Here is a 144,179-nt window from a genome sequence, read left to right as displayed (position 1 = left end):
CACATAATGATCATCAATATTTCCATGTATTGTATACACATAATTACTATTACACTTGCATGTGACATCCATGAAGGGATATGCAAACATGATTTTTTTTTCATTATCAATACAACTACACCAATGTACTCATGTACAAATACATGGACATTATCATCAATATAACTAAACCAATTTGCTCATGGACATTGTATATCATCATAACAATGTTAGATCAATTCAAATCCATATAAAAATACAACATCCCACTTCATCTGCATCAGACATCCTCATGTCCTATGAGAAAAGCTTACGTATAGCAATGCCTACATATAAATGAAGCCCAAAATAAGTAACCTTTTTATGCGGAATGAATGTGCTACAAGAAACAAATTATAACACTTAATACAAATTAGTTTGGAAAATTATAAATAGATCATTTGAAACATTTTTAAGATGCACAAAATTGTATAATTACGAAACTTACCAGTTTCTATGCAAAGTATACAAGCATAACTTTGAAGAACGACACATGTTGATTAAAGCCTTTCTCACTGCATTTCTCTGCATGGTTGAAGACGATGGTAGATATGGTCATTTCTAAATAGCAATACATTCACTTGACTTAATGTTTATGCACAAAATTTTATCTCATTAATGCACAAAGGAATATGTACCATCACCAAGAGAGGGTCTTGTCAATGGCGAATGATCTAGCATGAACCTGTATTTTTAAGAATTGTTAGTCTGCACATAAAATGCATGGATGAACATAAAGGCTCCATGATAATCACTTCAACTGAAATGCATGATAATAAATGAAAAGTTTGGATTATATACCACAAAAATATGTCCCTTCGAATTATATCAACAGAACCCACTATGTTGACGCAAAAAACATAATGTGATACTATTGTATATCATCAAAAAAGACCTGCATGAGCATAAAGGTTTTATGATAATTATATCATCAAAAATTGTCAAATAGTGTTCTCTAATAACAAAAATTGTAAAGCTCATCAAATGCATGATAATAAGTCATGTTGCAAAAATATGTCCCTTCTGATTATATTGAGTGTACCCACTATGTGCATGCAAAAACCGTGTCGCCAAAAAAAAACATTCATCAATAGACCTGCATTTTCAACACATCCTTAATATACACGTAACAAACTTGATCATTAAGGTTTAATGATCATTGTTTGAAATGAAATGCATGATAAAAAAAATAAGGCACCATTAAAGACCTACTACTCAAGTGTGCCTGAAGGGTCATCTCTTTGCTTAAGAGTATCCAGTATTGCTTCATGATTAGTAGTAGTCACTGTCCATAGCTCTTTGGTCTTCAGTTTTGCTTGATGCTTCAACAACTTCACATTTGTAGCTATAATAAGGTGTGAATACATTATAATGGTTTTGTGTCTCACTTAGTCTTCAAATGCAAGTATGCCATTCTTTCTAATCATGTATGTTTGCAACCAAGTTCCCACAACAACAACTGAACCTGTAGGATATGTGAACCCGTCATCATCTATCACTGGTTGTGTTAGCTTTTGTTTTCCCTGTACAAATCATACCAACAAATATTCTGATCTCTCTTCATTCCCTTGCGGTGCGACAACAGCAAAAACATGTCCTAGTTGTACAAGATCTGATATACGATCATACTCAAGTGAAATTTCCATGTCATCATTTGACAAGGATATTGTTTGAGATAAAGGAGTTAGATAGTGGGAAACCCATGTATCAACCCACTCACTTGACTCGCACTGATCCCAATCACACCGAACACAACTCTGACAAAAACAAGCCAACACTCATGTCCAAATGGTCCATGTACTTGCATCTAAGCTGAGAAATGAATGCATCTTTGAAGAATCTTTAATTGTTTGACAATCCAATCTATCTCCCACTGTTCCCTCCTCAACCAACCAAAAGAATCTGCTCATTGCTGAATCGAGAGTACCTCCATGCGACAATGTTGAACTACACCAATCAATAATAGAACATGCATCAGATAAATTTGCACCTGAAATCCTCAATTTCTCCTTAACTAGAGCTCTCTTCAAACATGCACCTGCTTCATCATGCTCTCCCTTACCATGCCCTGCCTCACAAAAACATCAAATATGAGGTATACACATCTCTACATGCATTCTACTCAACCAATAAAACATACGAGCATTCTTGAATTGACCCGTATAGTTATCTGACCATATTATATGTCGGTCAATTGCAATATCTTTCTCATGCAAGAACTCAAAAAAATTCTCAAAAGAATGTTGCACATACTCGAAGGATTGTGATCTATCATCACTCATATAAAAATGATACTCCTTGATTATCTTCCTGTCCTCTTTTGTACTATCAGGAGCATGTCTATATGTAATGTGAACAAAAATAGCAATCTGGACTGAATTGTAGTACTGAGACTGTACCTCATTATGTGGTTGAAATGTATAGTTCTCTGCAAAATCAACCACCGATACAATAGTGCCAATCGGGAAAGAGTTCTTACATATCCTGAACTGTTGATCCAACCACTGAGACCTATGGGTGTGCCTTGCATACTTGTAGAAAATATTTTCCTTAAAATCCAAAATAAAATTAGCAATACTCACTTCTCTTGAGACTAATTCGCAACTAGAACCTTCACCTCCACTCTTCAAAGTATATTTCACTATCTCGTATCTTTTTTTCTCAACATAATTCTTTCCAAACTTGTGCTCGCTGCCCTCATGAAAACTTGAAACAAACTTTGACAACCCACCACATTCTGAGCACTTCTCATTCAAACAATCATTTCTATAGAAATAGCAGCCATCATCTCTAGGGCATAAAAATAGATCTTGCAAGTCTCTTGATGATCTCAGAAATAGCATTGCACCACACTCGTGCAACAACTCATTAGTATGCATCGTAGAACGAATATGACATAAAAGTTCATGGTACATTGAAAACTCCACATGGTACTTGCAACAACAAGATTTCAAATCTTAAGAGGAACACAATAAAATGGTTTCAAAAATTCAAAGGCCCTTTGTCATATTTGCAAAGTTGGATGTAATTCACAAAAAAAATTGTACAACATTGTTAAGCTTGGTTCCAAGAAATGTTTGGGATGCGGTGAGTGGTCTCGGTTGCCAATTCTTAATTTCAAAACATCCTTTACATTGGGTGACACTCTAGAATTAGAGTGCCAAAATCATTGAATCTCCTCCTTCATGTTGTCATTCAACTTTCTATCAACACGTGGAAGCCTCCCACCAAATGCCTATGTATCTTGTTGAAGTGGGTCATCAAGTCTTTGTCTTCATGCAAGTGCTCTATCCAAAGTTTTATGGTTTATGTTAAAATCAACACAAGTTTGTCTCATTTGATGAGCCTTTCTCAATTGATGGCTTACTAAGGAGGTTCAAATCACTCTTCGAGCGGCTCTCTTATCTCTTTCTTTGGTATTCTTTCCAGTAGAATTGAGAGCATCAAATAGATTTTTTGCAATAATAGAATTTCTCTCCATCTTCTTGTTCATATGAATCTTCAATTTGTTTAGCAATGGTCTCATCTTTATCATCTTTAGCAATTGAACAAAGAGTTGGCATTGCTCGATCAATGTCTTATTGCTAAAATTTTGGTTGAAAAGTTGTGTAGCCCACAACCGAATGGTTCTTGTTGACCTCTTGCCTTCAAGATCCGCAAGAATGTTCTCATTGATTTCAAATAACCATTTTGGGGTTCTTGAAGGTCTTGGATTTGGAATTTGTCTTTCATCCATGAGAGGGTCTTCATTTCTAAAGTAATTAGGTGTTACATATGGTTCACTTGGTTGAGCAATTCCACCTTTAATGTTAAATTTTTCCACATTTTCACCTCCTATGTCAAAATTTTCCACATGTTGAGCATTTTCATTATCACTTTCAACATATTCAAAATTTTCAATATTTTCACTTTCAAAATCTACATTTTCATTTTCAATAACTTGTGGATCTTTTTCAAACTCAATTTCCTCTTCACTTGAAGTAACATGAGCAATATTTAACATACCTTGTCTTCTCCTCCTATGTCATTCTCTATCTCTTTCTCTATACACTTCAATTTGGTCATTTGAAAGTTTTCTTTTGCATTTAGACTTCCGACAACTACTACTCCCCGTTTCCCTCCACACATATGCTCCTACGTGATTGACAATGTAAGTTTTCACTTTAAGAATCTCCCAAAAGCACAAACTTGTCTCTACCTATCTAAAAACCTGTGATCCTTGACAAAAAATAAAATATGTAGACTGTGGGTTGTTGGAATCCACAAAATGGCCCACAAGGCTTTTTTTTCCTTTTTTTTGTACAAAAATCAGATATCCGATTTTAATGTATAAATTTGTGGTCCCCAAAAATTTTCCTATTGCCACCTTTTATTTACTAAACTGCCACATTAATGGCGATGGTAGAAATCTGATATCGGATTTTATTAGTCATATTTTAGAGAGAGAGAGAGAGAGAGAGATTAGGGGAGAGGGAGAGAGAGAGAGAGGGGGGGGAGAGAGGGGAGAGGGTCATATTGGGTCACTTTGGGTCATATTGTTTCCTAAGGGGTCGTAAGATAGAATATGACCCAAAGAGACCCAATATGGTGTCATTAGGGGTTATATGGTGTCCCAAGACACCATATGACCCCTATGGACACCATATGACCCCTAACGACACCATAGGACCCCCTAAGACACCACATCATGTTGTTAGGGGTCATATGGTGTCCTAAGGGGTCATATGGTGTCCCATGAACCCTTATGACCTCTTAGGACACCATATGACCCCTAATGACACTATATTGGGTTGCTTTGGGTCATATTGTGTCCTAAGGGGTCATATTGTGTCCTACAACCCCTTAGGACACCATATGATCCCTAACGACATGATTTGGTGTCTTAAGGGGTCCTATGGTGTCGTTAGGGGTCATATGGTGTCCATAGGGGTCATATGGTGTCTTGGGACACCATATGACCCCTAATGACACCATATTGGGTCACTTTGGGTCATATGGTATCATTAGGGGTCATATGGTGTCCTAAGAGGTCATAAGGGTTCATGGGACACCATATGACCCCTAATGACACAATTTGGTGTCTTAAGGGGTCCTATGGTGTCCATAGGGGTCATATGGTGTCTTGGGACACCATACGACCCGTTATGACACCATATTGGGTCGCTTTGGGTCATATTATGTCCTAAGGGATCATATTGTGTCCTACGACCCCTTAGGACACCATATGACCCCTTACAACACCATATGACCCCTATGGACACCATAGGACACCTTACCCCTTATGACACCATACGAACCCTTACGACACCATGTCCTATGGTGTCCATAGGGGTCATATGGTGTCCTACGACCCCTTAGGACACCATATGACCCCTTAAGATACCATATTTGGTCGTTATGGGTCATATTGTGTCCTAGTGGGTCATATTATGTCATATAACCCCTTTAAGACATCATATGACCCCTTAGGACACCATATGACCCCTAATGACACCATATTGGGTCGCTTTGGGTCGTATGGTGTCTTACGGCCCCTTAGGACAACATATGACCCATAACAACACAATTTGGTGTCTTAAGGGGTCATATGGTGTCCTAGGACACCATATGATGCCTATGGACACCATATGACCCCTAATGACACTATATGGTGTCATAAGGGGTCATATGTTGTCCTTAGGGGTCATATGGTGTCCCATGAACCCTTATGACCTCTTATTATGCCATACGACCCGTTATGACACCACATTGGGTCGCTTTGGGTCCTATGGTGTCTTAATCTCTCTCTCTCCCCCTCTCCCCTAATCTCTCTCTCTCCCCCCAATCTCTCTCTCCCTCTCCTCTCTCTCTCCCCTAATCTCTCTCTATCCCCCTCCCCTAATCCCTCCATCTATCTCTCTCTCTCCCTTCCCCCTCCCCATCTCTCTCTCTCTCTCTCTCTCTCTCTCTCTCTCTCTCTCTCTCTCTCTCTCTCTCTCTCTCTCTCTCTCTCTCTCTCTCTCTCTCTCTCTCTCTCTCTCCCTTCCCTCCCCTCCCTCCCTCTCTCTCCATCTCTCTCTCTCCCTTCCCCCTACCCATCTATCCCTTCCCCCTCCCCATCTCTCTCTCTCCCGTAAGCTCTCTCTATCCCTCCCCCCTCCCTCTCTCTCTCTCTCCCTTCCCTCCACTCCCTCCCTCTCTCTCTATCTCTCTCTCTCCCTTCCCCCTACCCATCTATCCCTTCCCCCTCCCCATCTCTCTCTCTCCGCTAAGCTCTCTCTATCCCTCCCCCCTCCCTTCCTCTCTCTCCCTCTCCCCCCATTCCCCCCTCTCCCTCTACCTCTCCCTAATATCATATACTAATTTATTTATAAATTAATATATTAATAAACATTAGATTAATTATGGGAAAATCTAGTTAGAGAATTTACTGATTAAAATCGGATATCCGATTTTTGTAGTCAAATTTTCAAATTTCAAATTTCAGCTCGGGAATGCTTTGGTATTTGGCTTGGAAGTGACAAGCCTAGAAAGTCAACTGAAAAAACGTGTTTTTCAGTATTCCTTGATTTTCCAAACTTTACACTAGTGGCTGACGACTTTTTTTGTAGCCAAAATTGATAAAATGAAAAGGGTTTTTTAAGGACATTCCCAGCTTTCCAACAATATAAGGCTTGTCTTATTTTGACTTTAATAAATAATTATTATTTATTTTCAAATTGAATTCTGACAATAGTCCTGATTGATATATTGATTGAAAAACACTCATAACTTTCAAACGGTACAACATTTTTTGAATCCGAAACATGCATCACATCCTATGCTTCGTCTACTATAGGGAAAAAAAAAAATTTAAAATTCATAAGGTTTTGACCAAGTTAAGGTGGTCAAACATAGGATTTTCTGAATTTCTGAAAAGTTGTAGTAAAAAATTCATAAATAATTATTTACTTTATAAAAAATTTTAAAAAAATGTGTGTCACATCTGGACATGAGTCTAATACTTATATTATAAATATTATAAAAAAAAATTATGATTTGATTGTGATTAGGGTGGTCAGACATACGTCTACTTGTTTTTTTCCTGAAATGTTAGTTCCACTGCATTGAAATTTGAAATTTTCATCAAATAGGATTTTTTTTTCCAAAAAACAACTAGTAGCTTAGAAACTACATTCAATTTTATATATATTCTCTTCCTACATATTTTAAAAATAATGTTCACAACTTATTCAATTTTTCATGTCAAGTTGCATAACTCTGATTTTCTGAAATTTCATTGCCACTTAAGGGCATGTTTTGGCACACCATGATCCTGCACATACCCTAAGATTAGTTATATTATATAACACATTTGAAAAGTTAACATAAAAATGAACTATAATTGAGCTATTCTTGTTTACCTCATCTCCACATTTTCTCTTCGGCTTTGGAGGAATCTTGATGTATGTCTTTAGTAGAGGAGGTATGTTTTCAATATTTTCATACACAACCTACATATGTTCACAAACATGACATTGGTACAAGTTCACATATAATTGTCACTGATAATAACGAATTATATCTACTAAACACAAAATAAAATAAACATGTGTACCTGAGGCATCTCTTCTTCCTCTTCTTCTGTACATATACAGAAAATTTCATTGCCACTTAAGGGCTTGCTTTGGCACACCATGATCTTGCACATACCCTAAGATTAGTTATATTATATAACACATTCGAAAAGTTAACATAAAAATGAATTTTAATTGAACTATTCTTGTTTACCTCATCTCCACATTTTCTCTTCGGCTTTGGAGGAATCTTGATGTATGTCTTCAGTAGAGGAGGTATGTTTTCAATATTTTCATACACAACCTACATATGTTCACAAACATGACATTGATACAAGTTCGCATATAATTGTCACTGATAATAATGAATTATATCTACTAAACACAAAATAAAATAAACAAATGTACCTGAGGCATCTCTTCTTCCTCTTCTTCTTCATCTTCAGGTATAGTGGGTGTAGTCAACAAGGATGTGAAGCCAAGAATTTTCTGTACATATACACAAGTATGTGAAACTATCAATCTATGTCTAGACGTGTATAATTATTATAAGTTATTTAAACTACTCATTCAATCATATTTGCATTCAATTACCTTTCCCTTGTCTCCAGGTGCACTACCAGATCCCGAATTGCACAGCCCCGCACTCGTGCTACTTGTGCACTACTAGAGTAAAATAAGATATACATGCAAGCTACTACATAATCTAATTAATACCAATATAAATGATGAGCATGTATGTACAATAAAATACAAATGACTAGGTGCAATAATATATGTACCGTAAAGCTATCAAGGCCAAATGAAATGGCCATCAAGGTGCCCTCCTGGATCTATGTCAACTCCTCCTCCATCATCAACTATTAAATAGACCATGTAAATAAAAAGTTAGTACTTAATATTATCTTAATTATAACTATTGATTTAAAATATAGAATGAACTGTGAAGATACAAATCTTACCACTACATCATCAATGTATGATGAAGATACCTCCTCGCCTCTAGCATGTGAGGACTCTCCAGGGTATCCTCTAGTCCCTATCATAACATCTAGTGCATCGTGCATCTTATGCACCTCATAATCTGTAGTGTGCGCAAGAGGATCAACAGGTTGTCCAACTGGACCCAAGCATAGGTTCCCACACATGACACAACTATGGGGCACACAAATGTGCAGAGCTGAGGAAGACAGGCCAGCGCCATTGGATGCACCGCTACCATCAAAAGAAGGTTGGGCTACTACCCCAGCCTGAGAAACCAAAAGGCTACTCAAAGACTGAATAGTTGATATGGTCCATGACGCCACCTCATAGATGATATATGGATGCTACACTGGAGGTGGGGGATCAACAGGAGGAGGGGGGACATATGGGCCCTAGACTACTCTGACTATCCCAGGTCTATTTCAATGCATACCTAAACCCACACCCTCGAAAGGTTGGGTGTCAAAGTAGTTCACATGTTTTCCTAAAATAAGCTCAGCATACAATTTTTGATGAAGTAGAAGGGGACATCAAGATTGTTGTTGGGTGGTTTATCAAAAACCATCCACCAATGATCCCAAAAAAAATTCACACTATCATCATTTGTGCACCATTTAATAGAAAGTTTTTTTGGGGGGGGTCTACGGGTTGACCAGTGCGGGGATTCACAAACAATGCGGTGATAGTGGCTTTGGATATCTTGAGATCCTTGATCTCCTTATAGGACAAGCCATCTGCATATTGTTCGCTTATAGAATCTCACCACAAAAGAGCGACATTGTACTCCTTAGTGATAGTTTCTATACTCTTTATGATGGACATGAGGGGATCAAACATTGGGTTCAAGTGAGGGATCCTACAATAGACATCTGCAATCCCCCTCAATTAGTTCAAATTTTATGCAATTAAATCTTGAATTGAGGGGGGTTTGGTTGTTGTGGTTGTGGTTGATCAATGTTTTCACTGTTATCCCCCTTTTTTAACCTAATTGAATGTAAACAATTATATTTAGTTAACAAATTTGAACAATGTTGTATTTGATTTTAAAAAACCTATTTTTCATGAAAAAAAAGATATTTTGAATGAAAAAACAAATAAACATTAAAAAATATACAAAAATTTGAATGAAAATGATGAAAAACAATTAAAATCCTACCTTGTATTGGATTTTTTTGCAAATTTGGGTCACAAAATCGAATATCAAGTCCAACTGAATATCAGATTTGCTAGTATTCGTGTGGCTCGTGGGTAAAAAATAGCCCATGGGTTGTCACGGTCCTCTTTTATTGTCTCAAAGATATCAGATATCCGATAAAATCTTGATTTTTATAGTTAATGTAATATAATATTATATATATTATATAATACATATTATATAATATATAATTTATTTTTTAATTTAAAATTACCTATAAAAATCGGATATCCGATTTTCCTAGGTGTTTACCATGCCAAGGTGTACTGACACCTAAGCCAAGCAAAGAGTCAACATGGATTTTCGCATTTTTAGGCGAGTGGAAAAGGCTATTTTTTTCACATCGCCACGTTTTGGCCCCCCATGATCCTGCACTAATCCACTTGTTAAACCAACATCTTTATAGAAAACACATTCACATCCCAAGCAAAGAGAATTATGAGTATATCACAGATGGATGTATCATGTGTTATAAAATATAAGAATAGATTGAATATGGAATATATGCATCTAAATGAGATGCATCTAAATGAGATGTGGAGAAAGACTCCTAAAGAGTTATGTAATGATAAAATATCCTAGAGTTTAATGAATGAGTTAAAAGAGGTAAATTGCTACTTATATCCAAATGTTAATCAAAGTATTTGAAGATAAAATCCCAAAACCCTTATGGAAGAAGGTAATCAACACATAAATAGTTTACACTCCATTTCTAATCAAATTATAAGAAAAATTTATAAATTAAGTAAAACCCTAAAAAGTATCCATAAATACATAAGATAGAAAAAGACATACAAACCTTGCATGGAAAGATATAGCAATAGAGTAGTGAATAGGAATAAAACTCTATTTAAATGAATAATAAATTAAAATTATATTAAATCTAAAATATCCTAAAATAAATGAAAATGTGGCCCTAAGGTCAAACCCTATGTGGTTTAAGAATTGTTAAGTTCACCAAAAAGGTAAAGGAAAGATACCTTTTCCTAAACTTATCTAGGCTAATTAAATGAAATGCATCCAAGTCAGAACAAATCAAAAAATATTAATTAATATAATAATTAGTTGGGAATTGATAACTAATCAACTACTGTCAATTTAGAAAATTAAATGTAAAGAGGTCTTTGATAGTTAGCTTTATGACCAATTTGGATGAATAAATAAAGTGTTGTGTTGGAATCTTCTTATCTAGAGACTTGAGAAGAATATTCCTTATTTGAACCTCACATTGAAATCCCTATAGTCTTTAATATATTTGAATTTCAAATCCATAGCTCTAAATCTTGTCCGTGGGTTTGGATTTATTTTCCAATCCATGGTTTTGATATAGGAAATCACACACTTTTTCTTCTTGATTCACCAAATGCTTAGTTATAACTATTGAAAGGATGGATTATATTCAAAAATAACTTGAGGGTATTTTTGGATCGTAAATGTGATGTTATCCTAGGTAAATTACATTGATTAGACCAATTTTTTATTCATTAAATAAGTGAAGGAATCACTCTTCACTAATGTATTAGTTCTAGAATGATGGTGCAAATTTAGGTACTTATTAATGATTCCAATTAAAATATTTTTAGAATATGATTCTCCTATTTAATGTGTAGGATTTTAAATGATTGATCAATAATGCTTGATGATAAATGAATGTATGTTGAGTGTCTTTATACACCACTAAATGTGATTAAATAATACATAATATGTGCCAAGTCAATTCACATCAAGAAAGAAATGGATGGAAGTTGGCAAATTTTCAATTTAATTTTCTTACATTCTCCTTGGTCAACCCATTTATTAGAGTAACTTATATTTAAATACAAAGAAGACAACACTTTTTAATCATACAATTGGGTTATAATGATGATGTAGATTTAGATTCATTATAGATCTAAAAATTGAAGTATGCCTAGAATGATTCTCCTTTTTAATTTACAAGACTTTAAATTATTGATTGATAATTCTAATGAATGTACATTTTCAAATACCTTTCATAAAATTAAATCATGCAAAATGTATGTCAATTTGACTCGTATCAAGCAAGAAATGAGTAGAGTTGAAAAATTGAATTCAAAAGTTGGAAGTTGAAGGGTTGCTTCTGCACAATGCTAGATTGATCTCACACCACATGATTGATGCAAGATAGTGAAAAGCTAATTTTGATATGAGAAATGAATGTCTTGAGCATGGGGACTAGTTATAAGCATAATAAGTAGCTAAATTAGAAAAATGTGTATGAAAATAGATAAGACAAAGCCAAATGTATGAAAGTAGATATAAAACAAACATTGATAATAATCATTCTTTAGTGAATGTTGACAAGGTGGTGTAATTTTTTCTATGTTGGGTTTGTGGCCCTTCTCTTTTGTATCTCTTTCTTTGATTGAATAAATTTTTACCCTTCTTTTAATTTAAAAAAATAAACTCAACTCGACACAAGATTACATTTTTACCCCTTGTAATTTAAAGAAATGAACTCAACTTGACACAAAATTACATATTCATTTATAAATAATCATATTCAATCATTGTTTTAAATAAAACACATAATTAAATAAAATTTAATATGGGGTACACATTTTACCATAATTATTTATTTTCCTTGTTCTACACCTCAACAATTGTCACATTTGTGGGTTTGGCCATCGAGGTTATCTCCATGGCGGGCAGCTCTAAGTAGACTCCTCGATGTTTCTTGGAAGTAACGGAACATCGGGCTTTGAGAATTTTCTATGTTCAAGCTCTATATAGATGGATTAGAAAGACTCGTCTACATACTCTATAACGCTGCTGGTTCAGAAGAAAACCCATCGAGAAATTCTTCAACATGGAAGAAGAATTAAAGGTTTTAGGAGCATGGGCAAGTCCTTATTCTGTCAGAGTACAAATAGCACTAGATCTCAAGGGCATCAATTATACCCTTTATGAGCAAGATCTGATCAACAAAAGCCAACTGCTCCTGCAATCTAATCCAGTTCACAAGAAGATTCCAGCGCTTATTCACAATGGAAAAGCAATCTCTGAGTCTCTCATAATCCTCCAATACATAGACGAGACATGGCCTGCTGTTCCCCTCCTGCCCAAACACCCATATGAACGAGCCGTTGCTCTCTTTTGGGCTGCATTCACTGATGATAAGGTGGGTGTGCTTAAAATTTTCATTTTGTCTTCTCTCCTCACATTAGATGATTTTTAAGCTCATTTAGGTTAAATTGGTCCCATGCATTTCAAAGGGTTAAACTTAGACCTGTGATTGCTAATGAATGGGTTTTGAGTGCAGTTTTCTCTTAGTTTTAGAGATATATGTAGAACACAAGGGGAGAAGCAGGAGAAGTGCATAAAAGAGACAGTAGCAAACATGTTGGTTTTGGAAGAAGCTCTGAAGGGGAGGCCATTCTTTGGAGGGGAATCAGTTGGGTATGTTGATATTGTGTTGGGCTGCCGAGCTGTTTGGATTCAAGTTTGTGAAGAGATTGGTGGTGTAAAACTGATAGATCCTCACAACACTCCTTTCCTCTATGCTTGGGTTCAACGCTTCCGCAATCTTGATTGTGTTAAGAAATGGCTGCCGGATTTTGATAAACTTCTTTCCTACGCATACATGGTTCGCAATTATTTTCTTCAACAATAGGCGAACTGATAAAGTTTCTTCATCCAAACAGGCAGTCAAAGAGAAAACAGTACAATTTGTCTGTGTCAGGAGGTGATCATTGTCAAAATTGTTGCATTGATTAGCATTCACGTTCTATTTAAATAAACAAAGACCTGGTTTTTCTATTCGGGTGTCAAAAGCTTATTGGTCTAAGTATGTTTCTCAAAGGAAAAAACTTCGGAATTTTCGTGCCATTCATTTTTTAATGAGCAAAGCTGATAATGATTGTATATTAAATATAAATATCACAGTTGCAGCCAGCAAAGTTCAAATAAGAGAACATATACTAAAGACGTAATGGGAAAGGACTCCATTTTTAAATCATAATAGGATGTCATCTTTTTGTCTTCTCTGATGAATAATTGTTGGCTTGACTGAGCTTGCCTTCATTTCAGAGAGATGAATTAGAGGGCAGTCCCACAAGTGATGGTGATGCCCTATGGTTATAAGCCTGTAGATGTGATTTTCTACTTATTGCGTTCTTCCCTAGAGAGTGGTACCCTGCACAAGAATGCATAAATTTGCTGTTAGAAAAAGGATGTTCTTTCAATGGGCAAAGTCCCAGCTGACAACAAGAGTATTAAACATTGGAATACACCATTCTTTATATTTGTGAGATAATTAATTGTCTAACAAAGAAAGACATCACATTATCATCATTGTGAAGCTCTAACATAGCAATTTTCTAGTGAAGGTTAGAACCAAAGATGGTAGAAAGGTCTTTCTGAATGGAGATAAAGCAATGTGCTTAACACATGTTCTTGTTTGTACCAATATGGGTATAAGATGGACTGCAGTTGGAGGAAATAAAGTTTATTACAAACTAGTAGTTGGTGTTATGATGTGCTTTGAGTGAGTGGGGTTCTAGGGGAGGATAGTAGTTAGGTGTTTAGTCATGAAAATCCGAATTCGATGCACGAATAAATTATGGATAGTAGTTAGGGTTTTAAGTATTGTTATTTAGGAAACAAAAACTATTGAATCATTTTTTTTAAGTTATGTCTTTGATATATGTTCTTTATAGGATAAATTTATATCACAAATTTAAACAATTAGAAAAAAATTATTATTTCATTCTTGATGATGGATCATGGAGTGTAATTTGAAATGTTGACGGAGAAAAGGTATACACGGTCAAATCCAAAAATACTCAAGATAATAATATAAACCATATAAATTTCATTTCTTTAATTATTCCCTTTATAGGAGGGAATTATATCACAAATCCAAATAGCTAGTGGTAAAAAATTACTTCATCGTGATGATGGATCATAGAGTGTGTCAAATATTGATGGAGAAAAATATAGTCAAATCCAAGAATTCTCAAGCAAATAATATGGATTGTTAAAATTTCATGTCTTTAATTGTTGCCCTTCATGGAAGCGGATTATGTCACAAGTCCAAATAACAAGAAAAATCTTATCTTGATGATGGGTCATGGATTGTGATCTAAAATGTTGATAGAGAAAAATGTATACACAATCAAATCTTGAAATACTCAAGCTAATAGTATAGATTGTGATAATCTCATGTCCTATATGAGCTATTAAGAATTTTTATAGGATTCTATTTGAAAAAAGAGCACTCACTCTTACCTTTAACAATCAAATTTAAATAAGTCCTTTGAAAATAAGAGTTCCTACATAGCCCTTTTGTAAAACTCTCATGTGCATATATGGTAGAATTCTTCTCTAATACACTACCATATAGATTAGAATAATTCTATAGGAGCACTATTAAGTTACGAGCTTCTCTCTTTAGTCATCATAGAAGATATTTATCAAAATCTTCAACAATGAGAAAGTGGTTAGATGGTTGGATCAAGTGAACTACGATAAAGTGAATATGAATCACTCCATGAAGAGGGTTAAAGATCCCCAAGGATATTTGGTAGAGTAACCAAGAGTTGAATTCTTATTGAGAGTCTTTCCAAGATTATCTAGTTTTAATTGAACTATAATGTTCTAGCATATTTAAAACATCAAGAGGGACCCAATTAGTAGCCGGTAGGCTAGAGCACATCCTTTTCCAAAGGAGAATATTGTCTTTGGGATCACTTGGGGTGTTCATAAATGAAGGAAAACCTAAAGGAATACCATTAATGATATATTATTCCACAAAAAACTATGTAAGAATATTTTCCATGTTAAATGATGAATTTAGACTGAATGAAATGATCTTCTTTCCAAACTGAGTCCTAGACACACTCAAGTCTAGCATTGCTAAGTTTAATTTCCTAGAGGAAAAGAAAATCACGGGTATAGGTGCAATGGTTCTCTTCACATTAAAATTGTAATAGAGGATAGACATACCACTAAGGTCCCAAGAAAAAGAAAATCACTAAGACTATGGTATGATGATATTGTTGAATACAAGGTAAATATATATGGTAGCACTATTAAAACCAATGGTTCTTTGAATCTTATAAAAACATGTGGTAAACCACATCATATTAATGAAACAATAGAGAGGGAAAAACATATATGCAAACTATACGAAAACTAATGTGTAAATACAATTTTGAGCATTAAAAAAAAAGCTACTATATCATCAACCTATTCTACACAAAATAAATGCAACTCTCAAATCAACCTTAAGGAGATAGTTGAATTCTCAGTATGATGTTCTCACATACTAACTCCTTGATTAGAATGTCTTTTATATCCATTATATAAGCGAAACTAGTACTCTATAATAATGCATTCATACTAGAATAATGATGCAATTTTTTAGGTTCCTTTTAGTGCTTCAAATTGAAATATTTCTAGAATGATTCTCCTCTTTAATGAGTGGGATTTAATTTAATTATTAATCATTAGTTCTTAATGATAAATTAATATCGAGTCTTTAAAAACCACTACATATCACTACATAATGTGTGTCATTTCAACTCACATCAATAAAGAAATAGCCAAAAGATTTAGCAATTAGCAATTCTCTTTGGTCAACCTTCTTATTACATAAACTTGTATGGTCATTAAAATGAGAGAAGATAACACTCTTAAGTCATGCAATTGTACTATAATGATGAGGTAGATTTAAGTTTCGTTTAACTCCAAATTTAAAGATACCTAGAATGATTCTTTTTTATTTATAAGATTTTAACTAATTGATTGATAATTCTTCATGATAAATGAAAGCAAATATTTAAATACCACTACATAGTACTAAATCATGCAAAATGGGTGCCAAGTGAACTCATAACAAGAAAGAAATTAATAGGAGTTGGTAAAAACTATTAAAATTTTAGAATTCTAGACTTAATTTTTTGTAGTGTGAAATTGATTTCACACCACATGATTGATTTAAAATAGTGAAAAAATAATTTTCATGTAGCGAATGAATGTCTTAAGCATGGAGATAATAATGTAAGCATAATAAGTAATTAAAATATAAAAATATGAATTAAAATAAATAAGATATTGTCAAATGTAAAACAAACAATAATGATAATCATAAAAATAAATTCAACTTCACACAAAATTACATCGGTTATCGTTATAAAATTGTATTAAATTAAACCCTACTCGAAGAAGGGTACCATCAGCCATTATAGCTAACTTGGTGAACCCTAAACTCCTAAATGGTATGTCAAGTTTTCAAAAAAAAAAATTGTTGTCTTTGTATGTGACTTAAGTGCTTCTAGCTATTGTTTTGGCTTCTAAGTAGTTACAATGAACACTATGAGATTTGACTAACTTTTTTCCCAACTACTCGATATATCAATGAGCCACTATTGACCTACTAAATAATTTTCAGTAAGTTTTAATTAAAAAAATCCAGTAAATGAATAAATGGACCCTTCCCTTTTACCTTACTAATACGCATATTCTTTGTTCTACTTGTTCTAATTCTAACCATGAACAATTGTAACTTGTGAAGGGAATATTCTTTAGGGTTAGTGTTGACCATAAGTTTATCTCTACCATGGGCGGTTCAAACTAGAATTTTCAACTATTGTTGGAGGTAACCGAACATAGAGCATCGAGAACTTTCTAAGTTCATCTCTTGTGTGTTTATATGTGGAGAATCCAAAGGCGGAAGTCATCGACTTTAAAGGGAGGGGTCGTCAAGATATTTCATAAGGCTACTGGTCCAGAGAAAACCCAACCAGGGATTCTCCAACATGGAAGAAGAAGTAAAGGTTTTGGGATTGTGGGCAAGTCCATTTTCTGTCAGAGTACAAATAGCACTCGATCTCAAGGGCATCAATCATACCCTTTATGAGGAAGATTTGATCAACAAAAGCCAACTACTCTTGCAATCTAATCCAGTTCACAAGAAGATTCCAGTGCTTATTCATAATGGAAAAGCAATCTCTGAGTCCCTCATAATCCTTCAATACATAGACGAGACATGGCCTGTTGTTCCCCTCCTACCCAAACACCCATATGAACGAGTCGTTGCTCTCTTTTGGGCTGCATTCATTGATGATAAGGTGGGTGTGCTTAAAATTTTCTTTTTGGCTTCTCTACTCACATTAGATGATTTTTAAGCTCATTTAGGTTAAATTGGTCCCATGCATTTCAAAGGGTTTCTACTATTTACCTTGTTTAAATGATAATTGCTATGGAAATTAGACCTGTGATTGCTAATGAATGGGTTTTGAGTGCAGTTTTATCTTAGTTTTAGAGATATATATAGAACACAAGGGGAGAAGCAGGAGAAGAGCATAAAAGAGATATACTCACATTAGATGATTTTTAAGCTCATTTAGTTCAGATTGGTCCCATGCATTTCAAAGGTTGTCCATGTCTACTTTGCTTAGATAAATATTTTTATCAAAATTTAGACCTGTGATTGCTAATGAATGGGTTTTTAAGTGCAGTTTTCTCCTAATCTTAGAGATATACACAGAACACAAGGGGAGAAGCAGGAGAAGAGCATAAAAGAGACAATGGCAAACATGTTAGTTTTGGAAGAAGCTCTAAAGGAGAGGCCATTCTTTGGAGGGGAATCAGTTGGGTATGTTGATATTGTGTTGGGCTGCCTAGCTATTTGGATTCAAGTTTGTGAAGAAATTGGAGGAGTAAAATTGATAGATCCTCACAGCACTCCTTTCCTCCATGTTTGGTTTGAGCGCTTCCGCAATCTTAATTGTGTTAAGAAATGGCTGCCGGATTTTGATAAACTTCTTTCCTACGGATACATGTTCCGCAATTATTTTCTTCAACAGGCGAACTGATAAACTTTCTTTAATCCAAAGAGGCAATCAAAGAGAAAATAATGCAATGGGTATGTGTCAGTGGTTGATCATTGTTGGTAATCGTGGCATTTATTAGCATTCCCGTTTCATTTAAATAAACAAAGACCATTTCTTTTTTATGTGGATGTTACTATAAATTATAATATCAAAAGCGTATGGTTTGACTATGTTGCTCAAGAAGAAAAAAGAATCTATAAACTTTCGTGCCTTCCTTATCTAATTGAGCAAAGCTGATAATGATTGTATATTAAATATAAATATCACAGTTGCAGCCAGCAAAGTTCAAATAAGAAAACATATACTAAAGACACAATAGCAAAGAACTTCACCATATTTAAATCATGATAGGATGTCATGTTTTGTCTTCTCTCATGAACAATTGCGGATGTATTGGAGGCTGACTTGACTGAGCTTGTCTTCATTTCAGAGAGATGAATTAGAGGGTGGTCCCACCAAGTCATGGTGATATGCTTGTTGATATGATTTTCTACCCTACACAAGATTGGATAGATTTGCAATTAGAAAAGGAATATTCCTGCAAAGGGGCAAAGTCCCAGCAGAGAACAGAATAATTAAATTTTGAAATACACCATTCTTTCTATTTGTGAGATAATTAATTGTGTAACAAAGAAAGAAATCACATTATCATCAATATCAAGCTCTAACACAGCAATTTTCAAATAAAGAATAGAACCAAAGATGGTAGGAAGGTCTTTGTGAATGGAGATCCAACTAATGTTCTTAACACATGTTCTTGTTTTCACTAGTATGTGCTATTGGTTTTACTAGCATGAGTATATTAATGGATTGGACAAAGTTTATTAGTTTTTATTGGGAATTGTAGTGGAGGCTTTTCAGATTAACTAGTGATTAGATTGGCTTTCAACATCCAATCCCAATTCACTTCTATTTCAATATTTCTTCCTTGTTTTATATGTGCGTATGTTAAAACTACATATTTTTTACCTCAAATATTGACCTAAATTTTTTTTGTGCCTAGTGATTGAGGTTGTTGGGCAACTTGTAGAGGTGTTCTCAATTCTCAATACAAGAGAATGCACAACTTCAAAGGAGGTAAAACACAACTTCAAAGAAGATTGCAAAAACAAATGATTTCTTAGGCTACAAGTCACATTTGAAAGTTAGGGTTAAATTTGGCTTTGCATTTTGCTTTGAGGTGGAAGATCATTGGAGAGCCTAGGGCATAGGGTGGAGTGACAATCATAGTTAAAAATGCAAACAACTTTTTAAAATGTTACCCAAACCTTTGGATTTTGTGAGAAACTCTTGGACTTTCCCTCAGATCGTAGAGGTTGCGAGCCGTGACATTTGCTATATTTTTATTATTATTATTATTATTATTATTATTATTATTATTATTATTATTATTATTATTATTATTATTATTATTATTATTATTATTTCAAGTTTGGCATATTCTACTTATCACTCCTCGAATCAGAATACCCTCCCATTCTCTATTTCATACACCACACACAACATCCTCATCTATTTCTTTTATATATGTGCAACCTATCTTTTTCAAGCTACCCTCCTTTGTTTTCAATGCAACCCTCTTTCCCTTTCTTTTTCTTTTTCAAAATTGCAAAAATGATAGCCTTCTTGCTTAGATATTTGGGTTTTTATAGATGCATACCAGCCACTCCTCTAAAACCAATGAAGAAATTTGACTCAAACAGAGCTCCCCAAGCTTTCATTCTAGTTGAATGGACTACCAATAGAAACCTAGTCAGGTTTTGATGACCCAAAGGGCCTACAATGGCAAATGATATATTTTAATCTAGCTTTGGCCTTCTCCAAAACCATCCCATGGGTTTTGATTGTGATAGTGCTCATGTTTTCAATCCTATAGGGACTCCACTTTTTTTTAATGGTGTCCTTTATTTTGTTACTAATACAAAGACATAGATCCTCAATACTTGAATGAACCTAGAGATGTAGAGACCTTGTTTAGAGATGATGGTGACATTTTATACATGATTATAGGTTATGATGTGAATCAAGACCAATGGAGATTTTCTATTTTCATTCTTGCCTCAGTTGGCTTTCCATATTGCCTCACTCAATGGGAGGGAAATATATTAGTTAGGGCATCTAATCCCACCCATGAGGAAAAACTATTTGTATTGGCAACAGGCTCCACCTAGGAAACACAATCAGAGAATTAGATACTTCTTGCATTATGGTTATGGGCATTTTGTGTTCTGGATATTGGATGTGGAACTTAAGATGTGGATTCAAGAATGGGAATTACATTTATCATGAGCTTCACAATTTATGGAAGGTATATCCAAGTAGTGGTGTAGTATGCTTTACATGTGGTTACAATTCTATTATAGTTTACCATATGAAGAAAAAAAAAATTGGTCCACTCATTGACTAGATAATCCTTTGGCTTCACGACAACGAAAAGAAATGTAATGTGTATCTTTTGAACCTACCTTTTTGTCATTTTGAAACCCTTCTATGAAAGTGGCACTTGGATTACATTTTTTTTGTCCAGTTCAACATCAAACATAATGTATAGTGTGCACATTATAATAATATCAAATATTGCTCAAAAAATCATTTATATGAGTGTTGATGTGTCACTACCTTACATACCTCATATAATAAAAACTACCAATCTTTACTTTCTTATTGGAATTTAATTTTTTTTTTTTAATTATCTCTTTTTGTCCATTTCAGCATGAGACATAATGTGCAATGTGCACATTTTAAATAATATCAACAATTTCTCCATCAGCCATTTATGTGAGTACTGATGTGGCATTACATTACCTGCCTTGTATGACATACTCTACCAATCTATGTTTTTTTATTGATATTTATATTTTTCATTATTAAAAAATAGTTTTTTATTTTATATCATTTAATTTTATGATTCATTTATAAGCATCAGTATGCAAAGATGATTGTAGCATCTTAAATTATCACCAAGCTAATTTACACCTCATGTCTATGCCCCTACTTTATCATGTCTCCTCCTCATCTCTTATCCAAGTCCATTTTGTGCTTATTCTCCGATTCAAATGCCATGTACACCAACTAATTGATTTCATGGAGGGGTACCCTTCTCCTTGGGGCTTAATGATGGTCCCTTACTGAGAAGGACTAGGGCTCTATCACCCTTGTCCTTGGACCAAAGAGCCCTCACCTTGGTCCCTCTTAGTTGGGCCCTATTTTGAATAAGGCAAGGGTTGCATCTCTCCAACAATAATTCAACTTTGTGGCTCTGCATGATTGTTGGAGGTTAGCCTAATCAGTCATTGACCTAGATACCCCTATATAAAGACATTTGTTCAACCTAATTTCATATCTCCATCCATTCTATCAACAAGCAATCAAGCATCCTTGCATCCATGAAACATTAGAAAGTATTTTCAGAGATTTTCAAGGCTGTATATTCTTCATTCAACCATTCTAAAGAAAAATTACATCATTCATATGCAAGCATGTGTGTGCGATTAGGATTTTGTCATGTTCATGCCATTACATACAATTGATATATATGTGATTACATTCAAGAAGCAAAGTATTATCATCAACAATTACATATCTGAGGTATCTCTTTCCATTATGTATTTTAGTATTTGCATTTATTCATTCAAGGTTAATTCCTAAACCGAGGTTGGACTTAGACAACCCCTATTTCCAACCATTTTCCCTTCTCTACTATATGCAGGAACAAGTATGGAGCTGTAATTTTTCAGGATCAACATTATTCATAGAGGCAAACAGGTTCCCCTTTGGACGATGAAAAGTTTGGAGGACTAGAGTAGTAGGCATTCTGATCCCGACTATTCAAGTTGAATTTTGGGGAACATGTCCGAACATTCACATATTGCTCATATCCAAGTTCGTGGCTCTGTTTGACGACTATAGCTTACCGTTTATGCATAATTGCTTCAATTTACACACATTTACCCTAATTTCAACATTTTCACAAATCAACTTAAAAAGAGGGAATTAAACTCCAACTGGAGAATATAATCAAAATTCTCAACCCTATCTTTGTTGGATTGAGGCTAGATCTATGAATTCACACCTCTTTAATGTAATGGTCCCTAAGCAAAAATTAGGTGTTTTACTACATCATTGGGTGAAACCCTAATTTTTCACCATTAAATTTTTGTGAACCTGACATCTTAAACCTTTATTTTTTATTTATGTTCTCAGATTTGAGTGTTTATGCATTTTAAAATTTAAATTTACATTTACATTTACAAGTTTAATTTTTAATTGAATTTCATAAATTTAGAGGTTAAATTCACACAAACGACTCTCTCTCTCTCTCTCTCTCTCTCTCTCTCTCTCTCTCTCTCTCTCTCTCTCTCTCTCTCTCTCTCTCTCTCTCTCTCTCTCTCTCTATCTCTCTTTCTCTCTCTCTCTCCTTTTAGTCTTCTTAGGTGATTAAATATTTTTAGGATCTCTCTCTCTTTCTTACTCTCCTACTCTCTTTAGGTCTTTTTAGTCTCTCTCATTAAGAATCTCTCTCCTTTTAGTCTTCTTAGGTGATTAAGTCTTTTTAGTGTCTCCCCTCAAGACTCTCTCTCTCTCTCTCTCTCTCTCTCTCTCTCTCTCTCTCTCTCTCTCTCTCTCTCTCTCTCTCTCTCTCTCTCTCTCTCTCTCCTTTTAGTCTTCTTAGGTGATTAAGTATTTTTAGTCTCTCCACTTAAGACTCTCTCCGATTGAACCCCTTTTTATAGAATATATGTTTTATTGAACCTATTTGCATCTCCCCCACAAGCTCTCCTAATTTATGTAGATTATTGGCCTTCAAAGCTCTAATTGAGGACTCAAATTTAACAATCTTGAAAAACCCAAATGCATGATGGTAGTACTCGAAGTGATCTTTCCAATGATTATAATTTTAATATATATTGAGTTTATTATAATTTTATTTATTTTAACATAGGTTTTTCAGCAAACATCAACTTCCTTGTTTAATGCTTATGGAAAAATAGTTAACTAGTGAAAAAATAATTTTAAAAAATATCTACGTAAGTGGTATTGAAGTCCTCTCTCCAACAAAAATAAATAAATTAAATTTCGATACATACACAACAAGTTACTTGTTACCAAATGAACCTATGTCAAATTTGTAGTTAACTCGACTTCAAAACTTAATAAAATATGAAATACTGAACATAATGTTATGAAATCGATTGCAACTATTAGATATTGATGTTACAAACCTAAATTTGAAGGAATCACATTTATATATATTTTATAAAAAAATGTTATGCCTTACCAAGTGAAGATCACTCTTTAAAAATGTTGTTTACTCTTAGAAACTAGTTTTCGAGGGAGATAGAAAAATGGATACAAATTGATTCCAAAAAAAATTAAAAATATATATTGTATACAAAATGTCAGTAATTTACATCATCTACAAATTCCTTATAGTTTAGCGGTAATAGGTGTCTAAGTGTGATTTTTTTTTCCAAAATGTTTATTTCATTGTCAAAGTTGGCTAAAAAGTGTAACCCACTATTGTGGGATCACCCACATAACATATTTATTCATCACATTTTATATATATTATTAATTAAGTAAAAGAATGGTTCAGGATATAGTCTGAAACATATGAAATTTTGGTAAAAGCAAGGATAAAATAGGTAAAAGCTATGAAGAAACAATTGGAAAAACCCTTGATTAGCAAAAAAATGTAATTTAAAGTAAGAGTTCATTGGTAGATGATATAAACTTTAAATGAAGTGCAAAGATCAAAATGACACCTTCCCAAGTGACAACATGTCAAAGTAACTCTCCAAGATATGAACTTAGTAAGAACTCAATTAAAATGTACCTAGGGCTAAAACTAAAAAAAATTCTTAGATGGTTAGATATAGCCCCTTAATTACTTTCCAAAATTATAAGAATCGTGAAAATTAGAGACTATGGAAAAATTTATCAGCTCATGAACCAAAAATGAAGATCTAACTTCAATAAGAAAAAAATGGCAGTGCTAAACAATAGAAACTACAAAAATTACATGCTCCAATAGAAAGTACAATGAACCATCTTTTGGATGATACCTTGTTTTTGAAAAATTGACTCCAAATGTGAAAGTTATAACAATTTTCCAATCTTGGTAAAAATTGAAAAAAAAAACTAAAAAAAATTTAGGGCCCAGGGGGCTAACCCCTAGTTGCCCATTTGGCAAACATGGATGGCAAGGAAAAAAGAATTCATCGCCCATTGATGGTGAAGCAATGAGATGGAGTTGTGTGGTAGTAGTGGGCATAAGGTTGCACCACTTTGGCTTCACAGCCCCCTTTGTGGATGCCAATAGTCACGATGTAATTGTGCAAGTGTGAGGACAATGATATGTGCTTCAAAACAAAAACCGTGCGACAACTAATAATTTAAAAAATGATTTTTTATTAAAATTAATACGCCAGTATCATATAATGCAGGAGATGGTACAAACTTTATATAAGAGATGTTAATGTAAGAGATTAGACTACCACATGCATGAAAGCTAAATAAAACTTTTTTATGTCAAATATATAGAGGAATATTTTGCACAAAAGAGGGGAGGGGAAAAAAAATTCTCAACAATTGTATGATCTATATAGTATGACCAAGTATAGATTGGTACAAACAGCTACCTTAGACCAAAAAAAAAATTGATTCCCTCAAACAGAAGTCTTAGAATTTGACGATTTCATAGTTGATGTATAGGTTTTAAATCCTTACAACCTAATGGAAAGGTTTGCTTTGTCCTAATCTACTTTAAAAATTAGCTACCTCTTATATCTTGCAACTTGAAACCCTACTTGAAACCCTTGTATATCTAGAAAAGCATAATAGAATTTGACGAAACAAAAGAAAAACCTAACTTTCTTTGGTACATTAGTTTCAAACATGAGGTCCTTGAAACCCCAAAATGTACCCAAAAAACTCTTCAAGCCAAATGATGTCCCTCATATCTATGAATTAATCTATAGTACTAGGGCTCTAATACCATGTAAGAGTTGATGGTGACTTCTTCACACCCACAAAATGATTGTAAGTCAAAAATTACTTCCCCGAGAGAGAATGACAAGAATAACTTGCATAGTGAGGATGCATGAAATGATTGATTTAATATGAAATATATAATGAGATCCCTTATTTTAAAAAATAATGTATGAAGCAGTATGACACAAATATATTAAATTCCTAGTTAACTAAAAGTAAATAATAGTCATAAAGATAGCATATGATGTGTCTTATCTAGACAACCAAGAATTCTAGAAACAACCCCTAGTACCTAAGTAAACTTAAGTCATGCACAAATAAGTCCCCTACAATGAATTTACAAGGTATAAGATATTAATCTCTAACATTGAGCATGAGCTCGGTATCCAAGGACATAAAAAAATATGGATTTTTTTTTATATGGAATGGTTCTAAGATTCCTTATTTATGGAGGCTTAACCCTTTCCCTTAATATGAATGTTTTGATAAATCCTTTTACCAATGGGATACTTATTATTTTAGAAGAAATATGTGAGTTTATTTTGAGAGGCATATGAGGTGGAAGGAATGATAGGATCATGGAGTGAGCTAGATTGGATGGAAGTGGAGGAATCCATTTGATAGGTTTGGAACTCATGAATTGCTTGGATCAAGGTGATTTGTTCTTGAGAAGGAAGAGGATCATGACATGGATTAGAAGGAATATTGGGATCTTGAGATGGAGATGGAGGTACAATTTGATATTGACTTGGTGAGGGATCATGAGGTGTAGTGGAAGGGATACTTTTCTCTTGATTAGTAATGGTATCATGTGATAACTTAGTCTTGATTAGGAAGGGGATCACATGTGACATCTAGGTTAGGATAATGAGATGGAGAGATATGGAAGGGATCATGATACAGAAGGGGTCATTAGATGGAGTGGAAGGAGTTGGATAATGGGATGGGGTGGAAGAGATATTTTGATCTTTATTATGAGATGTAATGGATACATTAAATGGGATGGAAGGGATATCTTCATGTTGATGAGGAGGGAGATTAGGAGGGATGCTTTGATCTTGATGTGGAAGGTGATAATTAGATGGAGTGGTAAGTATGGGGTCATGAGATAGAAGAGGATCATTAGATGGAGTGGAATGGATGGGATCATGAAATAAAATGGGATCAATAGATGGGGTGGAAAGGGTTCATTGATCTTGATTTTGAGATCATGAGATGGAATGGGAGGAATCAATTATCCTTTATTTGGAATAGAATCATTTGATGGAGTAGAAGGTATACTTTCTTATGGACATGGAAGGGGATCATGCAATATCGTGGATGGGATACTTTGATGTTGACTTAAATTGGTATTTGTGATTGCATGCTTTGGAAAAAACTCTTGGAATGTTTGGAACTGTATGAATGATGTGATGGAGGAGTGTTGGATGGATTCTTCAACTTGGGTAGATGGAGGGATAGAATATTTATAAATCTTAGTGGATTATGATTTGTCTTGATTTAGAGGGGACGGAGGTGGAGGCATGACATGGGGAGATTATACAGCTTTGTTTAGGTGTGGTGATTTAGTCTCCTTTGCTAATAGTCCTTAGATAAATTCATGAAAAAATAACTTGGAGGATTAGGATTCAATGAATAATTGGTATTATAGCTTGGATTATTATGAATATACAAAGAGATAGGATTATGGCTTGGAGGATTAGAGGATGATAAATTTAGATTATGGGTGGAGGTGATGGAGGGGTTGTACAAAGATAGGGATTAACATATGGATGAGGGGGGGATGGAAGCATGTATGTTGGATAAGAGGATATATAGGTGAGGGATAAGAGATAGATATGGATAAGGGATAGAATGAGTTTACCTTGTCAAAGGAAGATGAAGGACGATACTAAAGGTAAATAACATATAAGATAAATGCAATATAAACACATTACCTTCACCCAAAACCCTTCTTTCTCCTCAAATTGATTTTAATTAGAGTGCATTTTAGCTCCCCTTGGTTTGATCCTTTGATTTGGAAATGTGGTTGCTTATGAAACTATCAACATATTGATAGGATTCAAATGATAAATGATCAAATAGATAGAATGTGGATATGATGTAGATATTCTAACATGAAATATTAGATTGAAAATTTAGTAGCATAAATCTATGGAAGAAGTAGATGTGCAAATGGGGTTAGAGACATCTAAGTTATAGAATGTCCATAAGGAAAATCAAGGGGCCACAATGGATGGGCTAGTGGATGGCTATGATTGAATGAGGAATAAGATTGCGGCTCAAATTTTTAGTCATATGACATGTCACATGAGGATAAGTTAGCGCAAAATCCTTATATGGATGACTGAGATTTGGAGATGTAGTATGAAATAGATGGATGAGATGAAAATTTAGTTTGACTTGTGTGGAAAATGTCTAGGTTCAATGAATTTGGACAAGGTCTTAGTTATTCATGTGAATCAAAAATTAATTCAATAATAATAAAAGTATTTAATTACTTATTAGAGAAGTGTGAGATGAGAGGATTATTTAAATCAATAATATTTATTTAATTAATTTGAAAAATAGGATAAAGTGGGAAAGGTGATGTGCAAATTAATAAATAAATAATAAATATTTAATTAATGGCTAGGATAAATTTAAGTCAAGTGTGGCTAGGTATGGATAGATTTAGGTGTCTACAAAGAAGATTCATATATAGAGGAAAAGGGTGAAAAGTATGCTCCTCTTATTAATTCAACAAAGTAAGTTATAATAAAGGGTGAAGAATAACATAAGTTTCCATAAACCAAAAAGATTTATATATTAGGCATCCACGGGGGCATCACTAGCTAAGCAATATTATATCACGTGTATTCATAATGGGGGTTTTAATATCCAAAAAATGATGGTGCAATATATTTTCTATCGATGAAAATAGGGGGTTTTAATTCCAGCTATGAAAAAATATAATATTTAGTGAAAATAAGGGGGGTTTAATTTGGGATGTGTATTGGGAGGGGGTGATAAAAAAGGAGTTTAGGGCAATATTTTTTGAAAATAAGGGGATTCTTTAGTATGTCATGAGCACACATGCTATAACCCAAGTTCACTAAGTCAAGCCCCCATGCAAGAATCATGTACGAAACCATCATGAATGCATGATAAAATATGAAATCAACAAGACAATCACTATGTATCTACATGGAATAGAAGAAGAAATCATAAAAAAATAATGGAATAAAAAAGCAATAACCATTCACAAAAAAATGAGAACAAACCATGATGAAGGATGAAATCAAATGAGAACAATAAAGTGTGATTCAAGGATAGGATCTAGTTATAATCAAGATCACCTGTGGATAGTTGGATGATAGGAAATGACAAAATATTTGTAATAACTTGTAATGGTCTTATTGTAGGCATCTAAAAATGGTCAATGGTTGTGGCATCATACTTTAACATGTCCGCGTGACCTTATTTTAGGGTTTTCACATCTTATTAGCATTTCTTCTATGTCAGACATTTGATCTATCATTTATTGACATTGTGTCATTCTTCTACATTCTTTCCTATTCAATTCCAATTCTCTTGCATTTCAATTAGGTCTTGTTGATATCATTTTCAAATTGTAATCATTGGTCATGATCAACCTTATCATGTCAATTGGACATCGTAAAGCCTTAATCGGTATCGAATTACGGTTTTTTCTTGGATCTTTATCATTTTTAAATCAATTATCAATCTTTTTGGATCATTTTGAATCCTTTTTCAATTATCAATTACTAGTCTCCTTTTCAATTTCAATTAATTCATCATCATTCTTTTGTCATTTGACCTTCATCAAACCAGCCTTTTTGTCAATATTTGATCGATTCATTATCAATATCAATCAATCATCAATTCTAATCAAATATGGTTCTATTAGTCATTGACCTCGTCAGTTGTCATCTATCGAATCAATCTCTTTGTCATTCTTGACCAATTTGTCTTCAATATTTGTCAATCAATATTGGTTCCATATCATTATCAAGTCTTCATAAACTATCTTCTATCATTTTTTTCTCTTTGTCAATCAATGATGCATCAATATCAAACCCTTGTCATTCATCATTTTGATCATGATTAACATCATTTATTTATTGCATTAATTGTGTCATCACCTAATTGTAACTTGTTTCCTCTCTCTTCTATCTTCTAGGGTTTTATGATAAATTCATTTAATCATTTCTAACTTTTTTCTTTAGTTTTAATGAATTTATTCATTCATCCTAAGTCTCCTATGTCACAATTAAATTGTTTATTCAATTGGCTAATTGGTTTCCCTTTTGTGAGTTAATTAATAATTGAAAACCTACTAATTAATGTTACCTAATTTTCTATCCTTTTTCACCTAATTTTTCCCACAAATTTCTCCTCTTTGTTGTCTCCACCTTTTGAGGCTAATTTTTCATAAGTTGAAGTCTATTTTTATGCTCAATTTGTCATTGTTTCATGAGAAAATTTTGAGGATAACCTGTCATAACAAAATTGCTATTTTCCCTCCCAATCATGTCATAATTGATGAGCACAAATTTCTCTCAATTTGTCACTATTTTGACATAGCAATTTGTCATAAAATTTGGAATTCAATAATGTCACAGTCATGACAATTTAAAATTCAATGGCCTCTTTCAAATTTCTCATTCCAATTTGATGCTTGCACTAATTTATCTATAAATTGAGCCCTTTTCTTCGATCATTCCTAACCATGCTTCAAGTAACCTTATGTTGTGATTTTAATCTTGTAATCCACTTTATTTTCAATTGCATTTGTAATTTATAGGTGAGATTCACATCCAGATTGAAGGAGAAAGAAGAACAATGGAAAATTATGGAGGAGACATTTGTGATGGTTTGCATTTATTTTGATTGTCTTGTCTTCATAGCTCTATTGATTGAATTAGGAATTGATTTGATAAGCTTGTTAATTTTTGTGGTTGCCTAATCTAATGCTTTTGATGACTTCCCCCAATTTCCTAGTTACATTTTCTGTTGAACCCAATGTGAAACTGACTAACTTATTGCCTTTTGAGTCATTTTGAGTGATTTGTAGGCCAAATTTGTAGAAAATATACCTTTTTGGACTAGATCGGGAATTTTGTGCCTATGTTGAAGTCTTTTGTGCTTTAATGTTGAAGTCTTTTGTGCCTATGTTGGGTAGATCTATGCTTGTGTTTCCTAGACATGTGCATGTGCAATGTTCTAGGCCACTTTGTAATTAAGACTAAATTTGTTTAGTTTCTCACTTTGTGGAGCTTGCAGGGATAGAATAAGTATCAAAATGGCTTAAAATAAACTCATATATCATTAATTAGGTCTTGATCAATGAAAAACAATCCTCACATTTGATTTTTCATGTAATCAGTTTTTAAAAAAACATCACACTTTCAATTCGGGACCTAAAATTGAACACAAACTTTTCAATTTTTTTACAATTTGGTTCCAATTAGTCTAATTGTAAAGTGGAAAATTGAACCCTAGTGACTTCCCACCTACGAGAGAGAAAGGAGGTCACTAGGATGATTTTCACTTGGAGATACTTTACATTCAAAAGAGGGGCTTGAATCCACTAGATCCAAATCCAAGGGAGACAAGGATGTGAATTCCAAGTGCATTGCAAGGGTTGAAGTGTGTTTTGCCCTCTTTTGTAAATAGTAAAGCTGACTTGTTGACTATGTGGAAAAGAGAGAGAGAAAATGAGTGAAATGAGGAGCTACCAATTTGGGATCACGATGTAACTTCAGATCTGAGATAACTAGAATGATACAGATCTGCCTTGTAAATTTGGAGAAAAGTCGTCGGGACCATGGCGGGAGTGTATAGGGTCCTCCACAAAATCTGCAAAATGAAAAGGGTTGTTTTGTCTTTGCAAATGAAGCCCAAAACTGCAATTATAGCTGCGCACCTACAACCTACACATAGAAAAGAGAGGAAAAGGGGTTGTGGATAGGGGTTTGCCTCAGTCAAACCTCGGTTGAGGAATCAACCTTGAAAGAAAGTAATTGCAAATGCTTGAATGTAAACAATGAAAATGTATACCTTGTAGATCTATGACTTGTTGATTATGATTGATTTTTTTCTTGAATGTAATCACAAATGTTTCATGGAATGACATGTAACGTGACAAAACCCTAACACACATACATGCTTGGAAATGAATATTGAAATATTTCTCCAATGGATGAATGAAGAAGACTTGAATGCTTGATGATGTATATCTTCACCTATTATTGTTTATCTCCTTCCTGCTTATGCAAATAAGAAAACCAACTCCCTTTTTATACATGCCTTAGAAAATTAAATCATCTCACCAAAGGCTGACATCAGGGAGATTTGGGATCCCAAAGTGCAGATAGGATCGGGGGGACCTATCTTGGGGTCACCCTAAGAGGGTGGAACATGGGATCCACACCCTTATCCCTCCCTATCTTGGATCTCAGATAGGGTCTAAAGAAACCACAGGTATTGAAGGAGGAAGGGTGAAGGGGTGAAAATGCCAAAAGGGGTCTTGGTCAGGAAGGAGGGTGTCGTCGCCAAGGTGAGGACATCAAGTGTGGTTATAATTGCTAGGGTTGTAATTTTATGACACTACACTAATTAGGGTTTAAAAGGTAAATGAACTCATCTAAGGCTAATTAGGACAGTAAATCAACAACAAATTCTCACATCAGGGTTGTTAGGGTTTTAGGTTTCCTAAGTCCTGCATTTCATTTTTCATAAGCTACAAACTTCTACATTTTCTAGTTTAAGGGTTGCATTGGATCTTTTAGGCATAAATTAATCATGGGTCTTTGAAATTGAATCAATATATTGCAATCATAATCAATTTTGGAAGTCAATTAGGTCAATATTTCATCATAATTAGGGCTTACATGCTCATTATGGCTTTAATTTTGTAAGATTTACTCTTTGTCTAACAAATTCCTTTGTTTTGTAGGTGCACTGAACTTCTGCACTTGTGCAAGGTTGTTCTTTACCTATGCAAGCCTATCTTGTGCCCATGTTCACTTGAATTATTCCTATGTTTTGCGCTCGTGCAGAAGAAAAATCTGAGTTATAACTGTTCAATTTGACTTTAAAGCATGGCAGTTTCATTTCACTTTTAGATGTCAAGTTTTTTGTGTTACTGATATTCTATGTAGCAATTTGGTAATGGTTGGGAGAATACCTAAAGACATAAAACTATTAATTCAATTTGATGTAGGACATATGTCAAAGACAAACTATTGAAACTGATTGTCTGCATTTTTAGTAGTTAGATCACATTTCGATTTGGGTATTGAAAAGGACTTTTATCTTTTGTGTTTGGTCACATTTGTGTGTGTGAGGGGTCCCACAATTGACACACAATATCCTCTCCCCTTGAACCTCATGGTCTTGGGTGCACGAGAAAAGTGTCAGTGATGCTCGTTTTTTCTTTTTTAGGTAGAGGGCCTATTTCCCCAAGAAGCCCATAAGGCCAAGTGAGGGGAGAATGACCCAAGTGGTAATAGATGAAACTGAGCTCATCCAAGCCACTATAAAAAAATTCATCTATAAGGAAACTCATAGGTGACACATGTCAATGTGTCATATCGACATCAATCTCCCTTAGTACCCTAATGGTGCGTAAAAACTCAAAAGGGTTGGGAGGCCTCTTTTATAAGAGAAAAAGGTCATGTGTATGGCCACCTGAAAAAGATTCCTAAACTAAAGAAGCCATTGTTGTAGTTCACCAAAAACCTTTTACTTGTTGACTTAGGTATTGTGATACGTGCATGCTGAAGAAACCCCTCATGTACCCTTCAACTTGAGATAGTAAATTTCTTGGGATCTTCAGGTCCTTAGAAATTTTAAGCTTGGTATACCTAAGAAGTGAGTACCATGGAGGGGACCACTGTTGTTCAACCCAACAATAAGAATAATAACTCCAGTTGAAGTCTCAACCCAAAGTTTGGACATTCATATGGTAAAGTCACTATTTCCATAGCTAGTGTTCATTTGATTGTCAACCCTGGGATGTAATACTTGAAATGGGTATGCACTATATATGCCTTAAGTTCCTGCGACAACTATTATGCATTACTATAGTGACTAACATTATGTAGAAAAGATAAGCAAGAATTGAAACTATAGAAAGGCTACAGGAAAACCTCTGCATAAATTCATAAAAGAAATACTGGATAACTTCAGTGTTGATAAACAGAAATTACTTTGTTTTGGTTTGGCTACAGGAATAGTCAAAGGATATGTTTCTAGTGGTTGCAGGAACAGTCAATGCTAGAACATCTACTGTAGCTAAGGAAAGGAAACTAATCTTAACAAATGCACAGGAACACTCACCAAGTGGGCCCCCTTGGATGAGTGATACCAGGCTTCCCAAAAACAACTCTAAAAGCTCAGAATAACATATTTTTATTCATCATTCTTTGGAAATCATTACATGATTCAATATGAAAAGAAACTCAAAAACACTTATGAAAAATCCTCTACTTTGTTTTTCTCTTTCTATCTATCTAACCTTTGAGAAGATAAAGAGATTATTATTTAAAAATAAATCATCTACAATAGACAACACAAATCACACCAAAAAGAAGAGGTGGATAATTGATCGAGAAAGGAGATGGCTAGAGTTATGCTACAGGAAATGCGGATCTAAACTGAACCACAGTCATAATATACTGTGGCAGTATTCACAACTTCAATGTCCACCTAAGTTAGACATCAGTAGTATTGCTTGATTTCTCCTCTTATGTTGTTCCTTGCACTTCTTAGTTTTTCTGTTGTTCGATCTTTAGTCATCTTCTTGAGTATCCTTTCCTTCAGCTAGCGTGATAGGCAAACATCCACTGCAACATCACTCATTCCCTGCACTAAAAAAGAAATAGCATACAAGAACATACATATGCATTTTATTTAATCAGGACATCTATTAATTTCACATATGATATTGCCCTAAATAATCCGCATGACAATAGGAATAAATCACATGGCTGTAGGAATAAATGGCATGGCTACAGGAATAAATTGGCAAAGATAAAACATGATTTAATAGATTCAGGCTAACATATGAAATACATATAGTAAACTTCCAATACATCACTACTACTATGAAAATCAAAAGATGAAAAAATCTCAAGAGTTATGAGGATAGAAATGTGACAATGTCTCAACTCATCATGCCCCCCAACTTTAAGAGCTTGTTGATCCTACAGCAAGAGGAAAATTTCTGATTCTTGCACTGATTCTTAGATCACCAATGGTTCCTTGACTTGTTCCTCCTGAAGCTAAATTCCTGTAAAATCCATTCATCTTTTCCAGCCTAGACCATCTGGTTGATTCTTCTGTAACTGCTTCATAGGGCTTATTTGTAGTCTTACATCCCAATAGTGGCCACTTAAGAATAGGAGGTTGAAAGATCAGTGGTAACCAGTTATTGGTCTTCTCTCCACTTGGTTGTATATATTTGGGGGCTCTTTGCATAGTTGCCTGAAAATTTGGTAGTGAATGAGGTTCTCCCTTCTTCAATTATTCTGGTAAGTTATTCTAGTACTAAGTTAACCCATCTATTGCAGTTGTACTATCAATTTGAACTAAATGCTCATATGCCTGGTATATTTCCTCCCTAATTGGAAGCACTAGCTTTCTAACATTATCCCTTACCAGTAATTTCTGCCATTCAAAATAAAGAACTCTTGGCTCTTTTGCTTCCTTCCTCAATGGTAATGGATAGTCAAATTAAAATCTTTGTATACTCTGGCTTGTGCCCCCATGGTGATCTCATTTTGAATACATGAAATTAAAGCTTTTATATGGATATCACCAATATATAACAAAGTATTCCACTCACTATCTGAAGGTACAACATAGTTATGTAAATAAAATTCACATAACAAATTTTTCACAGTTGTTGGAGAAGTCTGGTAAGCATCATAAAATTCCTTAGGGGTTTCTAAAGAGGGGCTAAGGTCCCTGACAATGCAGTTCAATTTGAAATTTAAATACCGTTCCCTTAAATGCAGAGCATAAACCCTTGGAGGTGCCCTACATTGCATCAATTCAGAGACCATACTAGTGATTGTTTCAACCTTAGCCTCTAATTCTTCAATTTTGTTATCCCTCTTTTTAATTTCTCTTTGTTGTTTATCAATAACCCCTTGCAATCTAGCCCTCTTTATTTCCCATTGTCTATAAAATGTTAATGCAATAGATAAACTGCTTAGGGATGATGGAGGTCAAATAGGTGTTACCTTAGGTCATGGAATCTCTTCGACAAGTTCCTCAAGTTGCTCTACCACATAAGCAAGATTTGACAGTCTATCTACATCACCTTCTTCCTAGGTTTCCACATCTACAGGGCTCCCTTCTTCTAATATTTCCACTGAAATAACCTCTATCAGATCACCTGTTGGATGAGCTTTCTGGGTCCTACTATGAGTTCTTCTCACATAAACCTTTGGAGTGGTTGCAAGAATGGTTTCTACCTATGGCTCTGCTGCAAGATTTTTTCTTTTTGTCCTATGCCTCTTAGCTACAGGAGAAATTTGAGTTACATGAGGTTGAACCATAGGTTCTTCATCTATTTCATTTATTTCCAATTCCTTCCCTTTTCTCTTAGCAAATGGTGAATCTCTTTGAAGAGAAGTGGAGGGTTGCTCCACATTTTCCTCAACCATCTCTTCTTCCATAATAACTGCAGCTCCTTCGGCAATGAGAAAATCATTCTCTACAAAAACTATGGGAGAAGAGGGTTCTAGAATATTTTCTTCTTCAACTTGTGGATCATCTGCAACAGGAGCATCTTCAACCCTAAACTACAATATGTCCTCAAATACCCCCCATTCCATCTATGAAACATCTCTAAGAGAACGTTCTACAAGCAATTTAATCAAACAATGATGGTTGACAAAACAATTTCCATTCTTTCATGTTTATTTGGCACTTGTAGAAATGAGATGGTATAGAAAATTAGGGACATTCACCCTTCGACCATGTCGTAGATGACTAAGTAATTTAAAATGTGGTGAATGTATATTTGAATACCTCCCTTCACAAGTAATGTATTTCATGACATATAAAGCTACCTGAGGCCACTCTGCTGGTAGGGAAACCCTCCTAGTTCCTTGTTTGTCCACCGTTATAGGTCCATCTACGAGAAGTGTAAACTCTTCTCTGGCACTCCTGACATCTTTTGATTCTGGGAATAATTCTCCTTCCTGCGGCAACCCTATAACTTCAGCTATCTGCTACTTCGTAGCAATGACCCTTAATCTTTTAACCGTAGCTTCTGCATAAACTCTGCAACAAGTTCTTCATTAAAATCCTTGATTTTCAAAAAGTAATCAATCCAGCCATGGTGTTTAAAATAATGCTCACAAAGAACATCCTGCAGCAACACATCATGGACTATTGGTTCATGGCAGATTGGATCTCCACCCATTTCTTACTCTGTTAGTATAGCACACTTTGCAGCTGAGAAACGGAGAACCAAAATATCCTACAAAATTGAAGATTGAAAATTTCATACATATCTCCAAATTTGGCAGCAGAATTTATTACTTCCTTGCGTTAAAGAATGTCTTGTTAAAAACAATGATGGCAAGAAATCAATTCTAGGTACCAAAAAGGATGAATAGTTACTAACTTTGGAAACCAAACCATAAAACACCCCCCCAACTTAACCTAGCACGTGTCCACACAAGTTGACGAGATTTAGGGGAGTGTACGCAGATTTAGGAAGGAATTAATCATAATGAAATCATAAATGTGTAATTAAAATAAAATACAATATGTACATAACTGCAGTCGTATGAAAAGGAAGGCAAAATGAATGAAATGATATATAAGAAAATGAGATGGGATGAAGTGGATGAAAATTTTATTTATGGAGAAGAATATTTTCATAAGACATGGAAATATTTTTATGAAATGATGCGAGAAGAATTATGAAGCGGCAAACATGTTCACTACAGTGGTTGCAGGAACCTTAGCTTCATTACTTTTCTCAATTGCAGTAGGAACTTGATCAGCTGCTGCAGGAACCTGTGTTTCATCCTTTTGGGAAAATTGTTGCAGGAACTCTTCTTTAGTGGTTGGCTTAGGATAAAGACGCAATCGGTGACCATTCACTAAAAGCTTAAACTGAACGGGGTCAATTATGGTCAAATGAACAGCTCCATTATTGAAAATTTATTCTACCTCATATGGTCCTAACCATCTGGTTTGCAGCTTTCCCATAGTATCTTTATATCTGGAGTCATACAATAGTGCCGAGTCACCGCCTTGAACTTTTTCTCTTTGATATATTTATCATGCCACTTTGCTCTCTAATTTTGGATCAATTTTGTCTACTAGACGACCATTTCCCTCCATTCATCCAAAGCATTCAATTGTTGAATATGTTCTTTTTGTGCTTCAAATAGTGTCATATTTAATTGCAAAGCTGTCCTCAAAGTTTTATGCTCAAATTCAAAAGGCATCATTGATTCTGTTCCATAAACCATTTCAAAAGGTGTAAAACCAATTGGTGTTTTCCAAGTTGTTATGTATGCCCAAATCGTTTCTAAAAGCCTATGAGACTACTCTTTTTTATGAACAGATACTGTTTTGGTAAGAATAGCCTCAAGATCCCTATTTGTAACCTCTACCTATCCATTAGCTTGTGGATGATATGGAGTAGATTTTATGTGCCTTATATTGTATTCATTGACCAAAGTTGCAATCAATGTTGAAGTAAATTGTGGGTCCTAGTATGATACAATTTATCTTGGTACTCCATCTTGTAAATATCTCCTTGTAAAGAAACTCAGCCACCTTATTATCTCTTGCATGTGTCATGGCACGAGCTTCCACCCATTTTGTTACATAATCTGTACATACTAAAATGTAGGATTTGCCATTAGAAGGTGGATCAATTGGGCCAACAAAATCTAATCCCCATTTATCAAATGGTGCAACTACTATTTGTGGATATAATGGCATCTCATTAGATTTAGTAGGTCTTCCCATACGCTAGCATCTGTCACATTTTCTTGTATACTGTATTGCATCCTTGTGTAATGTGGGCCAATAGTATCCTGTATTTAGTATTTTGAGTGTTGTTCTTTTGGCAGCAAAATGTCCTCCACATGGCTCATCATGACATGCATGCAGGATATCATATATTGTATCTTCCCTTACACATCTTCTCATGTCTTGGTCAGGCCCGGGGTGAACTCACAAAGTTGATTCCCACTTTTTGGTTCATCCTGATTTTTGCTGAAATCATAATTTTAAAAAAAAATATAATGATTTAAGCTTTAAGAGGTCCCATTTGAAGTAATTAATTCAAGAGAGTTAAATCAAAGTCTCTTAGATCAAAATTTCTTGGACAGAACCTCTCTACTTCTAAATCATACTTACAATGGAGTCTCATTTGCATCTATCAAATGTTGATAAAAAACCAATTTTACATTAGCTTTTGGGGGGTCAAATTAATTCATTTAAAAGTTTTTTTTTAAAGTATTTAGTCCTTATTATAAGCTTTCCAAATAGTATAACTTTTAATATATTTAATTTCATTAATATATTTTTATTTTATTTCTTATGAATGTAGGTTTTTTACCGAACATGAACTTCTTTGTTCAATGCATTAGGAAAAATAGTAAAATAATTCAAAAAAATTCTGAAAAATATCTATGCACTAGGTATTGGTGTTTTCTTTCTAACAAAAAAAATAAAATTGAATTTTGATATATATAGAACAAGCTATGTGTTCAAATGTACACCTATATCCAAATTATAATTAGTCGAACTTCAAAACTTAATAAAATAAAAAATATTCAACATATCACTATCAAACCAAGTGTGTGCCCTTAAATATATTTTTATTTTATTTCTTATGAATGTAGGTTTTTCACCGAACATGAACTTCTTTGTTCAATGCATTGGGAAAAATAGTAAAATAATTCAAAAAAATTCTGAAAAATATCTATGCACTAGGTATTGGTGTTTTCTTTCTAACAAAAAAAATAAAAATTGAATTATATATATATATATATATATATATATATATATATATATATATATATATATATATATATATATATATATATATATATATATATATATATATATATATATATATATATAACAAGTTCTGTGTTCAAATGTACACCTATATCCAAATTATAATTAGTCAAACTTCAAAACTTAATAAAATAAAAAATATTCAACATATCACTATCAAACCAAGTGCATTCCTTGGGTATTGATGTTACAAACCAAAATTCAAAAGAATTAAGTTTTTATCATTTATTAAAAAAAAATTATGCATTTCGGGATACACATCACTCTTAAAAAATGTTGTTTGCTATAAAAAACTACTTTTTGAGGGAGATGGAAAAATCAATAAAATTTTATTCAAACAAATTTGCAAAAAATATATTTAGAATCTACAAACAAGATGTTAAAAATCAGTAGTTTATATCATGTTCAAATTCTTAACGATTTAAAAGTTATAGGTGTCAGAAAGTGAAGGTTTTTTTTAAAATATTCATCTAAGTGTCAAAGTTGGTCAAAAAGTGGGAACCAATATTGTGAGTTCACCCCCCAGTATAAAACAAACAATCAGCAATCCATGAGAAGTTAAAACTTTTTTCTACTAACGACCTTATTTCCTTAGGAGAGAAATTAATTGGCATTTTAGCAGCAACTAAATAGTTGGCAATATCAGCATACTAGGGAGTGTGAGCTTGTATAAGGAATAAATGTTCATCTAGAAAAGCATCATCTATTACTGTAGAATCTTCTTGTAGTTGAAGTCTTGAAAGATAGTCTGCAACCATATTAGACTTCCCTAGTTTATCAACAACTGTGATACCAAATTCTTGCATCAACAATAACCAACGAACTAATCTACCAATAATTGAAGGCTTATTCATGAGATATTTGATTGCGGTATGATCTGTATGCAAAAATATGGGATATCATGTGATATAGTGCCTGAATTTATTGAGTGCATATATAGCGGCTAACATTTCCTTTTCAGTTACTGTGTAATTCAACTCAGGCCCCTGTAAGTTCTTGCTAATATAATATATTGCACTTTTCAAGTTGTCAATCTTTTGTCCTAATACTGCCCCTATTGCATAATCAGATGCATCTGTATGAATTTGAAATGGTAAATACCAATTTGGGCCTTTAATAACTGGTGCTTGGGTTAAGGCATGCTTAAGCTTCAAGAAAGCTTCATTGCATGCAGAGATCCATTTAAATTCCATATCCTTGGTAAGCAACGAATATAAGGGACTTGCAATTTTTTTGAAATCTTTGATAAACCTTCTATAGTATCCAGCATGACCAAGGGAACTTCTTACATCTTTTTGCTTCATAGGGGCATTGATATGCTGAATGACTTTAATCTTTGTTGGGTCCACCTGTATTCCTTTTATTGAGATATGATGACCAAGGACTATTCCTTCATGCATCATGATGAAGCATTTCTCACTATTTAATGAAAAACTATAGTCCTCACATTGCTGCAAAACTTTTTTCAGGTTCCCCAATGCTTGTTCAAATTCAGAACCATAAGTTGTAAAGTTATCCATATAAATTGTCATGATGTCTTGAGAAATATCAAAAAAGATATTGATCACTACTCTTTGAAAAGTGGCTGGAGCATTACACAACCCAAAAGGAAGAACAAATGCATATGTGCCCCAAGGACAAGTAAATGTTGTCTTTTCTTGATCCTCTGGGGCTATCTGAATCTGATTGTAACCACTAAATCTATCAAGAAATGAAAAATATCTTTTACCAGCCAAAGAATCCAATACATGATCCACAAATGGTAATAGAAAATTATCTTTTCTTGTTGCTAAGTTCAAGACTCTATAATCAACACATACCCTCCATTTTCCTCCTTTCTTAGGAACTATTACCAAAGGTGATACCCATTGGCTATCAGAGATAGGATAGATAAACTCGGCCTTTAACAACTTCTGCAATTCTTCTTTAACTATTTCTTTTAATGCAGGATTGATTCTTCTTTGTGGTTGTTTGAGTGGGCAACATTCTTCTTTTATATAGATACAGTGGGTGCAAACGGTTGGATCTATTCCATGCATATCCTTGTAATCCCATGCAAAAGCATTTTTATGACATTTCAACAAGTCCACGAGGGCCCCCTTTTGGGTATTTGAAAGATCTCTATTGATATTCAAACATTTATTCAAATCAACTTCTATCTTGATAGTAAGATCAATTTGGGACATATCAGACAAATGAAAAGTATAGACTTCCTGCGGCAACAGAGTATGCAATACATTAGTGGCTACAGGAAAGTCTAAATCTACAATATTTGGTACTAACTCCTGTAATTGTTGTTCTTGTATCAACTCATTTATCAAAATTTTATAAAGAATTGAGTCTTCATCATGCAATTGCACGAATGGCCCTCGATTAATCATCATAAGGTGATTAATAGAGTCAAATCCCTCATATTCTTCTCCCAAAATAGGCCAAACGGCTTGTTCTTGATCAAATTGGGGTTGTGCAGGAGAATACAAAGCTAATGTTTTTGTAGAGTTCCCATCTAAAATAGTCATATCCCCTGATCTACATCCAATATATGCATCAGCCGTGGCAAGCCAAGGTCTTCCCAAAATCACCGGATATCCTTCCAGTGTTGCCTTTGGAGATAGAATCGTAAAGTTTGTAGGGTATTCCCAGGAATCCAAAATAACCACCACATCTTCAATCATACCATCAAGTCTTACTATAGAGCTATTAGCAAGCTATAGAACTATGGGTGTAGGCCTTAGACTATTGATTTCAAGTTGTTTCATTACTTCTCTTGTCATCACATTAATGGTTGCCCCTAAATCAATTAAAACATTTCTAATCTGATTGCCATTAATGACTATACTTACAACAAGACTACCTGGATCAAAATATTTTGGAATTGCAACCTTACCGAACATAATATTTGCCAGTTGACCCATAACATGCACTATTTGTGGATCCTTCTTCTTCCTGGTAGGTTTCTTTAGACATGCTTCTCTCAGTGCCTTACTATATACAGGAACATCTTTTATTGCTTGCAACAATAGAATTTTGACACAAACATGTTTCAGTTGATCTATAATATCAAAACCTTGCTCTTGTTCTAAGAGAACTTCCTTTTCTTGCAATCTCTGGGGAAATGGCGGTAATATCTACTTCTGAGGTATTGTATCTATTGGATTAGAGATTTCTTGTTCTTCTTGTACCTCGATGATAACTGGAGGAGATGGATTAGGCAGAGTTATCCCAGATCGGAGGTGAATATCACTTAGGGATAGAGAATAGGTTGGGTATTGATTAAGATCAACTGAATAAGCTTGTTGTTGTTGCTGAGATTTAATATTAGGATTTGACATTGGTTGAGTGGGCAACTGCGTTGGTTTAGGTGGGACAACAGTGGCAGCAGGGGGAGGCATTATTGTAGGTCGTTGTGGCTGTTGAATAGGTTGTTGATAACCAGAAGATTGGGCAGTCCATGGTCGACTCCCCCTCCATTGAGGAGTAGGTTGCCAATTCCCTTGAAACTGACTTCCTTGGCCCTGAGGTGGATACCAATTCCCTTGTGGTTGCTACCACTGTAGCATTTGATTAGCAAAATGTTGCCCGTGGCCTTGAGAACCATACCAGTTTTGATAATTACCAAAATTTTGAGCATATGGTGATTGCCATTGGTTATTTGGTACATAAGAATTTCCACTATAACCAGAAAAAGAAAGTGGATCCGAAGGCATACCTTGTCTTTGGAAATTTGGCCTTCTTTGAGCAACATAGAAAATTTGCTCATCCTCACCTTGTATTGGCTTGAAGTCAGGAACCTCAACATTTGCAACCATTTTACATCTGCAATCCTTCTTTCGATGTCTACAATGAGGGCAAAATTCTACAAGAAATGCATTAGCTTCTTCATGCTTCTTCTTAGCTGAAAGTGTATCCAACTGAGTAGCCATATTATTTATAATGTCCTCCTTAAATTCCTTCAATAAATGGCTAAGTTCCATTCTAGAAACTCCAGTACCAGATGCTTTTGGCTTGAAATGCATGTTCTTTTTAGAAGTAGATCTAGAATACTTCTTACAAAAAATTTCTATTTCAGCCCATGTGGATTGTGTAATGTCACCTCCTCCCATAAGATCCAAAGAATCAATGCATTCATCACTGATTCCCCTCAAAAATATCAACTTGAGGGAATCTTCATTTAGAGTACTATGTTTGGATTTTTTGAAACTAAACAGAAACCTCTCCAAATAATCTTCAAGACTGTCATCTTCTTTTTGTGTCATTCTAAAGATATCATCCCCATGACGACCAGTGCCTCTACAATAATCTTTATATTTTGCAAGAAACAATCATTTCATTTCATCCCATGTATTGATTGTGCTACTACCCAAGCTCATAAGCCATCTTAAAGAGGATTCCTTCAAGGTGGCAAGAAATATTTTGAGTCTATGGGCATCTGTAGTATAGTCAAAACTCCTAAAGAGAACATCAAACTCAAATAGAAATGTGTCTGGATCCCCTATCACCAATCCATATAATTTAGGGAGGGAAGAAGCTGGAATGTTCTTGAGATTAGCATTATCATGTTGATTAGATATGGGGAACTCAAACGTTGGGTCCAAAGGTGGTGGTGGTGGATTATTTCCAGCAGGAGGTGGGTTTCCTTGCATTGGACTTGTGGGGGGAGTTACTATATGAAATTCTTCTTCTTAAGGTCCAAAAAGGAACTGAAGACTACCTTATGGAAATTCAGATTCAGGATGGTTCAAATTCTCTGAGGTTTGATAAAGTTCAACAAAAGGATTTATATCTGAGGAATTATTTTCTGCATGATTAGGATGATTGGGCAGAAATCTACCTAGAACATCTCTTCTTCGCCTATGCATGCAGATTCATGAAATTTTTTTGAACAATTAGGTATGCCAAAAAAAACAATTAACTGAAAACTGAAAAGACAATAACCATAATAGGTTCTTAGTTTGATACCATCCCCAACAACAGTGCCAAAAATGGTCAACCCAACAATAAGAATAATAACTCCAATTGAAGTCTCAACCCGAAGTTTGGACATTCATTTGGTAAAGTCACTATTTCCATAGCTAGTGTTCATTTGATTGTCAACCCAGGGACGTAATACTTGAAATGGGTCTACATTATATATGCACTAAGTTCCTGCGACAACTATTCTGCATTATTGCAACAACTAATATTATGCGGAAAAGATAAGCAAGAATTGAAACTATAGAAAGACTATAGGAAAACCTCTGCAGAAATTCATAAAAGCAATACTGGATAAATTCAATGTTGATAAACAAAAATTACTCTGTTTTGGTTTGGCTGCAAGAACAGTCAGAGGATTTGTTTCCAGTGGTTGCAGGAACAATCAATGCTAGAATGTCTACAGTAGCTAAGGAAAGGAAACTAATCTTAACAAATGCACAGGAACACTCACCAAGCGGGCCCCCTTGGATGAGTGATACCAGGCTTCCCAAAAAAAACTCTAAAAGCTCAAAATAACATATTCTTATTCATTCTTTCTTTGGAAATCATTACATGATTCAATATGAAAAGAAACTCAAAAATACTTATGAAAAATCCTCTGCTCTATTTTTCTCTTTCTATTTATCTAACCTCTGAGAAGATAAAGAGCTTATTATTTAAAAATAAATCATCTACAACACACAACACAAATCATGCCAAAAAGAAGAGGTGGATAATTGACCGAGAAAGGAGATGGTTGGAGTTATGCTACAGGAAATGCGGATCTAAACTGAACCACAGTCATAAAATACTATGGTGGTATTTACAACTTCAATGTCCACCTAAGTTAGACATTGGTAGTATTGCTTGATTTCTCCTCTTATGTCGTTCCTTATGCTTCTCATCTTTTCTGTTGTTCGATCTTTAATCATCTTCTTGAGTATCCTTTCCTTCAACTGACGTGATAGGCAAACATCCACCACAACATCACTTATTCCCTGCACTACAAAAGAAATAGCATACAAGAACATACATATGCATTTTATTTAATCAGGACATCTATTAGTTTCACATATGATATTGCCCTAAATAATATACATGGAAACAAGAATAAATCACATGGCTACAGGAATAAATGGCATGGCTGCAGGAATAAATTGGGAAAGATAAAACATGATTTAATAGGTTCAGGCTAACATATGGAATTTACATATAGTAAACTTCCAATACATCACTACTACTATGCAAATCAAAAGATGACAAAAGCTCAAGAGTTATGAGGATAGAAATATGACAATGTCTCAACTCATCAAGTGCTACCAAGCTTCTATCTATCCAATCGAATGTGGTATTCTAGGCAAGGGTATTCAACAAGTATTGTCCTAGCCAGCCTTAGGATTATGCTTGAATGTTTTTATTTCATGCAAAAGTCAAACAAACATTTTTTTCTTCATGCTTGAACATAAATGTTTGAATCATAAACAAAGGACATAAACAACATATCAAACAAACATTTATGAACAAAACAATGTTCAAAAGCAATCATGATCAACCTTAGTTCTCAAACAAATTATTCAAAATTGCAAACAAGTATCCAAAAAAAGTCCAAAACAATGTCAAACTTGGTCCAAAATATTTCAAAGTATTCATCCAACATTAAAAAGGTTTCATTAACATGGCTTGTCGATAAAAGATTGGATATCCTAGTTTCAAAATTCATGCCACTTAGGGTTAGAACTTGCATAGTTCAAACTTAGGTCCTAGGATATACATTCATCTCCTTTCATATTAGGTCCATTACTTTGGTCATTTATCTTGCACTTAGGTTTATAATCATTTTCCAAAGTCTTGGTTGCATTATCATTATCATTCCTAAACTGGGTCTTGGCTTAGATCATATTTTGCATATCTCAAAGTATTGCCTTGCTTATAGCCTTATTATATTAGGTTTTATCACTACATAGTACAAACCCTAGGTCTTATCTTAGGTTGACATTTTCAAACATTTGTATTCATATCCTTGGTCTTTAGGTCATATCATATCATATAATTGGTTCACATCATACCATAGCATTAGGTCATATCGTAACCCTAGATCAAGCCATTGCATCATAATCATAAATTTGGTCCATATCATAGCATAAGGTTGCATCATATTTTTAGGTCATATCATATCTTTAGTTCAATTCATATCTCTAGGTCACAATTCATCTTGAGATCATATTCATATCATATCCTTAAGAAATGTCATTATCACTTCCTTCTTGCATTTAGTCTCAAAATTAGGTTTTGTCAAACTTCAAAAAATCAAAACTTTAGATAAAACCTTAAGTCATCGTTAGGGAGTCTTGACCTTGTCTAAAATTTGTCCTTTTATCAACATAATCATTTGTCAAACCTAGCTTAGTATCCAAGCATATAGGTGAGAAATTATCAATTGTTCTATCATCATTTTGTCTTTTGTCCTTTTGTCAACTAAGGTCTTGACTTCATTTCAATTTCCCAAGGTTGTGTCTTTACGTTTTTATTCCAAGAGTTTGTCCAAACCTTGAAAAACCCAAAAACATAGATTGCATTGTCATCTAGGTCGCATTAATCATCTCTTAAGATTGCATTTAGTTGCATTTCATTATCATTCCAAAAACTCAAAAAGACCAAAAATCATAGGTTGCATTGTCATCCTTTAGGATTGCATTTTTCATTTCAATATTTGCATCTAATTGCATCCTTAAATTCAAAAAATTCAAAAACATTGCATAGTGACATGTTTGTTGAAACAAGATTCCAAGATCCTATGATGTAACAAAGTTTGACATATCAATTGATGATTGGTCCAATGAACAACACAACGCAATAAGGTTTTAATCCAAGACAATCACAATTCTATCCAACCCAACAACAAGGCAATATCATACAACCAAACTTTAATCCAAATGTTGGTCCACCTAAATATATGATACTAGAGTATGTAATCGTTCAATTAGGACCACCACACTTTGAATCAAATTTTATGTCAATGCAACCAGGATGTGGCAATGTTTCACCAATGTCACCAATGAATGTGTCACCGATTTTTTGTTCAAATCAGTTAAGCCAAGGTCACTACCAACAAGGACCTTTGTCAAATGGCCAAAGCCTCTTTCATCCAGATTTTGGTTATATTTGAGTTCAATCACTACCAGATTTCTAAGAAGATGCAGATTCAGATGATGAATCATACACAGAATCTGAAGTTAATGAGGCATTAAACAATCCCGACGTTGTGGAATTTTTGGACCAATCATCTTAAGAAATCCTCTAAAATATTTCTCATACATTACAAGAGAACTAACCTCAATTCCTAGGCATCAATCTCTCATAACTAACACAGACCTACAATTGGCCTTGGTATGTGAGCAAGAAAATGGTGTCCTACAACAAGTTCAAATAAATCAAGTCGCGAATCTTATTTTAGAACAAGAGACAAAAATACCACTTATGCAATATCAACAACAAATTCAACCCATGTCTAGCAATGGCTCATTCGTCCATCAAGAAAATGACCCTCAAGTGGCCTCCGCTTCTCCTCCCATTCCTTCATCTATTGAAGTTTCACAAGAGAAATTTCCACCATCGCTTCCAAATGATACATCAAATAATATATCCTCCCAAAGGTTGTTTTCAACAGAAATACATGATAATATGTGTCTTTATACAAATCCCTTGTACTATTTTAAAATGCAAGATCCAATGCCACTAGATGCTTCTCCTTTAGAGAATCCCATACAAAGTCTATCTCTCTCATGTCAGTGCATTGATTCCCTGCCAGAATCCCCCATGTATATCCAAAGTCCAACCCCATGTCAAGAGGATAATTTAGAGAACAAAGAAATAAGTCTTGAAATGGATCAAGATCAAGACCCTAAAACTTTTTCATTGCATACTACATTTGACCAAGATTTCATTTCCTTTGATGATCCATCTATTCTTGTCCATTCTATCCAAGAATGCAACACCTTTTCAAGTCCTATTGGCATTTCATTCCTTGAGAAAGGTCAAGATATCCCTTTTGTTCTTACTAACGATCCCATTGAAAGTCAAGAGCAGAGCACCTTTAAAGAGGAATCCAATTATCTTCTTCCTTGTTAAGATTAGAGTATCCTTTTAGCTTCATGTCCATCCCAAGATGCTATCATTCCTCCATCTCCATGTCTTAATCATCCATATACACTCCAAGATCTCATTTATTTTGATGATCCCATTATTTCTCTCATTCCATCTCATGAGGATCCTACCATTGATCCTAATCCCCCTCATGATTTTGATCCCCCTCGTGATTCTAACATGTTGTTGTAAGATGTCCATGAACCCCCTACATGTCAATTGGGTTCCTCTACTTCCACATTGTATTCATTTCAAAGTGAATTTACATCACATTATCAAATCAATTGGTAGCCTAATGGTGATGATCTTGGCTACACAACTCACTCTCAAGGCATTGGTAGTCTTCAACCTAAATCCAAATATATGCCTAGCCCTCCATCCCTTCCATCCATTTTAGGTCCTTATATCCTTTCATCCCCTATTAAAGGTGAGCAGAGACACACATCCTTGAGCATATTTCATCTATCCAAAATACCTTCATATCATTCCTATCCATCCATACATTCATTTCCCTCTCCAAGCAATTTGGATGCCAAGCATAAAAGTCATAACTCCAACAATCCATGTGTATTCAAGGATCAACATGTCCCATCTAATCAACATGTCAAAACAAAGAAAAACAAATGTCTAAAAGGCCACAAAGGCTCACTGATCAAAATAATGAAAATTCAAAATCTATATGGGTTCCCTAAGGCACTCGTAGAAGCAATGTGTTCCAAGGAACTACAAAAGCATGAAAAATAAAAAACCATGTGGATTCCTAAGTAGCTCCTTAAATCAAAATAGTCTAAAGAAAAATCCATATTTTCATCCAAAATTTCTATTCCTCCATCCAAACCTTTCAAATATATTCCTCCATCACTTTCTTCATCCATTTTGGGTCCTTATGTCCCAAAATACCTCATTATTCCTCCATTTGAATCTCAAAATCTAAGATCAACTTTTCATCCATTAGTCCACCACCCCTCAAGGTGTGTGCCAACATTTCCATCCACTCAAGCACAATTCTTCCAATACCCTATCCATTGTCCAATTCATATTTTCCATCCTTTTATCCCTCTAGTCCAATCTTCTGCATAAATCCTTACCATAGTCTCATCTCATTTCCATTTCCTACCAACATATTTAAGCATACTTTTAATAGCAATGGTCCATTTTTCAAGGATATTATCTTAACACAAGATGCTTAAGTCCTTCTTCCATCCCCTACAATGCGTCCATTTTCCTCCAAAAAGTCAAACAATACAAAAAAAAAGAATGAAAAATGTCAAAAATAAAATTAAAAAATGAAAAAAGCAAAAAAAATGTCACCTTGGTGAAAATGTGACAAACAGGCACCTTGTGTGAATAAAAAAAGAAAAAAGAAAAGAAAAAAGAAAAAAAAAAGTAAAGAAAAATAATTCTTCCACTAGTGAAAACTTGGCAAACAAGCGCCTTGGGCAAGTACCATGATGAAAACATGGCAAACAGGCATCATGCATAATTTTTCATGAACTTCTTGCATACCATACTTAGGGTTCATCCTTTATTATCATATTATATCCTATTATCCTCCATTATCCTATCATACCCTCCATTATCCTATCGTCTCTCATGTCCATATTCCCTTTTCCCAATTTTGATCTTGACAAGGTCAGGGATCTTCATGAACATCATGCATCCTATTTGTATATTTTAGTCTATCATAACTTTTGGTCTTTATCCATTGGCTTATTACAATATTTCATCCATATTTCTTGGCTTATTGCACAACCTTCAGTCACTATCCCTTAACCTATCATAGCCTTCAATCCATATCCCTTATCCATTTTTTATCTTGCTTGTCCTATCCATATCATATCTCTATGCATACACTATTTTCTATCTATTGATCTTGATCCAACATAAGGAGATAAGATGCAAAACATTGTTTCAAAATCTCTTGTCATGTCCCTCATGCCATGACATTGCTTTACATTGTCATATCTAGTCCCTTATCCCATTGTGCAATAGCCCTTGGAAATTGAATTTGCTTTGTCTCCATAATAAGTGGCCTCTATCTTCCCTCTATCCACCAATATTTCAGCAAGCCTATTTATCCACTCGTCACATTCCTTGCCTTGCTAGACACTGGGGGTAAAATCATTAAAAAAAACCTAAAAGTTACATAAGGTCCTAAAAAAATCCCTAAAAACCAAATAAAGTCCTAAAAAATCAAATAAAGCCTTGAAAAAAACAATAGAAAAAATTGAAAAATAACCTAAAATAATCCAAAAAAATTGTAAAACATCCTGAAAAAAATAAAAAATATCCTAAAATATCCTAAAAAAGCACAAAAAAAATCAAAAAGTTCAAAAACCATAAAAAATTGTAAAACATCAAAATCCAAAAACAATCATTTTCACTTCATTTCACTAATAAATTATCCCTTTTGTACATAGACATACATTTGAGTAGATGCCAAATAGAAAACAAATAACATTGCTCTTAACGAAATCACACATCAGTAGATGAACTTTTCAATCAATCAAGCTTTCAAACTAGTCAACATTATCATCACCAGTCCTTTTGTCAACATTATCATGGGTCTTATACATGGTGTGGTATGCTTGAAACTAGACCGTGTCCTATCCTAAATGGGGTACTAGATTCCTTGAAACTAGACAACATGATCATTCTTTTATAACAACATCATCCACTTTTACAATGAAGATTAAAATGGTTATTTGACTTGTTTGAATTTGTGAGTCTTATCTTTTATTGATTTATCTTGGATCATGTTCCTATGTTACTCAATAATGTCACTAAGTGATTTAGAGTGGCTGAGATGGCTCATGGTCTTTTGTTTTGTTTTTTTGTTTGTGTAGTGTTTCGTAGCATTCTAGGGAAAGTATGCCTTGGGTGTTTGTGTTGGCACATCCACTTCGTGGCTATTGCACATACCTCGACCTTTGACACACTTCATCTCTTAGGATGTTTTGACTCATTCCTTGTCTACAACATGTTTGTTTTATGCAAAGGGATTCCAATATCACCTTGGCCTTCATTTCTATGATGTGTCACATCTATTTTGCCATATTAAATAAAGGTTCTCACCTACTTTTTGTGCATTTGTGAAAGAAATTTTTTCTTCACCGCTAATTGTTCTTCATCTAATTTTTACTTACTAACACTTCTTCCACTAGTCTTGGTAGTCAGTTCGATCTAGTGCTTTGGTACACCAAATTTTTTTGCATCCTGCACCTCATTTGTTAGTACGTTTGCACATCATACTCATTTATTGCATTGCATAAAAAACCAAAAAAATAAATCATTTGCATAATATCATTATTCATTTCATCCCATAAATCATCAGTAAAACATAAGTGTATATTTCATTCATTACATCACATGCAATGTACATAAAGCATCCATACATGATATCATATTAAAAAAATGCATATCATAACATAGCTTCATATCATATATATCTCAAAAGTGTAAGAGTACAAAATCAAATTGTTTGTCCTAGTATGGCCCATAGGATAAGTACATAATGAGCTCAAAAATATGTCTAAATCATAATGAGAAAATATGTCCCTGTCACTATGTGCTCCCTTCGTCCTCCTAATATATGTCCTGTCTTGAGGATGAAGCTCCTCCTATACCCGGTCATGACTGTGGTGGTCGCCCTGGTCCAATCACCCCCCTGTTGCTCTGTGTCCTTTGAGAGCATGGTTTTCTCTTTGTCCTAGACCGTGATCGATAAGATGGTGCTCTCTGCTCTAGTGTAACTGCACTCTCATACAATGTCCTCTAGTAGTTCACCTACTCTCCTAACTCAACTAGCATTTGACCTAATTCTCGTAGACTGGCATCTCTGATAAAGCTAATGTACCCCTATATGGCCTCCTCTAATCTTTGAGCTTGGGATATCATTGTGTTTCAAGAATCTATTAGACTAGCTATCTGTGTTGTATACCTATCTCTCTCAGCTATGTATCTATCTTTGCCTACTGCTAACTAATCCCTCTTAGTCTTGAACTTCTCTCACTCAATCCTCAAGTGATCCCTCTCTAGTCGTAGGTCAACAATCTATCACTCTAACCTTGCAATGTAATCTCGTTGACTGCTCATAGTAGCCCTATATGTTTGGAGATTCTCGATTTTATCTATGTCATTCCTAATGGGTATATCCTGCAACGGATCATCCTCTCCTTGATCAATCTGCAAGTGCATAGGACTCTTGGCCTCCTCATCCTCATCATAATCCTCTTCATAATCACCATCCTCCTCCTCATCACCATCATCATCCTCCTCCTCCTCATCTCCATCATCATCCTCCTCATCCTTGTAATCCTCATCCTCATCTTCCTCTCCTGAGAACTCTTGTTGTCTCCTAGGTACATGAATATCTAAATCTGTAAGTGGTTTTAGACAATGTTGTGCAAACCATTGATCATACTCCTTTATCGTGTTTGAATCTCTGATAACTGATCCCCAATCCCACTGTCTAGGTTGTAACTGTGCAAAATTTGCATATTCAATGTGAGGCTGAATCACTCTCCCCCGCTATCTGACTTCCCTGACTGACTGAGCAAAATATGTTCTCCCTAAGGGTACATCTTGTTGCTCCCCAAACTGTCATTTGACCCTCTCTGGTAAATGTAGCTCTATCACTCTTTGGTGGTTCATTGATTTCCCTATCAAGTATCTCTCCTGTTTGAAGTATGGTAGATGCTCCTCATCCTTTGGCCATCCGAGGCAGTCCCTATAAGGTCTCCATATGAACTTTCTAAGTCTATCCAACTCATGACACTAGTATAATGTATATATAAATGGACCCTAACTCAATGCACCTTTGTAGCAATATACACAAGGTCGGTCTAGTATCACTTGTATGTTTTTGATCGGTCTGAACACTTTTGTTTGATCGAAAGCCCATACTTGAGCAATGTCCCCCCACAACTAAGAGTTTGTACGCCTTGATAAGCCATCTAATGCAACTAAAAGTATAAAATCTTGAGCATGCATGGTCCCCACGCATACACAATGCCCTTTGTGCACATCCGCTCGAGCACTATTCCTTATCCAATAGGGAAACCATGTCCTCGCCTGTTCATTGCTAATAGACATGCTATAACCACTGCAATCATGGCATATCATCTCTAAACTCTGCTACCATGGTCTCCCATCATATTTCTCATGCCACAATCTCTGGATCCTTTGGATCACACTTGAATAGCATGTATAAGGCATATATCCCTATCGAGGGATCATAAATCACCCTCTCCCCATGAATAGGAATGCAAAGGATATGCCATACATCCTCTAAAGTCACTATAGCCTTGCTGGTAGGGAGATGGAATGATGAGGTCTCTCAGTGCCACCGCTCTGCTAATGCAGTGAGAAGTCCTGTGTTTTCCCTAATCTCAGGCATATAATTAATGTGATGCAATCCTAATGCTTCTAGTGTGTCTCTATCTATAGTCCTCAATATATGGTATAGATCAAAGCAATCTGGTCTATTCTCTCAGGTTATCAATGGATAATGGTGAATTTGCATTAACATTGGGGCATCAATTTGTCAGTTTTAGAATTTCTTCCTAGTGTTTGCATTTTATCATTGTGAGTGCCAAACTGAGTTCATTTGTGTCCTATCCTATCCTATCCTAATTAGGTCCTCTCTGTCCTAGGACCCCTGTCAGTTTCCTTGTCTAGCCCTCGACCCATGCAATTTTTCCAACACCTAGCTTATTGGATAATTGTGCCTATGTCATTAACACAGACACATAATTCCTCAACATAGGCGCAAATCACACCTACACAAGTGCAATTTTGCCTTTTCCTCCCAGAACACCCCCCCAATATCTTAGAAGTGCACACAATCGAGTAAAATTGAAATATGGGTTTTTGAGGCACTCATCCTGTGTCATCCAGTCATCAAGCTGCGTACACATTCTGCAAGGTGATCTGCCATTGAAATATTCACCATCCTACTGCAGTCTCCCTTTCTCTAGAGCACTAAAATTTCCAAATTATAGTGTCAAAAAAGGTCCTTTTCACCCCTCCCATCTCCTTTTATACCCTTTTCACATGTCTAGATGGACATGCACCCTTCGCAAGTTGCACTAGTCACAGTCTTTTTTGCCTTGTAACTCTTGTATCTTGTGTATTTGATCTCTGATTTTTTAGTATGTTTGAACCAGTGGATCCATGTCATCCTTGTCAATCAATTGACCTATTTTCTGGATTTTCTTGACCAATTCATCGAGGGGGCATATATATATCCTTGATAGTGTTTAGGACATTTTTCTTAGATGTTCTTTGAAACAACGCTCATAATCGCATTGCCTCAAAGAGGGGAAAAATGTAGGCATCTAAAATTGGTCAATGCTTGTGACGTCATACTTTAACATGTCCGTGTGACCTTATTTTAGGGTTTTCACATCTTATTAACATTTCTTCTATGTCACACATTCTATCTTTATGACATTGTGTCATTCTTTTACTTTCTTTAATTCGATTCCAATTTTCTCGCATTTCAATTAGGTCTTGTCGATATCATTTTTGAATTACAATCATTGGTCGTGATCAACCTTATCATGTCAATTAGACATCATCAACCCTTAATCGATATTTAATTAGGGTTTTGTTCTGGATCTTTATCATTTTTCAATCAATTATCAATCATTTCAGATCATTTTGAACCCTTTTTCTATTCTCAATTATCAGTATCCTTTTCAATTTTGATTGATTTGTCATTAGTCTTTTGTCATTTGACCTTCATCAAAGTGACCTTTTTATCAATCTTTGATCGATTCATCATCGATCTCAATCAATCATCATTTTTCATCAAATTTGGGTCCATTAGTCATTGATCCTCGTCAGTTATCATCTATCAAATCAATCTTTTTGTCATTCTTGACCAATTTGTCATCGGTCTTCATTAATCAATATTGGTTCCATATTATTATCAAGTCTTCATCAATTGTCCTCTATAAATTTGATCTCTTTGTCAATTAATGATGTATCAATATCAAACCCTTGTCATTCATCCTTCTGATCACGATCGATGTCATTTATCCATTGCATTAATTATTTCATCACCTAATTGTAACATGTTTCCTCTCTCTTCTATCTTCTAGGGTTCATGATTAATTCATTTAATCCTTTCTAACATTTATCTTTAGGTTTAATGAATTTATTCATTCATCTTAAGTCTCCTATGTCACAGTTAAATTATTTATTTAATTGGCTAATTCGTTTCCCTTTTGTGAGTTAATTAATAAATAAAGAATTACTAATTAATGTCACCTAATTTTCCTAATTTTCTATTTCCTTTTTACCTAATTTTCTCCTAATTTTTCCACTAATTTATCCTCTTTTTTGTCTCCACCTTTTTAGGCTAATTTGTCATAAGTTGAAGGCTATTTTCATGCTCAATTTGTCATTATTTCATGAGAAAATTTTGAGGATAATTTGTCATAACAAAATAACTATTTTCCCTCCCAATCATGTCATAATTGATGAGCACAATTTGATCTCAATTTGTCACTATTTTCACATATCAATTTGTCATTCAATCATGTCATAGTCATGCCAATTCAGAATTCAATTGCCTCTTTCAAATTTCTCATTCCAATTTGATGCTTTCATCAATTTATCTATAAATTGATTCCTTTTTTTTAGATCATTCCTAACCATGCTTTGAGTAACCTTATGTTGTGATTTTCATCTTGTAATCCACTTGCTTTACACTTGCATTTGTGATTGGAGGTGAGATCCACATCCAATTTGAAGGAGAAAGAAGAACAATGGAGAATCATGGAGGAGACATTTTGTCATGGTTTGCATTTATTTTGATTGTCTTGTCTTCATAGCTCTATTGATTTAATTAGGATGTGATTTCATAAGCTTGTTAGGTTTTGTGGTTTCCTAATCTAATGCTTTCAATGCTTTCCCCTGATATCCTAGCTACACTTACTATTTGGCTTATTCATATGTTTGGGAGGAAATATGTCAAGGAGGGATGACATGTTATCTACCTAGTGATATGATATTATATTAATGCATATGGAACACATCCATATACTAATTAGGCGGTCTGTATCATGGGTTTAGTGGTTTATCCCCCCATTATGATATGAGGAGGAGGTTTATGTAAAGGAGGTGAATTTCATTGTAAGATAGGTAATGCGTATGATGTTGTGTTTGAGATCTCTTGGATATCTATAGAGTGGAATGACTTCTTCCATAAGGAGTATTGCAAAATATTACCCTAACTCATGATTTTATTCTATTTATTTATAGAATAAACATTAGGACATCTTGGCTAATAAACATCTCTTGCATTGTGTTTCTTCTACGTTATCTTGCCATAATTATCATACATGCATGGGATTTAACACTCAAGGAGACAATTTGTCAAGTTAAGATAAAGAGAAAAAAATAAGTAATAATGTGATTTTTTTTTAAATTAGTACCACAACCATTAATACAATATCTCACCAAAGACAAACAAAATTAGATAAGTAAATTATTAACAAAGAAGATGCTAAAACAATTTAGTAGAGGAAATGCTTGACCATAAGAGATGATCTACATTTGATAGATTTGGGATGTTGAGGAGTATTAAAAGAAAATGAATAAGTAACATTTTATTGAAGCCATTTTACATGATGTTGTGGGATGGTGGAATACCCTTAAGTCAAGAATCCATACATGTAAGATACTAAAGATTTTGATAAAATATATATGAATAGGATTATAAACACTATGGTAGGATACCTACTTATAATGAAACTTTAATTTAAAGATTCATTTAGCAACTTGTGAGCACTACTAGACTAAAATTAGAAGAGTGACTTACCAATAGTGGGTCCACATATTTTATTAAACTTTGGGATTATCTCTCCATTCTTTGACTTACCAATAGTGGGTCCACATATTTTATTAAACTATGGGATTATGTCTCCATTCTTTGTACATCTAAATCAAGAAGAATTACGAAAGATGAGGATCTACGATAAGTTAAAAAATAAATTTGTACAAAATTCATAATATGTTACTTAAACATAAAAATAAATCAATTAAGGGACCCACTTTCCATAACATGCATAGATGGAAAAGAAAATAAGAAAAAGTGGAAGGATTAAAAGAATAGTGGAGCTATAAAGGCATGGTAAAATAAAAGCAATAAAAGGACCTAAATAAAGAATACAAATACCTAAGCAGAATCTATAATAAATTGTTGAATATAGTGAGAATTAATCTTCACAAGGGGAATGCCTAGAAAAAGAGTTAAAAATTAGGTAGAAAAAAAGAAAAAGAATGTGAAGGAAGAGGAATAAAGGGAAAACCACAAGGAATGGTTGTAATATCACATACAACTATTCATCACATAAACAAAGAAATAGTAAGGTCAAAAAATACTAAGAGTGAAGACTAGAACCATATAGTGGATAAGGAAAAATAAAGAAGGATATTAATAAGAAAAATATAAATTTCTTAAGAATATACCTAAACGAACAAGTCCACCCATTAAGGTTTATTGTAAAAAATAAAGATAAAGAAGACAATTCCTACAAGGACAAGGTCACATCAACTCAAATTTATTGATAAAATCAAAGTAAAAAAAATGATGCCTACATGGACAAGAGAAATTAAATTGAGATTCATAAAAAAGGTCAAGGTAAAGATAAATATACTTCCATTTGAAATTAGGATAGGGAGTAGAATAAGTAGGTGTCACAGAACATAAAACCCAGAAGTAAAGAATAAGGGAAAAGATAAATAAAATGGAAACATGTGTGACAATAATAAAGAAGCCTAGTGAAAATTTTCACCCATACAAATGAAGATCTAGAAATAGAAAGGCCACCATGATTGACACTTATGAACATACGTATTATGAGTGATATTATCAAGTAGTGAATGTTAGTACGATATAAGAAATTGTGTGGTACCACACATAGGGTCTTTTTAGACCCACATTTTTATTATATAACACTTAAATAGCCTTAACCACACCATTACACACACACACAGAGTGGATGGATGAAAACATCATTATGAAAAGGCATAAAGAGGCTATATAAAGAAGGGAAAATGGGAGATAAGAGAATGAATTGAATTATGTATGCACGAGAATAGAGAAGTGTGGAATATATATGATATAATATAATACATGACTAGGTGATATACGAGTGATATGAATAGAAGAATGAAGAAGACAATATTACGAGTAGAATAAATTATATGCCATTAAAGTATATTAATATACAATCTTATGTATATTGGTGTATATAATTTCTTTAAAATTAGTTTTCAATTTGTGAATGTCTAGCTTCTCTTTTTTTACTAGAATCTAGATTAATTTATAGATTTCAAGGAAGCAACTCTTTGTCCTTTGAATATTTAGTAACAACCACATGAGGCACCTCTTATCCATAATTCTCAAATTGTAAAAAAATACTTTGATACCAAGTTAATATACATATACAAATTATTACAATAAAAAATTAGTAGATTTTTTTTTTCCTTTCTTGAATTCTTCTATCAAAGAACATGCAATATAATGTAGGAGACAATCATGCATTCATTATATTATTATAAAGAGTATTTGATACAACATATGCATACTCAAATAGAATTATAGATTTTATTATTTCAACCTTCAATAGAATTATTCATTGCAATGCTTATTTCTCTATAAAATTCAAACTCTTATTATATATTTCTTAGAATTTGATTCTCAAGTTTAAGAATCATTACAAAAAGAAAAATTAAAAATCATGTTGATTTTTCTTCTCTACCATATCATGTTAACATTCCTCTTTTCAAAATGATTTTATATTAAAAAATAGTTACTATTTTGAATTTGCAATTTTGACATCTTTTTTTTTTTCTTTATGTGTAATTTTGAAAGATATGCACGACTTTCAAAAGTCATAACTTTTGATTTGGGTATCCAATTGACCTCCCATTTTTTTTAATTGAATATTTTAAAGTTCTTAATGCTAAAAAGATGCTATACCTTTTTTGGGAAACTTTCAACGTAAAAATCAATTATTTCAATATTTTGAAACTTTAATATCTCACCATCACAACTCATCTTTGGTTGATTTTTTACCACATGATGACTTTACAATTCCAAATCTATAGACAATTTTTTTTTTAAATAATGTTATTATTTTTAGATAAATAAAATTTTACCTTGCTAGATTATTTTAAGGGACCTTAAATTATGCATACATTACAATTTATAGGATCACTAATATTGTTGTTGAATATTTTTGACACAAATAATTTTTTTGTTATTGACACCAAATGTTTTACACATTAGGATGTCACATTCATTGACTGGTTTAAAAATTCAACCATGACATAAAATAGAAAACTAGATAGAGGCTCCAACATGTTGATTCATGCCTTTATACATATGCTAGAACATTCCTCTCATGCACTAGAAGAACACAAAAGTAGATTTGGAATGAGAAACAATAGAGTATTCATTTTGAATTCTATAAATATCATATTACAAAGAAATTGATGATTCACATATGTTGTGGTTTTTAATTCATCATAATAATTAAGAAACTAACACTTTAGGGAATTAGTAATTTTCATGATTCTTTTTTATACATATGCTAGAACATTCCTCTCATGCACTAGAAGAACACAAAAGTAGATGACAAACAATAGAGTATTCATTTTGATTTCTATAAATATCATATTAGGAAGAAACTGATGATTCACATATGTTGTGGCTTTTAATTCATCACAATAATTAAGAAACTACCACTTTAGGGGAATTAGTAATTTTCATGATGCTTTCTACATGGACCAATGTTTTTATTCTTTGAACAAAATCAAGCATTTTTAGATGTTGGTAGTTTCTTAAAAACCTTCTACTAATAAAGACCCTTATAGATAATTGAAACATCCACTTCCTTCATAATATTTTTTTCATGAGTTGTGACCCTCATTGTCATGGTGTCATAGTGTGATTTAGCTCATTTTTGTATCCATTCTCAAACAATCCATCTCGTAAACAAAATAATTTTTTTTCTACAACTATTAAATGTAAGCATACATACACAATAAAATTGAGAGTGGTTCTTAAGGCTTAAATATCTTAACTTGTAATGTCCCCTTTTCAATCAAGTTGTGTTTGTGTAACAAAAATCATCCCATCTTCAACAAGTTAAGACAAGGTCTAAGTATGGTTCATCATCATTCCCCAAATTCTTTTTAGTATTTTAGAAGCTACAAAGGTCTTTAAATTCTAATTGTGGGGTGTTTTTTAGTCATATCTCTAAGTGTTTTTTGATTGGCAGACTTTTAAAGTTTCAAAGTTGATTATCTCAGTATGCCTTCCACCTAAGTTTGATCTTTCTTTGGTCCTCATCAAATGTTCAAAATTATTCATCCTTACATGCCTTTCCTCTACCATCTACTTTCCATTGCTCTTTTGGGTTGTTAGATTACATCTCACCCACATATCTCTCTCCCAAACCCCACTTTTCTTCCTTCCTTTCTTAGAGCTTTAGACTTGTCCCAATTGATATTTCTCATGCTTAAACATTCTAATCCTTGACAAGTAGTAAGAATCATGAGGTACCTCCAACTCCTAAACTCTAATTCCCCCACCTTTTCTCTTTGTCACTCCTACCTACCACCTACATGATTGAGAGCATTAGTAAAGGCTAGGTGGATGTCAAGACATCTCTATAAATGATTCTCCTACTAGAAAGTATTGTTCAAAATGAAGGGCATGGATTTATGTATACATGCAAATTGAAGAATGATAATGACCATATATCATTAATGTAATTGTTAAAGTTGGTTACCATTTTAAAGGGTTTTTTAGGATAATATTTTCCCTACATTCTTAGAATAAAGGATATGATGTCATGGATACATGATTGTGGCTTTTTTCCCTAGGTTGTTCAAATATGCTAAAGGATATCAACTTTTTAGATTATTAGTATCGTAGGTATATGCATCAGTTTATACGTTGAAACCTTGATCAATATAGTTCTAAGCACCTATATTCAAATAGTTAGATTTGAGGATGAAAACCCTCATATTTGTAGGGAACTAAATGATGGGAATCCTTTTGATTTTGCAAGCCAAAGGATGAAACCACTTTGGTCTAGAAGAGAAATCTCACCTAGCGGTCACATGTGAACTTTATGGTTGTAGAAAAATAATTTTAGTTAGTTAAACAAGTTGCAATGATTGTTGTCCAAATTAATTGTGGCACTTTCAGTTTGGTGTTACTTGAGTGTTCTCTCTATTATAATTATAGTGTACTACAATGTACTTTTAACTCATTTAGTATAGAGTTACACACTGTATTTACATGCTATATTGATTGTTATAGCAATATTTTGGTATTTTTCTTTATATTATAAATCGAGAGTTCAAAATATAGACAGAGGGTTTATACAAAACTAGGGAGCGGGGGGTAGGGCCTCAACCGCCAATCAGAGGAATATATAGTTATCTAACTATCCAAAAAGAGGGGCCATATCAGAATAAATCAGAATTGGAGGATCTCATCCTGATCCTCCAGCCATGTGGTCCAACCTTGTTCACCTTCCATCCAGACCACCTTCTTTCTAGCAAGGATCTGGGAGCACATCTCAATCCTGTTGAAGGGAGGAGGCCTACTGTCCTGTAGATCCTTTATCAGCTTCTACACTGCCTTATCGAAGGAGGTCTGGTTCTCTGCGATCCTAGCCCATTCGTACTCGTCTTGCATCTCGTAAACAAACATGATTGCCCTGCCATCTTTTAGGAATCGCAGTAGCTTATTTCTCTCGAGGTTCATCACAACATAGACCTGTACAACAATTTTGTAATGTGTGAGTTTTTAAAAAACTTAGTACGTTCCCTTGTAATACCTTAGAACTTCTCCTCATTTATGAGTTTCCAAATAAACCAAAGAATATACGAAGATAAGATTTGCCAAACAAGATTAGTATCCTTTCTCAGTCCATGAATAAAACCAGTAACTATATCAAGAGAAAACACAAATTCTGCAATAGAAATTCTAAACAGAAGCCAAATATCTCTAGCAAAGGGGCAATTGAAGAAGATGTGGCGCACAGTCTTAGGTTTTTTGCAGACAGAGCACTGGTCATATTCAGCCGATATCCTAATAGGTAATCTGTCCAACATAAGTTGCCATCTGAAGCACTGAATCTTAGAGGAATGGGGGATCGCCAGAGTTTCACAAAAGATTGCCGCCAAGTGTGTGGCCTAAGATTAACATACCATAGTTTGTTGACGTGCTCAATCACTGACGGATCACTGTTTAACAGGGCGTAGATAGATTTGGCTTTGATTTTAGGGAGGGTAGAGCCATCCTTCCATAAGAATGAAAGGTACCTCTGGGCGTCTACATGGGTGTTCTTAGGGAGGTTAAAGGGAACGCAAGCAGTTTTAATCATATTGTATGTCTTCTTATGAGATGTAGGGAGGTCATATTTAGTGCTAAGGGCTTCCCATCTAATAAGGTGATCATGTTCAAGAATATCCATAATGTACTTGATTCCTTTATTATGTCAATGCTTAGCTGAGCAACCTTGGGTTAGGGCAAGGGGTTTGGAGTTGTGATGCAAGTTCCACCATATTAACCTTTCACCGTGTAGGGACTTATCAGAGTTGATGCTCGAGTTGCTGATTAGACCATGCACATGCTCCTAGGCTTTCCAGATAGATTTGAACACCTAGGTGCCTTGGACAGACATGGGAAAGCTGCCAGCAATTAGGTCACTGAGCGGGAGAGCTTTCCAAGTTTTGGTTGTTTTGGGAACACCATTTTGTATGTTGTTCCTAATGAGGATTTTCCATGGTTCTTGCCCTTCCAAAGAGTGGAATATCCATTTGGCTACAAGGGAGATGCCTTGCAGTCTAAGATCCTTAAGGCCTAGCCCACCAAGTTTTTTATCCAAGTGGCACCAGGTCCATTTGATCGCGTGGGCTTTCCTTTTACCCTTCCCATCCAACCAAAGGAACCATCTAATAGCCTTTTGGATTTCAAGGAATTGGTAGTTGCTAAACATCCAAACCGAGGAGTAGTAGATACTGTATGAGGAAAGGATTTTTTGGCAGACTTGAATCCTGGCAGCAAGGGAGAGAACCCTATTGTCCCACTTGTTGAGTTTACTATCTATCTTTCCCTTCACCCAGCCCCACATGTCCTTAAGAGAGGGGGATAAAGAAAAGGGGATGCCAAGATAACGGACTAGTTTAGTGGGTCCTCCCCACGCATAGCCAAATTGTTGAAGCCAGTATGGAGGTTTCTCTTTCCAACCAAGTAGAATGGATTTGGTGTTGGATACCCGGGCTCCGGAGGCCTTACCGAAAATGTCAAGTTTTTGATTGAGGGAATCAATATTGTGTGTTGAGAGCTTCAGGAAGAACGAGGTATCATCAGCAAATTGGATGTTGATCAGCTTAGAGTCGTTTGACAGGGTAATGCCTTGGACACGGGGGGATAGGGTGTCATCTCTAAGGAGATAATACAGGGTGTCAGAAGCAATGACAAACAGAGCAGGGGCGAGGGGGCAGCCCTGTCTGATCGATCTAGAGAGGGGAATCGACTAGGAGAGGGTCCCATTGATCTCAAGTAGGGTAGATGCATCTTTAAGGAGGATTCGAACATAGTCACAAAATTCGCTAGGAAAGCCAAAGGCAAAGAGCATCATGAGGATGAAGTTCCATTCCACCCTGTCATATGCTTTCTTAAAGTCGACAAGGATCATGGCGACATCTTGGTTGGAGGTCCTGGCCCATTCCATGGATTCCCAACTCATTACAAGATTTTCCAGGATGTACCTGCCTTTGATGAAGCCTGTTTGGGTGGAACAGATGAACTTGGGGAGGATCTTCTCAAGTCGAGAGGCTAAGGTTTTGGCCAGGATCTTGTAGGAGACGTTAAGGAGGGTGATTGGCCTCTACTTTTTAATCAGGGCTTTTTCCCCTTCTTTCAGGATAAGCTTAATGATAACCCTATTTATGAATTCCCCCAGGGTGCTTGTGGCAAGGGCTTCATTATAGATATCATAAAGGTTGTCGGCAATCTAGTCAATGTTAGTTTTGTAGAATTTAGCAGGAAGTCCATCAGGGCCTGGGGCTTTGTTATCCTTAAGAGCCTTAATGGCATCCTTGATTTCGTGCATAGTTAGCTTAGCTTTGAGGAGGCTGGATTCGTCCTCAGAGATTCTATTAGGGATAATGGTCCTACATCTGGTGCGGGCATTTGTCGAAGCCTCATTATCCTTAGAGGTAAACAGAGTCTTGTAAAATACTTCAAAGGTTTCTTTGATGTCATAGATATCAAGGAGTTCCTTATTGTCTATAGATATTCTATCAATTTTTTCCCTGATTTGCTTTTGTTTTAGCAGATTAAAGAATATTTTGGAGCCCTTATCACCAAACTGGAGCCAATGGTTACAGGCTCTGATGAAAGCACCTCTGATCTTAACCTGCTGGTGCTTTCTGAGGATATCTCTAGCCTCAGAGACCTGCCTAGCCAAGGTAGGGGAAGAGGGCTGCAGTTGAATTTCATGCTCAAGGGAGTGAAGGCACAGAGTAAGATTTTTTTCTATGAACCTGAAGTCCTTGGCTTTCTTTTGGCCAATGGTTTGGAGAAGAATCTGCCAGGAAGAAATGTTCATCTGCCATCTACTCAAGGGGGATTGGGGGAGATGCGGTTGTAGATTGAAGAGTCTAATTAATTTGATGGCAATAAGGACATCCTCATCTTGCAGCAAGGAGGTATTAAGCAAGAATTTCTTATTGCGGGAGTGGCAAGGGGTGATGGAGTTTCTGATGTTGATAATGGCTAAGATGGGGAAGTGGTCAGACAGGGTAGTTGGTAGGACTGCAATCACATTCCCAAACTGGTTGGGGGAAAAGGAGAAGAAGTCTTTATTAGCATAAAACCTATCTAACCTAGAGTAGATCCGATTGGTGCTTTGCTGAAAGTTGCACTAGGTGTGCCATAGGTTAGGGTTGTCAGGTTTAGTGGCTTCCAAGGGGTCAAAAAGTTGCAGATGCTATTTGAATCTATCCCAATGAGGCTTTTCTAAGTTTTTCCATTCAAATGGGAGACCCACAGCCTTGTCATTCTAGGATTCAGTCATATTAAAGTCCCCAGACATGACCTAGGGAATATTTGGGAGGGAAGCTAACCAATTTCAGAGGGATATTCATTCCTTATAATCGTTAGAAGCATACATGGAGCATATGCCAAAGCAAGAACCCTTCATCTCTAAGGTAGCCCAAGCTACTCTATTACAGGGAGAGTTTCCTTTATCTTTGAGGTGCATAGCCCATTTAGGGGCGAGAAGAAGCCCAACCCCTCCTTTACCTTTCAGTTGGTTGGTACAGATTTTGATTGCATCTTACCAAATGAAGTCAAGTGATGCGTCGAGGGAGAACCCAACATATTTAAGTTCTTGTAACATCAGAAAATCTAAGTTTTTGTGCAAATCCAAAAACCTTTTGATAACACATTTTCTGTCAGGTGACTCAAGGCTACGAATGTTCCATGATATGTATTTCATCAAGGTAGAGGGTTTATGGGGGGCTTGTAGGGAGATCGTTGTTGATCGCCAGATTTCTTCTTGTTTTTGGAGCCCATAGGCCTACCTTTTTTTTTAATAAGGGAGTGTCCTTTCATAGATTCCTCATCATCTTCACTGGTTTCGGGAGGCTCCGCTCTAGTATCGACATTTCCTCCTATGTCGGACCCAGATAACTAGGAGCCTAGAAAGTCGGGGAGCATAGTGCTAGATCTAATTTCTTCTAGACCTTTATTGGCGTATATGACCTCTATTATATGATTGTCCTCTATTTCTTTGAGTGAATTTGAAGCCGAGGGATTAATGATGCTAGTGTCAGAAGTAAGTCCTGCAAGTGAAGAGGAGACCAAATGAACGGGGGTTTCAGATCTGAGGATCATTGCAGGGTTATTGCTAATGCTAGCATCATCATCACGGCTGGGGTTTTCCAACTTATTAACCATATTTCTAACCATAGATTTGACAGGGACTACTCAGGGACCAGGGATTTAGGAGAAGAGGCCAACTGGCTGGAGGAGGAATGGCTAGGGTTTAGGGCTTTGAGAGGGGTAAGTTTACGCCTCCGTTTCCTAGATGTAACAAGCTGGAAACCATCAGTGGGCGAGTCGATGGGGTTGTGAGAGGGGCTGGAAATAGGGATGAGAGGCTCAGAGGCCAAGGGTGTGCGATCAGGCACGAGAGGGTTAGCAACAATAGGAGAGGGATCGGGATCTGTGGACAACACGTCTTTAGGGATCTCAATAATAGGAGGGGGAGGTTGCGTATTATTAACATTTTTAGGGTTTACAAAAGTTTCACCAGAATTATGCATTTGCTTCCTATGACTGATAATTGGGCAATTTTTGCGAATGTGCCCTTCTTTTTTGAAGAGAAAACAAGCATTTAATCCTCCAAGTATTTCAATCGGGCAGATGAATGTGTCTCCGTTAATATCTAGGTTTAAAGATGGTGGAATGTTGATTCCGGGCTTGATTGAGACAAGCATTCTTGCATCTAGGTTGGGCACCAATCTAGCAGTTTCATCAACCCTAACGATTTTACCAAAAGGTGCCATTATTTGGGGAAGAAAATGCCACAAAAAGGGGGGGACATCCTTGAGGATGACCCATCTGGGAGAGGATAGCACAAGGACTTCCTCATTAACTGCCTCTGGAGACCAGGCTAAGGCTCAAAAAGATGTATTTCCAACCGTCCAGTACTAGCGTTTAAGAGCTTCCAACTGGGCTTCATGCGTGTTGAAGAAAATGAGAAAGAGACCTCTCTGAACTTGTCTACAGAATGTAATTTTAAGCCCTAGTTTAAGATTCCATAAATTATGAAACCAGTCGTCTATGAATTTTCTAGGTGGGCATTTTTGAGCATCAACACAGGCAAAAAAGATAGCAGTGTCACTTAACTATGTTTTTTCTGAAATAATTTCATCCAACATTTCAGAGTTCTGAGAAATGCAGAAAGAGCCCGAGGAATTGCAAGGAAGCTTACTGTCTTGATTGGGTCCTTCACCTGCTGGAGTCTTAAGGAAGTGTGCCATTGAGCGGACTCCATCTGTAGTCTGGGCGACGGTCTCGGCGAAGGACTTAGCTAGGGTTGGTAATGTCTATGGTGAGGGTTTAGGATTACTAATATCTCCGTTTGACTCCGACTCCATTGGAAACCAAGGTTAGATCTGCGCCGGGGAGGGCAAGTCGGTGAAGTTAATCGCAATAAATATTTTTAAAGCAGAATAAATGAAAACACGAAATGCAATAGCAAGTGGGCGAAGAAGGATATGCAAACCGAGTGGAGGAGATAAACTCCTCCACGTAGATGTCGTGGAAGTTGCGTCAGCCCCTGCGAGCCTCGATCCGGCTTCCACCCTCAACGCTTTGATTTTCTCACAGAAATAGTTCTCAGAAATCTGGTGGCGTTCGAAGCTTCTGCGACTCCTAGTGCTTTGATTTTCACTCGGAGGAGCATTGGATCGGTTGTAGCATCTTCGGTTTCAAACCTTGCCTCCACAGGGAACTGCAACTTCTCACCTTCCAGGGCCTATCGAAAAGATTTTTGCGCACCTCTCGCACTCTGGGTTGTCTCTTGCGTTTCTTTTCCTGAAGCAAATTTGTCGCTTTTGAGTGTCCTCGACCAAGATTCTGTGCTAGGGTTTCTTTTTCAAAAGATGAGGGTTCTGAAATATTTATGGACGATTGACTCCCGCAAGGGTTTCATACAGGTATTCGAGTTTGTGCCTAATATTTTGGTATTGTATTTGTATCTCATTTAATATAAGTAAAGGTTTTGTACTTTCTTTCCATTGTGGACCAATTGGAATCAAGGTTACGAATGCATGCATAAATCATGAAGAATTAATATTTTTCCAAATACGTTTTAAGTATTTAAAATTAAAAAAACTACTTATAAGAGTTTAAAATAGTCTTGAATGTTGATATGTAAAATTGTGCTATTAATGTATAACCCATGAAGGGAAACTTTTTTCTGGGTATTCAACAATAATGTGCAAGGGAGGGGACCTAGTAGTTGTGCACCTTAACTTTGCGCTTCTCAAAATCCTATGTGGAAATTTCAAATCAGTCCAATTTCTTACAACAACTTACTTGGTAAGTCCCCTACTTATAACTAAGGTTTCAGGGCCACATCATCATGCTTTTTGCTAAGGTGTCTAAAACAATTAAAAAATAAGGCGAGACCAATAGTTGTGCAAAAGGGGCTCCAATAATTGTGCAACTGATAGCATCACATGATGGTTGCTTTTCACAACTAAGCTTGTACATTTGATTCAATTTTGGGTAGTCATCATCAACAATAACAACTTTAAAGTCATAATTATTGATGCAATGTTGTCAAAAAAATTGGACATTAAATCAACGAGTATATATATTAAATCAACAACTTCTATCATAACAATCGGAACATGTTCAACTACTGATCCTCTCCCCTAGATTCGAGTGAAATATTTATAAAAAAAAATATTCACATTAAATTAGAAAAATAAAGAAACTTGAAAATTTGCATTATATTTGTATTAAATAATGTCTTAATTGCATTTAATATTAGTTGGGACATTACAATAACTCAATTATTAGACTCTCAATTTAAACCACTGCTATTCCTAATGTGGGTTGGTATAATGGTCATACTAAGATGGACGTAATTCCATGGACTTAAAGAATTATCCATCATATATCTCAATGGAATACATATGATTTAGAAAATATCTTTTTAGTTTATAAACAATATGAATCCAATGATACAAAGTTTACCCAATCTCTTATCCAATTCAAATCCCAACATAATCAATTTTAAAAACTAACTAATGTTATTACAAGACATACTTATTACAAAGACATATGATGACATAACTCTCCCTACGAAAGAGAAAGATAAGATTACAATGTAAAGACTATATTTTCAAATAGAGGGTGATGCAAGCACATTATGAGATCTTGTCATAATACATATCTATGCACATTTTATAATTTTTTAAAAAGATTTCCTATCGTCCATGCATGCCATTTATACAACCATTAAATATTGAGATTAAATGAACAATCCTTGAAGAAAGATCTCTCTTCATGATTCACTTAGCTTGAGTGTAATTTGAAACTATAAAAATAAGATCTTTATGAGCGTATTGAGTGGATTAAAAAAAAGCTCCCCACAATTACAAATGATTTGGATGCTTTACTGCTACTTAAATCAGTCAATTTAAAAACAAAAAACAAAAAACTGAATTACATAAATATCGGCAGCTACATCAAAAGTCATCCTCCAATTAAACTGTCACAAATAAAAATCCAGTCCATCGAAATCAACATCTACTTTAATTTAGATTTCTTCCCAGAAGATAACATGGACGCGTGTTTGGTTATCCTAGGTTAAGCACCATCCCGCCATAGAAACAGAAAGTCATTACGACAGCAAACGATTTGGGTACTTTACCGTCTCTTTTAAGCCACCAATCATTTCCCCAATGCACGGGAATTGGGACGCTCCTTGCCAGCAAAGCCGCTTTGTTGGCACTCTCTTGGGCGCCCGTAAAAAAAAATCTTCCAAAAATCCCACTCGGAGTTTTGTTTAAATTATTTAGGCCGCAACGAAAGAAAAATACCAAATTTGGTTGGAGATATAGATTCTTGTCAGTCATACGAGATTTTCATTCATTCGTTCGAGGTCCCACGGATGCCCGGTTCGATCCCCTCGAACTTCGTTCTTACACAGATTTACATTGGGTTTTCAACTTCATCTGACCGACGTAGGTGGTGATAGATGGAGCACTGATGAGGTAGCAACGCTTTTGGAATCTCGGATCATTATTGCTTCTTCTATTATTATCGTTTGAGTTTTTGTTATCACCTGCATCAGGTAAAATTAGGCGATGCAGGGTTCGGAAACTTCCTTTCAACTGTGCAACCGCGAGGTTTTAGCAGAATTCACCGGAGATTGAGGCCTTGCCGACTTCCAGCCACGGTGGCGCACTGATTTAGCGAGTGGGTCATAAGTTCTTATCCATATTTAATTTCAATAGCGAATTGAATAAATTAGCGAGACGATACGCTAGTTTTGATGTTTGCACGTTAGGGTTCTGAAATTTTGAGTATGTTTATAGGTCGATATTGTTGTGAACGGTTTGCAACGAAAATTTGGACTATTTTATAGTGAACTGGACAAATTTATGAAATTTAGTTGTTAATGTTCTATATAGGTAGGTTTCATAGGGGATCTTTTGGCAAACTTAGACTATTATTGTGTGGAAATTGAACAAGCTATGATCTTTGTACTGAATGTAAGCCGTCAGTAGGTAATACAGTTTCGACATGTTGCGTTAGGGATACGGAGCTACTGTGTTGTGTGAAAGCGGCGGGAGTTGGGGTTTATTGTACTGATAGAAGTGGAGAGGCTTTAAATCAAAATTGGAGTGTTTTTTGGTGGAAGTTGAACAATTTACTGATTTGTGTACAGAATTTGAGCCGTTGGCTAATAGTTTGTTTTTTATGTTTTTGGTTGCAGTTCCTAAGTGGTAGGGGCCGTGTGATTACAGGTAGAACTTGGGATTCGAATGGACAAAACTGTAGAAAGCTTTGGCAAAAAATTCAGTACGCTTTGATGTTGGCAGGGTTATAGGAAAATAACTGCAATTCTTACTTTGTTGTAAGTATAGAATTGTAGAGTGTTCGAAAACAAAACTGATGTGGAATCTATGAAAACACGATGAGAGCACTGCGTCATGGTAGATGGGAACTGTGGAAGCCAAATTGCATTGCATAGTTGATAAGTTTCGATCATGGATTCCTCGTAGAACAGAGACATCCGATACATCAAGGGTTTTCTGGATGCCCGATCAAAGCTGCAGGGTCTGCTATGAGTGTGACTTGCCATTTACTATATTCAATAGAAGACACCATTGTCGGGTATGTGGTAGGGTTTTCTGTGGAAGGTGCACGGTGATCACAATCCCTGCAGCTTTTGCAGAGGGCCGAAATTATCAACAGGAAGACAGGGAGCGCATAAGGGTTTGCATATTTTGTTACAAGCAATGGGAACTGGAAACTATACCTGCAAAGTGTAATAGCTTGGAATTACTGTCTCCAGGGATCAGCCCTTCGCTCTCCTATTCAAGCTTGGCTAGTAGTGAATTCTCTGGTAATAGTAATAGTACTAATAGTAGCAGCATCAGATCCATTATGCCCCACTCAGCTGTTCCTTATCACCATATCACTTACAGCTCTCGTCTCAATCTGGTAGAAACTAATGGATTGGATCAGGGAAGAAATAGTGATAATACCGATTTGGTTTCCACTCTGGAAAGTGAAGGACCTACTTCCAGTGCTTTTGGAATTCCCACTAACAGGTAACTATTAATCTTCTCTATTTTAAAGCTTTCTTGTCTGCGTGCAGATTGCCTATGGACTTGTTATCTTAAGAGTTGGCAAGAAAAAAAAAAAGAAAATAATTTTCACTGAAAAAATCCGTAGCAGTCAGAATTTGTTGCACCCAAAAACATAAGAAAATAATTTTCACTGTAAAAATCTGTACCATTCAGAATTTGTTGCACCCAAAACACATGAAATGCATATTTATCAGCAATGTTATGCAGGAGTGAGGATGAGGATAACGAATATACTAAACTGTTTGAGGATCCCGAGTGGCGCATTTTGAGGAAGGTAGAAGAAAATTATCAGGGTTGTTCTTTAAATTGTCCCTCTGTATACAGTTTTAATAAAGCCAATTCTTTAGATCTGAGTTTTAAAATTTCAATGGACCAAGATTTCTTGAGCAAAACTCAAACATCTGGCGAGCAGTTTATTGAGGAAAAGATGCCTGGTTCATCTCAAATTGGGGCCCCGGGAACAGAGAATCAATTTTCAGTTACGCAAGAAAGGTCTGGAGAAGAATCAGAGAGCACAGACAATGGTGATGAATGCAATGATGAATCACCTATGTTTGAGTCAACAAGTCCTGAGTCAGAACAGCCAATGGATATTGAGAACAACGGGATTCTATGGATTCCTCCAGAGCCAGAAGATGAAGAGGATGAGAAAGAGACTAGTGTATTTGATGATGATGATGATGATGGATGTGGTTGGGCTTTGCCCCACTCCACAGGCAGCTTTTCTGACAGTGAATACAAGAGCAAGGATAGGGTAAGTGAGGAGCATAGGAAGGCTATGAGAGCGGTCTTGGATGGACACTTTAGGGCTCTTGTAGCACAGCTTCTTAAAGCAGAAAATGTTCCTGTAGGTGAAGAGAACAACAAGGAGAGCTGGTTGGAAATAGTTATCTCATTGTCATGGCAAGCAGCAAGTCTCGTAAAGCCAGATACTAGTAAGGGAGGAGGAGGAATGGATCCAGGGGGATATGTGAAGGTTAAGTGCCTTGCCTGCGGTCATCCATATCAAAGGTAGCTATCACTCCACAGTTTTGTATAGGCTGAAGAAGTCAGTAACAAATCTTTTCTTTTTTAATTGCACCCTTATTGTATATCTCTCTTTAGCTGATATATTTCAGGCATGGGTGTCAACTTTCTTTTTTTGGCCACAACATTTATCAGGCTATAACCCTTTTGACAGTGAAGTGATTAAGGGAGTTGTATGCAAGAAAAATATTGCAAATAGGCGGATGACCAAAAGTTACAAGAACCCCCGGTTGCTAATTTTGGGAGGTGCTCTTGAATATCAGCGGGTTTCAAATGTTCTGTCATCACTTGATACCTTGATTCAACAGGTAAAACTAAGCTTCCCTTTCATTTTGTTTGTTTGATACAAATGTGGATCTATATCTGTATTCTGTTGTGACAACTCGCCTACTTTAGGAAAAAGAACATCTCAAGATGACTGTAGCAAAGGTAGAAGCTCATCATCCTAACGTGCTGCTGGTTGAGAAATCTGTGTCTCGTCCAGCACAAGACTATCTGTTGGCAAAAGAAATATCTTTGGTGTTGAATATTAAAAGGCCTCTTCTGGAGCGTATAGCTCGGTGCACTGGTGCACAGATTGTTCCCTCAGTTGATAATCTCACTGCAGCAAAAGTGGGTCACTGTGAGTCCTTCCACGTGGACAAATTTGTGGAGGAGCATGACAGTGCTGGACAAACAGGAAGAAACCCGCCAAAAACCTTGATGTTCTTTGAAGGCTGTCCGAAGCCACTTGGTTGCACGGTAACTCTTCTGCATCTCTGTACTGACAATTTGATATTCATATCCTTTGGACTATTCAACAAACATCTTTCATTACGGAATACAGATGTATAAATTTTTGAAGGAAAATCTGTTAAAAAGATAGTATTAAATCAGGATTTTGCATTTTTTGGTATAAAAAAAAGTCTCCATCTGCAAAAATATGTACAGGACGAAGGGTTCCTTGTGCTCCATTGAACTGTAAAAAGCTGAAATGAAAAATTAGATTTGATAGGGGCCCCATATCTTCTCCTTGAATGCAGTTATCATGCCCTTTATGAATCAGGTTCTGATCTGAAGTGAAGGGCCACCTCTTCTAAGGATCTCCTTAAGATATCAACTGATGAGGACATGCTGGGATCCCACTTCCAGAATAAACTGATTCCATACTTTCCTCCCATCCTAACTTTATTTATAATTTTATTATTATATAAAATTTCATTAATATTTATAAATTTTAATTTTATTAATATATTAGATTTTATTTTTAATGTATTTTAATTATAGTATATATAAGTTTATATAGTTTAATTTTTTATATTTAGTATATTATATTAAATTTTAATATTTTTAGTTTTAATATGATATATATAAACTTAAATACTTATAAATTTAATATACTTATAATTAGACTTTAATAATATTTTAATATTACCTTTGTATTATTTGAATTTAATTACAAATTTTTCTTGATTTTTATCAATGACGAATTTGTGCTGAATTTTCTTCACTGAAATTGAACAAACACAAACCTTGTGACGAAGGCTATAGATCTTGGATTCAATTTTGAGTAACTGTAGGTCATGTATTGACTGACATTCCACAAGACCATAGGCATTGTTAAAGTATCTTAATTATAAAAAGTAATGTTTTCTCAAGCAGAGGTATAACTATAAATGATAACTTCTTGCCAACAAAATTTCCAAGATTTCTAGAAGCCTTCTTGTATGTTCAACCCATTCTGAAATGATTCATTCAACTTTCAGAATAGATCAAATAGAAAGATAAGTTAAATCCTTGGTTTGTTTGTGAAATATTTAGAGTATATTTGGAGGAGATCTCCACCTTGTTCATGGATATATTTGGGAAGCCATTTGTAGAATTGTGAAGAGAGTTGGCAAGGTCTATTGATCCTTAATATATCTTCCTATGCTTACAAGGAAGATCAGACTCAATCAAATTATCCAGGATCATCTTGATAGCTTACAGCATGAACATAAGAAACACAAGCAACAATTGAGGTGACATTTTCTCACTAAGAATTGTTGGAACCCATTTGGGCATCCTAAAAAGATTTCCTTGGAGGTTTCTTTTCTATCTCCCATGTCTACTATTTTTTCTAATCTCAATCCTAACTCTAGTGAATGAAGAAGTGATGAATAGATATTGATGCATCTGTTGGGTAATAAGTCAAATTACCAAAGTGACTCTTGTGTATTTTTGTAGAACTGTATTACTGTACATGTCTTCTCCTTGAAATTTGATTGGCTGTTAGGATTAGCCACTATTTTAGTGCAAAAGAATGTTGCTCATGTTGTAAACTGGTTTCTGTTTGCCTTGGTCTTTAACAATTCTATGTGAAGTATTAAATCTATGCTGGAGAAGCAAATGCTATAAGAATCTTAAATGCAGTAGAAAATATTAACTTTACTTTCACAATATAACAAGAGATAGGAAACTCTATTGGGTAAAAACTTAAGAAAAACAAAGATCTGCCATATTAATTCAACTGTCCACAATAGAATAAGATATTTTGTATTTTTGCTTAATCCTAATCCATTTGCGAGTATTTATAGTCACATCAGTAAGGACAAGAGAATGGGTATAAAGCCATGGACCAAAAAACCATCTATAAGGGCCTAAATGTTTTTTTTCTTGGTCCTTTTGTCCTTGAACCTTTGTATGGGTACCCTTCCAGTTGTTGAATGCTTTGCATAGGGGGTCATGTGTACATAATTAGCTGCTAAGGGTAGCTATGCCTACTGGTTTCTTGCACCAAGAAAACTTACCAATTTTCATGAACTTCATCAATGAGTCAACAGCCTTCTCCAGCAACACCTTTTTTGTGTTAAACCATGTCCAACAAAATAACATTGCACATCAGTATGCTTCATCTGAGCTTAATAAATAGGCTTAATTACCAAACAGATTGCACTTGATTATCTCCATATATGCTTACAGCTGTTTGTAAGAAAAAAATATGAACAGGAGCCCTATAACTACACTACTTTGCATGCACAACTGGCTGGCATGTACTTTGGCATTTGCAGTTGAGAGTGCAACAATTGCCCGCCTGTTGTTTTTCCAACTGATTGCTCCACCAAAGAAATTGAACACACAAGCACTTGTAGATCTTTGGTAATCAGTATCTCCAGCCTTGTCAACATCAATGAAACTTATTATGTCTAATAATGTTCACCTTAGATCTTCTTTGCCATTGGAGTGCATAATTCGATGCAATCTGACAAGCCAAAAAAATATCTAAAGACTCTTTGATGTAGTCCAATGTCCCTTCCCTAGTTTTGACTGATATCTTCTCAAACTCCCACTACATGGACAATGTCTAGTTTGGTATGGACCATAGTATATATAAAGTCTCCAAAAACACTTGCGTAAGGAACTAGACCCATGTCCTCAATATCCTCTTTTCTCCTTGGACACTATCTTGTAGATGACTTAAAATCAATAAGAATAGGAATGTTAATAGGTTTGCATTCTTGTATTCTTAATCTCTCAATATAGTCTTGACATGTCTACTTTGATTCAACTAGAGTTTTTTGTTTAAACTTAATATTTTAATTTCCTTATCCAAAATAAAGTTTGAAGCACTAAGATCTGTAATGTCCCCTAATTGGGTATGCCTTAATTAGTGGATTTCGAGATTACCTTTCACCTGACTGAAGCCCTGCAAGCAGTTTAGAAAATCTCTTACAACAATAATCCCTGTAAACAGATTAGTGAGTTCATATCAGAACAATAGTCAGATTAGTGAATCTGTATCAGAACAGGAAATCGGATTAGAACAGTAAATCAGATTATCATAATCAGTAGCAGATTTATCGACTCAATCATTAAACATTCTAAATGTCTTGAAGGGCTCAACCATAGGAGAGCATGGGAGAATGTGACTTCGATGGGGTGTCTCAGACCCTCTACCCTAGGCCCAAGAGCGGATATACCATCCCTCATGGCCTCATGTGGCCCATGCCATCCAGATGAGGTGGTCTACCCGGTGAGGTGTCCCCTTTCTGTTATCCCCTCATCTTGCCAACGCTCTCCTTCTATCTATGATTGGTCTCCTTGTATTAAATTTTAATGCACCATGATAGGAAAAAGAGGTTGCAACAGGTTGCCCTGGAAACCGTCTCCTCTAGGCCGAAGGGCAGTACCCTCCCTAGCCTCATAGAACCATCTAGTCCCCTCAGAGGTGGCATACCTAGAGGAATGCCACTTCACCGTACCCCTCTTGCAGATCCATTTCCCTCATGGCTAGAAACGCTCAAAAAATATGGAGGAATACAGTAACACAATTAACTGCAGAATGTTATTAAATCAGACTGGTATCTATTAGAGTATGTATAATCAATTATGACAGCAGTATATTAATAATAATAACAAATAGGCAGAAATATAAATACACAGTCACGGTGCCCAATATGTATGCATATAGAACTCATACCACACTGTTTTAGTTAATTTCTCTGCTATATGCTTAATGCTTTATCCAATATATCCAGAGCCAGATCGATTGAATGAATTCCTTTGATTGTATGATTATTGGTGAGTGATAATGTAATGACACGCTGGTTTGATATATTGGAGAATGGTGATTGAATGAATGCTGATCTGATAGAATGATTTGTTGATTGATTATTTTCTTGGTTGGAATGATGATTGATAAGTGATCCTTGAATGATTTGGAATGATCTCTTCGATACTTCATTGGTGAAAGGGTCACCACCCTTCATTGCCACCTTTGAGAATAATAAATCATTCCCCAAGTTGATCTCCCGTGGATGTACTCCTCAAATGAAACCTTGTCCCCTTTATATCTTCTAATGTGAGAGAGAGTCACACCTCGGCATCATGTTTGCCCTTTGCAAGGATCACAATCTTTCATAATTATCACTCATGAAAATAGTCACAACCTTTCATATTTCTCACCCTTCGAAAGAGTCAACCCATCATCATTTCTGCCCCTTTGAGAGAGTCATTTCCTCATTTTCTTCCCATTCCTTCTTCCATTTATCTTTCCTTAATTCCTGTGCTCCACTCTTTTTCCCCCTTCCCCCTTATCCTTTTCTCAAATGAATTCTTCCCCCTTTTATATCTCATGTTTGAGGGAGTCATAACTCTTCATGGCATGCCTCTTGACCTTTCATTAAACTTAGTTAACTTGTAATTATATTATATTATCATTATTTTTTTTTTTATATTTTAATTTTATTATTGTTTATTATTAAATCCTACTTCAGAAAAGGGACATTACAGTCCATCCCGCCCAAGATTGCTTGTCCTCAAGCAATGATCATTGAGTGTTCAAGATGATTCCCAAGATGATCACGAGAAAGTTGAGATTGAATATTCTTGATTATTTCCTTATTGTTTCCAATCAGCAACATGTCATTAACATATAATATTACAATAATAAAATACTTACCAACCTTTTTGAAATATACATAGTGTTCAGCATTGCTTTGTTCAAATCCAAGCCCCATCACATAAGTATAAGTTTTAAAATTTGTATTGCTTTTTAAAATGTCCAGTTTTACCGTAGTTCCAACATTTCATCACAAGTCTTTTGGAAATTTAGATTTACATTTCAAATGTCTGCCCCCTTGTTTTCATTTCTCCCTTGGGAACCACCTCTCACAAATAAGGCTTTCCTCCATATATTTTCACCTTATTTCTTCAGATAACTAGAAAGTGACCACCTCTGCAAGCTTTAATGTATTCATAAGATTATCCCATGAACATTAACATGAGAAAGCAATACATTTATCTTCTACATCCATTTCAACATCAATTGAGGGACGCAACGTTACTTTTTATCATCCTATAGCTTTTTAGTGTTGGCTTACCTTGAGATATTCAAGAGCATCTTCTTGGACACAACTCATGAACCTCTATCCACAAGGATTTCTTTCATTGTAAACTTTCATTACCCAAAATTTTGGCCATTAAATTTCTGTATCTCCATCCTTGAATTACTAGCCATTCTGTTTTTACACTTGAAATTTGCCTGTATGTAACTTCCACTCAAGAAAAGGATTATCATTTGGACAATATGCCCTTGCTCTCAAATGACTGATTCCACATGAATTGAAATAATATGGATAAACCTACACAGGGAAAACAATACTAACATGGTCTTAAATGTAGTAGAAAGAAATAATGGTGGACTCACAACAAAATCTATGCGTGAGAAACAATTTTGACAAAATATTATATGTGGGAGAAAGAAATAATGGCAATCACAACAGTACATGAGAAATCCATACAAGAGAAGCAATATGAATATAATCTTCTAAATGTATTAGAAAGAAATAATGGCACTCACAACATAACAAGGTAATTTACCTTGTAAAACCCTTTGGGGAAAAAGGCCAACAAAAACATCATTCACTTATTGCATGAACTTATTTGTTCACATTACAATAAGATATTTTGGACTTTTGCTTAAACCTAATATATGTGCAAGTATTTATAGGGTAATCCATGGTTTCAAAACTTACGATTTGGCAAAGACTCAATGAATTAAAAAACACTTAAGTTCATTAAAAAATATGGATATTTTGCAAAACACAATTACATAATATATGAGATGAGCCTATAGATTGTTGGGGAAGTGCCTCCTTTTAAATTTGTGTACATAGTATGATATTGCAATAAGATATTTCGGAACTTATTTGTTCACATTACAATAAGATATTTTGGACTTGTGCTTAACCCTAATATATGTGCAAGTATTTATAGGGTGATCCATGGTTTCAAAACTTATGATTTGGCAAAGACTCAATGAATTAAAAAATACTTAAGTTAATTAAAAAATATGGATATTGTGCAAAACATAATCACGCAATATATGAGATGAGCCTATAGAATGTTGGGGAAGTGCCTCCTTTTAAATTGGTATACATCGTATGATGACATCATCACGTGAATACAATGGCTAATAATATGATATGAATCATATGATGACATCGGCATGTGAATACAATAGCTAATAATATGACATGAATCGTATGATGATTGAATCATCTTCAGAAAGTACAATTTCATTTAAGTTACAACAGTTTACATTTCTCTCTTTGTTTCATACATTCTACAAATGGTTGGGGTCCTATTTTTTCTTGTTGATTGCCTTGCTAGCTCTATCCTTGAAATTCAAGATAATGATTCCTTAGGACCCTCCTTATCCTCAACCATGATCTCCCTTGTAGTATTGTTAGGTGGCTTCCTTGGCCTTGTCCATGGCTTTATTTAGCTAACCCATTAAATTTTGCATTCCACCCACCAAGTGCAAAACCCCAACTAAAGGCTCCAACATATACAAGAAAACTAAAGTTGCATTTAAAAATAATACTTAAAAACTTGAAGAATATGGAGTAATTACAATTTAGAAAATGTGAATTTAAAGGAGGAGTTTAAATTTAAATAGAAGCTTCATGTTACGTTCATGATCTCATTAGTGCTCTTTGCAAAGACATCATCAAAAACTGTTGTCAAGGCCTTCTTTGAATAAGCAGAATTCATTTGCGTTTTTCTCACAAACATTTGTTTGAGAGCTGTTATCAAACTCTAAATGCTTTGCATGGTGATAAAGTTAGTCGCAAACCTTGTGGTACTTACTTGCACAAGCTCCTTCCCTTAAGTGTGCTATCTTGTCAAGTTGAGTACTCAAGGGTGTTTGTAGATACATTTTGGTGATGTTCCTGGACAGCCAATCAAGTTTGCCTATGTCCTTTAAGAAAAGATCAAGGAAATGTGGAGCACAAGGGTCCAAAACAAATGATGGGTGTTTATCTCGAAGTAGTTTCCTTGGGACTCGTATATTGTAGCATTAACTTGCACTACTTGAACTACACTCCTTATGACAACCTATATTACAACTTTCAACATTTTACTCAGTTTCTTTACATTTTTGACTATGTTCGAGGCATCAATGGACTTTGAGAACATCGGCTGATCACTTGAAGCAACTGGAAAGTTGATGAGCACGTACATACTTCCATCTGCGCACCCATTAATTTGTCTCACTATACCCTTACAGCTATTTGTCAGAAGAAAACATCTAAACACAACCTCTATAACCATACGACTTCCTTGCATGCATAACTGGTTACCATGTGTTTGACTTTTGTAGTTGAGAATGCAACTATTGCTTGCTTGATGTTTATCCAACTGATTGCTCCACCAAACAAATTAAACACATAATGATTGCTCCATCAAACAAATTAAACACACAACCACTTTACTCAAACATTTTTTTTTTAAGTTTGCTACACTCTTGACTATGTGTGAAGCACCGATGGACTTCAAGAATGTCATATTACTATTTTTATTTTACTTTGTATTCTGCCATCTGAGTTTACATTCTAATTTACTATCTCTTCAATAATTCACATTCTAAATTTAATTGATGTTATTTTTCCTTGTTTATATATATTATCATTATTCACACATCTATATAATAATTATTTAATTAATGGATATAATAAGTTATGTATACAAAAATTAGTATATATCCAATAAATTAAGATCACATTAAAAAGACATCAGCAGCGACCAAGAGAGGGAAACAACGTTTCATTAGAAGGTTGCCACCACTGATTGGACATGCACCTTGAAGCGGTCAAGGAGGATATTTAAATATCTCCCCATGCACTCCTGGAAGGAGGTAAGAGGAGCAGCGAAAGAGTTTGGCTCTCAAGCTTTAATAAAATTAGTTTATAGACAGCAAACAGAATACAGCCAGGTATGTGGCATTTATTTGATAATTTAAGTAATTACTATAATAGATTCAGAAGATAATAATTAAAGAAAAAAAGGGCTAAATTATAATAGATAATAAACACAGAATTATGTAAGCACTAATATCAATTAATAATTTAGAATTAAAGCGGAATTATGAGTATGAATAACAGTTATATTACATAATAGAAAATTAGAAATAGAAGTATGAGAGCATAACAATTTATTAGTGAATTCAATGTAAATAGAAGAATATACATATACATTTATAAGATGGAATTATACAATTTGTCTAAGATTATAAATCTATATAAATAGGTAAATGGAATATGACATTTACAATGTTACATACATAATACATAGAGAATTGTTGTATGGTAGCCTAATCTTTAATCTTTCCTATTGCCCTGAAGAAGGTCGGAATGTTAGGGAGAGGCAGGACGGATACCTCACAAGATGGGTAAGTCCCGCGGTGGAATGGACCATGCTACATCATACAAAGGCATTAGATAAGACGTGCGATGGATTGGGCATGGGTTACATCATACAGAGGTACTATTTGTGTAGGATAGTTACTAGCACCCTAAAGTGATTATTCCTATCCTTTGTAGGGTAGAGGATTAGGTTAGAGCTAAGGATTGGGGCTTAAATATAATGGTTATCAGATGTATTATGGATGCTAAAGGTTCCTTAATTATTGAATCTAAGCATAATAAATGTGTTGATAAACCTTAGTTAAGGGTAACTGTAGTACTAAATTGTTATAATTATGCTTTTAGGGTTTTTTAGGAAGGGGACATTACAAAAAACATCAGCTGACCACATTAGGCAACTAGAAAGTTGATGAGTTTGTAGTTCCATCTATTTGTCCACCCATATGTTGCATCCATACTTGCACCATAATTTATTCTGCTCTTCCATAACTAACTCCGTATTTTCCATTTGCTGTTTGGAGCAACCCATGTACTCTTTCCCTGCAATTGTCATGACTATGACCAAATTGCCCGAATATGGGATTCTTACCATGTTGAATAGAAGGATGTAATACCAAAAATTTACTCTTATCTCATGCTTGTCCTTGTTCAAAAATGTACCTTCCAATGAAGGCTTAAACTTGGTGTGTTTTTTGGTAAATTCCTTTTTGGCATACAGCTGTAGCTTGATGAAGTGGATGAGCTTCGAATTTGCAGACCATGACAGTAACCCACAATCTCTATACCCATACCTTGATTCTTGTGGTATATTGGAATTCATTATGGAGGAAATGGCTACTTGTGTCCTTTTCTTTTTTAATCTTTTTTGCACTATTAAATATAGGGGGGCATGTTTCTACCCCACTTAACCTTTGGTTGAACATTTGAGCACAATTGTACATAATGGTTGGAGATTCGTGCAAGGTGGTATTTGAGGCAATTGATGCCTCCACTCATCTTCAGCCCACCAAAGTTATGAATGAGTTCTCCCACGATTTGTCTTGGTACACAATGCTTCCATACATTAGTTCAATTGGAATGGATGTGAAAAAGATCTTGAATTGGGATTCTCTCATTATAAGAAATGCACAAAAAATCAGAAATCTAATGCTAATTTTGGAAAACATACTTGAAGAAGTTTGCAGAAATTTCTATTCTTCAATCCCTTAAATCAAGAGCCCAAAGAAATCAAGTGTAGTTGGGAATGACTAAAGAGAGGTGAATGTAGTTAAGTAGGCGAGTTTCAACATTTTTTCAGTGTTTCTTGCATGCTGTTAGTGCATTTGTAGTGTTTATGGTGCATTTGGATGTCTATGCTATGTGTAGGCAAGTCCATGATAGCTATTTACATGATACATAAGAAAACTTGGTGATTACCTCCCATGGGATCCCTTGTGAGTAGTAGTGTAGGCTTATTTGAGTGTAACTTACACAACCACCCTTTCCACTCACTAGTACTTGGAAAGTACTAAAACTTTAGGCAGATCAATATAGGAAATTGTTGAGTAGTATTACAATACAATGGATATAAAAACATGGGCCAAAAAACTACCTATAAGGGGCCAAAACCTTTTTCTTGGGAGCTTTGACTTCAAACTCTCTATATGGGGGTCATTGGCTCCCCATATCCTCCAGTCAAGATTATGCCTTGAACCCTCCTAACTGTGGCAAGGTGTAAAATCTTTAAGGTGTGTAAAACATGCAAAGTACGATACATTTCAAATGAATCCTCCTTGTTGTGTACTTTTATGGGGTCCATGCATACATAATTAGTTGTTAAGGGCAATTATCCCATCAATTTCTTGCCCTAAGAAAACAATGAATAGCTATAACTCCTACACCTAAAGATCACATTAATAGAAAGCAATATTGTTAAGAGTAGGATTATGGAATAAGAATCTTAGTGTTCCACAGGGATGCATCCCCCAAAAATCTCCACATTTTCAGGATGACGTCTTTGGGATGTGGGTACTTGGAGAAAATGTCCCTTGTTGTCCCACCACCACTGCTCAAGAGTCGGGAAGGTTTCCAGGTTGTCCCTTGGTTTGGGGATGTCTTGGGAACTCCAGAAGGTCCTCGAGACGTCCAAGGGATTCGAAGGAGTTTCCCATCCATCTCTGGGAGTTTTAGGTATCCCCAATGGCAGTAAAATAAAAAGTTCAATAGTTTTTAAAAATCAAAATTTCTGTCTATGGGCTCCCCCCAAACTTGAAGCACTCACAAAAACCTTATAAATAGCAGGGTTACCGGGAGACGCATCTCCGACAATGTTAAAAACATGAACAATAATGTAATGTCCCCACTTTGAAATAGGATTTAATAATATATAATAATAATAATAAGATTAAAATACCAAAGAATAAAAATAACATTAAATTAAAATATAAAATTAAATATAATTAAAATTTAACTAAGTTAATGAATTGTCAAAAGGCATAAAACAAAAAGTTGGGACTCCCTCAAACATGAGATATAAAAGGGAGAAGAGAGCCTCATTTGAGAGGGGGAGGGAGGAGAAAAGAAAGAAGGGAGCATGCAAATCAAGGGAGAGTCAATGGAAGAAGGAAGGAATGGGAAGTAAATAAGGAAGTGACTTTTCCAACGGAGGGTAGAAATCATGAAAGGTTGTGACTCTTTTGAAGGGTGGTGATTGTGAAAGGTTGTGACCCTTTCAAAGGGTTGTGATTGTGAAAGGTTGTGTCTATTTCGAAGGGTGGTGATTGTGAAAGATTGTGACCCTTTCGAAAAGTGGTGATTTGTGAAAGGTTTTGACTCTTTCAAAGGGTGATGATTGTGAAAGGTTGTGATGCTTTCCAAGGGTGGCGATTGTGGAAGGTTGTGACTATCACGAAGGGTGGTGATTGTGAAGGGGTGTGACTTCTCCTCCACAATGGAAGATATACAGGGAAGGAGGTCTCATTTGAGGGGAGGAAGAGAGAACAATTGGGGAAAGAATATATAATGTTAAAAGGTAGCAATGAAGGGTGATGACCCAATTCTATTGAAGGGTGGTGACCCAAGTCTTATGAGAAGTGGTGACCCTTTACCAATGAAGTATAAAGAGATCATTCCAATTATTCAATGATCACTTATCATTCATCATTCCAATCATTCAAATCAAGCAACAATCAAGTAGCAAATCATTCTATCAAATCAGCTTACATTCGATCATCATTCACCAATATATCAAACCAGCCTTCATTACACTATCACTCACCAATACCTCAAATCATACAATCAAAGGAATTCGTTCAATCAATCAATTATTTATCAATCAGCGATCCATCAGAAGATAGAGACTGGATTACTTCTGCAATTGACACACAGCTGTGCGATTATACGTTCTTTTTTTGGTATGAACTATATACATAGTGACTGTTTATATCTGCATTCTTCAGATTTATATATACTGCTGTTTACGATTCTCAAACATAGCATAGTATTACTATATATATCTACTCCTGCATATTTATGACAAATCATATGCTGCTGATAAGATTGTCTATATATATTCTGAATGTAGACCTGATTATGGATATTCTGTAGTTAACTGGCTTTACCTGAGACTTGTGTATATCTTCTTATAATCTGAGTGCTTCTCAGCCATGACAGAGGATGAGGAGCTTACCAGTAGGGGGAACGGTGTTGGGGTCACCCCTAAGCATGCCACCTCATATGTATGGCTGGGTCCACATGAGGCCAAAGTGGGGCGTAGGTGCTCTGCCTTTGGGCTTAGGAGGGTTAGACTTAGGGCACGCTATTGGGGTAAACCCTTATCCTCTCTACCATGGTGATGGATGGAATCATGTGAGTAGGAGAAGATGACATGATTGAGGGGAAATGGTTATAAGGATGCCTCACTAGGTATGCCACCTCATATGTATGGCATGGGCCACATGAGGCCAAAGGGGGGCATAGGTGCACTGCCTTTGGGCCTAGGGTTGAGGGTCACAAGGACACCCTATCATATTACCCATCCTAGCTTACTATGATTAGAGGTTGCTTTAATTAGAATAGAGAATCTTACAATCAAATAGCAAGTTGCGATTTGTGTTCATGAAATCTGCATGTATAGTTTAATTTGTAAATGTCATTTACTTTTATACTATGACTATATGCTGTTTTCTAACTTATTGCAGGATTTTCCTTTTAGAAGATAATGGTACCCTCTCTGTAACCCTTCCTTATTAGCTGAATTGTAATCTAGGGTAAACCAGGGCATTTTACAAAAGGGGACATTACAAGCAAACAAATGAAGTCTCCCACGTAGTTTTCCTAGAGCCTGGAAAATAGCATCCGAATCTGCACATATACATGATGTTGTGCTGCATATACTGTGTTTATATTCATAAAAATATTGCCCGACTCCCATGTAAACTGCGGGACAATGTGCGACTCTCTTACTTCTGTTTATTTTTAGGGTTTTCTTTCATTTCCCATTTTTTGTTTGTCTTTCATACAATTATAAATATACATTTTAAATTTTAATCATAATGGGACGTTTATAAAAATAAAAAATTACATTTTTAACATTAGATTTTTATTGAAAATTTTAACATATAATAAATTAAATTTTTTATTATTTCATTTAAAAAAAATCATTAACATTTAATAAATTTCAATTAAATATTATAGAATATCGAATTTATATTTAAATTATTAATTTATAAATTTAATAAATTTATTAAAAAAATAAACAAATATAATTTAATATATTATTTCATTTTAAAATTAACAATTTAAACATTTTAATTAAATTTAAAATTTATTATTGTTTTAATTTATTATTTGTTTAAATTTAATATAATATTTTATTTTTAATATACAAATTTAAATATTTAAATTAAACTATTTTGATACTTTTGTGGACATATTACTTAAAATTTAAAAAACCTATGCATATATTCATTATTTTATTTTATTGTATAAAATACATTATATTCATATATGAATATTTTTAATATATATCATATTTATTATATTATATTTTTAATATTATTTTTATTATGTTTTATATATTTAAAATATTATTTTATTATTTTTTAATTATGGTGTCTCCAAGTACCCACGTCTCTTGGTAACCTTGATAAATGGGCATCTAACTTTTAAACCTCATTTCTAATCACTCTAAGCTTTAGAATTAGTAAAGATTTGTTGTTGTAAAAAGTAAGTGATAGAATTGTGGAAATGGCCATCACCATGAAGGTTTGTGCAGTTTTGAATTTGAAGGCCTTAATTTCTTCTTGGTGGTAGGGGCTGTTGGGGCTTCAAAAATTTTGTCTAATTTTGAAGAACCTAGCTCAAAATTTTTTATGCCTTTGTAAGGCTGATGCCCAGTGTGACTAATGGGGCTTAAATGATTAAATATTTATCATTTTTAATCATTTTGATTAAAATAATATTATATTTGAATATGTGGAGAGCCATTTGATTAATCTTAAAAATTTTTTCCTTATGAAAAGGGGAGGAATAATGTTTAAATCAATTTATTGATTTGGCTAGAAAATTAAAAGTAACTGGGAGGTAGGGTTTATTAAATCGTCCTATGATGATTTAATTACACATCAAGCAAACACTGTTTATTTAATACCTCTATAGGGCATACAATGTTTAAATCATTTTAATGATTTAAATCTTTGGTCTCTCACGAATAACAAATGATGGGCCCCCCTTTCGAAGGTCACCAAGGGGAAAGACAAAAAATATTTTAAGACTTTGTAAAGTTTTTAAAATTTTTCTTGCATCATAGCATGAAACAGATTGGGGCGGGATAAGCCCATGCAAGCACAAGGATTTCAAAGGGGGGAAGTTTTTATTGTTCTTATCCCACGGGTTGTAAGCATACATCCACAGGAGGTGCGGGATAAGCATGTGAACACCGCGAGGAACAAGATGCTGAGGCGGGGAGGATGTGATTCTTATCCCGCGCGCTCAAAGGGGCTTCCCAAAACACTCGCGGGATAAGCGGGGCAAGAAGCAAAGCAGGTGGGTGACAATATAGTTATCCCGCACCCCTCAGGCCAAACACAAATAACAACGTGAGATAAGATTCAAACAGGAAAGGTAAAACACACGGCAAAATAGGAATGAAGGCCCGCGAGAAAATGATTTTAGGGCACGAAGAGGAAAATGAACGCATGCGGCCCAAAGTTTAGGGTTTGTGTTGATGGCCCGACAGTGGTCGAACTAGAACATGCATAGGTCTGGAAATGAAGAAATCATTTCACATGGCGCACACAACAATATTCAAGTATAGGAGTAGTATATGGATACTCTGGTTGATATCAATGCAAGAGTTTGAGGTAATGATGCATATACGGTTTGTTGAATCCGTTCATGGAAGCCGACAATATTGGGGAGACGATGAGATTGTAGGGCAGATGTTAGGGTTCTGCATTGCCTTAATGGTATATTCAAATGTGTCCAAAGCAAAATGATGGTGCGTACAAGGGAATCACCGCCTGGAACATCCGTGCCATAGAAGGAGAGAGTGGATGGCAAATGATAGAGGGCAGCGTGAGTGTCTCTTCCCATGGCCTATTTAGGGAAGGATGCTTAAGTGCAGACCATAGGGTTGTGCCGAGTTAGGCACCTACATGAGCAGGGCACAAGAAAGCAGAATCAAGGAAAGCGAAGGTGCAGGAAATGTGTACGGTTCATCTGTAGAACTCTCTGCCAAATGGAGAGAGATTGATTCCTAGCATGATTCTAGTATATGAGAATTTTATAATAGAGGAAAGTGATCTTTGCTGCTTTTCTTTTCTCACGATGACTGTAGTAAAATGAAATGAGTGGCGTTTGGAGAATCTAATAAGGAGCACATATATTGATGGAGGTCTCCAAAATATTGATGCTCACGAATTAGGTATTGATACTGTAGAATTGGGAGAGATCTGAAATGTAGTTTTCTTCTCCGAGAATGGCTATGTACAGAAGCGGCAGGTGAATTGCTTTAACGCCCAGGAGGGGCATGACCTTATTCAACGTCCGGGTACCAATACCATGAAAGTACAATGAAGATTGTTGATTTGGCTAATAGGCATCCATCCAAGCATAAACAAGGTGTGAAATGAAGGCTTCGAAGAGATGTCCCACGAAATGCATAAGCAGCCATGAGGGCTGTTTGTATACCCAAATAAAGGCAATGCTTGGAAGCTCTCAGGCAAAATGTGATGCTGAATTCAAAAACCGACAGGCTCAATGCTAAGCGCTATTTAGGGATTGAATCACCATGGAATAGAAGGATTTTGTTGATGGGTGTAGTTGCTACATCATGGGGTTATTTCACATGAATCATTATGACTCAGATATGGCCTGGCAAGGTGGGACATTCCTTCAACATACAAAAGATGTTTTATGGCGATAAAAGGTAACTAATTTTCACTAGTAAGCGGTATGGTATTATATTTTTCACTGGGAAGCAAAGTGCAGAGAGTAGTAAAGGAAATCACTTGGATACCTGTTGTGACCATTTCACACATCGCCCCATTAGAATGGGGACCCCCTCTTTTTCGCTTGGTTTTGCCCGCTCTTCTCTCTGCTTTTTAGGATTTTGAGTGAGGTCTGTCTGGACTAGGTCTAAACCCCTGGGGTTTCTTTTGAATGTGTTTTTAAGACAAGACCAGTTGAATTTTGAAAGTTATTACGCATCCTCCTGAAGATGGATTACTGAAGTCAGGGTTGTCTTAGTTCAAGTCAGGATTTTGTTTGGGGTAAATTCAAAGTTTTGTCTAAGTGCTAGTATTTTGAGGGTAAGTTGTATATTTTGTCCAGGTGAATTTTGACCAAATTTTTGGAAGCAAGATGACTGACCCTGGCCTTGAAGATGACCTAATCCTGCATGATAAAGTGATTGAATGATGAAATTTTGAAGGTTTAAGGAGAATTCGCTCCTGTTCCTCTCCCAGGGACCAGGGCGAAAATATTATTTAATGCATTTTTTTGTCTCTAACTTGTTTAAATTGTCTTGTGCAGGGTTGCCAGGGGAGTCAATTGGACATGAACTGAAGATTTTAAGGATTTTTGAGGTTTGAAGATGATGATTTTGAGTGATTAAGGCAAAATCGCTCCTGTCCTTCACTGAAGGACCAAGGCGAAATGGCTTATCAGGGTCATTCTTGACCTTGGTTGATCAAATTGGAGTGTCGAAGGCACAAGGAAGGATGAAATGAGCATAGTTGAATATCTAGACTTAGTCAAAAACGGTGAAAAGTTGAACTTTTTGTCTAAAAAGACAAAATCGCTCCTGTCCCTCACCAAGGGACCAGAGTGATTTTCTCCAAACACACCTTTTGAGAACTTTCCTAGACTTCGGATTGCGTTCATGGCCTGTAGAAGGATGATGTCTTCCCAGCAAAGGAAATTTGAAGTGAAAAGTAAAAGGATTTGGCCTTGAGAGCAAAAATCGCTCCTGTCCCTCATTGAAGGACCGGAGCTTGAATTCTAAATTTGCATTATCCTCATAAGATTTAAGTGATTTCGCGACTTGGAGAGATCAAGAGAATTATGTTTTATTTGTTGAATATAACTTGAATGGACTACGAAGGAGAAAATCAACCTAATTGACAAGTTCGCTCTTGTCCCTCACCAAGGGACCAGGGCGATTTGCAAATGAAGCTCCTGTCCCTCAACAAGGAACCAAAGCGATTTTCCCTCAAGACAAGTTTTTAGCAAAAGGAAAGCAAGTTTCACGTTTGAGGTGGGTGAAGGAAGACACAATCGATCTGTTGAAGATAATTTTCGAAGCTAGCAAAACACAAGTGAGCTTATAATGGCCAAGGCGCTCCTGTCCCTCACCAAGGGACCAGAGCGAAATCTTCAAAATTGCCTAATTGCCCAGCATTTTGGAATGCTACTTTCATTGCCAAGACCCAAGATGGAATAGAGGATGATGTTTTATGCCTTGAAAGAAATTAGATGTCGATGTGGTTAGAGGATTGTGCAATAAACTAAAAATCGCTCCTGTCCTTCACTGGAGGACCAGGGCGATTTCTATAAAAACAATCATTTCCTTCCGAAACCATGTCTAGGCAAGGGTTGTGCAAAGTGAGAAATGCCTTCCGAAGATGATAAACAAGGAATTGACCCCAAGACTCAAACAATTTTTGGCTCAAGTGAAAAAATCGCTCCTGTCCTTCACTGGAGGACCAAGGCGATAATCTTTGGAAGGGACATTTTTGTCTTGGAAAGCAAGTTGAGCATGCGTAGAATGAACAATAATGATCATTGCCTACCTCACAAATTGATTTGGCAATTAAAAAGACAAGGACCAAGGACAAAAGGATGAAATCGCTCCTGTCCCTCACCAAGGGACCAGGGTGAAAATGTTTTAAGGAGCATTCATTCCAAAGATCGAATAAATCAAACTATAAATTCCCAATGAAAATGCTATCTTGAACGTCAAGGATGAGGTGTTGGACATAAAAAAACAAGAAGTGTGAGGTCTAGAATGAAATCGCTCCTGTCCCTCTCCAAGGGACCAGAGCGATCTTGTTAATAGCCATTATTTTCCATGCTTGGGCACCAATATCCTTCAAAATTGCATTAAATGCCAGATTCGATAAAACCTTGAAATATTTTTGGCATTTAACAAAAGCGCATGGTATTTAATAATTAATTTTGAGCCTAAAAAATCGAATTTTTTAATTATAAAGGCATTTAAAATTAATTATTATTAAATTAAAAATAAAATTAGAGCGCTTGGGGTATTATTTAATATTTTGATTAAGTCGGCCTTATTCTTTTGTTAATTTTTATTTATCTTTTGGCCTATTTTTCAAGTCGGCCTATGTGAAAATAAAGAGGTAAGCGCCTATATAGTGGAGGTGTGTTGAGCGATTCTAATCCATCATTCATCCACTCACACAAGTGCGATTTGGAGAAGAACAACAAGGTGCAAAATCTGGTCTAAGGAGGAGCGAATTTAGTTGAAGACTAAAGAAGGAGCGAATCTTCCTCAAAGCGTTGAAGGCTAAAGGTGGTGAAGTTGATAAAGGAAGCACATTTTGAAGACTTCGATCTACCTTTTTCCTAGCGAATTTGCCTAAATTTTACATCATTTCTTAGAGTTAGTTCTCAAGAAGAGGTATGGCGAGATCTCCCTTGTCCAAATTTTGAATTTTGAATTCCAAATTGCATAGCTATATTTAGGAAATGATAATTCAAAGATTTATCATGAAATTTCCTAGATTTAAACTCTTTCTAGTCTATATTTCTACATTGCAAAATATATTACTCATTATGAAATGTTGTGTAGGTATCAAGATGGCAACCCCAAAGGCAGGAGCATCCACCAGTCGTCCAGCCCTCATGAAGGAAGATCAAAAGAATGAAGAACTGGAGACCAAGATCGTGTCAAAGTGGAGCAACATTGGAGATACCAACTTAGGAAACTTTAGTGTGAAGAAGTTTCGAGAGGTCCCTTACATTGGAAAGCCATCACCTGTCGCAAAGAGAATAATCGAAAGTGGCACCATCAAGGCGGCCGGTTTCCCTCCAGCAGTCCAGTGCCATGAGCTAATGATCGAGTGTGCCTGCCATTATGACCCACAATCAAGATCGATCGTGTCTAAGGAAGGAAACACTTTGGCTTGCCTTTCAGAGGAGGCTATAAGTGAGGCTCTCCATCTTCCAGAGCATAGAGATATGATTTACAAAAGCTTAGAAGGAGCTAGGTCCATGTACGAAGATGATCCAGACACTTGCTTGAGCATCATCAACAAGAATTGGTTACTCAAGAGTCGTCCTCGCCTGAGCAAGATTCCCAACACACCACATAGGATCGACTTCCAGGAAGAGTACAGAGATTTGATAACTTTGCTCAACCGAGTTACAGGGGCTCCTCAAGCCTTCTATTTCGAGAAGTGGATTTTCTACTTCATCCAAGTGATAGTTCAAGGAAAAGGAACGATTCATTGGGCTAGAATGATTAGCCATTGCTTGGATGTGCAGTTAAGAAGACTGAAGGCTACCAAGTCATTCCACATGAGCTCATACATCATATATGCCTTGATCAGAAGTTTTGAATATGCAGGACTACCTCATAGGGGAGTGATCCGAAGAGGGCCCGGAGAAGTCAGAGTTTGTGATTCTTACGTCCATTTGCATCATCCACCTAGAAGTGAGTACAAGTTAGTCAATGATACCTTCACGATGAACATCACCAGGACATTGCAAGGCGGGATTCACAATCGGCTATCTCAAGATGCACAAGAGCTTGTAAAGAGGTATGGTGCTTGGTTCATCCAATTCCAGAAGTTTACATATATCAGAGTTCATGGGTGTCCTTCACCTCCCTACATGTTGCCGAGATATCCGACGGACAGGATAGTGCTACTTGAGGTGACTAGACAGTTGGCAGCTTACGCAAAGGCATTCAGACACTGGCATGGAAATGGACTTCCTGTGCCTATCATACTAGGAAATTCAGTTGAGGTATGTCCTAATGCTCTAGCCATGGATGATGCAGAAAGGGAGTTGGCCTTATATTCATTTTCATTCTTTGCCTTGAGAGAGAGTTTTGATCCTTATGGGTATATAGAGGAGACAGTCGGTAGAAAGTACAAGCATGAATTTCAGGTAGAGGACTTTTGGATGAATCTCTCAAATGATTTTGAAGTAAAAAGAAAGATGCATTCCAGATTGCCTTTAGATTTCATCAGGAAATGCAAAATTTACAGAGTGGCCGATCAAGCTCAGGACAGTGGCAGACATCTCCAATCATCTTATGACCGAGAAAGCAAAGCAGTGAGGATAGATTGGAATGAGCTTGAGATTTTGGATCTAGATGCTTTGATGGCTCCAGTTTTGTCTTGTACTCGCAGATGGGTTGATGTGCAACATCAAAAGTTAAGAGAATAGAACATATCTATGACTTTTACTTTGGAGGAAAGACCAGGGGAAGGAGGAGCAAGTGTAAGTGAAGGTAATCCTCATCCCAGGAGCACAAGCGAAGGCAACCTTCGAAGCGCAAGTGAAGGCAATCCTCATCCTAGAGGTGCGAAGAGGAAAGAAAGACCTGAGAAAAGGGAATCCTCCAAGAAGAAGCAAGAGGCCAATCGAGATCACTCATCTAGCACATCTTCTCGACAAGAGAAAAGGACACTTGAAATGGAGGAATCTATGGAATCAATGGTACAGAACAATAAACATGAAGAAGGATAGGCACCTCGACGTTCATCAAGTCAATCTCTCCAAGTCAATAAGCTACATGAAGACAAGAATGATGACGAAGTGACATCTCCTCTCCGAGAAGAAGAGACATTGCCTAAAGAAATACAAGTTAGAGAGACGAGATCTGCTATTCCAGATTGGCTAAAGGAGAAACTAACAAGGGTGATTGTGATTAAGGACGAAGATAATGTGATTGATTTAGAAAGCCTTGTTGGAAATTCTCAGGAAGTGACAGAAAAGAAGAAGGCCACTAAGATGTCCAAGATGATCAGAGATGAGACAGGATCCAGGAAATTGCAGATAGCTACACTAGCGGTGGACAAGTATGAAGGTGAAATCCTCGCAGAAGAAAATGATGTAGAAACATTTGAGCTTGGTCCACTCACTGCTGAGCAAACATTGGATGAGGCAACCGATTCGTTTGAGGCACTAAAAGACAAGCTTAGGGAAGAAATGGAGAAAAATAGAAAGCTTGAGAGAGAGGTTGGTGCATGGAGAGGCTACTTTAGCCATCTCAATCAGCCTTTGGGGCGTCAGGATCCAGCAGTATCTCCTGTACAAGCACTTCCCCTTGAATCAGTTGGTGAGGCAGAGAGAGTCAAGAGCTTGGTCCAGCTGATGAGCTCTTGGATTGACAAATCCCATACAGTTGCTGTTGAATTTGCAACAAGAATGATGCAGACCATCCACCGAGCTATCCAGGTTCTTGAGATCATCCACAACCTAATGATAACTGTAGCTGCTTTCGCTCATACTGAGGATGTTATCATTCTTGTCCTGCAAGTAATCAGACAAACATCAAGGAAGATCCCAACACGAGAAGATAATGGATGGAGGATCTCATAGTTTACTCCAATGGTCAACTTTACTCCAGATGAAGGAAGTTCTTTTTGAGGACATCAGTAACAAATGCAATCAAGTTGAAGAGATTATCCATCCGATCCAGGACAAGGTGTTTGAAGTATTATGTACTATTCTTGGCAGGAGGATCAAAGTTGAGACAGATGTGGATCTTCAAGAATTAGAAGAAAGAGTCAAGGTCATCTTTTGCAAAGATGAGAATGTTATTACAGATGAGCAACGGGATCAAATGTTTGCTACCATGCTCCTGATCGAGAAAATCAAAGAACTTGAACCTGGATGGGACGCGGCTCTTCTCAAGGCTTTCGATCAGGTCATCCACTTGGAGGAACGAATGAGGAATCTTCCCGAGATTCCTATTGCTGAGATTGAAGGAATTGTGTCTAGATTCATTGCATATGCTAAGAAAGAGCATTGGAAAGGGAATAAGGTTCTAGAAGAAAGGTTGTTATAGATGATGTGGCACCTTAATTATCATTGGTCTATGTTTCCTAGATTTTTGTGCCAAATTAAATATTTGGCTATGCATTTAATATTGTTCAATAAAAAGGGGACTATTTGTAATAAACCCTAATTAGGGTTTAGGTGTCATAATCTCAGCCATTGATCTTCTTTTGATCTGGGCCGTTCATTGTAATTGAGGATGCTATATATACCCTCACTCATTTTCATTTTGTCATTAGAAAATAGGAGAAATTAGAGAATAGAGGAGATATCAGATATTAGAGAGAAGAAAGTTATTTTGTAGCAAGATTGAGCATTGAAGAAAGAATTCCAAGCAATTGTTGTTTATGATGGCTTTGAGATCAATAAAATATTGAAGTTATGGTGTTTTATTGCAATTCTTGTGGCTATCTTCATGGTTGTTTACTTTCTTGAATCATTCTCAGTCGAAGTAGTATTTAAATTTGAAGGACTAAGTGTTGAGCTTGATCTTTGGTGAGGTTCACGTTCCAAACCATTAGCTTCTTACTGATTGTAAGGACGCCTTGTGTGGTCAACTAAAAATATTTGGATTGCTTAAACCTTCACTCATTATTGAATCATTGATATGTACCTTCATGGTAGTGCCTATGATTCTTGATGATTTGAAAATCATTATTCGCCTTAGAAGATCGCACCAGTTTCAGTAAAGTTGTAATTCCTTGGCAATACTGAAGTTGGTCGAATCCTGCCAAGTCTAGCCTACATTGAGTCATTCTTAGGATTAGATTAGAAGCTATCTCTTGCAAACCTTACCTTTTGATCTTTTTTGGAATTCATTAATATTAGGAAATTCTGTCCTTCGGATACGTAAGGCCCCTTGATGAAACAGCATTCACAACGACCACTGGTGCTTATCCACACGTAGAGACCCTACATTAAAGAACCTTGGAGTCATCCTGATTGATCCTTTCTCGCGACATCTTCAGCAATCAGAGGCTTTATTCAAGAGAGGATAAGGTACCCTTGGGTATTTTATTCTGTGTTAGGCAGTGTACAAAATACACGTCAACAATACCTCAACAGGGTAATCACTGTTATGTGATGAAGGCTATTTTCACGAGAGTGCAAGGGCATAAATTTTTATCAGGAAATACCAAATGAAGAGGTGAATGAAATAAGTATGAGGGGTTACTTATGAAAATCAAAAGGGTAAATGTGTAGAATTTTAAAGTGATAACTCACATTCAACAAAGGGAGAGTTTTTTACTTTTTCACATAATAATGAATATACACAAAGGGGAAAATTTTCATTTTCCAGTCATAGGGGAAGTAAAATGCTCCAAAGTCAGAAAGGAAGATGAATGCAACAGATGGAAGTTTTTCTGTCAAAGAGGGGGTATTTTTGAAATCTGAGAGTAAAATAATGCAGAAAATAAGAATCATAGGGTCATTTTCAGCAGAGAGATACGTTCTGCTATTTCTGAGCCAAAAGGGTATACAGAGATAAAGTCATTTTTTTGACTTTCACTGAAATAGCAAATTTTTCAGATTTGAAGGCAGAGAAGGGTAAGCCTTTTTCAGTTAGCTGTGGATAGCGAACCAAAAGTAGAAATCATTGGTCAAGGGTGCAGGTGTTGAGTTGACAAGTGCCTGAGATGGCAATTTTCAAACTTTTGACATATTTTCCAGCAGGGTATGCAAGTGCACATTTTAGGCAAATTTTGAAAAAGAAAAGAGCAGATTTTCAAAATTGCAGATTCCAAGATGAAGAGAGGTCTCTTTCTGAGATTCTTTTAGGGTTTTTCTTTAGGTTTTTCTCTCTTGGATGTATATCTTTCTTTCTTCTTTTTAGTTTTGGGGGATTCTGAATGTAATTTCTTCCTGATTCCGGAAGCAAGACTTCCATGTATAGAGTGCAAAATTTTCATGACTGTTAGTGTTTTTCTTCAGTTTGTGGTTGCTTTATGGTCTGAGTAGTTGTAACCAGACAAGCATTTTTAATGAATATTGGTCTTCCTTATTGTTGTCTCCAATATGTAACACCATCTTTTATGAAGTAAATAATCAAGAATTATTTACTTTGTCTCAGCAAGTCTGGTGTTTTGTTCTATCTTTTCTTTTCTTCAAGGAAGAGACTAAGATGCTTGAGTAGAATGATGAAATATGTCTTTTGCATATAGGATCTTTAAGTATGATTGCAGGAAGAACCAAGCTAATGGGTGTTAATGTCATGCATTAATGCTGAGATTTCTGTGGTTACAGTTCAAGTTACTAAGCTGTAAGGTTGCATACTGAGAAAGGACTCTGCTGCCCATACAAGGCACTGGTCATTGTTGTTGTTTCCAGTTTTCAGAACCATTCTTTTAATTAAAATCTTATTACTTTTTGCATTTCCTTTCGGCATTAGGAGTAGGATTAGTGTAGAAAAACCCCCATCCTCAATGAGTGCTTAGATGCTTACAAACTAAGGTTAAAGCATAACCAGGAGTTTATCCATCTTCCTTAGTATCTTTCATTGAGATGATCTGCTGTAACATTTAATGTCAAGAGTATTTTGAAGCTGAAAGTTATAGAACATTGCATAGGTTCACCCGCCTTGGTCTCGCAGAGCCAAAAGAGTAGGAGATCTCAGTCTTGTGACTGAGTCTTGTCAAGTTGGCCAAATCCTTCCCTGAGTCTATTGATGAGTTAGTGGCAATTCCTCTAGGAATTGAGGACTGTTGGTTTGGGAACCAACAGGGGCCATACCCCTTGACCCTTTTCCTATCTCACAATCCCTTAGCACTCTGTGAGGGGTGCTGGCCCTCAACCCTGATGGTGGCTTTGCCCCTAGACCTCCACAAGGGTTGCTACCCCTTGACCTTGTTGGAGGCTCTGCTCGCAAACCCACATGAAAGGTATTGCATATGACACTATTGGGAGCTTTGCTTCCAAACCTCCACCCACCTTTGTTAATGGTCAATGCAATCATTGCCATGGTTTTAATGTTTAGTAGTTTAAAATTTACTTAGTATGCCAAAGTTTCATTTGTGATTCTTATTCTATTCCATACATGTTTTTATAACTAATTTTTCAAGTATTGTATGTATATTCTCCTCCATCCTATCACTGTACCACCCCCATTCTGTTGTCCCTGGAACTATGAATAAGATTTGGAGCTAGAAGTAAGGGAAATTATGTGATGCAATCTTAGGTCAAATTTAGGGCATGTAACCTATTAGTTGATGTGCTTTTGTAGACCACATTAGTGAGGGAAGAATTATGACCATTGTGAATCCTCTAGAGAATTCTTACTCCTAATGTGGTGACTTACTCATGTTTCCACATTTTCTCATAACTTTGCATGCACATGGCAATTATTCTTTCAATCCTTCCCAAAAGGTGAGAAAAAGTAAGAGCCATGTTGAACTAGCCAAGAATAAGTACGCATCGAGGTAGGAATTCGGCTCATTATTGCACATCTAACCAGCTTTTGCTTGTGTGTAACATCCCATGTGTTTCTCATAAGCAATATAATTACTATGTATAATTAAGCATAAATATGTCTAAAGTTCCTTTTGATATGGACGTGATATCAGTGACCAACTAATTATTAATTTATCGAGCAATTTTGTAGGGATGTTTTGTGCAAAGAAATGCTCTAATGTTGTTATCATGGCAGAAATGTAATGATATAGTTTAATTAATTACTTCTTGCACTATAAAATGTCTTCAAGATTTGCCTTAAACAAAGCACTCTTGCACTTGCAAAACCAATTCTGACATCAAGCACCGTGGCTTTTCTGCTAGTAACTTTTTTTGATATCCTTGAGCCTTGATTTGCATAAAGCTATAGATCTGGAATTATGAAATAAAATGGATCCTTTTTTTTTAAAGATGAGATTCAGAAAAGTTCAGAGCTTTCAAAATGTGTCCAAAGTCATTTGATTTGTTTACAATCTTTGATGGGTTGGCCTTGGTTGGATCTTGAATCATATTTTAGTGTTTACAAGAATTTTCTTTGGCCAGGTCTTTAGAGATTCACCTGATTGTATACGTTCTAGTGTTTTGTGAACAACTCATATTTTGCATCTTCCGTCAACTTGGGTCTGGAATTTTTGGAGATTCACCTTATTGGAGAAGTTCTAGTTCTTTCTGAACAACTTTTACTACACATTTTCTATCAACTTGGTTGTGGACTTTTTATGTCTCTGGGATGTTAAGATAATTGCTGATGATTCTCTTTGTCTATTAGTTTAAGGTCTGCTGTGACAAGTCTATAGAAACAGAAGTCATTTTCTTTAGTATCTGTCTATGTTTTCCACATATCTTCCATGTGCATTGATCTTTGTAGCTCTGTTGAAATTGTTTCTTATGAATGCCAACCTGTACAACTATTTAGACATCCGGTTACTCTCCTTAAGCCAAATGACTCTAAATCTGTGTCCAGTGGATTTTCTCTTTCGAACATTCTTAAGCAATTCTCTTGAAGTCATGTAAGTTCTGCTATACGTGCTTTTATTTGAAAGGGCCATTCCACCTCTTGCCAGTGGGATTATTTTTCAAAGAATAGGCAGTTGGTCTGAAAGGGCTTTTCTGTCTTTCTGCATTAAGTTAGAGGTGGTGCTCTTAATTTTTCATGTCAAAGCTTACAGGTATTGATCTCTGCTTTATTACTTATTTTTGTCACTAACGTTTTTCTTGATTTGTTATTGGTCTGTTGATTTTCTAATTTAAAGGAAGAGAAAAGCATATCTGAGGTCCCTTTCTGTTGCATTTTTCTCTTGGGTTTCTTTTTTTTAAACAGCATGTTGAATTGTTGATCAAAGGAAGATTTTAGAAGCCATGTTTTCAATTTGAGTTTGGGAAGATTTGCTTGCTTAAAAGGGGCTGTTTCTTAAAAAATGCTTATAGTCATGACAAGTTTTGCATTTATTCAGTTTTTTGGAAGTAGCCCTAAATCTAGTCTCGTTTGTTAGGTATAAGGGATCTTATGCTTCCTTCTCTCACATATATAGCCCCCCTACAAATTGGAACAAGGAATCCATGGTAAAGGAAAATGGAGACCTGGTAACATGTTTGGTGATCAAGAATTTTTTTTCATGCTAAGCTAAATTCTATGTTTAAAACTTGTTTGTTGTCCTTGTTGCCAATAGTCACCAATGCTGTCATCTTCAATTCTAGTCAACACCTTTGCAGGACACAAAGAGGATATCAAATTTTCAAGCACACCAAGGAAGGTGGCCATGTCAACCTGGGTATAGTGAAAAGTAGTGAGGAGAAAAGACAAGCAAATGAACAATAGAGCTCTTAAGGCATGTTTCAATGAGGCAAAGGTAACTGGTGGTTATTTTCGGCCTAGGAAAGGCATACATGTGATCTGAAGTACACAAAAGGTAAAAAAATCATTTTAAAGAGTCAAAATCATGTGAAAATGACTTCAAACATTTGGATGTACCCCTAGGGGGGATCTAGTGTCATGTAGCGAGCATAAAATCATTTAAATGATAGAGTGCTTGCACTCTTCAATGTTGTTGAAGAATTAGATCACTGAAGTGATTCAAAAATCACTTTTTCAGTAAGTGGAAAATGTTAATGAAGAATTAGAGTAAAAGTAAACTTTATCACTCAAGCCAACTCAACATCAAATTATAATGAAAAAATGACTTATTTACATTTAAGTGAAAAAGGGTGCCTTGAATGACTTAAAAAGTTAAATGTCAAAGTATTAAATTTTCAAAGTGAAATTAGATCATAAAGTGACTCCAAGAAGCTTAGGCATCCCTCCCATGACGTAAATGTCAAAATGTCAAAGTGCAAACATGAAAAATTGATGCGCTACCTCTCTTTAGCAGCCAAAATGACTTAAGGGTCATTGCCAATGCAAGATTAGAACAAAAAGTGCTCCAAACATCTTGGGTGCTCCCATGAGACCCTAGATGTTAAAGTGACAGCTTAAAAATGTCAAATGCACACTTAAACAAGGATGACGCTCATAGTAACTTGAATGTCTCATTTTCAATTGAAAATCATAATGTAAAAGTGCATTGATGATCTCGAGTGCACCCATAGACCTCTTGAAATAAAAAAGCCAAGATGAAATTAGACAAAATGACCACCTTGATCTCAAGTGCACCCCTCGACACTTGTGTGTTAAGTTGTTGATAAAGAAATAGAAGGAAAAGTGCTTTCAAATGTCCTAGGCACAATTGAGAGGGGTTGGATGTGAAAAATCAACTAGAAGACATGAGTGAAGGTTGAAAAGGACTTTTGCATGGTAGAGTTGGGGTTTCATCTTCATAACACCAAAGGATGCCATTCATTGATGACAAATTCCTCAAGCTCCGTCACAATTTCCCAAGGATAAACACTTGTTTCTTCATTGCAGAAGTTTCCAAGGAAGAATGAGACTCAAGTCGCCTAGATTGATCATTAGGTTTTAGGGTTTCTTTAGAGTATTCACAAATTCAATATGTTAATAGTAAAATCCTAAGCACATAAACTCTACAACTTAAATGACAATTAAATCTATAAGGAGCTTTTTTATAAAAATCAAAATACCATAAGTTCACTCCTAGTAATCACACACAAATCTTTTGTATTATAAACAATTTTACACAAGAAATTGGAATTTTCCAAGTAAGATCTGTAGAACTTGACTGCTCGCTTCATCAAGATAATATGAAGTAAAGTATCTCATAACTAATGTTCAAGATACTAAGAAACTAATCATCTTATAACTAATCTCTTTATCAAGATTGTATGAGGTAAGCAATGCTATAGGAATTTTCCATCTTTGTTTCCAAGGTGGAATAAACTATATATAAAGTTTGTGGTGGGCAACAGCCCCTCATAGTCTTTTAGCTACAAGATGAGTTTTGAATTCAAACAAATTAATTAGAAACTTTCCTTTGTAGCCACCACTAATTTGTTAGCATCATAATGGGCACTAATATTGCAACTCCAAACTAGTCTACAGGTATTTTTACGATACTGCACTCTTTAAGATATTTCTTGAGGTGTTATGTGCCATTATTGCTTTAAGGGCTGAAAGCCTGCCCACTTCATTCTATAGCGCAAGTGTCAGCAAGATTTAAGAGCAAGTAGCTGCTTGACACAAATAAATAGTGATTTTAGTTTTTGGGAGGATTTTCACTTTCCCTTTCTATTACAATTGCTTTTTTTAATTTTATTTATCATGAATCATTGCACAAAATTAAAATTTTGAATGATCAATGACAAGTATTGATTTTTGAGAATGACAACCTCAAATTTTCCATGAAACAATGATTGGGAACCTTGTATACTTTAGATCATGGCTTTTGAATCAACGATCTTTCCAAGATCTTTGATCGTCGAACTTGTAGTAGGGACCTATTGGTGTCTGTTTTATCATATACCGAACATTAGAATAAAATACCCAAGGATACTTTATCCTCTCTTGAAAAACCACCACTTATGCTAAGATTGCAAGAAGACTATATGGCGATTCCAAGGTTTCTTTGGTCAGGTCTTGACGTGTGGATAAGCTCAATGGGCGTTGTGATATGCTGGTAATACACAAAGGGACTTATGCTTGGCCCGTTCAATTCATAGTGGAGATTTATCGTTTTTGGGTTTTGGATTGTGGACTTCAAGAAAACTAAAAAGGAGATAAGGTTTACAAATTCTAATCTATTCCTAAGAATTCAGGAGACGGTAAAGATTGGGTGAAACTAATAACAACACTTTGTTTTGCCACACTTAGGACAACTACGCAAAGTATGTGCAATCTTCTAAGGTTGTGCTCAAGATTTTCACACTTATGAATAATACCAACAATTGAACAATATTACTCAAAGTAGAAGTTAAGCATCCACATCAAAAGCTCAGGCTAACTTTACACATTGAATGAAAATCATCCATCCAACAAAAGTATGAGCAAAAAAAGTTTCACCAATCTAAACTATCAAATCCTTCATTCATCAACATACATGGAATAAAATCTAATCTATGATGAGGGATAAGAACCATGTAGACTCCAAAATAAGGAAAATAAATAATAATCACCATCAATTCAAACAATGTATTACTTATTATTTTGGCAATCCTAAGCAACAATTGCTTATCTCAACATGTTTTGCAACATGCTCCCATGATTTACAAATGAGGGGTGAGCTCAATTTATAGGCTCCCCAATTACAATTCAATGGCTTGGATTGATTTCCAATCAACGATCGAGATTAAAACAACCTAACACTAATCAAATTTTCCCAAAATAGGTCAAATATCCATTGGATGAGAGACAAGTGGCACAAGATGCTATCTTTTAGGATTGCACCCCCTTCTCCTGCTGAGAGGCAGCGTGTTCAATGAACCTGGACATGTTGACTTGAATTCCCCATTTTGTGTCGAAAAAATTTGCCTAATTATGGAAATTTGTCTAGAATACTCTTCTTGTCACCAATTTATGTTGCGCGTGGGAGCTTGTCTTTGACTCTTCAGAAATGAAATCCTTCAAGAAATCTGGAATTTCTTTCCATTCTTTCTCCAAGTCTGAAGACTTTTCCTTCTTGATGCTTGGAGACTCTTTTAGGTGCCTTGAATTTGGAGAAGAATTTGATTCGTGTGATTGTCTTGTCAAATTTATTTCTTCCTAGCATGGCAGACTTGGATGAAGTGCAGCCAACCTTTGTTTATGCTTTAATCTTTCTTCCATGCCTTGGCATGCTTCGTGTCAATTTGTTTGCCCTTGGACTTGGAATGTTCTTGGACAATCATCCTTCAATTTGCCTTAATCAGTTTTATGCCTTGGAAAGAGTTCGGACAATCATCTCCTTGTGCTTGGTGGATTTGGAAAAGTTTGGACAGTCATGAGCCTTCTTGTCTTTGGCAGATTTGGAAATATGATCAGACAATTTGTTTTCCAATTTTCCTTGATCTTGATTTATGGCGATCTTGAAAGAATACATGCCATCCTTATGCTTGCTTAGCAAATTTCCTCTTGGCAAGGCGGAATTTACACATCCTTAGACAAGTTTCAATTTGTGTCTTATTTTATTGGACAAACCTTGGCTTTTCTTTTCCTTCCAAGGCGAACTTGGATTGCCCTATCTTCATGGATGAGATTTGGAGGTCTGATCACTAGGCTTTATTTATTCTTTCCATGTCATGTGCTTGGAAGATCATTCTCTAAGCCTTCTCTTTTTATTATCCAACCTGATTGCTTGGAAGTTTAGACAGTTTGTTTTGCTTTATTCCTCAGCGAATTTAGATAACATTCTTCCTTAATCCTGGTAGGGCAGACTTTCTTGAATCTTGGACATGAATGATTTGTTCTTGGAAGATCATTAGTCATTCCTTCTTAGGCAGACTTAGAAGACAAGGGATGTTCTTCTTTGTAGGCAAATTGGAATATGCTAAGACATATTACTTTGTTTTTGTGCTCATCAAACTTCCAATCTGCTATCTTTTAATTCGCTGTCTATGATGAACTTGGATGAGTCTTGACATGTTCATTGCCAACTTGGAAGGCGGATTTGGATGAGAATTTGAACATGTCTAGGCAGACTTGGCAAAAGACTTTGCCAAGTGCTCATGCTTTGTTGCCTTGGACAAACTTTGGACAATCACCTTCCAACTTTCTTGACCTCGTCCATGCCTTAGTATATTTTCAACTTAATTTTGCTTGCTTGACCTCGTCCATGCCTTAGTATATTTTCAACTTAATTTTGCTTGCTTGACCTTGTGTAGGAGTTTGACTAACTCTTGACAAGAGTTAATTAACGAATGGTAGGAGTTTACCATGTGTCTGACAATTTTACTTGCCTAGGTAGGCTTTGATCATGCTTGGAAGGAATTCATCTTCTCCTTGTCACGTCAACTTGGAAGACTCCATGCCAAGGTGGACTTGGAAGATTGTCGGACATGTTCAAGGTGGACTTGGATAGTTCTTAGACATGGCGGACTTGGCAAAGGCTTTGTCAATTTGTGTTTGTTCTTTGTTGTGACCTTCTTCATATTTTCCTTAGTTTGGGTGAAGTTTGAAAACCTCTTACCAACCTGTTGATGTGTTTTTCATGCACATGCGAACACAGAATAAAATACCTAAAGGTACCTTATCCTCTCTTGAACAAAGTTTCCCGACTACTGAAGATCTCACCGAAGGATCAATTGAGGCAACTCCAAGGTTTTTGTATGTAGGTTCTCTACTCGTGGATAAGCTCTTTGTGGTATGATGTGATTTTGCTGGAATCACAAGGGGAATTACACTCAATGACCTAAACGTTTGATTTACTGGAATCACAAGTTCTATTTACTAACTGAAGACAAACAAATGGCAAAAGATGCAGGGTTCAGGAAGTCTACTCTACTACCTAGAATGCAAGAAGATGGATGAATGACTAGGTGGAGTCCTATTAGGCTGGGTCTTACCATCAGGCTTGAACAATTCGACACCAGCTCAATGTGATCTTCTAAGGGGTACTTCCAATATGTTCAAATCGTACACCATCAGACACTGATCACCATTCAAGATAATGCATGAACAATAGACGTGTAACGACTTAAGATTAAGCTCATTTTATTCCAGTTGACCACGCAAGGCGCACTTACCATCAGCAAGAGGCTAGTGGTTTGGATTAGACGGATTCCACACAGGTGCATTCAACAATTTTCTTCATTCAATATGTCAACTTGATTGTCCTCTTTAAGAATGCTATTTGAAACCTCCTGCAATTCAATCTCAAGGATTTCCTTTTGTAGCATAAACGAGAATTCGTCAAGGAATGAGTCATCTTCTCCTTTAATTGCTTGCTCAACTCCTGGATCTTCCTTTATTACTGTTTGAGTATTCTCAACTGATTCTTCGACTTTTGTTTCATGGTTTTCCTTTTCAAGTGCAAGGCATGGCGGGCTATCCATTGCAATACATTGTTCATCAAGTGCATTTGTATCGTCAACTGATCCTTCTCACAATCAGATGCTGGAGCAATGTCCTTTTCATAGGTTCTCTTGAATTCAGTTGCGAGATGTGCACCCCAAGATTTGTTCATAATACATTCTTCCTCGGACAAAGTTGGCATTCCAAACTGGTTACTGACTTGATTGATAGCCATTTCACATACTAAGCAAGTAAATTCAGAGTGAGGTGAGTCGTGAATTCTACACCACAATGGTAGTAATGTGTTCTCTAAACGCATTTCACCATTCAAAATGAGTTGACTCTCGATCATCCACAAGAAGCTTAGAAGAGAATCCTTGCTTTCTGGGACACTGAAGCCGTCTTCTTCTGTTTCTGGCCTGGGGACATCCCAAAAGAAGATTTTTCCTTGCGCTGCTGATTCCATCCTTGATAAGTACTTCAAGCAATGCAGTTCATCGTGTTCCTCCGTCTCATGGACTCGACACTGCCTTGGTCTTGCAAACTCGGACAATCTGCGTGGATAGAGCTATGTATCTGATCTCCACCAAAGCTGAGGAAAATCAACTTGTTGCTCATCGTGAAACTTTTGTTGCTCCATTGAGAAATCTTTTCTTTTTGATTTTTGATTTTTTTACTTTTTTTTGATTTTCTATTTTTCACTTTTTTTTTTGGATTTTTTGGTTTTTCACTTTTTTTGGATTTTCTATTTTTCACTTTTTTTTGGATTTTTTGGAATAAGGGAGATCTTGAATATCTCAGATTCAACTTGAACGTTCAGCTGGTTCCAGCTTGCTTCCTTGTTTTCGCAAGTCCAACTGACGACCTAGCGATCACTTTCCTTCTCTGCATCACTTCCATCTAGTGTTTGAGAAGAGGCTTTCCACTGATCTTCCTTGGATTCAAGAGTTCGTATTCGCTCACCTCTCTTCTGCTTCAATTTTGTCGAGAGTGGAGGAGGGTAAAAAGCTGTGGATATCTTTTCTAAATATAACTTGATAAGTTCCACTGATCGCGGCTTGACAATGATCAACCCTCCTCCTAGGGCCAATTTTGTTGAGCGCGGGAGGAGGGTGAAAAAAAAGTCTTTAAGATTACTCCTGTAAACATGAATTGATAGAATCTGAAGTCTAGCTGTTTAGGCATTCATCGCGATCATGCCCTCCTTCTAGCGCCAATTTTGTTGATGTGTTTTTTATGCACATGCGAACACAGAATAAAATACCTAAAGGTACCTTATCCTCTCTTGAACAAAGTTTCCCGACTGCTGAAGATCTCGCCGAAGGATCAGTCGAGGCAACTCCAAGGTTCTGCTTTGTAGGATCTCTACTCGTGGATAAGCTCTTCGCGGTATGATGTGATTTTGTTGGAATCACAAGGGGACTTACACTCGATGACCTGAACGTCTAATTTGTTGGAATCACAAGTTCTATTTACTAACTGGAAGACAAACAAATGGCAAAAGATGTAGGGTTCAGGAAGTCTACTCTACTACCTAGAATGCGAGAAGATGGATGAATGACTAGGTGGAGTCCTACTGGGCTGGGTCTCACCATCAGGTTGAACAATTCAACACCAACTCAGTGCGATCTTCTAAGGGATGCTTCCAATACGTTCAAATTGTACACCATCTAACAATGATCACCATTCAAGATAATGCATGAACAATAGACGTGTAACGACTTAAGATTAAGCTCATTTTATGCCAGTTGACCACACAGGGCACACTTACCATCAGTAAGAGGCTAGTGGTATGGACTAGATAGATTCCACACAGGTGCATTCAACAATTTTCTTCACTCAATCTAATCATCTATCATCAAAAATGAAGATTCAACAAGAGACCATGCACGCTGCAAAGAAACAACATATTCCACCATATCTTCAATGAAAAGAAGTCTTTACAACTAAGGCAACAATGTCTTGCCTTCTCTTCTTAATCTACTCTAATTGCTATTCTACTATTCTGGCTTCTATTACTCACTATTAACTATTAGCTATTATTGACTAACTATTAGCCTTTACAAATGAAGAGCCAGGGCTTATATAGTGCCCTCAATACAATTCAATGGCTCAGATCAACTTGAGATCAATGGCCGAGATTTTACAATGAAAACCCTAATTAGGGTTTGTTACAACAAACTTAATTCTAACCAATGAAATAATTGCATTATTTGGATACATGTCTTCTCTAGAATATTCGACCAATGGATAGCTGGGGTAGGTACATCGAAGTTAGTGCCATCTCTTGATGAATCAGGTACATTGAATCTAGACATGCTGAAGTGGACCAACCCGACTGGAGGAGTGATGACTGGGATGCCACCTTGTCTTTCCTTCAAATGTTGGACTAGAAGAGGTCGTCCTTGATGAGGCTGGGCTGGAGAAGGTCGCCCTTCTTGATGCTGGGCTGGAGAAGGTCGTCCTTGTCCTGGCCTGGTCTTCTTTCATCTGCCAAAACAAACCAAAAGATGATTAAGGACACATGATAAATTCATTTCAACATAGCATTTTCAACTTAAATCATCAACAAAAAGATATTAACATGAAACTTGCCCAAGATTTTCTCTAGGAACAGACCCTATAAGAATTTTGCCCTGGACCCTTTGGAAGGGTCAGGAGCGAAATTCCAACTTTAGCTCAAAATTCACATTTTTGAAGGTCAAACATCTTTCCAAGGCATTCCAAATAGCTTTTCTCACCCTAGTCTAGGCCTGACTTAGCACAAAATTTGGAGAAAAGGATGGTTTAAGTGTTTTTCGCTCTGGACCCTTTGGAAGGGTCAGGAGCAAATTTCTTGTTTGTAGCTCATTTTTTCATCATTTCAACTTCAATCCATTTCACAAGGCAAGGAAACACTTCTCTTCTCTCATCCAACCTAAGTTTGATTTGATTTTGCAAGGAGAAAAAGGTGATTGAAGGATTTTCGCCTTGGACCCTTTGGAAGGGTCAGGAGCGAATTTCTTTCTTTAGCCCAAAATCATCATTTCTGGAGACAACAATCGACTCAAGGGCAATCTCAAGGGCATCTTTCAGCTTGGCCTAGGCATGGGTTAGCATAAATTTGAAAGGAATATGTAAATTTGAGGATTTTCGCTCTGGACCCTTTGGAAGGGTCAAGAGCGAATATCTTGACTTGAGCTTACTCCTTCATCATTTGTCTTCAATCAACTTCAACAGGGCAAGACCACCTCTCGTCGCATCCATCCAAACCATGAAAACCTAACGTTTGACTAGACTTGCAAGGAAAATAGGTGGTTTTAAGATTTTCGCTCTAGACCCTTTGGAAGGGTCAGGAACGAAAATCACTTTTTTGGCTCAATTCCTTCAAGTTTGATAATCATTGCTAAGTCAAAGTCATTCCTGAGGACCTCTCCCATCAAAACTCGCCCTAGTCAGCACTTGGCTTAGCACAAAATTGGGAAAAAAGGTGATTTAGAGAAAATTTGCTCTGGACCCTTTGGAAGGGTCAGGAGCGATTTTCATCATTTGGCTCAATTCCTTCAAACTTGATAATTATTGACCATTCAAGGACATGCCTAAAGACACCTCTAATCTTGACCCACACTAGTGTTGGCATAAATTTGAGGGAAAAGATAAGTTTTGAGAAAATTCGCTCTGGACCCTTTGGAAGGGTCAGGAGCGAAAATCTCATTCTTGACCAAAAATCATCATTCTTTCAACTTGAAACTTCATTGCAAGGTAGAATCTCACCTTTCTTTGCCCTAGGAACAAGGTTTTAAGCCTAAGAAAGGTCAAAAAGTAGGCTTGTAAGGAATTTCGCCTTGGACCCTTTGGAAGGGTCAGGAGCGAAAATTCCTTTCTTGGCTAAAACCCTCATTCCTCAATGCTATCAAACACTCTCAAAGGAAAAATCATGTCCATTTTCCCTTTCAACATGCTTTGGACATCACAATTTGGTCAAATAGGGAAGGAAATGAGGTCTAGGAGGATTTTCGCTCTGGACCCTTTGGAAGGGTCAGGAGCGAAAATCTCATTCTTGGCTTGATTCTTCATTTCTCCAACTCAAAATCACCTCAAGAGGCAACTAAACATCATTCTTCACCCAAGGGATAAGGTCTTAAGCCAAAACAAGGTCAAAAGAATAGGCTTGCAAGGAATTTCACTCTAGACCCTTTGGAAGGGTCAGGAGCGAAATTCATCTTTTGGGCTAAAATCCTTCATTTTTTTCAAAGCATTTCCAACGTCCAAACATGTCTACTCTTCCCTTCAAAATGCCTTGCAAATCAAAATTTGGTCAAATAAGGCAAGAAATGAGTCTTAGGTTGATTTTCGCTTTGGACCCTTTGGAAGGGTTAGGAGCGAAAATCTTGATTTAGGCTTTAATTGTTCATTTTTCAAACTTAAATCTTCTCCTAGAGGCAAATATAGATTGTTTTCCACTTGAGGAACTAGGTTTTAAGCCCATTCAAGGTAGCAAATGAGGATTATAGTGAATTTCGCTTTGGACCCTTTGGAAGGGTCAGGAGCGAAATTCCTAATCTTGGCCAAAATCCTTCACATTTTTACGTTCCATCACCTCAAAAGGCAGAGACATGTTATTTCCTTCCCAAATTCGCCCATGGAACAAGGTTGGTATCCAAAACAAGGGAGCAAATGAGGCTTATGAAGAATTTCGCTCTGGACCCTTTGGAAGGGTCAGGAGCGAAATTCCTATTTTTGGACAAGATCCTCACTTTTCAAAACATTTCTCAAGGCAAGAACACATCAAGACTCACACACAATGCCTAATAAACCAACGCCCATCCAAAACAAGGAAGGAAAATGAGGGTTATAAGGATTTTCGCTCTGGACCCTTTGGAAGGGTCAGGAGCGAAATTCCTCTCCCAGGCTAGAATCCATCATCCCAAGGTCTAAAATCTCTTCTCCAAGGCAAAGTTGCATCAAACCTTCTCAATTATGCCTCAAAAGTCTACAAACTTGGTCAAGCTAAGGAGAAAAATAGAGGAAATATGAATTTCGCTCTGGACCCTTTGGAAGGGTCAGGAGCGAAAATCACCTTAGGCCATGATCCTTTCTTCATTTTTTCGCATTTCTTCATTCAAACAAGTGCTTTTGCCTTCATTCAAGCCTAGGAATGCATTAGTTCTAGGTTTTGGTCAAAGTAGAATGTCCTATGGAGAATTTCGCTCTGGACCCTTTGGAAGGGTCAGGAGCGAAATTCGCTTTGGACCCTTTGGAAGGGTCAGGAGCGAAATTTGACATTTTGGACTCTCTGTCAGGATAATTTTATGGAATATAACATTTAAGTATAAGTTATATTCCATATATACTTTCAGGATGTTTGAGAGTGGTTTCGAACCTCCAAGAGTTATATTGCAAAATCTAGTTTTTGGAGGATTCTTTAGTTTTCCAAACTTAGTCAAATTTCAGGATCAGGTCATTCCAGACTTAGCCAAATTTCAGGATCAGGGCATTCCAGACTTAGCCAAATTTTAGGGCATTTGAAGGTCAGGATGACATTCCAGACTTCATCACTCATCAACTCGACCTAACTCAGACCTTCAAGGATGATACTCACTCACCAAGCAAGACACAATTAGCAACAAGAGCAAAACCAGGCCCTAAGGAAGACTCTCAAAGAAACCCTAATTCTGGGGCACCTGCTGACTCCCCTGGCTCAAGCAAAGCCTACCATCCTATTGATCCCCTGGTGACACTCAAAATGCAAAGGCTAACAAACGAACCCTAAACACCAAGAAGGCGAACCCTAGAAAGCAAAAAAAAGTAGGGGTCCCCATTTGCAATGGGGCGATGTGTGAATACGTCACAACACAACCTTAATTTGTCTTCATCATGGTGGATTTGGAATAAGTCCGATCGCCATATTCTAATCAATTACCATCATGCTTTTCTTTATGGCTAGCGAACTTCATTGGTACTTTGCTGCCTTAACCTGCAAAAACACAAATTTAATATTATTTTCAGATTTAAATTCTGATTGTTAATCCTCTTTTTTGAAAATCTCACTTTCAGCCTGTCAAAAGATTAAATTTCTGCAAAAAAACAGACTGAAAGTGAAGGATTTAGTCAAGAAATTGATTAAATTGAAAGAAATAAGACAGAAAGGTAAGAAAATTCAGCTGGATTGAATCTTTGAATGACTGAAATTTACCTTCAACTCTTGAATTCTGTCTTAAAATCTAAAAAAAGCACCTAATTTCTTGATTTCAACACTAAAGAATTTTATTCTGGAAAATTTCTCTTCAAAAATTGAAAATTTGCAAATTTTGAGAGAAAACTTATTCTCAATTGCTCTCCAAATTCTCAACCTAAATAATGAATTGTGAAAATGAGTTGGTTGAAAATATATAGTCTAGGATTCCTTAACTTAGAAGTTTTATTTTTGTTTTATTTTTTTTAATAATTTATTATTATTTTTTTTTGTTTTAATTTTATCTCTCAAATTCATCTTTACCAAGGAGTCTTCTAGAACTTTCTTCTATTTCCAAAATTCTTGAATTTTTATTTTTTTGAAATAATTTTAAGTGTTGAAAAATAATCCTTGAAAATAATTTTAATTTATTTTTATGTGCCAAATTTATTTTCCAACTTACTTTACACTTCCATGTCTCAGTTTATTTATTATTTCATTTTTTTTTTTTATCTAATATCAAGTAGGAGTTTAACTAACTCTTGGCAAGAGTTAATTAACCATTGGTAGGAGTTTACCATTTGTCGGACAATTTTACTTGATCATAAGGTGAGCCCGACTGAGTCTTGGACAACTTTCTTATGCTTTGGCAGACATTGATCTTGCCTAAACATCTTCCATACTTGACATCCTTGGGTGAATTTGACTGATCATCTGCCATTCCATTTGTTTGACTTTGGGCCTTGACGAGCTTGTCTAAGCATTTGCCATTTTTACTTCTCCAACTTAGGCAAAATTTTCAATGTGCCATACCTAAACTCTTCCTCCATACTTGATCAACAACTCTCATGCCATGTTGATACCATGTTGCTCCATATGGAACAAAACCCTAATTAGGGTTTCCACTCTTCTTTTTGCACTTGGAGACCTTATTTTCGAAATCTGAGAACATGGGCACTGATAATATGGCTGATCTTTTGGAACAAAACTCTAATTAGGGTTTGCATTTTGCTTTTTACCCTTAAAAGACATAATTTTCAAAATCTGAGAACATGGGTAGTAATAGTATGGCATGAAGATCAAAACCCTAATCTCGAAAAAAAGCAAAAATTTCAAACCCTTGCTTTTTATACTTGGGAGCAAAATTTTTTCGAATTTGAAGACATGGGCAAGACTGATATGACCTAAAGAACAAAACCCTAGTCTCAGAAAAAAGCAAAAATTTCAAAGCCTTGCTTTTTATACCTAGGGACAAGATTTTCAAATTCTGACAACATGGTCGGAGATAAAATGATTTGAGGAACAAAACCCAAATTCTATTTTCAAAAAAGTAAAAAAAAACAGAAATTTTAAAAAATAGAAAGTTGTCAAAAATGACCCAAAGCAATTGCGATCCTCGTCCTCCAGACCTTCTAAGCACTTTGACAACATTCATACATGATTTCTCAACTTGGCTTGGGATGAACTCTCAAAAACTCGAACTCCTCATATGCAAAAAAGATTGGTGATTAGCAGTTGCAATGCCAAAGCAAAACCCTAAAAAGCAAAAACAAGGGGTCCCCATTTGCAATGGGGCGATGTGTGAAAAAGGTCACAACATGACCACTCAATCCTCCATTAAACATATGATGCATTGTTCATTTCTTTTATCATTATTGAGGTTCGCTACGATTAAACACTATCAATGGTTGCTACTTTGAGAGCTTGCTTATTAATAGTTGAATTAAGTGGAGTTCACCAATTCTCGCCTACAAGGCATTGTTTGAATAGTTAAGGCAAAGCCTCGCAAAAAAATGAAGTCAAAGCTCATGCTTTACAATGAAGTGTTTATACGCTAGACAAACCATAAAGATCTCACATAAAACGAACAAACCTAGTTGAGTTCAAGATTTTCAAAGAACAATCATTAAGGTAATTCATGGTACCAAGTTGAGCAACTTGGGTGTCTTAGCAACAACAATGCTTATGTGAAGCTATGTTCTCTTGGTTGGGGATTGGTTGTTGAGTTTATGGCATGTGCGTCCATGTAACATGTACCCTCAATTTGTTAGATAATGGTGAACCTTATCCTATTTTTATTTCCACTGAGAAGAAAAAGCCAAAATGAATATTCTTATTGCAGGTGCTTGTTGTGACCTTTTCACACATCACCCCATTGAGAATGGGGACCCTCCTTGTTTCTTGCTTTCTAGGGTTTTTGTTAGAGCCTTGTGACCTCTTGGCACCAATTTTGTTAGTTTTGAATGGTTTGAGTTTTGAAGAAGTCATAATTCAGTTTGTGCAAACCATGGTCAAAACAGAGTCTAGACACCGTCAGGGTGCCTAGAAAGTCCGAAGGACGAAGATTGCAATTGTTTTGAGTGAATTTGGAAATAGTTTTGCTTTTTTGCTTTTTCCTTTTTTTTGGGAAGTTTCGTTTTTGGCACTTTAAACACGATCCTCGAAATAGCTATTTTTAGAAAGTTTTTCCTATTTTTAGGGATGCTTGCTTTTTCTATTTTTGGAAAGCGGATCTAGGGTTTGCATTATTGGCTCTGTGTTACATTGAAAATGATCGACAAATTCCTCCAAAATTCAAGTTTTGTTCAAAAAAGCTAAGTTCCTAGATTTTAGGGATCTAGAGGGATTCAGGGATGAAAAGATATGTGATTTTCAAATTTCAAGAAGATCCGAGTTGAACTGCATAAGTTATGAAGATTTTGAATCTGGTTTTCATGGAGATCCTCTCTCTCCAAGTTCGCCCAGCAAGGATGTTCACAAGGTCAAGGGTCACATGAAGTCCGCCCTCATGGTGCACAACATTCACCAAGTCCACCTTGACTTGGTCACAAGATCCCTCAACTCTGCCTTGAAATGTGCAAGTATGTCATGAAGTCTGCCTTGAAGGGGACTTGATTTGGTCAAGCAAGCAAGGAAGTCCGCCCATGATGTGGTGCATAAAGCCAATGAACTCCGCCCTTGATTGAGTATAAGGTGCATGAGTCTCTTGAACCCTGCCCATGGAGAAGGTGCATCGAATCAACCAAGTCTGCCCTAAGGAGATGGTAAGTGGTGCAGGGAGATGATGAAGTCCGCCCTCCCAAGGGAAGAGAACAAGTGAAGTCCGCTAGCATAAGGTGCACAACTTCAGCCAAGTCCGCCCTACCTCACTTGCAAATGGAAATAACTTCAATGAAGTCCGTCTAAGTGCAAAAAAAATGAAATTCACCAAGTCCGCCTCATAGGAAACTTGCTAAATTTGGAATGAAAGAATGTTCTTATAGGCTGTCAGCAAGATATTTTGCCCAAGTTCAAACTAAGTGCAAATTTAGAAAGTTTTTGAAATTGGAAGAATGAAGATTGAGTTCGATTTATAGACTAAAAATCAGAATAGAAACTTTCATTTAGATTGAAATTCATGGTTCGAACTTACTAAAAGGATTATAACTCAACTGAAACTCAATTTAGAAACTTTCTTTTGTAAACCAAAGGACTAAAGAGTCATTGGAAACAAGTTAAAGGAGATCTACTATGTTTCTAATTGAGAAGTTCGAACTCTATGAGGTTTCATTACAAATACCTATTCATTCTTTCATTCTTTCATAAGGAGTTCAAACTTGAGAGAGCAAGTGGAGAAGGTTTTGAGAGAGGTTTTGTTCAGGTTTGAAGGTTTCTAGCAAGATTTCAAGGATTTATAAACAGTTTGGAGAAGGATTTTAACTGTTTCGAAGAGTATTTTCATAGCATTTTGAAGCACAACCTCTGATTTTCCATCACGAACAGCATTTCTCTCTTCTTTCTCATTCTTTTGAAGGTGAATTTGGTTTCATAGGCGGGATATCAGGTTTCCTAACCTGTTTTTTTCAAGGTTCTTTCAAGAAAAAGAACTAATACACCATATTCTCCTTCTATTCTTTTTGAATCAGCCCTATAAACCAGTATTGATGCGCACTTAATCGATTTCTTGGACTTAGTTTTTATTCTCAGTTTTGATTTTTGATAAAAATCAGACATGCAAGTTCCCAAGTTTGGTCATATTCAAGGGTTGTTTAGAGGTTTTCAAGAATATCTAAGCATTGAAACTCCTTTTAAATGCCAAGTGTTGAAAAAAAAAGAGAAAATCAGAATACACTTAGCTGCTAAAACTCCAAATTCACACTTAAAACGTAGATTCTAACTTAATTTTGTTCAATCTTTGCAGATTTGGATGACCTCGGAAGTTGGACCATCACACAAAATCCAGATGAAGTTCCAGGTTGATAAGGATTTCCCTCCAGAATCGAAAATGAACTCCAAATGGAAGTAGGTTGGAGATACCAACCTTGGACACATCAATCATCGGGAGTTCAAGAAGAGGATGCTCAACACAGATACACAGTTACCCACTCCAATTGCATGGAAAATGATGTGAAATGGGATAGTGCAGGCTGCTGGTTTCCTTCCAGCAGTTCAGTGTACTAAATTGATTGTAGAATGCTTCAACCATTATAACCCGGAGAATAGAGAAATAGTTGCTCCTGATGGTAGAGTGCTTGCAAATATTGGTGAAGTAGCAATCAGAGAGGCCTTCCACATCCCTGAATACCACAACACGGTCTATATGACCAGGGATGAAGCAACCCAATTATACAAGGATAATACGGAGGAATATGAGGCTAACATCAACCATTCATGGTTGGAGAAGCCTAGAAAAAGTGTTTCAAAGATGCCTAAGACCCTTCTCTAGCCTTATTTCAAAGAGGACTATGGAGACCTCATTGTCCTATTAACAAGGTTATGGGTAGCCAACAAGTTGCTCCTTTCGAACCATGGATGTACTACTTTATCCATGAAGTGATTGCTGGTGTTAAGATGATAAATTGGGCAAAGATCATAAGTGACAATTTAGATGATCAATTGAGAAACCTAGAAAAGAATGGAACATTTAATATGAGTTCCTATATGATCCACTCCTTAGCTAGAACATACAAATATAGAGGCCTTGTTTGTAGAGGAGCTGTTGGAAATAAAAAGAACCAGTTTGGTGTCTATGGTTTTTATCCACAACTACACCTGGAGGAGAAGTTTCATTTAAAAAGGGTCAATGATGCATTCCTTATGCATATCACAAGAACTCTTCAGGGAGGTCTTCATCAGCGACTATCTTAAGAGTTAACAGATTTGATTAGCAGGTTTGGGCATTGGTTTATCCAATATCCCAGGTGCACCTACTTGAGGATCCAAGGATTCTCTGGACCCCCGTACAAATTGCCCATGTTTCCTACAAACAGAATGGTGCTACTTGAGGTAGTAAGACAGTTAGAAAACTTTATGATTATGCAAAGAGGGAAACAAAAGACAGGAGTGTCTTTTCCTCTTAGTATCAGAAAAAAGGGTTGGAGACTTGTCCATTAGCCCAAGCTGCAACACATGCCGGCAAAGAGATTTGATGCACCCATTCTTCCAATATCAAGCAAGGAGTCCTTTCGATCCTTTTCATCGGATGGGATAGGTTAATGGAGAGATGTTTGAGCACAGGCTAGACCTCGAGGACTATTGGGCCAATGCCATTGATAACTTTGAGATAAGAAAGAGATTCTGGTCTAGAATCCCATTGAACTTGATCAGGGCATTTGAAGTCTTCCGAGTGGCAGACCAACTTGAGGAAGAAAATGAATATGAACAACCACATTTTGCTAATTTGAAAAACGAGCCTCTTGCTCTAGTTGATTGGACAGATCCTGAAAGATCTGACCTAAGAGATCTAATGAGGCCTGTGATCGAATACTCTAAATGGTGGGCAACTTAGAGAACTAAAGAGCTCAAAGCAAGGAATATCACCCTCACTTATGATCTCATGGGGACTGATGAGTCCATGTCTTCTAATCACTGTGTGACATCTAGCGATCCAAGGAATCCAGAAAGTGTTGGATCGAGGAAGAGGAAGGAGCCTACTGAGAACTCAATAAGGCCAAAGGGAAAGAAGATTACTGGAGAGGTAGATATGAGTAGATGGTAGAAGTCAAATGAAGGTCATTCAACTATAAGCGCTTCATCCACTACTCCAGTTAGAATTTTGATTGACGGGCAAGAGTTAGATAGTGAAATGGGAGGCAACGAGATGAGGGTTCCTTCTCCCATAATTGAGAAACCAATTCGGGAACCAATTCAGGAGCCCGTTTTTAGTAAGGTTGTAGAAGTTGAGAACCCTGAACCTGATATAGAATTCCTAGATGACATAAGCTCTGTGCCTAATGGAATTGAAGATAATTTTGATGAAAATGGTATGGAACAGTCAACTATCCCTGATTGGTTGAAGGAGAGGATCAAAGCTAAGGTTCCTGAGAAAGTTCACCAAGAAGATAATATAGCAGGACTCTTGTCTGAATTGAATAAACCAAGTGAAATGAAACCACCCAAGCCAGCCAAGAATTTTTCTTTGATTCAAAGAAACAGTGCAGGATTCAGGTTAGTTCAGGTAGCAGTAGGTAAAACTCAGGACGATATCACTCATGAGGAATATGAGGTTACTACCGTAAATTTGGGTAAAACTACTAAATCCAAGAGTTTTAGGAATTTGATGATTCCTGCAATACCATGAAGGGAGGTTAAACAAAGAAGTCGATAAGAGAAAGAAGTTAGAGGCTGAAAATGAGCAGTGGAAGAAGTATGTTCAACACTTGACAAACCCTATTAATTAGGAGGAGGTACCAGTTACTCCACCCATGCCCCTTCCATAGGAATCAATGAAAGACTATGAGGATATGAGGACAACTTTCGAAGAAGTCAAAGGATGGACTTCTGATGCCTCGGAGCGTGCTGACATACTTGTTGAGAACCTAGTATCGGCATGTGACTCCACCTCTTCCTTATTGAGCAGAATCTAGGACATAGTTGAAGCTTGGGAGGATATTGAAGATATACAGAACATAATAATCCCATGCTTGAAAATCATCAAAGGGATTTCCCAGTAGGATCTAGTAGATGGAAAGGTTATTCAACTTGGTGACATATATGACTTCGGCACTTGGTACTTTGCTTTGACAACTAGAGTTGAATCTCTGAGAAAATCAGAGGCTAAGTGTTTGGAGATAGAAAAGACTATTAGAGGTATTCAGGATAAGGTCTTCCTCGTAGCAACCGAGATATAGCAGCAAGATGAAGTGCGAGAGAAACATTTACTTGTAGAGAATCTGAGGGCCAAGATACAAGGGAACTTCTTCAAAGTTTCAAGGCCAATTCTCAAGGATGATCTCACCAGGATTTCAAGATTCTTGCTCATTGATGAGAACTTCCTAGCATAGGCAGCTGATTGGGAGAACACTCTCGCCACATGTACCGATAACGTGGACATGGTTGATTACCAAATTGGCAGCTTGCCACATTTCACCATGGAGGAAGTTCGACTGCTCATGTCTAGATACATTGAATTTGCAGCTTCCAGAAAGGAAACTAGACATCCACTTCACTTAAATTAGTAGCTGTGCCACTTGTCTTGTTTTCTCTTGTTCAAACTAATAGGGTTTTAGGAAACCCTAATTAGGGTTTTGATATTTCAATCTGGGCCCTTGATCACTATTTGATCTCGACCGTTGAAACTTTTTGTGCTACTATATAAGGTTTCCTCCTCTCATTTGGAGAGTGAGATTTTTGAAATATTGTTGCAAGAGGTCATTTTTGGATAATATATTGCTTGTGTGCTTTCTAGGCTTTGTAATCTCTATTATCTGAATGATTAGCAAGGTTTTTAATTTCTTCAACACAATAGATTAGATTTTATTTAATGTGTGTTAGATTGAATGCAAGATTTGATAAGTATTGATTTGTGGTGTATCTTCGCTCATACTTTTGATGAACAAATGATTTTTGTTCATTGTGTAAAGTTAGTTTGAGCTTTCCTTTGTGTATGCTTAACTTCCAATCATAAGCACATCCCTTGAAGATTGCATACGCTTTGTGTAGTTGTCCTAAGCGAGGCGAAACAAAGTGTGGTTATTGAGTTCACCTAGTCAATACTGTCTCTTGAATTCTCAGGAGTAGAACAAACCTTCTAAACCCTTATACCTTTTCCCCGTTTTTTGAAAGTCTAAATCTGAAAATCCCCCAAAAAAGAGAAGAGCATCAATTGTTAAATTTGTCAAAGTCCTAAGATTGTGAACAATCCAAGCGTAAGTCCCTTTGTGTATTACCAGCATATCACAATGCCCATTGAGCTTATCCACAAATCAAGACATGACAAAAGAAACCTTGGAATTGCCACATGATCTTCTTGCAATCTTAGCATAAGCAGTATTTTTTCAAGAGAGGATAGAGTGTCTTTGGACATTTTATTCCAAGTTTGGTGAATGATAAAACAAACACCAACAGGGCCTAAAGAAACTAATTGTTTCCCATCATTGTAAATCAATATTTTGTTAGGTTTGGTTGTTTAAGAATTTTAGATTAATAAAGCCTTAGAGAGCTTGACCTTAATTTTAAAAATTGCTACAAATATAGAATTGTCTTTTTTTTTCAATCCTCCATTAAACATACATTGCATTGCACCTTTCTTTTATCATTATTGAGATTCACTAGCCTTAGGATTAAACACAATCAATGGTTGTTACTTTGAGAGTTTGCTTATTAATAGTTGAATAAAGTGGAGTTCACCAATTCTTGCCTACAAGGCATTGTTTGAATAGTTAAGGCAAAGCCTCGCAAAAATATGAAGTCAAAGCTCATGCTTTACAATGAAGTGTTTATACACTAGACAAATCATAAAGATCGCACATAAAAAGAACAAACCTCCTAGTTATGTTCAAGATTTTCAAACAACAAATATTAAGGTTTCATGTTACCAAGTTGAGCAACTTGGGTGTCTTTGCAACAACAATGTTTATGTGAAGTTGTGTTCTCGTGGTTGGGGATTGGTTGTTGAATTTATGGCATATGTGCCCATGTAACATGTACCCTCAATTTGTTAGATAATAGTGAACCCTATTCTATTTTTATTTCCATTGAGAAGCAAAGGCTAAAATGAGTATATTCATTGTAGGGGCCTAAAGAAACTAATTGTTTTCCACCATGGTAAGTCAAAATTTTGTTAGGTTTGGTTGTTTAAGAATTTTAGATTAATAAAGCCTCAGAGAGTGTGACCTTAATTTTAAAAATTGCCACAAATATAGAATTGTCTTATTTTGGTAGGATATGTTATCTTCATTGGATATGGAATCATATAATGTTACTAAGGGTGGATTTGGAATTGGTGGTCTGATTATTTACGAGAATCATTGTAAGGAAGCAATTCAAAATTTTGGGAATATTAGAGGAGAGATAATGAAGCTGGTGAGATACAATATTTTTTACTCTTCAGGTAAGAGTTTTTTTGTCACACTGAGGGCTTACTTGTGGGTTTTCCTATATTGCTTGCTTGAGCGTCCCAACTCTTGACAATCCCCAATGAGAATTATTAGATCTTGTATTGTTCCCTCCATGGTGATTGATGATAGCACTGGTGACCTCCCATTTCTAGTCTAGGTAGTGATGCTTGATGATCTATAGTTTTCCTCAGCATTTGCTCTTTAGGGTTTTTGGTTCCCCCTTCTTGGCTATATATAACTAGTCTTTTGACCTCTAAATGTGAATGGTCCCTTGGTTTGTATTTCTTTTCTTTTGTCCTTCCCCTTAATGGGACCTTTCTAGTTTTTTCTCCCCAAATTTTCTACTATAAACTGCTCTACTCTTGAATCCCATTGACCTACTTGTCATCCATGGACATTAAAATATGGTGGTATATCTTAGCTTAAAGTTGATGGGAGCACACCTACAACTAGCGAAGGGGAATCCTCAAGCAATGAGACCTATGATGCTAAAGATAGTTGGGCAGAACAATTGACCCATCAATGACTTGCAAGAAGTGTTCAAAGTAGAAAGCTAGTTTGGGGCTGGGAGAGTTCATGTGGGAGGTTCAAGTAACTTGGATGTATTGATGGTGATATCATCTTGAATGTTTTGATTGAGCATGTCTTTCCTTGGAAGGAGGTGGTGAGGTTCACATAAGGAGTACTTGAAAGGAGGTAGTTTTCCAAAGAAATGTTGATAGATTCGAAGAGAAAATGGCTCTTGGAGAACCAACATTGCTAGTGTATGAAGGGACCCAAAGAAGCAATCTACTTTGAGAAGTAGAGAGCCAAGAAAGGATGCCTCCCACCTTTTTGATGTAGAATCACCCATGGATCTAAGACTATAACCCAACTGAGTCTAAAGATACACTTGAAGTGAAGGGGTTGGGCAGCAAATTCAGCTTATGGATAAGTAAGCCTCGCTTACATATAGAGCACCACAAAAAGGTTGCTCAATAGAGCTTAATTAACCCTAGGATCTGCAATTACATGGGAGAGCTTAATAAAATACATGTTTATGTTGAAAATGTGAAGGCAGATTCTTGAAATAGTAAATAATCTGAATAATTTAAATATGAATGATGACCTGATTTTGAGAATGGAAGCAGTTGATTTTATTTATACATGAGATGGAAGATATTTAAAAAAAATGCAAAAAGCTAAATGGAAGTTAGGCTAAAATAGTATTGATTAAAAACCCTGAGTCAAAACATCAAACATCTGTTATCCTTTGAATAAGGTCTCTTTTTTAATATGTTGTATTCACATCTCTTTGGGCATAATTTTGTTGCTTGAAGGTGAGCTCTATAGTTTTGAAATGTTGAAATGAAATGAAATATTAGTGTTGTCAAAAGTTTGTGTTGGATTTATGTCATTCACCCATAGCATGTTAATTGTGAACTTCTAAAAATTGTTGGAAATTTTGCAAGGCTGTTCCAGATTAGTAATTACTATGCTATTTTGTCTACCTTCACAGACTTCAGAATTAATTATTCCATGTTGTGTTTAATGTTGAGCATTTGTCATCCCAAGATCCAAAATTACCCCAGAGCTTAAATATAGTGTTAACAGATGTTCTTGATTTGTTTACTTTCTAGATTTAACTGTATCTTGTTGGTGGGGGTTGTGTGCTTATTCTTAAGTTAGATTTGATGTCTTGCATCATTTGTTCGAAGTTCGAACTAAGTTTTTTCAATCTTGAAATCAGATTTAAAAAAAAATTCAGCCATGACCTTGGTTATAACTTAATCTTATTTTCAGAATTTGATATGAGGTTGCAAGTACAAAAGCCATTTGTTATTCCTATGTGTTTGTTGAATTGGATACAGAAATTAGTGTCTTATGAAAGGAATTATAGTTAATTAAAACATTTTATGCTTAAAGATGCTATACAATGAGGCAGAGATAGAAGACCAAAAGATTGAATATGTCCAAAATGATAAATAATGCAATGCATAAAATCACTCCCATTGTATGGGTGTATGCAGTTATATAGAAGATCCCCATGAAAGAAATTTCAATTTTATGTGAGATTGGAGAATTTTTTTATTCTATGGTAAAAGAAAGTAATACAGATATTCATGATTGGAGAAGTACACAGATATGACCTATGATGATCACAATTGATTTGCCCAGGCATAAGAGTTCTAGTTTTCAACTTTACTCTTGGAATTAAGCTAGGAGCCTGTAAACCATCCCGACTACAAAATTCTTCAAAAGCAGGATCTGTGCTAGTTATGTACGCAAATAGAAGTTTCGTAATATTCTTTTGCTTATTTACATAGTCAATAGCATTACAGAATCAAGAACAATAAAACAAAAGCAAGGTAGATTGAAGCGAAGAGGACTTGCTGGCAACCTGCAGTAAGGTCATTAAATAAACAAATCACCAAGTACCAGTGAAGGTGGTGGCTAATGCTATTTATATCGTGACAAATGCCCTCTTTACTTATGGTGGTACCTGCTAGCCATTTTCACAAATTAAATTTACTAGGCAATTTGAGATGGAACTTTTGTTGTGTCTGTGCTGGTGAACATAGCCACCCACATCTGGATCTTTTTAGAGGTAGAAAAGTTCTAATCCCGTATTGGCAAATTGTCATGTTACCATCAAATAGGCCCAGGTCTGGGTATGGGTACAGGCTTGGGAAACCATAGTATCATATGGCATGAAAACATCCATACATAAAATAGAACAAATATGAAAATATAAATATTAATAAACAGAATATCAATTTGATGTGCAGAATGAGGACTAAAATAAAAATTAAACAAAAAGCGCAAAATTGATAATATTTTTTATATCTTATGTTCATATCACATTAATTGTCAATTATTAGTCAAGAACTACATGAAGTAATCATCAAACTCATTGTAAGCATCTAAATTGCCTTTTGCTTTATAAAAATCAGAAGCAGTGACTGTCACTCCTAGTAGCTCTGCTATACAGCCCCTCTATAGAATGCCTTCTCTGTCATCATCAATGTTTTGAAACTAAAGAATTCTTGACTATTTGATAAAAATAAGGAACCAAAATTTGCAAAGAAAATTTTCAAATCTTGAAATATAGAGTTATGAGAAAGGAAATGAAATAAATTTACTGAGCGAATTTTTTCCAAAAACAAGTAATAACTTTCTGTTTTTAATTGTGCATCTTTTCTGTAATTTATCCCCATTCAATGTATTTGTGCTACAACTTCTTGAGCTTGACTTCCATTGTTGTGACTCATAAGGATGCTCTCTTTTGGTTCTAGCACAGAAAAGGATGTATCCTTCATGATCAACAGCAGTTGTTGCAAGATTTGTTTTATCTTTCTGTAGTCTCTGCTCATACTGCCCAGGTTTTGGTCTTTATTACTGCATTTCTTGTTATGCGTCCTTCTTGTTTCCTACAACATAGATTAAATGTCATTTTGATTTTTATACTCTTGCAATGTATCCATCTGATTTTCTGAGGCAAACTTTATGTCTTCTAGAACATCTACAAATGAATTGGCTTATCATTTCTTATGCTACTGGGTGCTTCATATGCTAATTTCCTGATCATCTTTACTATCAGATGCCTCAGAGTCGGGGGTGGATCAGGATTCTTACAAATCCAATCATTTTGAGTTGTTTCCTGGAGTGAACGACATTAGAAGAATAGTACATTAATTGAGTCCAGGCTAAATTGATCCATTACATGAAGCTTTAGTATGACAGTGTTTTACAAGAATGCACACCTGTACTGCTTTGATTGGAACATTTCCTTATGGGTTTTGATCGAGCTATCTTTATTGTAACAGAATAGTTTGGGAATTTGACTCTTGAGAAACTAGTGTAACATTGTATTGGCCGCTAAACTGATTAAGGAAGCACAATGTTACCTGTATATTTTGGATGATGTAAATGGGAGATTAAAGTTAATTTTTATTTTGATACAGTTGTTTAATATTGATGAAATAAATGTATTTGTACTATGCATGAATATGTTTTTACTTTATTATTTAGCTAAAGATAAGTTTTATATTCTTTATTTCTTGCCAGGTATTGCTTAAGGGTTCAAACAGTGATGAGTTGAAGAAGGTGAAACGTGTTGTTCAATTTGCTGTATTTGCAGCCTATCATTTAGCTGTAGAGACCTCTTTCCTTGCAGATGAAGGTGCCACTCTTCCTGAACTTTCCCTCAAGTCTCCAATAACTGTTGCTCTACCAGACAAGATATCAAATTTTGATAGGTCCATTTCTACTATACCTGGATTTATGATTCCTACTTCAGTACAGATGAACAAAGCAGATATGCAATTTCCTCCAAAAGGAGTTTTGACTGAAAACAGTGTGGTGCAACAAAAAGATATGTATGCAATTCCTGAAAACTTTTCGAGTTCACCTCCCTATGGGAATTTAATATCTGAGTTGTCTTCTTCGATAAAGAAAACTTTTGAAGAAGCAGTTCCCTTTTCAAGTTCAAAGTCACATGAAGGAGTCACTACTTATTTTAATTCTGCAGATCAAAGGTCAAATAGTTCTATAATAGATAGCAGCTTAGTTACATGTACTCCTGGATCTGTTGGGCATCAGTTTCCTGTGGAGGAAAATTCTCATGAACTGCAATTGGAGAACCAGGAGAATATGGAAAATCAACCGAAGGCCACATTATTTATGGATCATAAAATAACAGGGCATGATAACCACAATAACATGCATTCTGAGGGACAACGGCCCTCTAAAGAAGATTTCCCACCTCCTGATCAACAAAGTATATTGGTTTCCTTATCAACTCGTTGTGTGTGGAAAGGAACAATATGTGAACGTGCTCATCTGTTTCGTATCAAATACTATGGAAGTTTTGACAAGCCTTTGGGAAGATTCTTAAGGGATGATTTATTTAATCAGGTGGGGGATTGCTAATTTTATCATTTTTTCATTTTGTTTATATATAGCTTTTTTATCTGGATTGTTTCTATCAACTTGAGGTAATGTTGTTTTTGACTCATAAAAGTGTTTATGCATTAACACTTTAGCTTGCAAACAACAGAATTACAGATGTAATTCCTGTGATGCCCCAACCGAGGCCCATGTGCATTGCTATACTCATCAGCAAGGAAGCCTTACAATAGCCGTCAAACGTCTTGATGTGACTATCTTACCAGGTGAAAGAGAAGGGAAAATATGGATGTGGCACCTTTGTGTAAAATGTGCACGCAAAACTAGAAAACCACTTCCAACACGAAGAGTGGTCATGTCGGATGCTGCATGTGCATTATCCTTTGGAAAATTTCTGGAGCTTAGTTTCTCCAATCATGCTGCAGCAAGTGGGGCTGCCAACTGTGGCCATTCTTTACATAGGGACTGCCTACGTTTCTATGGGTATTACTGCTGTTACCTTTTCTCTATGGAGCAACAGTTTCCTGCCATATGTAATAACTAATATTTCTTCCTCTAAATGACAGTATACAAATATAGCTTAAAAAAGCATCCTTGTCCCCATGTTCTAATCCCCAGAGTGACATCTGAGGTGGAATTTAAAGTGATGACTCTTGGTCTTCCATTGTTTGGCTTATAGTAGTATTGTCTTATAGTCTACAAATAAAGCTCAAACAAGCAACTGAGCCATCTGATGCAAATTCTTAATTTCTTAAAAGCAAGAATTTGGAAGTTACTACTAGAAGCAAAACAGTGGAAGACCAAGAGTCACCACTTAGATTCCACCTTAGATATCTTTTTGGGGATTTGAAATTGGGTCTCCACAATGAGAACTCAATGCTTTAATTGCTTGATTGCAATTCCATGAACAAGTTTCATTTTTTATTTTTTAGAGATTATCCTTGTGGATTTTGTGTTTAAATTAGATCTGTCTCATAAAAACATTAAAACAGGTTTGGAAGAATGGTTGCATGTTTTCGTTATGCTCCTATACATGTTTATTCTGTGCATTTGCCACCTCCAAAGCTGGAGTTTAATGACCCAAACCAACAAGAGTGGCTGAGAAACGAAGTATCAGATGTAAGTGATTTTGAATACATATTTCTACTTGATCTAAAGCTTTGCATGCATGTGGTTCAATGTCTGGCTACCAAAATTGACTATAACTATGCTACTAAGCAGGTTGAAGATAAGGCTGAATTGCTTTTTGCTGAAGTATTTGATTCACTACGACAGATTGGAGAGAAAATTGCAAGCTCTGGATCTTTCTATGCAGGAACCAAGGTTCCAGAATCAAGGAGAAAAATTGTAGAGTTTGAAGGGATCTTGCAGAAAGAGAAAACTTATCTTGAGGTGATTATTACAGTTTTGAATCAATCAAAATGTCTTTTCTTGTTTAGCGTTGTTTTTTTAATTCAACTGTATCAACTGGGTAAGAAAATAGGGAATTCTACTTTTACATATATATGTGAAACAGGAAATCCATGTTTGATTCATATTTGTGAAACAAGAAATTTAGTTTTTGTTTATATTTGTGAGAAAGGGAGTCTCTGTTTGATTCATATTTGTGAAACAGGACATGATACAGAAGTCAATAGCAAAAGACCATAAACCAGGGCAGCCCATTGCTGATATTTTGGAGTTGAATCGTGTGAGGTTCAGGCTTAATTGTCAATCACGTGAGTGGAAAAATCGCCTCCAGTTCTTAGCTTCTTTTCTTAAGAGGCTTCCTGGTAGTTCAACTTCTACCATACCAGAAGAATTAAATCTGTTTGTGCAAAAGGAGAAAAACAAAGATGACAAGGTTGACAATTTGAGTGTATGTGAAAAGACTTTACAGAGGAACAGAATAGAAAAGTATGACGGAGATGCTTGTAAAATTGTAGTGCCAGAAGCTGAGGGCAATGGCTGCATATCAGGGGAAAATGCTGAGGACAATTCTGGTATTTCTGAAAAGTTGAAGTCTGGGGACACTTTTATTATCAAGACACAAGGTATTACCCATTCTTCAAGCATAGAAGATAACTTTCAGCATCATTTTTTGAATGACAGTTTCATGTGCACTGAGAACACTGATAATGGATTAGGTGCAGTTGATAAAATGAACAAGTCTATGGAAACTGACAAGCTGACGTTAGTGCAACATGATGAAACTAATATAAATGTCTCCTTTAATGATTCAAGCACAGTTAAGCAATCTTTGACATATCGTCCACTTAGCACAGATTGTAACGGAAATGGCATTTCCGGATTATTCCAAGAAAATAAACTCACAGACGCAGTTGATGGTGGGGACAGAAAAGATTGTTTTGTAGGGGATTTTGAATTTAACAAAACACTGTCTGAAGGAAATGTTCGAAAATCTGTAAATCTCTCTGATACATTAGATATAGCATGGACTGGTGAGGGTCAGTCAATTGAAGCTCCGGTTGTGAAAATAACATATCAGGGGCAGGAGGTTGGTCCTGGCCCAGCTATTGAAAATGCTTGTGCTGACACTGAATCTGCTTTTAGAAATGAGCATGATCCTTTGCAAGGTGAAAAAAATCTCTCTCCAACTGCAGTGAAAGCAGACAGTATGGATTGTATTGCAAATGTACAAGATAAAAGTGAACAAGAACGATTACTAGTTAGTGCACCTACCTCACCAGTGAAATCTGACATTTCGGAGGACTTTGGTAGTTGGATTGGAGCTTCCTTTTCTGATTTGTACAAGATCTACAGTAAGAGTTTTCAGGGATCTCTATCTGGGTTTACTCCCCGTTTTGATTCCCTTGATAACCATATTCCATCTTTTGTATCATCAGTCAGTCAACTTGGTGATCAAGGAGGAGCAAGGTTATCCCTTGTTCCTGGTGTTGATGATATAATTATTGTTATTTATGATGATGAGCCTACAAGCATAATAGCTTATGCCCTCACCTCTCATGATTATCACGCCCACATATCTGATACAAATAAGCAAAAGGAAAAAGAAAGGGAGAAAGAAAAGGAAATTGGTGATTCATCTGGTATAGATGCAGCTCATTTCTATTACCTTCAGGCATCTGAAGGATCTGAGCTATCTGAAGTCATTCATAGAGAAAAAAGCTATGGATCTGATGACAGCTTTACTTCTGGAAGCAAAGGGGCTGTAATTTCAGATTCCTTTCTTTTTGATAAGGCCATGCATGTAAAAGTTTCTTTTGATGATGAAAGCTTTGGTTGGAAGGTTAAATACATGGTAACTTGTTATTATGCAGTGCAGTTTGAAGTACTCAGGAAAAAATGTTGCCCAACAGAGTTGGACTTCATTCGTTCCCTCTGCCGCTGCAGAAAATGGGGAGCAAAAGGTGGAAAGAGCAATGTGTTTTTTGCAAAAACTATGGATGATAGATTCATTGTCAAGCAGGTTACCAAGACAGAATTGGAATCTTTTATGAAGTTTGCACCTGAATATTTTAAATATCTTTCAGACTCTCTTAGTACAGGGAGCCCAACCTGTCTTGCAAAGATTCTCGGTATTTATCAGGTTAGCATCAAATTTTGATTGCATGCGTAGGATATTATTTTACTAAGATAGCAACTGGATGTTGCTTCATGATGCTTATTACTGTGTTTCTTTGCAACTGTTTCTATGCTTCATAAATAGTTCATTGATGACAGGTTACTACAAAGCATGCAAAAGGTGGAAGGGAGGTCAAGATGGATTTGATGTTAATGGAGAACCTTTTGTATGGGAGGAATGTGACTCGTTTATATGACCTTAAGGGATCTGTTCGGTCACGCTACAATCCAGATTCAACAGGAAGTAACAAGGTTCTTCTAGATCAGAATCTTTTAGAAGCTATGCCGACTTCACCAATTTTTGTTGGGAACAAGGCCAAACGCTTGTTGGAGAGAGCTGTCTGGAACGATACTGCATTTCTGGCTGTAAGATTCTAATTTGTTTCTTCTTTTTTCTTTCTTTTGGGTGGAGTATGGGGATGGGTAGCACCCTGTGTGTTAGCTACCCCATTCCATTTTTTACTTTAAAAAAGAAAAGAAAAGGAAAACATTATATCAGTAACATGTTTGACGGGATGTTGAATTTGCAGTTGATTGATGTAATGGATTATTCATTGCTGGTTGGAGTTGATGAAGAGCGCTGTGAATTGGTTTTGGGCATTATTGATTTTTTGAGGCAATATACCTGGGATAAGCATCTTGAAACGTGGGTGAAAGCCTCAGGTATTCTTGGTGGTCCGAAAAATACACCACCAACTGTCATTTCTCCAAAACAGTACAAGAAGCGTTTTCGAAAAGCAATGTCTACATACTTTCTAATGGTTCCTGATCAATGGACTCCACCCACTGTAGACTCTAGCATTTCTCTTTCTGATATCTGTGAGGATGTTGCTCCAACCCTTGTACAAGGAGATCTATCTTAGTTTCTAAATTTCAAGGCATATTGCCTTATTCCAGAATGCTGGCTTTATTGTCTTTGTCCATTCTTTATGCTCAATGTATTTTAAAAATGTGAGGTCTTCTTTGGACTATTATGTTGATTAAGTTTAGCTTTTAATAGTCCATGTATTCTTACGCCTTGTTTGTCAATAAGAACTTCCAGTCATTCCATATTGTGAATCTCTCAAAACTTGTGCTTGAATTGGATGACATAGCATATGGTAATGAGAAGGCTGTGTTATCTGATGCCTAAGTTGTTTAAGATGAAACAGTGTTCCTTTATCATATCAGCTGATTTCAGATCCATCCATATGTATGGTCTGAAGCTGTGTAACATATTTGTTAGAGATATTGATATTCTTTAATTTTATTTGTGATTTATCCTTGAAGTTTTCATACCAACTCATCTCACTCAGCAGGAACATTTTGTGATGGGCTTTCTAATGAAACTGCATATCTTCTATTATGTCTTGTTGTAGGAACTGGTAGATTACTGTGGCCATTTTTGGGTAATTTCATGATATGCTATGTATCACAACTTCAACTGAAAATTGCTACACTGCTTCAATTATACCCTGGGATTGTCACCACAAAAGTATTGCTGAACATATGAATACAGTTATGGGCTTACAAATAATCTTGTTTGCTGACAGGAATTACTGTTTAACCCCGTGTAGATGATAGTTTGGTTTCTGGATATGTGACATATTGCCAAAAATGTTAAAACAAATTAGCTACTAGACTGGTGCTGATATGTGATGATTCTTGTGTATGGTTTGGAGGGATAATATACTTCTATTTATGTCATACCTTCTATAGTGCCATTTTTACCAAAACTCTTATGTCAAATCTTGGAGTTGATGCATACTTGCAGTAGCTCCAGTATTCGCACGAATCACTTTGTTTGCATAAAGCGTGTCCTAGATAGAGCAACCATTCATTGTATTCAGTTCAAATTGTTTCTACTAAAATCACATGTATGCCCTTGCAATAATTGTTGAGTAATATATTAATCCAAAGAAAAGGCAGCTTGTAGCCTTTTTACAGGGATTTTGGTTGACAAACCTTTTAACAGGCATTTTAACTAACAAATGGCATCAGTGTGCATTGACTAACAAGTATTTGTTGAATTTTGCTGGTTAGTGTGTTTGTATATTCAGAGCAACTGTTGTTTATGACTCACTGCTAATTGTATATTTTTGATCCACCGAATAATTTGAAAGTGATATATGTTTGTCAAGAAGAAGTTCTGGAATCTCCACTTGATCTTGATCTGAAGAAAAAGGTACTACAACGAATTCTATATTCTAGTCAGCATTTTCTGCAACATGATTTTACTACCATGGAGAAGCATTATTGTTTGAGTCTGAACAGGTGTGGTGTAATCCAATTAAGCACAGGAGGTTCTGGAATCCCTGGAACTTTCTGAAGATGTAGAAAATTCTCCAGGCCAACAATCATCAGCTGCCACCAAGAAGCAACACTTGTTACAAGGCTTATCTCCATCTTCATGTTTTTGTCAGTGCAACGTCTATCTTTCTCATTCCCAAAGAATGAGAACAACCATCTCTTTGAGCCATATGCAAGCTCAAATGCATGTCTGAAAATTCTTCCGTTAAGCAGCTGACTTATTTGCCATGCTGGATACTTACACAAGCCTCTGCAGATATGTTGTTATAAAGCCACCACAACTGAATATTTATTGCCAGCAATAGCACACATCCCGCAAGCTATTTGTGGCATCCCCCATGCCTTTTCCAGCCCATTCCATGTACCATGAACAACAGCTCAAAAATCCATTGTGCTAAATCAATCCAACTTATATCCCTACGCTTCCTATGTCAAATATTTATGAGCGCTAATGTTACAGATACCATTTGTTTGGTCTCTTGCTCAAAAGAACCTGCCTAGAACATTCCAAAAACATTTGTTTTCCATTTAGTGGAACAGGTTTCCAAAGCTTCAGGGACCTGATTATTAGTTGTCTTGCCTACATTTACCTAACTTTAATTTAGTACTTTTCTCATGACTAGCATCAAAGAGGACACTATTGATCTAGCAATATGAAGAAATAGAAATTGTTTTAGAAAAATTAATGAGGATCCAAATCTCGCAGGCAAGCATTCTGTTGGAAACTGAAGGTTCCTTTCTAGTTTAATCACATCTTGCTGTTGGTTTCTCTAGCAACACATCTTGCATTGTAAAGATGAATCATGCATCTGTTAAGAATGAGTACACAACAGTCAAAGGTAATGCTCAAGATGAAGATAATAAAGGACTTGAATGCTTATTACTCATCACCTTCTTAGATGAATCAATAATAGCTACATTAGTTGTAATTATATTCTGTTTTTAATAATCAGTTTATGCAGTGTAAGTAGTGTCTTGTATGCCATAATGCTCTAATTTTCAAACTTCCTAGTTACTTTGTCTTGTCTGTCTCTTTTATTTGTTGTTTCATTTAATTGAGTGATAAAAAATTTATCTCATTAATGTAATAGCAGATCAGTTCTGCTTCTTTGAACACCATTTTTATCCTTTTATGTACTTGGTTTTACAAAAAGACTATTGTTGGTAAACTGTAAAATGATATGGGGCTGAGGAAATCTTGAATATTGATCTCAAGTGTGCTATCAAAACATAGGAATTGAATTTAAAAGTAATCTGTATTTATTCATTTGGCAAACTTTGTTATGCCGAGAGCTGTTTTACAGTGGGAGCTGAGCTGAGGTGGGGAGGTTAGTGGGTAGAGGAGGGAGGAGGTAGAAGGTAGGAGGGAAAGGGAAGGTGAAAGATGTAGCAGTGTTGTTTTGTTAGGTGGATAAAAATTTATCTCCCTCGGATAAAAATAAAAAAGTGATAAGGAAATCCATCTTATCGTACCAGGGGCACTATATGCAACTCTTTGCTTTCCTAAATTCTACCAGGATCTGCATTCTCCAAACTGCTGGTACCTTCTGCTTGAATTTCTCATACATCTTCTCTCTCCCTCTTGAATAATCATGTAGCCATCCCTTCCAACTCCCTTTTTCTTGTACTTGTTTGGGCATTTGCTGTTATGAATTCGAGTCTGCTTCGTTTATGCTCCAGCTCAATTTCTTGAATATGTACATGAACATTCCACCAGGTTTTTGCTCAGAATACATTATCAAGAGCAGATTAAAAATATGCATATTGTTCTCTTTCTTTCCTGATGGGTGCAAATATTCTCTCTCTCTCTTTTTAATTATCTGGCAGGTGTGAATATGGATCAAATGAATCTATTCAGCACCATTCATCATAATATGGATCAAACAAAGTTATTCATCACCATCGTCTCACAGTGAATTGCATCCATTTCTTTTCAGTTCCATATGTTATTAGCTTATTATTTGCAACTAGTTCGAACTCAAACATAAATGTGATGCCGCCTCTTCTTGTCAAAACATCTTCAGTTCTACAAACACTGTGATTGAGACCATTATACCACAACAGTCACAAAGCTGGGAATAACCCAGACCAAAGCCATTAACTGCTTGTGCTATGTGTTGATCACAACAGCTTATCCTGAGCAAGGCAAGCATAAGACTGCTTGTGCAAATATGGTGGTTTCCTTTTCAGTTCCATGCTACATTAATTAGCTCTATTGACAGTTAACGGAAATTGCACAAATTAAACTATAGCTTAAAAGATTGTGGAAAAACTCGCTGTATCATGAGTAACTGCAATGCAAAACCCTTGAACGAGTCACTGACTAGCAATTTTTTGGTGAGTTTGGACAAGTTGCTTGCCAAAACTCATTAGCCTGCGGGAAAACTTGCCTGTTGCTGCATGGTGACTGTCAGCAGCCAAAAAGACATCAAAACCCATCATTATTTCGTTAGGTTCACTCTTTTGATATGTTGTGACAACATTCAATGCATGTGTAGGGGTGTTTTCATCTGATTTTGCATTATTTGGATTTGTTTAATGATTTTTATTTGGCAACATTTGAAATGCTTCAATTTTTGTTTTGATTTTACCTCTCATTCAAGTGTTTTGTTACTATTTTTCCTATTATTTGGTTAGTAAGTAGGATTTACATTGTATAATTTATTTAGTATTTTTTTTGTTTTTGTTTTGTTTGAACTTTTCAGATATGGCATATGGGGAAGCGTCATATTTGGTTTTGTTTAGTTTGGTATTCTTTTGCATTCTTACGGTATGCCAAAGGATACCAAATCTTAAAAAACCGACATTAAACAATTCAATACAAAATGATATTCACCGTGAACAAACATTTATTATGATAAGCTACTAGCTCAGGTATCTGAAATACATATGGTCATCAAATACCTCAAGGCATCAACCTGGAGGTAGCTATCTTACTGTGCGGAATTCTAATTTTGGTGCTTCAAAAGTGTGCAGAATTATTTAGTGAGTTTTATTGCATATTAGGAATGAGATTTTTTTGGCGAAGTATCAGGTTTAGCATTCGTTTGGGCGGCTATGTGTACACAGTATTTAATTAAGGAAAATGTGGAATCTGTAGAAGTCACTGTCATGTAAATTCGAAAGAGGTAATAGCCGTGGCAAAGGAGGTGGAAAATACATCCCCAATTAGCAATTACAGTGTTTGCAGAACTGGAGTTGGTTTGAAGAGTGGAGGCTACCTATCCATTTATTTTGACGTTTAATCTGGTTGTGATCTGTAACTTAGTTGTCAGTAGATGGTAATAGAGTAAATTTGTTTGTACCATATTGAACTTGAGTAGGAAGAGAATGCTACGCATCTTTTAAACCTTTTGGACTCCATTTTGTATTGTGGACATAAAATAAGATGAACATGCACGTATTTCTTCCAGATTGAGGAGAGTAAATGGAACCGGTCCAAATTCAAAAAGAGCACTACCTAGGTACCCCAACTGTGTACAAGGAAAAGGAAGGTCGTGTTGATACTTGATAGCAACAATTATGAGAACGGTACAAGGCAGGTGTGGGGGAAATATAGACATCTTAGTGGCTGTTGCGAGTACAGAAGTTATGGAAAAGTGATGGAAAGCAAGTAGTGTAGGAGGGAAAGGCACTGGTCAGGTTAGTTTAGGGTGTATATTTTGTATAATTAACGTTATGGTTAAAAATGCTTATTTTGGGATGAATGATTCATATTTTTTAATATAATTGTTGTATGTAATATTGTAAGTCTGCAAGGAAGGGGTACGTACAGAATGTACAATAAAATAGAAAAAAGCCACTTTAAGATGAAATACCTAAGTGTCACAAAGTTGGTGCCATTCTCTAAGTGGATCAATTAGGCCATGAAATGTGAAGAGTCATATTGGATAGGTGAGGGGCACGTACAGAATGTACAATAAAATAGAAAAATACCATTTTAAGATGAAATACCGAAGTGTCACAAAGTTGGTGCTATTCTCAAAGTGGATCAATTAGGCCTTGAAATGTGAAGAGTGTAGATCAAAGTTGGTGCTATTCTCTAAGTGGTGCTATTCAATAAGTGGATAGGTGAAGGGTAATAGGAGCATGTGACAGCCTATGAGAGGTGTAACCAGGGTTTTCGTAGATACTATTTGTGGTTTCATGCATCTCCCAACTCTATAAATAATAGTTTGGGACAAGAGTTTGATATAATTGTTTTTGGAGTAAGAGGTGAAGTTGCAATGTTGGGATTTCACTAGATATTGGAGAAAAGATTGGTAAATACAAATTAACTTGCTTATTTTTTATACTTATTTTTCTAATAATAGAGTGAATAGTATTGATTTCATATGGGTATTTCCTAGGGTAAATTAGAGTTGTGATTATGTTATGTGTATTGCCTTTATCTTCGATATTGCTGATTTACTTTTATGTTTTATATTTGGCGATTTTGATCTAAATATAATATAAAACAGCAAATTAACTCTTGAATTAAAACTCCATATGTTATTCTCATGACATGGGAGGATTGAAATCTAGGAGACTCAGGAGTGTATAATTCTTATTACATTAACACTTGATTTTCATGATTATATTTGTATCTTTGTCATCAAACATAGAACATGTGGCAATAATGCAATAGCCTTAACTCTTCTTTAATCTTGTTATACACATTGTGGTATCTATTTCGATATGTTATGTGAAGACAACAAAAAGTGTAATGCTAAATATATGTTCAAACATAAAACTAATAGCTTAAACATGCATTATACCTTTCATATATCCCATAGATTGAGCTTGAAGTGGTGCACCCTAAGTCACTTGATTTGCTCTTAATAGCTAGATATGTGGATTACTCTCTTTGTTGCACAACAAGAAGTCAAATTGGTAGCATAAGGTTAGTATGATGATGAATGAAGGAGGAGACTCCAATTTATAGATTTTTTTATTTGAATTGGATAGTTAGGATTAAAAGTTGATGGAGGGCTAGGATTGATTGTGAGGAGACGAGGTGGCTTGGTTCATAGTCTTGTAACAAGTATCACAAGGTACAGGATTTTGGGAAGAACACTTGTCATGGGGAAGAAAGCAAGGTGTGCTCCTTATGGAGCCACCCTACACTTTCCCTTTTCACCCATTTGTTATTTCCCTCTTCCTACACCTCTTCTATTTTGCAACTTTTGCCTCCACTTGTCACTCTCTTGTTCTTCCCAAGATGTGCTCACACGTGTGAGCACCCTTGGTCAAAGAGTGAGGTGGAGGCTTGAAAATGACTTGTACATGCAAGTCATTTAAGAGGGGTGTCACATGTGGACCTAGGGATAGATGAGGTGAATTAAAAATTAGGGAAAATGGTAATGAGGATTAGGCTTTGGTTAATTAACTTAATGGGAGGGATTAATAGGAGGATTTGTAGGAAACTAGGATGATAGTTAATTAACTACTGTGGTTTAGAAGAATCAATTAATGAATGAGCTAACGTATAGTTCAGTTTATTAAAATAAATCAAACTTTGGTTGAGGAATATAATTAGTAAATTGATTATATTGGATGAGGGGATAATTAATTAAATAAAATTTAATTAATTATTTGGAAAGCTAAAGAGGCTAACATAATTATATATGTTACGAGTGGAATTAATTAAATAAAATTTAATTATTTTTTTAGGTGTCTACATTTTGACCTCTTTAATGTTGTGTTGTGAAACAACATTGTTTCAAAAAAAAAATGCCCTAGTAATGGAGGATAGAAGGGTAGATGGAAGGGTGATGCCCCCTCGAGATTTTGAATTGGAAATTAAATTCTCAAAAAGAAGAAAAGCAAAAGGACAAAAAGAGGAAAAAAGAGAGAGGATCAATGGAAGAGAAGTGATGGAGAAGGGGTATGTATAGGCTATGGGCGGCTCATGGGAAGTCATTTGTGCACTCTCAATTACAACAACGAGAAGGAGCCTAGAGCAACACAATGAGCAAAATGGTGAACATCTCACGACACAAGCAGTGAGGCAAGTGAGTGAGGAGGTACTAGGGATCACCTGAGTACTGGGACTTAGTATGTACCCTAAATCGAGTAGTCAATTTAGTAGGATGCATTTATCATGACAATTAGGTGGGGAAGGAAAGCGGAGTGGAGACATCAATCGCCAGTTTAGTGTCTCTGCCCATCAGGTGTCCTCTGTGTTGCTAAAGTGGTGTCTACGTAGATGATGAGATGCATGTGCAAACATTGATCGATGGATTGACATTTGTGTTTGAGGGAAAAACAGGGCTAGGAGGGATTGAGGATCAACATCTCCGTCTATTGGTGCATGTGCCTAAACTTCAACATATGCATTGTTCAGTGTAGGAGCATTAGAAACGACGTCTCCATTGTGGGAAGAAGAAAAGGGTTGACTTAATGCTAGCATGGATGTAGGTCTACTTAGGACTGATTGAGTCATGAGAGCAACGACTTTCGACAATGTGGTTGCGAGACCAACTGGGTCAGACAGATCAGATGGTGCTGCATACTGTGGGGATGGAGCATGTAGGGAGATGGCCATGCATGCGAGTACACAACACGATGATGATGAGACTATTAGAGAGATGTCACAATGAGACATCGATCTCCGATTTACCGACAAGGGAGTCAACATCACACTAGAGGATGTGTGGAGGATACTATGGATCCCGATTCGAGGAGTGATCCCAAAGTATATCCTAGATCACAAGGAGGAGTACATGCGGTGGGTGTTCTATATAGTTGACCTACCAATGGACCAGATGAGGATACGGTTGGAGCTGGCGATGGCCAGATAGCGACAGATGCCACGTTTAGCATTATACTTGGTGGGACTTATTAGTTGACGGTTGATGCCAAATTTGAGCGGGCATGGATTTTCGATTGGATGGGCTAGATGTCTATATATAATGTTCGAGGACAACGTCACATATTGCTAGGGTTATGTTATGCTTCGGCAGTTGTATCATGATATACACATGTGTGTATATCACATGTGCAAGAGCCTAGGGATAGGGGTGACGCTCTTGCACATATGGGTGTTCGAGCACATAGTACTATGTCGATCATTGGGAGTGTGAGACAGAGCGGGGATATACATATGTCCACTAATATGGCAGCTTGCTAAACTACACACGGGTATGAGCCTTGGGCTACTGGAGATGGTTCTTGGACGAGATGCAAGATTTTACTTGGCACCCTTACAGGACATGTGAAACATGGGAGGGCAATGCATACTACTAGTCATTTGTGCAGACCCAATGTAGGCTAGTGGGAAAAACAACTCATATGATTGATCAATATTGTCCTCATAGGGTATTGAGCAGAGATTACTTTAGTGGCGAATATTTGCTAATGGCGAATTTTCCACATTAGCGACCTGGGAAATGGCGAATATTTTGTACCAACTAGGGGTGGCCATGTTGCCAGAACATTATCAATTTTCATCAAATTCACGACCTGATCGCCATATGTTTTATGTAATTAAATGTTTCTATGCGAGGATTTTGTCAATACAATATACGGTGGACACACGGTAAATTTAATTTTTTCACCTACACTCTTTGAGGTTGCCTTAATAGATGACCATAATTCGCCTATAGGCATATGAAGGTTTGTTAGCCAGGAGGACCCAATTCACTCGACATTTTGCCGACGCGTGTCTCCATTCACCCCAACTTTCGCCAATTATATTGTATTTGCCAATTATTTGGATGACCCATAATCACCTCAAAAATTACATGTCGTGTTATAGTTACACAGGATTTGCCAAATATTTGTATACCATATAAAATTCTCACGGAATTCGCCATATAAGGATTGGTATAAACACATTCAAAGATTAGATCTATCTCTACACAATCTAGTGGTTTCTAGGCTCTAAATTTAGATCAATAGCGAAGTTTCAGACCAAGGAAAATCATTGTTGTTGACTGCATTGGCGACTGCTAGTGACCTAAAGGTGAGCGATCATATTTTTGAAGTGTTATAATATTATTCTGAATTTATCTATATCTATTTGCACTATTGAGTTCATTCTTATTCAGTGGGGACTTGTCAGTGCCAAGTGGTCAACCAAGAGATTCAGACCCTAGACATCTAGATTGTAGGTCGTAGGGCCAATGAAACATATATTATACTTTATAGTCTATTATTGCTTCTTCAACAAATTGATATTTTTTTAGCAGCCTTTATTTCATTGGAGATGTTGAACAAGAAGAAGGATAGGAAACCTGAATGTGGGGAAGGCCATGAGAGGCCAACGGAATGCATAACGTTGTCTTCATACTTTGGCTTTGGAAAAGATTGTGGTGAAAATCAAGAAGGTACATCATCACAAGTACAAGTACAAAATTCACAACCTACACCGCATGTTGAAGACGGTGGCGAACCTGATATCTCAAATCAGGATGATCTTGAAGAAGATTATCTACCCAAGTTAGCCAGAATGATATAATCGAGTTGGGTGATAATGCCATTGATGATAATGCATGGAAGGGGAAAAGAAAAGCCAAATCAAAAAAGGATCAACCACACTCAAAAAAGGATCGAGAGTGGGATATGTCAGTGAGGAATTTTCAAATTAATTGGGCATCAAAGTATCCATTCATTAAACCAGTGGAGAATCCAATTGAAGGCGAGCCTCCAATAGAATGTAGGTGTAAGATTTGCACTTGGAAACATAACAAGGAAATTAGGTTGCAGCTAAAATTTGACACCATAGAAAAGCATATGGGTAAAGTTTATGAAAATAAATGATAGACGAAGTTGAAAAATCAGTGATAAGATGGAAAAAAAAGGAGGAATTTAAGCATGTGAGGAATGCCGAAGATTATTATTTTCATGAGAAAATATAGACGAAGCCTATTGAAGTTAAAGGTTCTATTAAAGCTAGTTTTGGAAAAGCAATGCAAATAGAACAATTGGGAAAAATTGTTCAGTTAAGCGTTGTTTTTTATATTTTGACCAGAGGATGTGCTATGATAGATTTCCCGTCAATTAGTGGTTTATTACACTTTTTGAATGTTCCTAACTATCCTAATAGACACTGGTCAGTAAATAGTGGATGGGAATGGGCGAGTTCTCTTGCTGAGGTTAAAAAAGATGTAAGGGAAAAAATAAGAGAGTCAAACTTTATTGCATTTTTTTTAGATGAAGTTACAGAAGTAGACAATACTTCATTGGTATGCATGCATGTTTATATCGTATAGAATCATGCCCACCAACCTCATCTACTATCTGTTGCTAAAATGAAAGAGTGCGACAACGGAAAATTTATTTCAACTAGTAAAGTGAAATTTAATTGAATATGGAGGTATGTATGACATGATGGTTGCTAAAAAATTGGTGTGTGTTGGAGTAGATAGAGCTTTAGTAATGCAAGGTCACAAGAATGGCCTTTATACAAAGATTGAAATTTCATTTGCACCATACATTACTGCAATTCACTGAGTGGCTCACATAATGAATCTAGCTTTTGGAATTGTGAGCAAGTATGCTTTGGTAAAAATAATTGAAATTTTAATCAGAGAGCTCTACTCACAGTTCTGTCAAAGTCCCAAGCGATTTATGGAATTTCAACACTTTGCTAATGGAATAACTGATGGGAACAAGCTTCTCAAGGATAATGATACCAGATGGATCTCTTTGGATGGTCCAACACATTGAGTTTTTTCAGAATATCCATCCTTGATTGGACTATTTCATACAACTCGTGACGAATTAGAGCAACCAAAATTTTCTGACCTTCTTCGGAGGTTAAGTAATTTAGAGACACTCTTAACTTTAGCAACTCCTTTGCCCATGCTAGAGGAAATGAGGAATATTATGAAGGCTGCCCAAAAAAGAGCTTTGTATATTGCAAAATATGCTACTCTGCGTAAGATGACATGCATGACCCTCGACAATCTCTGTCGAAATCAACCAACATTATCTGATGAAAAATTTGTTAAGTGGCGGACACTCACAGATTTGAACAATCCTAATAACTTTTTACAAATCGGTGCAAACAGGGAGGTATGTGCCAATGTATGGGGAGTTGAGATACCAATGCACTTATATGCCATGGTTGACCCCGAGGAACTAGGAAAGCACCCCAAGAAGCAACTAGCAAGAGTTACAAGGAAGATTTCGACAAGATTGTTGAGTCTGTAATTACTTCTGTGAAGAAAATTACCTATGATCTTTCCTCACAAATTAGAAGTAGATTCCATCCTAACAACCTACTCGAAGCCATGTCTATTGTGTTTCCTCAATATTGGAGCCTCAACAGTACAACTGATTTTCAAGGTAAGCTACTGACTTTGATAAAACAATTTTGCATATCCAGATAATTGAATGGAGTAACTATAAATGGAATGGAGTAACTATAAATTGAATGGAGTAACAATGAATAATGATTGTGACAATGGAGAGCTCACGTGGAGGTGGAGTAAGCAACAATGGAGGAATTCAAATTTCAAATTCTCGGCAAGGCAGGAACTCTAGTTCTAATGGTGGGATTGGCTAGAACGATGGAGCTGGTCCTATGGGGGAGAAGGACAAGCCTCCGGATATTCTGTAGGCTAATGGTACTCTGCTAGAGAAGAATGTGGATTCTGGAAACATGATGGGGGGGGGGGGGTCTAGCGAGGAGTCTAGCCCATGTGAAGAGGTCTTGGAGAATGGAAAAGAATCTAGAAAGTGGTCATCCCTCTTTGGAACTAGACCATCTGGAAAATCCTCCTTACTTCCTGTCAAGAATATATAGGACCCTACTGGTGGTAAGTTTGCTATTTCTATCCCTGATTCAGTTCTTGATCATAACATAAGTAGTATGTCGAACTCCCTGGTAGGTAAATTTATGGGACCATGCCCAAACATCGAAGTTGTAAGAGCTTATGTCAAATGGAAATGGGCTTTGAAAGGTAATGTTGAAATTTCAGCTTTGCCCAAAGGCCTCCTCACCTTTTCCTTTTCATGTGAAGAAGATAAAATAAGGATCCTTTGTGGTACTCCTTGGATGGCTAGAAAGACAACTCTGGTCCTTCAGAAATGGCATCCGAATCTAAACATGAGTGATTCACTTCTTGAGCAAGTCCCCGTTTGGGTTAAGTTACCAGGTCCACCTCTAGAGTATTGGGCAGAAAGCATTTTCTCAGGAATAGCAAGCTCTTTTGGTGAGCTCCTCTCAATAGACCCAGTCATAGCTTCAAGAAGGAGGATCACTCATGCCATATTTTGTGTAGGGATAGCTCATGATGC

The 144,179-nt window shown here is 36.0% G+C and overlaps 3 protein-coding genes across 5 annotated transcripts; all 3 read left to right on the top strand.

Annotated features, from left to right (window-relative positions):
• Positions 1 to 12,499: 12,499 nt before the first annotated feature.
• Positions 12,500 to 13,496, top strand: LOC131035029 (glutathione S-transferase U7-like). The gene is made up of 2 exons (XM_057966668.2): positions 12,500 to 12,871; positions 13,013 to 13,496. Exons 1-2 carry the CDS (start codon positions 12,560 to 12,562, stop codon positions 13,361 to 13,363), a joined length of 663 nt encoding a protein of 220 aa, XP_057822651.1. The 5' UTR covers positions 12,500 to 12,559; the 3' UTR covers positions 13,364 to 13,496.
• Positions 13,497 to 17,406: 3,910 nt separating this feature from the next.
• LOC131035022 (glutathione S-transferase U7) lies at positions 17,407 to 18,757 on the top strand. The gene is made up of 2 exons (XM_057966656.2): positions 17,407 to 17,822; positions 18,213 to 18,757. The coding sequence occupies exons 1-2, from the start codon at positions 17,511 to 17,513 to the stop codon at positions 18,567 to 18,569; spliced, it is 669 nt and encodes a 222-aa protein (XP_057822639.1). The 5' UTR covers positions 17,407 to 17,510; the 3' UTR covers positions 18,570 to 18,757.
• A 51,533-nt stretch (positions 18,758 to 70,290) lies between these two features.
• Positions 70,291 to 131,937, top strand: LOC131035024 (1-phosphatidylinositol-3-phosphate 5-kinase FAB1B). Of its 3 annotated transcripts, none has more exons than XM_057966661.2 (13): positions 70,291 to 70,586; positions 70,677 to 70,791; positions 71,312 to 72,152; positions 72,399 to 73,202; positions 73,372 to 73,525; positions 73,614 to 73,958; positions 126,240 to 127,088; positions 127,231 to 127,562; positions 128,072 to 128,198; positions 128,301 to 128,471; positions 128,695 to 130,629; positions 130,764 to 131,030; positions 131,195 to 131,937. In XM_057966661.2, exons 3-13 carry the CDS (start codon positions 71,536 to 71,538, stop codon positions 131,525 to 131,527), a joined length of 5,934 nt encoding a protein of 1,977 aa, XP_057822644.2. In that variant the 5' UTR covers positions 70,291 to 70,586; positions 70,677 to 70,791; positions 71,312 to 71,535; the 3' UTR covers positions 131,528 to 131,937. The 3 variants fall into 3 exon arrangements, with proteins under 3 accessions (XP_057822644.2, XP_057822643.2, XP_057822645.2); XM_057966660.2 differs by having other exon boundaries at positions 70,667 to 70,791; XM_057966662.2 differs by lacking the exon at positions 70,677 to 70,791.
• The last annotated feature ends 12,242 nt before the right edge of the window (positions 131,938 to 144,179 follow it).

The sequence above is a fragment of the Cryptomeria japonica genome, chromosome 2, assembly GCF_030272615.1.
Source record: "Cryptomeria japonica chromosome 2, Sugi_1.0, whole genome shotgun sequence".
Classification (NCBI taxonomy): Eukaryota; Viridiplantae; Streptophyta; class Pinopsida; order Cupressales; family Cupressaceae; genus Cryptomeria; species Cryptomeria japonica.
Note: the sequence above shows the minus strand (reverse complement) of the source record. Positions and strands in the feature narration are given on the sequence as shown.

What these genes read in the sequence shown, in the direction of transcription:
- LOC131035029 (XM_057966668.2), top strand. Translation starts at nt 12,560, where the DNA reads ATGGAAGAAGAATTAAAGGTTTTAGGAGCATGGGCAAGTCCTTATTCT. An exon ending in CTGCATTCACTGATGATAAG is followed by an intron (nt 12,872 to 13,012) that starts GTGGGTGTGCTT and finishes TTTTGAGTGCAG; the next exon opens with TTTTCTCTTAGTTTTAGAGA.
- LOC131035022 (XM_057966656.2), top strand. Translation starts at nt 17,511, where the DNA reads ATGGAAGAAGAAGTAAAGGTTTTGGGATTGTGGGCAAGTCCATTTTCT. An exon ending in CTGCATTCATTGATGATAAG is followed by an intron (nt 17,823 to 18,212) that starts GTGGGTGTGCTT and finishes TTTTAAGTGCAG; the next exon opens with TTTTCTCCTAATCTTAGAGA.
- LOC131035024 (XM_057966662.2), top strand. Translation starts at nt 71,536, where the DNA reads ATGGGAACTGTGGAAGCCAAATTGCATTGCATAGTTGATAAGTTTCGA. An exon ending in CGAAGCCACTTGGTTGCACG is followed by an intron (nt 73,959 to 126,239) that starts GTAACTCTTCTG and finishes ATTTCTTGCCAG; the next exon opens with GTATTGCTTAAGGGTTCAAA. An exon ending in AGATTCTCGGTATTTATCAG is followed by an intron (nt 130,630 to 130,763) that starts GTTAGCATCAAA and finishes CATTGATGACAG; the next exon opens with GTTACTACAAAGCATGCAAA.